The sequence below is a fragment of the Pimephales promelas genome, chromosome 1 (assembly GCF_988280905.1).
Source record: "Pimephales promelas chromosome 1, fPimPro1.hap1.1, whole genome shotgun sequence".
Taxonomy (NCBI): Eukaryota; Metazoa; Chordata; class Actinopteri; order Cypriniformes; family Leuciscidae; genus Pimephales; species Pimephales promelas.
The window spans coordinates 33,109,247-33,231,142 of NC_142769.1; the positions used below are offsets into that span (position 1 = coordinate 33,109,247).

Genomic DNA, 121,896 nt, shown 5'->3' on the forward strand with positions numbered 1-121,896 from the left:
CGAAATTCAAAATTTCGACCAGAAAAAAAAAACGACAGTGTTACCCCTTACGTTTTTTTTTTTGGGCGAAAAATTAAGTATCCCCAATCTTCTCAAAACTCTGGATTCTGATAGAGGGCCATGAGACATAGACCTGAGTGCAACAATGGAGGCTCTAGACCCTTCCAGTGCTGAGATATCTAAACTCAAAATTTCGACCCGGAAAAAAAAACGACAGTGTTACCCCTTACGTTTTTTTTGGGGAGGGCGAAAAATTAAGTATCCCCAATCTTCTCAAAACTCTGGATTCTGATAGAGGGCCATGAGACTTAGACCTGAGTGCAACAATAGAGGCTCTAGACTCTTCCAGAGCTGAGATATCGAAACTCAAAATTTCGACCAAAAAAAAAAACGACAGTGTTACCCCTTACGTTTTTTTTTTTTTGGGCGAAAAATTAAGTTGCTCCAATCTTCTCAAAACTCTGGATTCTGATAGAGGGCCATGAGACTTAAACCTGAGTGCAAAAATGGAGGCTCTAGACCCTTCCAGAGCTGAGATATCGAAAGTCAAAATTTCGACCAGAAAAAAAAACCACAGTGTTACCCCTTACGTTTTTTTTTTTTTTGGGCGAAAAATTAAGTATCCCCAAACTTCTCAAAACTCTGGATTCTGATAGAGGGCCATGAGACATAGACCTGAGTGCAACAATGGAGGCTCTAGACTCTTCCAGAGCTGAGATATCGAAACTCAAAATTTCGACCCGAAAAAAAAACGACAGTGTTACCCCTTACGTTTTTTTTTGGGGGCGAAAAATTAAGTATCCCCAATCTTCTCAAAACTCTGGATTCTGATAGAGGGCCATGAGACATAGACCTGAGTGCAACAATGGAGGCTCTAGACACTTCCAGAGCTGAGATATCGAAATTCAAAATTTCGACCAGAAAAAAAAAAACGACAGTGTTACCCCTTACGGTTTTTTTTTTGGCCGAAAAATTAAGTATCCCCAAACTTCTCAAACCACTGGATTCTGATAGAGGGCCGTGAGCCTTAGACCTGAGTGCAAAAATGGAGGCTCTAGACCCTTCCAAAACTGAGATATCGAAATTAAAAATTTCGACCAGAAAAAAAAAACGAGAGTGTTACCCCTTACGTTTTTTTTTTTGGGCAAAAAATTAAGTATCCCCAATCTTCTCAAACCTCTGGATTCTGATAGAGGGCCATGAGACTTAGACTTGAGTGCAAAAATGGAGGCTCTAGACCCTTCCAGAGCTGAGATATCGAAACTCAAAATTTCGACCCGAACAAAAAAACGACAGTGGTACCCCTTTCGTTTTTTTTTTTCAGGTGAAAAATGAAGTTTCTCCAATCTTCTCAAAACTCTAGATTCTTATAGAGGGCCATGAGACTTAAACCTGAGTGCAAAAATGGAGGCTCTAGACCCTTCTAGAGCTGAGATATCGAAAATCAAAATTTCGACCAGAAAAAAAAACGACAGTGTTACCCCTTACGTTTTTTTTTTTTGGGCGAAAAATTAAGTATCCCCAATCTTCTCAAAACTCTGGATTCTGATAGAGGGCCATGAGACATAGACCTGAGTGCAACAATGGAGGCTCTAGACCTTTCCAGAGCTGAGATATCGAATTTCAAAATTTCGACCAGAAAAAAAAACGACAGTGTTACCCCTTACGTTTTTTTTTTTTTGGCGAAAAATTAAGTATCCCCAATCTTCTCAAAACTCTGGATTCTGATAGAGGGCCATGAGACATAGACCTGAGTGCAACAATGGAGGTTCTAGACCCTTCCAGTGCTGAGATATCTAAACTCAAAATTTCGACCCGAAAAAAAAAAACGACAGTGTTACCCCTTTCGTTTTGTTTTTTTTCAGGTGAAAAATGAAGTTTCTCCAATCTTCTCAAAACTCTGGATTCTGATAGAGGGCCATGAGACTTAAACCTGAGTGCAAAAATGGAGGCTCTAGACCCTTCTAGAGCTGAGATATCGAAAATCAAAATTTCGACCAAAAACAAAAAAACCGACAGTGTTACCCCTTACATTTTTTTTTTGGGTGAAAAATTAAGTATCCCCAATCTTCTCAAAACTCTGGATTCTGATAGAGGGCCATGAGACATAGACCTGAGTGCAACAATGGAGGCTCTAGACCCTTCCAGAGCTGAGATGTCGAAACTCAAAATTTTGACCAGAAAAAAAAACGACAGTGTTACCCCTTAAGTTTTTTTTGGGGGGCGAAAAATTAAGTATCCCCAATCTTCTCAAAACTCTGGATTCTGATAGAGGGCCATGAGACATAGACCTGAGTGCAACAATGGAGGCTCTAGACCCTTCCAGTGCTGAGATATCGAAACTCAAAATTTCGACCCGAAAAAAAAACGACAGTGTTACCCCTTACGTTTTTTTTTGGGGGCGAAAAATTAAGTATCCCCAATCTTCTCAAAACTCTGGATTCTGATAGAGGGCCATGAGACATAGACCTGAGTGCAACAATGGAGGCTCTAGACCCTTCCAGTGCTGAGATATCGAAACTCAAAATTTCGACCCGAAAAAAAAACGACATTGTTACCCCTTACGTTTTTTTTTGGGCAGAAAAATTAAGTATCCCCAATCTTCTCAAAACTCTGGATTCTGATAGAGGGCCATGAGACTTAGACCTGAGTGCAACAATAGAGGCTCTAGACTCTTCCAGAGCTGAGATATCGAAACTCAAAATTTCGACCCGAAAAAAAACCCGACAGTGTTACCCCTTACGTTTTTGTTTTTTTTGGGTGAAAAATTAAGTATCCCCAATCTTCTCAAAACTCTGGATTCTGATAGAGGGCCATGAGACATAGACCTGAGTGCAACAATGGAGGCTCTAGACCCTTCCAGAGCTGAGATATCGAAATTCAAAATTTCGACCAGAAAAAAAAACGACAGTGTTACCCCTTGCGATTTTTTTTTGGGCGAAAAATTAAGTATCCCCAATCTTTTCAAAACTCTGGATTCTGATAGAGGGCCATGAGACATAGACCTGAGTGCAACAATGGAGGCTCTAGACCCTTCCAGTGCTGAGATATCGAAACTCAAAATTTCGACCCGAAAAAAAAACGACATTGTTACCCCTTACGTTTTTTTTTTGGGCAGAAAAATTAAGTATCCCCAATCTTCTCAAAACTCTGGATTCTGATAGAGGGCCATGAGACTTAGACCTGAGTGCAACAATAGAGGCTCTAGACTCTTCCAGAGCTGAGATATCGAAACTCAAAATTTCGACCCGAAAAAAACCCCGACAGTGTTACCCCTTACGTTTTTGTTTTTTTTGGGCGAAAAATTAAGTATCCCCAATCTTCTCAAAACTCTGGATTCTGATAGAGGGCCATGAGACATAGACCTGAGTGCAACAATGGAGGCTCTAGACCCTTCCAGAGCTGAGATATCGAAATTAAAAATTTCGACCAGAAAAAAAAACGACAGTGTTACCCCTTGCGATTTTTTTTTTGGGCGAAAAATTAAGTATCCCCAATCTTCTCAAAACTCTGGATTCTGATAGAGGGCCATGAGACTTAGACTTGAGTGCAACAATGGAGGCTCTAGACCCTTCCAGAGCTGAGATATCGAAACTCAAAATTTCGACCCGAACAAAAAAACGACAGTGGTACCCCTTTCGTTTTTTTTTTTTCAGGTGAAAAATGAAGTTTCTCCAATCTTCTCAAAACTCTGGATTCTTATAGAGGGCCATGAGACTTAAACCTGAGTGCAAAAATGGAGGCTCTAGACCCTTCTAGAGCTGAGATATCGAAAATCAAAATTTCGACCAGAAAAAAAAACGACAGTGTTACCCCTTACGTTTTTTTTTTTTGGGCGAAAAATTAAGTATCCCCAATCTTCTCAAAACTCTGGATTCTGATAGAGGGCCATGAGACATAGACCTGAGTGCAACAATGGAGGCTCTAGACCTTTCCAGAGCTGAGATATCGAATTTCAAAATTTCGACCAGAAAAAAAAACGACAGTGTTACCCCTTACGTTTTTTTTTTTTTTGGCGAAAAATTAAGTATCCCCAATCTTCTCAAAACTCTGGATTCTGATAGAGGGCCATGAGACATAGACCTGAGTGCAACAATGGAGGTTCTAGACCCTTCCAGTGCTGAGATATCTAAACTCAAAATTTCGACCCGAAAAAAAAAAACGACAGTGTTACCCCTTTCGTTTTGTTTTTTTTTCAGGTGAAAAATGAAGTTTCTCCAATCTTCTCAAAACTCTGGATTCTGATAGAGGGCCATGAGACTTAAACCTGAGTGCAAAAATGGAGGCTCTAGACCCTTCTAGAGCTGAGATATCGAAAATCAAAATTTCGACCAGAAAAAAAACCGACAGTGTTACCCCTTACATTTTTTTTTGGGTGAAAAATTAAGTATCCCCAATCTTCTCAAAACTCTGGATTCTGATAGAGGGCCATGAGACATAGACCTGAGTGCAACAATGGAGGCTCTAGACCCTTCCAGAGCTGAGATGTCGAAACTCAAAATTTTGACTAGAAAAAAAAACGACAGTGTTACCCCTTACGTTTTTTTTTTTGGGCGAAAAATTTAGTATCCCCAATCTTCTCAAAACTCTGGATTCTGATAGAGGGCCATGAGACATAGACCTGAGTGCAACAATGGAGGCTCTAGACCCTTCCAGTGCTGAGATATCGAAACTCAAAATTTCGACCCGAAAAAAAAACGACAGTGTTACCCCTTACGTTTTTTTTTGGGGGCGAAAAATTAAGTATCCCCAATCTTCTCAAAACTCTGGATTCTGATAGAGGGCCATGAGACATAGACCTGAGTGCAACAATGGAGGCTCTAGACCCTTCCAGTGCTGAGATATCGAAACTCAAAATTTCGACCCGAAAAAAAAACGACATTGTTACCCCTTACGTTTTTTTTTGGGCAGAAAAATTAAGTATCCCCAATCTTCTCAAAACTCTGGATTCTGATAGAGGGCCATGAGACTTAGACCTGAGTGCAACAATAGAGGCTCTAGACTCTTCCAGAGCTGAGATATCGAAACTCAAAATTTCGACCCGAAAAAAAACCCGACAGTGTTACCCCTTACGTTTTTGTTTTTTTTGGGCGAAAAATTAAGTATCCCCAATCTTCTCAAAACTCTGGATTCTGATAGAGGGCCATGAGACATAGACCTGAGTGCAACAATGGAGGCTCTAGACCCTTCCAGAGCTGAGATATCGAAATTCAAAATTTCGACCAGAAAAAAAAACGACAGTGTTACCCCTTGCGATTTTTTTTTTGGGCGAAAAATTAAGTATCCCCAATCTTCTCAAAACTCTGGATTCTGATAGAGGGCCATGAGACATAGACCTGAGTGCAACAATGGAGGCTCTAGACCCTTCCAGAGCTGAGATATTGAAAATCAAAATTTCGACCAGAAAAAAAAAACGACTATGTTACCCCTTACGTCTTTTTTTTTGGGCGAAAAATTAAGTATCCCCAATCTTCTCAAAACTCTGGATTCTGATAGAGGGCCATGAGACATAGACCTGAGTGCAACAATGGAGGCTCTAGACCCTTCCAGAGCTGAGATATCGAAATTCAAAATTTCGACCAGAAAAAAAAAAAACGACAGTGTTACCCCTTACGTTTTTTTTTTGGGCGAAAAATTAAGTATCCCCAATCTTCTCAAATCTCTGGATTCTGATAGAGGGCCATGAGACATAGACCTGAGTGCAACAATGGAGGCTCTAGACCCTTCCAGTGCTGAGATATCTAAACTCAAAATTTCGACCCCGAAAAAAAAACGACAGTGTTACCCCTTACGTTTTTTTGGGGGGGCGAAAAATTAAGTATCCCCAATCTTCTCAAAACTCTGGATTCTGATAGAGGGCCATGAGACTTAGACCTGAGTGCAACAATAGAGGCTCTAGACTCTTCCAGAGCTGAGATATCGAAACTCAAAATTTCGACCCGAAAAAAAAACCGACAGTGGTACCCCTTTCGTTTTTTTTTTTTCGGGCGAAAAATGTAGTTGCTCCAATCTTCTCAAAACTCTGGATTCTGATAGAGGGCCACGAGACTTAAACCTGAGTGCAAAAATGGAGGCTCTAGACCCTTCCAGAGCTGAGATATCGAAAGTCAAAATTTCGACCAGAAAAAAAAACGACAGTGTTACCCCTAACGTTTTTTTTTTTTTGGGCGAAAAATTAGGTATCCCCAATCTTCTCAAAACTCTGGATTCTGATAGAGGGCCATGAGACATAGACCTGAGTGCAACAATGGAGGCTCTAGACCCTTCCAGAGCTGAGATATCGAAATTCAAAATTTCGACCAAAAAAAAAAACGACAGTGTTACCCCTTACGTTTTTTTTTTTTTGGCGAAAAATTAAGTATCCCCAATCTTCTCAAAACTCTGGATTCTGATAGAGGGCCATGAGACATAGACCTGACTGCAACAATGGAGGTTCTAGACCCTTCCAGTGCTGAGATATCGAAAATCAAAATTTCGACCAGAAAAAAAAACGACAGTGTTACCCCTTACGTTTTTTTTTTGGGCGAAAAATTAAGTATCCCCAATCTTCTCAAAACTCTGGATTCTGATAGAGGGCCATGAGACTTAAACCTGAGTGCAAAAATGGAGGCTCTAGACCCTTTCAGAGCTGAGATATCGAAAATCAAAATTTCGACCAGAAAAAAAAAACGACAGTGTTACCCCTTACGTTTTTTTTTTTTGGGGCGAAAAATTAAGTATCCCCAATCTTCTCAAAACTCTGGATTCTGATAGAGGGCCATGAGACATAGACCTGAGTGCAACAATGGAGGCTCTAGACCCTTCCAGAGCTGAGATATTGAAAATCAAAATTTCGACCAGAAAAAAAAAACGACAGTGTTACCCCTTACGTCTTTTTTTTTGGGCGAAAAATTAAGTATCCCCAATCTTCTCAAAACTCTGGATTCTGATAGAGGGCCATGAGACATAGACCTGAGTGCAACAATGGAGGCTCTAGACCCTTCCAGAGCTGAGATATCGAAATTCAAAATTTCGACCAGAAAAAAAAAAACGACAGTGTTACACCTTACGTTTTTTTTTTTGGGCGAAAAATTAAGTATCCCCAATCTTCTCAAAACTCTGGATTCTGATAGAGGGCCATGAGACATAGACCTGAGTGCAACAATGGAGGCTCTAGACCCTTCCAGTGCTGAGATATCTAAACTCAAAATTTCGACCCGAAAAAAAAACGACAGTGTTACCCCTTACGTTTTTTTTGGGGGGCGAAAAATTAAGTATCCCCAATCTTCTCAAAACTCTGGATTCTGATAGAGGGCCATGAGACTTAGACCTGAGTGCAACAATAGAGGCTCTAGACTCTTCCAGAGCTGAGATATCGAAACTCAAAATTTCGACCCGAAAAAAAAACTGACAGTGGTACCCCTTTCGTTTTTTTTTTTCGGGCGAAAAATGAAGTTGCTCCAATCTTCTCAAAACTCTGGATTCTGATAGAGGGCCATGAGACTTAAACCTGAGTGCAAAAATGGAGGCTCTAGACCCTTCCAGAGCTGAGATATCGAAAGTCAAAATTTCGACCAGAAAAAAAAACGACAGTGTTACCCCTTACGTTTTTTTTTTTTTTGGGCGAAAAATTAGGTATCCCCAATCTTCTCAAAACTCTGGATTCTGATAGAGGGCCATGAGACATAGACCTGAGTGCAACAATGGAGGCTCTAGACCCTTCCAGAGCTGAGATATCGAAATTCAAAATTTCGACCAGAAAAAAAACGACAGTGTTACCCCTTACGTTTTTTTTTTTTGGCGAAAAATTAAGTATCCCCAATCTTCTCAAAACTCTGGATTCTGATAGAGGGCCATGAGACATAGATCTGAGTGCAACAATGGAGGTTCTAGACCCTTCCAGTGCTGAGATATCGAAAATCAAAATTTCGACCAGAAAAAAAAACGACAGTGTTACCCCTTACGTTTTTTTTTTGGGCGAAAAATTAAGTATCCCCAATCTTCTCAAAACTCTGGATTCTGATAGAGGGCCATGAGACTTAAACCTGAGTGCAAAAATGGAGGCTCTAGACCCTTCCAGAGCTGAGATATCGAAAATCAAAATTTCGACCAGAAAAAAAAAACGACAGTGTTACCCCTTACGTTTTTTTTTTGGGGCGAAAAATTAAGTATCCCCAATCTTCTCAAAACTCTGGATTCTGATAGAGGGCCATGAGACATAGACCTGAGTGCAACAATGGAGGCTCTAGACCCTTCCAGAGCTGAGATATCGAAATTCAAAATTTCGACCAGAAAAAAAAAACGACAGTGTTACCCCTTACGTTTTTTTTTTTGGGCGAAAAATTAAGTATCCCCAATCTTCTCAAAACTCTGGATTCTGATAGAGGGCCATGAGACTTAGACCTGAGTGCAACAATGGAGGCTCTAGACCCTTCCAGAGCTGAGATATCGAAAATCAAAATTTCGACCCAAAAAAAAAACGACAGTGTTACCCCTTACGTTTTTTTTTTTGGGGCGAAAAATTAAGTATCCCCAATCTTCTCAAAACTCTGGATTCTGATAGAGGGCCATGAGACATAGACCTGAGTGCAACAATGGAGGCTCTAGACCCTTCCAGAGCTGAGATATCGAAAATCAAAATTTCGACCCGAAAAAAACGACAGTGTTACCCCTTACGTTTTTTTTTTTTGGCGAAAAATTAAGTATCCCCAATCTTCTCAAAACTCTGAATTCTGATAGAGGGCCATGAGACTTAGACCTGAGTGCAACAATGGAGGCTCTAGACCCTTCCAGAGCTGAGATATCGAAATTCTAAATTTCGACCAGAAAAAAAAACGACAGTGTTACCCCTTACGTTTTTTTTTTTGGGCGAAAAATTAAGTATCCCCAATCTTCTCAAAACTCTGGATTCTGATAGAGGGCCATGAGACATAGACCTGAGTGCAACAATGGAGGCTCTAGACCCTTCCAGTGCTGAGATATCTAAACTCAAAATTTCGACCAGAAAAAAAATGACAGTGTTACCCCTTACGGTTTTTTTTGGGGGGGTGAAAAATTAAGTATCCCCAATCTTCTCAAAACTCTGGATTCTGATAGAGGGCCATGAGACATAGACCTGAGTGCAACAATGGAGGCTCTAGACCCTTCCAGAGCTGAGATATCGAAACTCAAAATTTCGACCATGAAAAAAAAACGACAGTGTTACCCCTTACGGTTTTTTTTTTTGGGAGAAAAATTAAGTATCCCCAATCTTCTCAAAACTCTGGATTCTGATAGAGGGCCATGAGACTTAGACCTCGAGTGCAAAAATGGACGCTTTAGACCCTTCCAGAGCTGAGATATCAAAACTCAAAATTTCGACTAGAAAAAAAAACGACAGTGTTACCCCTTACGTTTTTTTTTTTTTTTTGGGCGAAAAGTTAAGTTTCCCCAATCTTCTCAAAACTCTGGATTCTGATAGAGGGCCATGAGACTTAGACCCGAGTGCAAAAATGGACGCTTTAGACCCTTCCAGAGCTGAGATATCGAAACTCTAAATTTCGACCAGAAAAAAAAAACGACAGTGTTACCCCTTACGTGTTTTTTTGGGGGGGGGGGCGAAAAATTAAGTATCCCCAATCTTCTCAAAACTCTGGATTCTGATAGAGGGCCATGAGACTTAGATCTGAGTGCAACAATCGAGGCTCTAGACCCTTCCAGAGCTGAGATATCGAAACTCAAAATTTTGACCAGAAAAAAAAAACGACAGTGTTACCCCTTATGTTTTTTTTTTGGGGGGGGGGGGGTGAAAAATTAAGTTTCCCCAATCATCTTAAAACTCTGGATTCTGATAGAGGGCCATGAGACTTAGACCTGAGTGCAAAAATGGACGCTTTAGACCCTTCCAGAGCTGAGATATCAAAACTCAAAATTTTGACCAGAAAAAAAAACGACAGTGTTACCCCTTACGTTTTTTTTGGGGGGGTGGGGGCGAAAAATTAAGTATCCCCAATCTTCTCAAAACTCTGGATTCTGATAGAGGGCCATGAGACTTAGACCTGAGTGCAAAAATGGACGCTTTAGACCCTTCCAGAGCTGAGATATCAAAACTCAAAATTTCGACCAGAAAAAAAAACGACAGTGTTACCCCTTACGTCTTTTTTTTTTGGGCGAAAAATTAAGTATCCCCAATCTTCTCAAAACTCTGGATTCTGATAGAGGGCCATGAGACTTAGACCTGAGTGCAACAATGGAGGCTCTAGACCCTTCCAGAGCTGAGATATCGAAACTAAAAATTTTGACCAGAAAAAAAAAACGACAGTGTTACCCCTTACGTTTTTTTTTTTTGGGCGAAAAGTTACGTTTCCCCAAACTTCTCAAAACTCTGGATTCTGATAGAGGGCCATGAGACTTAGACCTGAGTGCAACAATGGAGGCTCTAGACCCTTCCAGAGCTGAGATATCGAAACTCAAAATTTTGACCAGAAAAAAAAAAAGACAGTGTTACCCCTTACGTTTTTTTTGGGGGGGGGGGGGGGGGGGTTAAGTTTCCCCAATCATCTTAAAACTCTGGATTCTGATAGAGGGCCATGAGACTTAGACCTGAGTGCAAAAATGGACGCTTTAGACCCTTCCAGAGCTGAGATATCAAAACTCAAATTTTCGACCAGAAAAAAAAACGACAGTGTTACCCCTTACGTTTTTTTGGGGGGGGGGGGGGGGGGGTTGGGGCGAAAAATTAAGTATCCCCAATCTTCTCAAAACTCTGGATTCTGATAGAGGGCCATGAGACTTAGACCTCCCCAATCATCTCAAAACTCTGGTTGGTAAATCCTATGTCTTCTCCAGGTCTCGTGTTTCTGTTGTGGTATGTGTGTGTGTGTGCTGATTAGACGGGCGTGCCGCTCGTCAGCACTGATTCAATCATCGCTCATCACCAGCTGCAGTCTATCATTCCAGTCTATTTAATCTCACCCATTTCTCATCTCCATTGTCAGATCGTTGTTTGTGATGTCCGGTGTCAGATCCCTCTACGTTCCAGTATCCTTCGTTGTTCCTGTCTGTTTCCCCGTGTATGTTCTGGATTAGTCTTGTTGATCGTCACCTCACTTCACCTGCACCTTGTCTATCTGACCATTGAGTCCCTGCTTGTCTGTGGACAGTGTACTGAGTTTCTAATAAACATTGTTACTTGCAATTGCTTCCGAAGTCTTTACGTTACAGCCATGAGACTTAGACCTGTGTGCAACAATGGAGGCTCTAGACCCTTCCAGAGCTGAGATATCGAAACTCAAAATTTCGAACAGAAAAAAAAAAACGACAGTGTTACCCCTTACGTTTTTTTTTTTTTGGTGCGAAAAATTAAGTTTCCCCAATCTTCTCAAAAAACTGGATTCTGATAGAGGGCCATGAGACTTAGACCTGAGTGCAAAAATGGAGGCTTTAGACCCTTCCAGAGCTGAGATATCGAAACTCAAAATTTTGACCAGAAAAAAAAACCGACAGTGTTACCCCTTATGTTTTTTTTTTTGGGTGTTACGTCCCCAGAGAACTGGGTACGTATTAGTGATTTTCTTTTCTGGCATTGCTTGTGGTTCTTGTGTTTTTCTTCTTACAGGTAAGATGGCTTCTGTAACCATTCCAGCAGCTGATTGGTGGTTCAACGGCTGATTGGATCTTGGAACTCCTCCTACTCGTCAGTGGCTGCAGCTGGCTGGGCTCTTTAAAAAGCCTAGTTTTGGATCTGTTCACTATCTGCTCTGGGCTTTGCACTCTGTTCCTGCTGTTGGTGTGGTTGGTATCCCTTTTTGGGGAACTTTGTGACTTATAGATTACTTTATTGTTGTCTATTTGAGATTAGGATTGGAACATTTGATAATGTTGTAATCTGATTTGTTAGCTCTAGCCTTCTGTTTTACTTTTGGAACTTGAACAGCGGGACTAAGGATTTGTTAGCTAGTAACTCTAGCTTTGTGTTCTACTTTTGGAACTTGAACAGCAGGACTGAGTTTGTTGTTTGTGAATTATTATTATTATTGTTTGTGTTAACTTCTTTTTCTTGTTCTTTGTTTATAGGGAGTTGGGGGAGTAGATTTAGAGCTACCCCAGGGTATACAACTGTTCGGGGTAAACAGTTAAGGACCCAGAACCAGATATGAAGAATGAAGACCTGGAGTCAGAATTATAAAAAAAATAAAAGAAAGTTTTACTGAACATAGTTTGCCATTTCATCAGCAGAAGTCAGCTTCAAGACTCACTCAGGAGTTCGTAGGCCGCCCCCTTGCAGTTACAACAATCACAGCAGTTATACCATTTCCAAGGTCTAAGCTACGTCGTTGCTTACACGTTGAATAATTCTCATTGGCTAAGATATAGATAAACACAGGAATTTTCCACACATATACAGATAGATGAAACATATCTCCATCGATGAGGCACGTCATGAACTTCCAGGTCACAGATTTGGGTTGCTGGCACCAGTATGTCCAGAACAACTCATTCAATCTCCAATAATGGCAGTGGTTCCTTAACCTGCAACCAAGAAGACTAGCACTGAACTTTAGTCTAACTGGAGTAAGACTTCAACATGGTGCCTTAAACTATTGGCTTCAATGAACCCTTTATGTTTTAACACTCAAACACAAACCAAATCCCTATTTTCCTATTATTTTCACTGTTACTGCATTTACATAGGACACTAGCAAATAGGAGCTCCCATCAAGGCTGAAGAGAGTCTGAGCGGCTTATTATCAGTTAAGTGTACCAAAACAATGGTAAACCATTCACTCGTTTGGGAGAAAAACAGATAACATTTGCTCCTCAGAAAGCAAATATAATAGAAAGAATACATTTTAATAGAACAATTAAAGTTCAATATAGCAATGCTCAATATAGCTTGACCATATGTATAGAGAAGTATCCTATGTGTTGGATATATGTGTTCATGCTGCCTTTATGATCCATAAACCTTTCTCCTGAGACCAGAGAAAGAGACAAATGGCCTTGGGCACCTAAAAGAAGCTGGTGACTTACATCAGCATGCATTTAAGAATATTATTTCACAAGCAAAAGCACAAAGAATAAATTTATATGTCGATAAATGATTAAGTAACAATGAATATACTTAATTATTGATTTTATAAAAGAAATACATAATCATTCAAAATGATATTATGATATATATACTTAAGAGGCAAGGGATTTTGACCACCCCTTCACATCACCCGTAGGCATACTTCTCTATCTATAAACACCAGTTAGACCTGGGCAGACCACCATCTGAAATTTTGGTTAGGGCGCCTTGAACGTGTGGCAGATAGTTGATGGGAATAATTAGCATAGGTTAGTGGTGGAGTATTTTTGTTTATTTCTTTTCTTTGGTTCGTCCACCTCTCCCCTTTCTCACTTAAATTTGTTTATCATTTACATTATTACCGTGACAAAAATAAAAACAGAGTTTGTACGGTATTTGGAATTTGTCTCCTTTTCTTGCACCACGACTCCATTCCTCTTTTGCTGGCATTTGTGGGTCGAAGCAGAGGGTTATCAGGTTCCCCTCGCTTTTTGGGAGGGAACGTAACATTGGGCGAAAAATTAAGTATCCCCAATCTTCTCAAAACTCTGGATTCTGATAGAGGGACATGAGACTTAGACCTGAGTGCAACAATGGAGGCTCTAGACCCTTCCAGAGCTGAGATATCGAAACTCAAAATTTCGACCAGAAAAAAAAAAACGACAGTGTTACCCCTTACGTTTTTTTTTGGGCGAAAAATTAAGTTTCCCCAATCTTCTCAAAAATCTGGATTCTGATAGAGGGCCATGAGACTTAGACCTGAGTGCAAAAATGGAGACTTTAGATCCTTCCAGAGCTGAGATATCGAAACTCAAAATTTCGACCATGAAAAAAAACGACAGTGTTACCCTTTACGATTTTTTTTGGGGGCGAAAAATTAAGTTTCCCCCATCTTCTCAAAAATCTGGATTCTGATAGAGGGCCATGAGACTTAGACCTGAGTGCAAAAATGGAGACTTTAGATCCTTCCAGAGCTGAGATATCGAAACTCAAAATTTTGACCATGAAAAAAAAACGACAGTGTTACCCCTTACGTTTTTTTTTTTTTTGGGCGAAAATCTAAGTATACCCAATCTTCTCAAAACACTGGATTCTGATAGAGGGCCATGAGACTTGGACCTGAGTGCAACAATGGAAGCTCTAGACCCTTCCAGAGCTCAGATATCGAAACTCAAAATTTCGACCATGAAAAAAAACGACAGTGTTACCCCTTACGATTTTTTTGGGGGGCGAAAAATTAAGTTTCCCCAATCTTCTCAAAACTCTGGATTCTGATAGAGGGCCATGAGACTTAGACCTGAGTGCAACAATGGAGGCTCTAGACCCTTCCAGAGCTGAGATATCGAAACTCAAAATTTCGACCAGAAAAAAAAAATGACAGTGTTACCCCTTACGATTTTTTTTTTAGGCAAAAAATTAAGTTTCCTCAATCTTCTCAAAACTCTGGATTGTGATAGAGGGCCATGAGACTTAGACCTGAGTGCAACAATGGAGGCTCTAGACCCTTCCAGAGCTGAGATATCGAAACTCAAAATTTCGACCAGAAAAAAAAATGACAGTTTTACCCCTTACGATTTTTTTTTAGGCAAAAAATTAAGTTTCCCCAATGTTCTCAAAACTCTGGATTCTGATAGAGGGCCATGAGACTAAGACCTGAGTGCAAAAATGGAGGCTTTAGACCCTTCCAGAGCTGAGATATCGAAACTCTAAATTTCGACCAGAAAAAAAAACGACAGTGTTACCCCTTACGTTTTTTTTTTTTTGGGCGAAAAATTAAGTATCCCCAATCTTCTCAAAACTCTGGATTCTGATAGAGGGCCATGAGACATAGACCTGAGTGCAAAAATGGAGGCTCTAAACCCTTCCAGAGCTGAGATATTGAAAATCAAAATTTCGACCCGTAAAAAAAACGGCAGTGTTACCCCTTACGTTTTTTTTGGGGGGGGGCCAAAAAATAAGTATCCCCAATCTTCTCAAAACTCTGGATTCTGATAGAGGGCCATGAGACTTAGACCTGAGTGCAAAAATGGAGGCTCTAGACCCTTCCAGAGCTGAGATATCGAAAATCAAAATTTCGACCCGTAAAAAAAACGGCAGTGTTACCCCTTACGTTTTTTTGGGAGGGGGGCCAAAAAATAAGTATCCCCAATCTTCTCAAAACTCTGGATTCTGATAGAGGGCCATGAGACATAGACCTGAGTGCAAAAATGGAGGCTCTAAACCCTTCCAGAGCTGAGATATCGAAAATCAAAATTTCGACCCGTAAAAAAAACGACAGTGTTACCACTTACGTTTTTTTTGGGGTGGCCAAAAAATAAGTATCCCCAATCTTCTCAAAACTCTGGATTCTGATAGAGGGCCATGAGACTTAGACCTGAGTGCAACAATGGAGGCTCTAGACCCTTCCTGAGCTGAGATATCGAAAATCAAAAGTTCGACCCGAAAAAAAAACGACAGTGTTACCCCTTACGTTTTTTTTTTTGGGCGAAAAATTAAGTATCCCCAATCTTCTCAAAACTCTGGATTCTGATAGAGGGCCATGAGACTTAGACCTGAGTGCAAAAATGGAGGCTCTAAACCCTTCCAGAGCTGAGATATCGAAAATCAAAATTTTGACCCGTAAAAAAAACGACAGTGTTACCCCTTACGTTTTTTTTTTTTTTTGGGGGGGGGGGGCAAAAAATAATTATCCCCAATCGTCTCAAAACTCTGGATTCTGATAGAGGGCCATGAGACTTAGACCTGAGTGCAACAATGGAGGCTCTAAACCCTTCCAGAGCTGAGATATCGAAAATCAAAATTTCGACCCGTAAAAAAAACGACAGTATTACCACTTACGTTTTTTTTTGGGGGGGGGGGGGGGCAAAAAATAAGTATCCCCAATCTTCTCAAAACTCTGGATTCTGATAGAGGGCCATGAGACTTAGACCTGAGTGCAACAATGGAGGCTCTAGACCCTTCCAGAGCTGAGATATCAAAAATCAAAATTTCGACCCGTAAAAAAAACAACAGTGTTACCCCTTACGTTTATTTTTGGGGCGAAAAATTAAGTATCCTTAATCTTCTCAAAACTCTGGATTCTGATAGAGGGCCATGAGACTTAGACCTGAGTGCAACAATGGAGGCTCTAGACCCTTCCAGAGCTGAGATATCGAAATTCAAAATTTCGACCAGAAAAAAAAAACGACAGTGTTACCCCTTACGTTTTTTTTTTTTGGGCGAAAAATGAAGTATCCCCAATCTTCTCAAAACTCTGGATTCTGATAGAGGGCCATGAGACTTAAACCTGAGTGCAAAAATGGAGGCTCTAGACCCTTCCAGAGCTGAGATATCGAAAATCAAAATTTCGACCAGAAAAAAAAACGACAGTGTTACCCCTTAGGTTTTTTTGGGGGGGTGAAAAATGAAGTATCCCCAATCTTCTCAAAACTCTGGATTCTGATAGAGGGCCATGAGACATAGACCTGAGTGCAACAATGGAGGCTCTAGACCCTTCCAGAGCTGACTGGCGTCATGTTAGTCTTATACACACCCCTTCAAGTAAAGTGTTACCAAAAAGGAAAACCCAAAATGAAAAATCAATCCATTTCTTACTTCAATTCAACTCTTCAACATTTTCACTGTAAAGAACAAATATATGGTCGCCAGATTTTAAAAGTGTGATTCCGAGACCTGGAAATGTCAAGGAGATTAAACTTCTCACGCATTTTTTTTTTACTGAATATAAATTGTTCTAAGTATGCCATAGAATTAGGATTAAATAAAAATATTTTATTTAACCCATATTAAGTAAACTGTAAAAGTCATGGGCCTTTGTTGTGGACACTCTGGGGAGCCTTGGTGTTAAAAAGGTTGAAAACTACTGATCTAAACAATCACTCAATGCTGGTCCAAATAATTTCACGTTACTACTTTGACACGCTAATGGTCAGAGCAATATCAATTTATTTGTTGCATATAAGAATCACATTTACACATACAGACACATTTCATACATTTTAAGGAAAAATGCCCCTTCTTTCTCTAGAGAGGTGTGACATTTTTGTTCAGCCTGTATTGCACTCCGGGTAATGTAGTCATGAAATACATAAAAAAAATAAATTCATGATTCAAGCAGCCTGCCATCAGTAGAAAAAAAAAACTGACGTAGACAACAATTCCAAAAAATTGCAAAGTCCAAAACGAGGAGAGACCACAGCATAGTTCAATCTGCACTTAACCTCTCATGGGGTCAGACTGGGGGCAACAGAATACACACCTCTATCAATTCAATTCCTTTAAAGAATGAGCAGTGAAGCATATAGAGCACACAAACAACTCATCTTTAACTTTAAATAAAATTTTCACTTTTCGAATGGATTAAACTAAAAATCAGTTCATGCAAGTCTTTGGAGTACATACTTGGTCTGATCTCTATTAAATAAGGAATAAGTCTGAAGGCTGTGTCAGTCCAATAGTGCAGAGGTACACTGGGAAATCCATCATGCTTGTTATGGTCTTACAGTATTTGAAAGAACATATTTGACTTTTTACATAACATTCTTTTATCCATAATGGCAATAAGTATTGCATTGCATTTTGTTTCTCTAGTGCCTAACTGGACTGCCCAACTGGAAGATCTCTGGTTTCATAAGGCTTGCAAGGCTTATACGTTTGCTTTTAAGGTCTCGAGTTAGGATAGAAGAGCTGTTGACATCAAAAAGACAGGAAGACTTTAGCATGCATGCCATTGATTTCAATTTTCCTCACACACATACACAAGCAGTGGGACAGTGCTACTGAGATGTTTAGCTTGTGTTTATATAAACATATATACAGTGCTTCTGCGTCAGGTCCCCTCCTAAACTACTACTTTGTGTCAGGAACAACTGTCTGAAAAGCCAAAAGACAGGCAATGATGGAGAAAGGGGTAAGACGGGTGAAGTGCGGTCCTCCCTAAGTGGGTGTAGCGGTTTGTGTGTGGTCACTCGCAGCAAACCAGACGGATGGGATGGCCGGAGAAGGGAAGATTGGAGCATTCGGCTACAGCATGTCTCGCTGCTTTCTCACTGGGGAAGGTCACCAGTGCCTCCCCACTACGCTGACCACTCCAGTTATACAGCACGAGCACAGAGTCCGCCTGGAGCTGCATCAAAACAATATTTAAAAACCAAGTAAATACATTTATACACACATATGTACACACATATACATGCAGTACCGGTCAAAATTTTGGACTTTTTGTCAGTCTCTTACACTCATCAAGCCTTCATTTATTTGATAGAAAATAAAGAAAACATATTTATATTTCAAATAAATGTTCTTTAACTTTTTATTCAAAGAATCCTGATAAAAAAGTATATTAGAATGATGTCTGAAGGATCATGAGGCACAGATTGAATGATGATAATTCACCTTTGTATCACAGAAATAAATTATAATTAAAGTATTTTCAAATACAAAACCATTATGTTAAATAGTAAAATTATTTTACAATATTACTGTTTATACTGTATTTTTGATCAAATAAATGCAGGTTTGATGAGCAAAAGAGACTTTTTTCAAAAACATTTAACTTAGTAATGTTTCCAAACTATTTCCAAATACACACACACACACACACACACACGGTATTGTTCAAAAGTGATATCCGAAGGTGATATTTATTTTCATGGCTTTAATGATTTTTTTACGGTAAACTTGGTTACAAAATTATTTGCCCAAAAAACTAAGTTTTTATTTTACTATGCAAAAAGCTCACATTGACTACAACAATCTATTAATCTTTTGTTTTTGCATGCGTTCATAATTTCTTTGTATGACTTATGCCAAATTGTGCGGCCGTATTGCAGTTATCATTGAGTTTTCACAAAACTGATTCCAAGTACAACTTAATTTGAACAATTTTTAATAATATTTGAATAAAGGGATATTTCAAATGAAGATCACTTTTGGCCACTATTGTACATAATGTTCCAGTGGTGACATTTATTTACAAATATATAGAAGGGCAAGATCCCTCCACATGCACATTAGAGTTCTATAAAGAAAAACAGGATTTGAGTTTGGATTAAACACCATTTACGCTTTTTTGCATAAACCCACTCCACACAGAATGTCTTCTTACAGTCAATCAAATCAGCAGAAAAGATGTAAAAGTATATACTTAGCCATTCATTAGGAACCTCTTATAAAGGCTGGAGACTTGCAGCAAGTTAAGAACAATGATGACAATCAAACCCCAAACCAATAAATCACATCGGAGAGAAAGCGCATTATTACAACAAGCTTCTTAAAACAGCAGCACACAGATCATTTAAGCATACTGGAGTAAATTATGCATGAAGCAGAGAGTGAAGATTCATTTACACATTCAAAAACAGAAGAGGATTACTGCACAGCAGTGCCGATTGGAGGTCACCCCTGAGAGGAGGAGTTAGCGTATTAGTCCATGCAGAAGCGAGGGGTTCGGGTCACGGGACATGATGGGAGCTTACCTGGGGGGGGGGGGGCTGCCCTTACAGACAAAGCCACTCTTTAGGCTGAATCAGGCTCCGGCCCTGCTCACTCACTCCAACCAAGCTGCTGTAGTCTTCAGGAGCGTACTACAGCACAACGAGCCACAGTCAGTGCCACAGGCCTCACGTTACACTCACAACAATCAGCACTTCAGCTACAGGTGACGCAAGAGTAGTATGCTTTTCTACTAAGGGTGTCAAACGATGTGCATGACATGGCAGTGAAAATACTTAAATTACAATTGATCATTATATTTGATTAAAAAAAAAAAGATGCATTGAATTGATCAACGATTTCTATTTTGAAATAAATTATTTTGCCCTTTCTATTCAAAGTATCCTGAAAGATAATATTAAGCGGTAGAACCGTTTTTAACATTGATGAGAAATGTTTCTTGATCATCAAATCACGGGATCACGTGAGACTGAAGACTGGAGTAATGATGCTGAAACATTTATCAGCTTTGCCACCAAAGGAATAAATTAAATTTTAAAATATATTCAAATAGAAAATTATACTTTCAAAATTGTAATGACATTTCACAATATTACTTAGACCTGAACTAAATTGAGGTCCCCATGGGTAAACAAGCTTATAAATCATATAGAATTATTATTATTATTTTTTTAAATATAAAAATGCAGAATGTTTCCTGTGATGGGTAGGTTTAGGGGTAGGGGCAGTGTAAGAGGATAAAATATACAGTTTGTACATTATAAAAACCATTATGTCTATGGAGAGTCCTTACAGTGTGTGTGTCAATCTGATATGGGAATCTTTTGTAAAATAAATGTCTTACATAAATACAATTTAAAATAATATATTTTCTAAATATTGAATTGTATATAACCATTAATGTATCAAGAATGTGGGAACGTTAGTAGTATTCAGACAGACTACCGCAATCTTGGTATAAGTGTAATTAAACTCCAAATTCCTAATTTAATTTATTAAGAATCAAATCATTGTCAGAGCACATATTCACACCCCAAGTCTACAGTATGTTTGAAAATGTAAAAACTAAAATCTAAACTAAAAGTACTGGGCATACTGAAGTATTCCTTAAAGTATTACAGTTCATTAACACAGGTCTGAAGCGTAGTGCCTTTTATCATTCAGAACCAAAGTAGTGACACCAGTGTATGCCAGAAATTCAACACACCACCCAAAATCCACTGCACAAAAAAAAAGAGAGAAGAACAGTCTGCATCATACAGGGTTGCATATAAGATGTTTAAGGATGAATGCACTATATAGAAAGAAAGAGGGGGGGCTGCAGACCACCTGCCAAAAAAGAAACACTTCCCGCACACAGAGTCCCACAGTGTGCATTTTGTATCAGAGGTTAAAAGCACACTTGGAGGGTGGACTGGGCTCGGATCCATTTCATTGGTTCAGCCAGGAGTCAAATCTGAACTCAGCATTTCACACACGCGCCACTGTGCTACGCTTTGTGAACAGTGTAACACACACACACCGCTCAGGTAAACGCACGCCGAAGACATTGTACTACCACCCCCACCACACATCTGGAAAATCTCCATGACTAGACATTAATATACAATGAGAGAGGGAGAGAGAGAGAGAGCACACAGACCCGTGCCCAAAACAAAGCAGCACTCTTTTCCACCTAACCATCCCTGTCTATAATAACCCCCTTCCCTCCTTCTCTGAGTGCAGGTGTCATACCGTCCACTGAAGTCTCCGCCTAATCGGCTGTCAGCTAATGAGAGGACAAAATGTACACAATCATTCATCATAAAACACTACAAAACAATAGAAAGTTCTTAAGATGTCTGCTGCTTATCCAACAGAAGTAGGGTCCTGATAAAGTCTCAGGTGAAAGTGTCAGGCACTGCTTGGGAAACCCAATTTTTTTTTTTTTTTTTTTTGAACTTGAGAACCTAAATGAATGAGTGAGTGAGTAGTGGAATGAAGAGTCACCTGATATCCCTGAAAGAAGCTGAGGATGTCTTTGACCCCGGCGTTGTACGGCAGGCCCTGCATTCGCACCAGTGCTCCGGGCTGAGGGGGGAGGAGGGCAGGGGCAGACTGGGCCGCCACAGCTGCCGCTACTGAACCCGGCGGGGCCGCAAAATAACTCATCGTGGAGGGAGAGACCGGTGGACTATTCAACAGTGAGAAAAAAAGGTTTTAAATCATGGAAAAAAGATTTATAAAGTGATAAAACAAATTGCATTATAAAATGGACAGTTTAGAATTTAAATTCTGATTGGAGGAGCTACATTTGAAGCTGTTGTAAAACAGCCGACTGATGTATACGTGACCACATATTTTATATTAATAGGTGAAGTTGATAAGTTGCTTAGCAACTGTTGGCAACATTCAAAAAGTTTGGGCTCACTTATCCGCTCAAAGGCTGCATTTATTTGATCCAAAAAATGCCATAAAACAGTAATGTTGCAAAATCTTACAAAAAATAAATAAATAAATAATAATAATCCTAAGAATTATCGTAAGGATTGTAAAACCTGAGGGTAAGGCTTCTAAACCGAAAAATGGCAAAATCTTAGCACCGATTTTTTTTTTTTTTTTTTGTACCTTGGGTAGTAGGTGGTGTAGCTCATGTTCATGTTCATGTAAAGCTGTGGAGAATAGTATGCTAAAGCATGTGCAGGGCTGTGTGTTGGGGCCTGTGGAGTTCTTGGAGTGGCCAGCAGGGGGGACTGATACAACGCTGCCTCAGTGGGAATCATAGTTGGAGTCGCATGAAATGCAGTGTATGTTGGTGGAGATAGACCTGAGCGGGACAAGATAAAGTGCTTTCTATTAAAATAAATACATTTGTTTTCATCAAAACAGGCAATGTGTAAATCTCTCTCATTCACACACACAGCTGACCTTGCACAAGTATGTGAATGTCATGTATACTTAGCTCATATGGCACAGGAAAAACTACAGTGTCCTCTGTTGTGGCGCGAGCACATACGGCCCATTCTCAAGCCAAGGTCAAACAACCAGATCGAATCACTCAGTAAACAACCCTTCCTTTAGTGCCGCTACAGGCTTGCTCTTTCTAAATGCCAAAATGTTGCACCTTTAGATCCATGAAAGAGGTGATCACACTGCTTTCTTGTAGATAAGCTGAAATCTAATCTCAAACAGACTGGTACACTGCACACAGATCAGCGTCTTTAAAACAGGAACCGATTACAGCTGCTGGCTCAGGCTAAATACTAACCCAAGTGAACAGAGCAGTTCCATCTATAAGCATTTGAAATAAAATAAAAATTAAAAAAAATCTCCATAAAATGAAAGCTTCCTTTCGGACAGTCTCTTACAAGGTAGTTTGCAAGGAGGTGGCGACAGGCCGCTGCGGTTAAGCGTTCCCCCCATCAGCACAAAGCTCATCTCCTCAGTGGAGCACTGGAACACCTCCACATAACGATCCTTCATCATCTTCTTGTGGCACTTCTGAGACACCATAAATGCACGGTCAGATGACTTCATCTGAATGAAGGCATCACCAGAGGGTCGACCCTAGAACGATGGACAGAGAAAAGACAAAAAAGAAAAAAAAGTCAGTGTCATTCTAATAAGGCCTGATGATTTTTGTTCCATTAGGTTCCTATTTAAGTCACCTGCTGGTTGAGGACCATGTGCACTCCGTGTGGTTTGATATCAATGGTATGTTCCCCCATAAACTCTAGGATGTCCTCGATGGCGGCGGTGTATGGCAGACCTCTCAGTCGGATGCAGTCTCGTGTGTTGCCGGTGGTGATGAAGGGTGGCGTGGCTAACACAGGCATAGATACCATTGGAGGAGGAGGAGGAAGTGTAGAGATCAGAGGAGTGGACATGTAGCGATTCAACACCTAGTTTAAAGATACAAGAGGTCAAGGAAATAGCATTAAAGAATTAGATGTTGGTTTCCTAGAAATGTAGGAAAGTCAATTTGTAGGGTTTTTTGTTCCAATTAATCCTCAGCGTAGCAAATGTATAAAGCAATAATACAAATTTTCACTAAATGTGGGTAAAAACATAACTGCTGTAATACATGTCAGTGTATCTGCTACTTGTTAGGAGGAAACATATTAACTGCCACAGCATAAATCCTCTACCAAGCAAGTATTTTACATTTAATTTTTGAATTCAATTTCTGAGCGTCTACTGTCGGGAAAAGTTTTACATGCCTCAAAAAAATTTTAAAACTACATAACTTTGAGACATTTTTCTAAAAGTAGCAAAAATGCACATTGGGCAATAGGGTGTCAAAACATTTCTATTGTTCTTGTTGTTCAGACAATAGAGCCTGAAAGTCAAAATGAAGGGTACAAAATTATTACTTGTTTTTAGCTGTTTTCTGATCCGTTTCATCATTTTCTCATTGATAATTTTTTTAATGGTATTAAAATACATACATTAGAAAAAATATATATATATTTTGCATTTTAAGATAATGACTTCCTAAAGACATGTTAGATGATCATGAATAGCAATGCTTGGGTCACTAAGGGTTAAATAAAACACATCTGTACCTGCTGGACCTCAGCTGCAGTGCTGCGGAAAAGCTCGATGTATCTCTTGCCCAGGATCTGCTTATGCTTCTTCAGAGAATTCTGGGCATATTCCTCACAAGCGAAGAGAACAAATGCATCGCCTGTAGGACGTCCATCTGGGTACTTCACAAACAGAAGCCCCTCCATCCCGTCCGTGACCGGGCTCTCTGGGCCCAGGAAGCCCAGAACATCCTGAGGAGTAGCAGTGAATGGAAGCCCGCGCATTCGGATTATCACCTGGTTTTCCTTAGAAAGGAACTGGGCTACCTCATTGGACGTGCCTGTCAAAAGAGGGGGAATTTTACATTTTAAAATGGCGAGTAGTTACGGAATGTCATAGACACTCTCAGCAGCTATCAAAGCTTTCAGCAGACACATCCACACGCACTGTAATGATATCTCGGCAGGCAGCTGTACTTTTACACCTGCTGTGTGTGAGGGAAGTGTGAGGCTTTTGAGAGGCTGCTGACCCATCTTACTCCCCGAGGGAATGGCTCCCTTTCTCTGTGGCCTGGCCAGATCAGGGGGCAGGAGAGAGGGGGAGTAGAGTTTCCCCATCTACCTGCCTAACATGAGTCAGCAAAGGAAAAAGACTCACAAAGAGCCTTTCATTCCCAAAGGGGGGGTGAACACACACAAACACACACACCTGGGAATAACGGACAGAGATTTACTCTACAAATGCTAAGAGTCTACTCCCGTTACAACTGAAGACTTCATGTAAATGTCTCACCTCCTGCAATCTTCAGAAATTCCTCCCCAGTCGCTTTATACACCTGTAACAAAATAAACGCAGAATGTCAACCATGGTGCTTATTGTATATAGCCATTTATACCACGATTTTGATCGACTGGAAGGGGTACATTAAAAATCGTTTAATGCATAGGTAGTTCCAAGTCAGTTTAAACACTTTTCTATATTAATGCACTGCTTTCATTGAAGCACATACACTTTACTCACACACAAAGATCAGAGAACACTCTGCGCACACCGAAACATATAGGAGCTCAGAAACCTCTCGCCAACGCTGCCCCAGTTAAAGACATGGGTGTTATTAGAAACTTGTCTCTCAAAAATTATATTACATGCATTACAAAAACAGCCTTTACCCACCCCAGAAAAATCACTTAGCTATGAAACATGTTAACGGTGTCTTATGCAGAAAGGTTAGTTCATGCATTCATGACCTCTGGACTGGATTGCTGTAATGCATAGGTGGTTGCTCTGCATCCTCAAACTAGCCGCAGCATTTTGTACTAAATTGTAGCTTGAGTTCTTACCAGGTCAAAACAAATATATGATCATATTATAACACCATATACAGTTCCATATAGGTTACAAAGTATTGCTACTGAACTATAAGGTAAACCTAAACAGTTTAGCTCCTGTTTATTTAACCGATCTTCAATCGCCTTACAATCCATCACACTCTTTAAGATTACAAAACACTACAAAAAAAACTTTTGGTAGTACCTAAGATTTCTAAGTCCACTAAAGGAGGGAGAGTGTTTTCACATTTAGCTCCTAAACTCTGGAATCGCCTTCCTGATAATGTTCCAGAGGGCATATGTCAGATCAGAAGCATATATCTCCGATTTACATTACCTTATATTTGTATAGAACACACACATATTGTCAATTGTCTTTTTTATCTGCATCTCATCATTTGTGCTATGAAAACTTCAGTCACTAAGACAAATTCCTGGTATGTGTAAACTGATATGACCATGTAATGTTTTAAATGTTATGAACAACACCTACACTTCTTATTTTCCATTTGCTTTCGGTTTCAACCTCGGAATGACCGTAAATAGAGATTGCACCAGCTTTAGTTAGAATCTAGCCTCGACAACTTCAGATGACAAAACACATGTGAAGAGATGATGGCAACCCCTACGAGCTCTTCAGATGACACACAATTTGTTGTAATCACGCTTACAACTTGTAATAATTGCTTTAATGAGCTCTTTTTCTCTGTCTAATAAATACATGATATTAGCTAACGGTATGATTTGTATTATCTAAGAACTGTACATTCCTGGTAATGTAGAAACTGTAAAGCTGCTTTAAAACGGTATGTAAATTGAAAAACGCTATACAAATAAATGTGAATCAAGAAGGAACATTTTATCAAGATGGTCGATTTGACAATGAGGTTAACTGTTTTTTGTTTGTTTTTTTTAGAAACAAAGCTTTAAAATAAATGAGTTTAGATATGCAGCTTCTTTGGTGTGCTGTGCTTTAGCATGCTGTTAGACTGTCATGGTAAACTCTCCAAAAAGCGGTGTCTATAAATTCATCCTCAACTCAAAGACTAGTCGGTTATGAGAAAATGTAAGTTTCTCACATGCCTAGTGTAAATTTTATATAGAAGTATTAGGACTATCTCAGACGATGAGATATTAAGATGCTGTAAGGAGATGAACTCACTTCAATGTATCTGTTTCCCATGTGGTGTTTATGTCGATCCAGTGCCATGTCTCTGTGCTCAGAGTTTATAAAGCGCACCAGAGCTTCCCCGTTCCTCCGCCCCTGAGCATTTAAACACAGCGCAACGCCACCTCTGAAAACCACAACATAACACAACACACACACAAAATCAAAGAAAGACAGAGATGCAACATTTAAAACTAGTTTGATCCCTTGAACAATTTGCTCAGTATGATACATTAGCTTTGACTTTCCAAACAAACCTACTTTTCCACAAGTAAAAGTCCTGATGGGACATTTGGCTGGATTTGCCTTTGAGGTCTTACAGAGTTTTGCATTACACTGTTAATGTGTCCTAAAGGGTCTTTTCTGAGTGCATGCTCAGTGTCATTGCGAGTGTGTGTTTCAGTGTTACGGTGAGATGTAATCTTACTTGGCAATGTTGAGGCCCTTGAAGAAGCGAGCGATGTCCTGATCAGACGACTGCCATGGCAACCCACGAGCTCTGATGACCGTCTCGCTGTCCACAGCTTCTGTCTTACTACTGGAAATAGCACAAATATGCAGACATACAGATAAACCTCATGCTCAGAAGCATCCTTATGGGTCTTATGAGAAAACTCCACAGATGTATTTTGAAACCTATGGTCAAAATCAACAACTCAACAAATTAATTTGTTGTCAGCAGCAGTAAAAAGGAAACTGCTCACAGGAACAAAATACACTGTTTACAACAACAAAAATCAGACCACAGTAAAGGTGACCAAGTACATACCATGCTCCAGATTCAAACTTGTAGTTTACGGTTTCAAAAGTGGAGAATTTGTGATCTACAAAAAAAAAAAAAAATTGAATCATGAGATCACAAGCAACATGGTCAGTTGTGCACATCAGAAGTGAAATACGGAACATGTTTTCTCAATTTATAAACGGTACAGATCAATCCACAACGCTGCATGACTCACTGTAAGGCTCAGCCAGGAGGTGCAGCATCACCAGAACCATGTTCTCCACTTCTCTCAGTCCAGCCTCCTGATCCACCACTGCAGGAATACACACGTCTGACAGCAGCGTCAAGGCACATACATGACATGCACACACATGAATGCACATATATTCCTACTAAAACAGCTGAACATGCTTCTGAAAAGAACTAGTACATGCAAAATATATATAAATATAAATCATTTTGGTTACCAAATGACTTTTTTTTTTAAAATAATATAGGCATTGGTAACAAAACAAATATACGCACACACAAAGCAAGGAAAAAAATGCAGGATACAGTCCAGCATGGAGGAGATCGTGAGATCTTTGGCGGTGCCTGCGTTGGGGCAGCATTTGTGAAACTCTTTCTTCAAGTCCACAAACGTGTAGAAGCACTCTGGCAGGACCAGATTCTACAACAAAACACACAAAGGCAAATTAAAGGAATGCAGGTAGAAAAATATGTTTAGGAGGAGCCCGAGGGCAGGGCAGAAGAGAGAGAACAGTAAAGAAAGAGGACAAGGTTTAAGGCAGAATGGATTGAGAGCGCTTTAATGTCCTCTCGATGAGCATAACATTCCTGTGAGGATTATAACATGTTGCAGCTAAACAGATTATACCACAAACTGACAGCTAATTTAGAAAAGTCAGAAAACGCACTATTTTGTTTCAGTTAAAAAAATACACTCAAGGATGAAGGCATGTTTGCGGATTACCTTTTTGGAGGCCTCGGGGTGCAGCACCTGTCGGATAAGAAGTGGTCCGTCCACACAAAGTGTGTAGGAGCTTCTGCCCAGAGACTTTAGTTCAGCAGACACCGACTGATGAAACTGGAGACGGAAATTAAACAGTAATAGAGAGAAGGAATGGAGAAAAAAAAATGATTATTTCTAATCTAAAACGCCACAGCATTGAAGTGTAGGCATTAGATTCACTTCCCTTTATATCTACTCTGTTCAAAAGTTTGGGGTCAGTAAGTTTTGTTGTTTTTAATGAATAAAAAGTGTTTAACATAGATAAGAAATGTTACCTGAGCAGCAAATTCATACATTAGAATGATTTCTGAAGGATCGTTTGGCATTAATTGAAGACAATTCAGCGTTTAAAAAATAAACTCCTTTAAAAAAAAAAAGGAACAATAATATTGTTTTTAACAGTATTTTTGTTCAAATAAATGCTGCCTTGGACAGCATATACGGGGTACAAAGGGGTCGAAATCCAAATGACATTTTTGCTCCCTTAAAAGGAAAGGGTAGCTATCTGTAAGACCATTCGAAACCAAAAGTGAGCAACAAAATCCCCTAGGAAAGGTCATTAAAAGGGTTAGTTCACCCAAAAATTGTAATTCTCCATTAACAGCTACACAACTGACATTTTGACGCTTGAAAAAGGTTAATAGAGAGTTTGCAAAATGGATCCATACGAATTAATCAATCAATCTACTTTTATTTATAAAGCACAATAAAAACAACAGTAGTTGAACATTGTGCTGTACAGCAAAATAAATATCTTAAAAACAAAATCCGACCGCAAAGCTAAAGAGTAAGGGTGTTTACATCGAAGCCACCAATTTGACCATTCAAGATTAAAATTAAGGACACTTGTAGGTAGTAGGTTTCAACCTTGTAGGTTGAAAACAGGTAGGTTTTTAACTTAGATTTAACTCAGACTCAGTGGATATTTGTCTTAAAGATTCAGGAGGACAATTCCACAGTTTTGGACCAACAACAGAAAATGCACGGTCACCTCTCGCCTTCAGCCTTGATCTTGGAACCATCAACAACCTTTGTTGAGATGACCTCAGTGATCTAATTTCAGAAGATCAGATAGATAGCTTGGAGCTAAATTGTTCATGGGTTTAAAAACAAAGAGCAAAATTTTAAACTCAATTCTATAACAAACTGGTAGCCAGTGCAATAAACGCAGTATTGGGGTAACATGATCAAACTTCCTGGTGCCAGTCAAAAGTCTGGCTGCTGCATTCTGGACCATCTGAAGACGACTAATATTGGACAGACTCATTCCAATATAAAGAGAGTTGCAATAGTCAAGTCTAGATGAGATGAACAAATGAATCACTCTCTCAAACTCTGCAAATGTCAAAAAGCTCTTTGCCTTAGATAATAGTCTTAACTGGAAGAAACTAGATTTAACTACGGCACTTATCTGTTTGTCAAATTTATTAAGTGGTTTTGTCCAAATTTTCTCAACAGACATGATCGCTTTATACGCTGACCAGATGTATTTTTGGCTTTTATTCACATATACACATTCATCAACTCGCACATCAGTTATATGATAAACTGAAGCTCAAGCATGCTCTCTTGCAACGCATTCTCACCCCAAGGCGTCACCTTTGACCATGCTTCAATATTTGACGTTTTAGGCGCCCTTTAGCGTCACTTACATGACGCGATCCAACTGACACTAAAGGAAAGCGTCAGTTAGAGGACGCGGTTAGTTTTAGGTCTGGGGTGGGGGTAGGGTACACACGATCCTAGGGTGTCATCTAACTGACGCTAAAGGGCGCCTAAAGCGTCAGATATTGAAGCATGGTCAAATGCTTCCCAAGGCGTCAGTTAGGTGACGCTTTGGGGGTGAGAATGGGCTGTCTCTTGACAGGCGAGAACCAATGAGATTGATTGTCGTGTTATCGTGAGATTTATTGTCGTACATTTCAGCTTCATCAAGAACCAATGAGGTTTGGTCTCGCACGTCAAACAGGTTGGGTTGCGCTGCTGTTTATGCTCGCTGATCAATGTTTACATACGAATAAAAGCCTAAATTTAGTCTGTTCATCACAAAGTGATCGGGTCTCTTCAATACATTTTGGACTAAACCGCTCAATTAATATGGATTAGTATTACAATCTCTTTACGAACATTTTGAAGCCTTAAGTGATAGTTGTGTAGACGTCTATGGAGAGTACAGAACTGGCTCATATTTTATTAAAAATAACTTTCCAAAGATAAACTAAATTGTTACGGGTTAGGACCGACATGAAGGGGAGTAATTAATGACAGCAATTCCATTTTTGGGTGACCTAACCTTTTAATGCTGTTAGTAAAATGCACTTACATACACCCATAACCAACCCCTAACATTTGAGTAGTAGTGTGTATAATCTTAAATTAACAGTTGTGGTTGTACACAAACCACAGATACAGGCAATCATGGGAGATACTGAAAGATCATCATTATCATTAGTTTATCATTTATTATTTGTAGCTTGTTAAATAAACTGTAGTAGGAAGTTCAGGAGTTTCAGTTTAAAAACAAGCAATGTCAAGGGCAGCACAGAGGACACCCACAGTATGTTGTAATATGTGCACATGCTTCTTCGTGTACATGCGCATGCGTGTGTTTGTTATTAAGCAGCTGGTCAGACTGGTTTGGTGAAAATACAGGAAGTGAGCCATGGCAGTCATTTCGGATGAAGTATTTCACATGACAGAGAGCGTTAGATGACAAAACAAACGCTGGGTGTTTGTCCTACTCTTAAAACACAGCACCTGTTCATTCCCAGCTATAGGGGCTCCCACATTCAACTGTGTTTAACAAAAACATTAGAGTCTTTAATGAATCATTATAGATGTTTAGTAAAAGTATCCATCTCTGCATCAGTCAAAAGCAGTGCAGGCAAACCATCGACTACGACATGACAGTTGATTTGAGTATTTCGTGTTAATCACGTTATAGCAACTAAGTAACATAGAAAAGAGACAATTCAAAGCAGAAGGAGTCTCACAAGTCAAAACAAAGAAGAATGTGTTATAAAGGGCTGTTCTTAGGCTCTGAATGAAGCAAAGTTTAGTTGTTTGTGGTTGCCAAGCAACTTGCCTTATTAAAATACACAATTTTACAAAGACTCCGAATAAGAGTTGGAACGATCAGTTTTATAATATTGGTTTTATTGTTTTGTATGTACTATTTTTAACTTGAGTGTTAACTAATGTTAAGCCATTTTTGCCTAGACTCATCTTTTGGTTTGCCTTCATGCTTTAAAATATGCTGTATAAACAAATGCCTTCATTATTGATTGGATTGTCACAATCAATAAGAGTAAAATCCAAAAGGTTATTAAAAAGATTTATAAATTAGATATACATATAATATATAATACATATGACACACAATTTCTCTGTGATATTAAAAATCACACTCATGATATAATGTTTAAGTTATAGTATACCACACACACAAAGTGGATTTTTGATCGAACAAGACTCTAGTGACGATGCTACATAAGATCCAGGGTGGCACCAGCCCACTCAGGGGTGCGTTTCCCGAAAGCATCGTTAGCCAACTATGGTCGCGTTTGGTCGCGAAATTTTGCGTTTGGTGAACTAATAAAATATTAAAACTCAGTCAATTCAATATATTGAGTACAATTATTTAATTGTGTTCCAATATTGTGGACTAGCGCTCTCGTTTCATACAAACGCAGCTCCCGCCATTTTGTGGCGATTGTTTTGTACACTGTTGGATAAGGTAACAAACGTACGATTTTAAAACTGTTTCATCTTAAATCCATATCTCTTATCTATAATCATATATAATTATAATCATAACTCATAATTATTTATGCAGTGTAATAAGTGGTATGACTCTACAGTGTCCCTTAAATGTCCAGCTAACTGCCCTCTAGGCAGAAGCTTTGCGTTTAAAGAGCTAATAAAATATATGGAGTCTAATTATTTACTTCTGTGGCTAGCCGTGTAATAAGCAGAATAATGTATCCAGCCAGTTGTTATCTCAGAATAAACCCCATCAGGCAGACGCAAGAACTGATCAACCTGTCGTGGGTTTATTCTAAGATAACAACCGGCTGGATGCAAATTATCCCTCACTTGATTTAACTAATCCTAACTGTCAAATTATTTGCATCCCATTTAATGATGTAATTTAAGAGTAGGCATATAGGTCCATCCTATTTTACCTAGGTCCACTCACTTTAAAATGTCTGGCCTCACCACTGCTCAGAACAACAGTTGGGGAAAGGAATCATTGAACATTTCAAAGATATAAACCAATCCGCAATGAATTACAACAGAGAAGGGATGGACCATTACAGTGCTTGTCAGACTATGGCATGCAATAAGAGAACAGATAGAACCTTTGTGGCCTAATTTTCATATCATTTAATGCCAGATACTGATAACACAAGCCAACGTTGCCTTTACCCAGAACAAAAAAGCAAAAGCAGCCAAGACACATTGACAAAAATGTAAAGATCGTTTAACCTTACAAATCTACAAGCTGGGGATTTCAGAAAATTTTAGAGCAGTTTAAAGCTCTCAACCAATAGAAAACATCTGAAGGCAGAACTGTACATTCGCGTCATGCACTTGGATTATGACGTGCTGTTTTTCTACATAACCAGTCCATCTTCATACCTCACCCTAATACGTGGCTTCAGTTAGTCATTAAGAGATTAACTAACAAGACTTTTGTAAATACCCGACAATTCCAAGTCAACAGCTTACATCTCAACGAAAGCTTTAGAGGGACACAGTGAGCATTATTTTGTATGTGCGCACTAATGTATTGTGTTCATGACTGTTTTTACAGCACAAGCTCACCTTGCACAAATTAGCAACTGCAATAATTAAGTGCAAGCCTAATTTCTATTACACAAACATTCAGCTAAAACACAGACACACCCTGTGCCAACAAATGAGTGAGCAGATCAAACTCCAAATATGAAGCAAGATATGGAGGGTATCATTTCACTGGATCTGAGTTTCAGTTTCACATTCTCCTCTACCATGATGTCAGTGACCGTGAGAAATAACTTTAATCTTTAGCATGACAATTAGGTTGCGTGTGAACGCATGTACAAAGATGGTCAAATGGCCCTATTTAAGGTAGATCAAAAAGCATGTAAAGAACAAAATCCCTTTATGAAAGGTTGTTCCTTAAAGTGGGCATGAAATCAAATTTTACAAATCTTCTGTTTATTAGTTTAGTGTTTATTATAAATGATTTATCTGTGCACGTCACTTTTTTTAAATTCATGTACCCTTATAATCTTTAATTATTTCCTAACGATATCAAAACGACCTCTCTTCTATTTCGGGCACGTGCAATGGCGAAATGGTGCGGCCAGATCTGATGAGGGCGCGGCTATCGGTGCACTGCCTCTCAAGAGAATCGCATTCAAATCTGCTTCCATTTTGTTTGCAATGACCAATCTAAACTTCCGTTTCACTCCGACTTCAAGAAATTAGATGGTAATTTATGGACGTTTAGCCACTTATTGCAACCACATGAATTTGAAACGTGGATTTTTTAAATCCATCGCTCGTGTACACACAAGGGCTATCAGATTTTTTGCTTTTTTTTAAAAAAAGTCTCTTCTGCTCACCAAGGCTGCACTTATTTGATCAAAAAAGTAAAAGCAATTTATTCCTGTGATGGCAAAGCCGAATTTTCAGCATCATTACTCCAGTCTTCAGTGTAACATAATCCTCCAGAAATCATTCTAATAGACTGATTTGCTGCTCAAGGAACATTTATTTCTTATCATAAACATTGAAATCCATTGTGCTGCCAAAACATATTTTTTTTGTGTGAAAAAAATAATTTATCGTTTAGAAAAAAAAAAATTCAGAATAACTGCACTCATAGAAGAAATGGTTCTATTTAGAACCAGAAATGGTTCCATCCCCCACTTCATATATGGAACTGCAAAATGGTTCTATAGAGCCATTTTTTTGGTAAAAGGTTCTATTGGCCAAGTATGGAACCCCAGGGTTCTATATAGAACCCAGAGGAACCCTTTTTTTAAGAGTGTATAGAACCTTTTAGGGGTTCCAAATACGTAGCATAGAACATTTTCTTCTAAGAGTGTGCCCCCAAACTTTTTAAGCGGTGGTAGGATTTCATCATTTTCATCAAACGCTGAGCATGAAATTTATAATTTGCAACCGGATTAAATAAATCTGAAATGAAGATTTAGATAAACAATATTAGATGCAGAGGTTTGCATCAAACAATCTTAATAGTTACAAACATGAAATGTTCTGACACGTAATTAAGGTAATATTAGGAATCTGTTTGTTTGTTTTTTGTGAAGGGTGTAACAAATGATGAGATCATGAGACACAGTAATGCCCTGTACTCACTTTAGGTATGCTGCCCTTCAAAGTTTGTAGGACATAAATTAGTGATGCTTGCTTTTGAGTGGAACTCACCCGGAGTGTGCAGGATAAAGTAAAGTGGGAGTGTTGTAAGATAAGGGAACCGGATTTATCGAGGGAACTACCAGGATGTTTAATCAATCACATACAACCGGTTTTCACTTAATCCATTCTGTACTTACTTTATGCAATGCTGTAAATGAGACACAAAACCCATCTAATTCAGGTCTGTAAATGACCATTTCACTGATGGGAAGTCTGTGCTTTCCGCTCTAAGGCTGAATAAAAGAATGGATGAATGTGTCAACTCATCTTTTCATAGAGGCATTTCTTAGAATCCTCAATGAGCATTGACAGTCTGTAGAGTAATAAAGCTCTCTGCTCATCACACAGGTACTGACATGCTCCTGCCAGCCTGATGTGCTTTCTCAGCAAGCTCAGAGAACACACACACTTTCTCGAACACACCCAATGCATCTTGAACACACCCAAGATCCTTTTCTACCACACAAACACTCTTGAGCTCAAACAAGTAACAATTTTATTCTGCTTAAAGTCTTTTCTCCCTCACACCCACACAGATGTGTTAACACCAAACCATTCCCACAGTGTTAGCTGTGTCTAAAGCAGGTGCAAAGCCAAAGCGAGTCATCCAGAGAGTCCCAGCAGCTATAAATGCACAGCACGGATCAGCCACTAAAGCTCAGAAATACAGGTTTGACATTGACTCAAATCTGTTAGTAAGATGGAATGAGCCACATTAAAAGCCTTCCAAATACCAGTTTCCTAACCCAGACACACTGGTAAGAACGTATTTTATCAACCAGTGAGTCACAACAGTGAGAAAACGGATGTTACGGATGTGTTACAATTCCATAAATATGGATCTTTCTTGAAAGAATCTTTCACTGAAGACAGCAGGTCAAGGCCCTAATTGGATTGCCATGATGACACGTTCGAGCGATAAACAGTTATGAATTAAAAATGCACATACTTGATGTTAAAAATTGTTAATGAAAAGAACTTAATCCTGTGCTCTAATTTGTAGTTTTAATAACAATCAGTGTATATTTAATACATTCAATGTATGGAGGGTTTTTTTGTTTGTTTTTTTACCTGCGATTATTCAAGTGGTGCAATAGGCTACCTGAAAAACTTCAAGCACTCTTTATTTCACTTACATCTTTCATATTGTATTTAACCTATTATTTAGAATTAGTTTATCTATAAAATAATAAAATCACAATATTAATAATAATACAAATAAAATTATATTGTTATTGTAAAATAAAACATCAATAGTGAACAGCCAATCACATGCCTTGAAACAGAGAAACTGTGATTCACTTCTCAGCGAGATGCTTTTCTCTCTTCTAAACTAAAAGCCAGAAAGTGTTCGATTTAAAAACCTTTTACCATGTATTGGCCTTTAATATGGAGAAAGAAAAAAAACTGGGGTAGTGACTATTGCGTCAGAGATGCTTTGCTCACAGCTGATTGGTCCAATATTGGCTTTGAGATCTCCTACCCAGCCGTGGAGCACAAGTTACTATAATGTTGAACACTGCTCAAGCCGAGCCACTTTCAATGTGCCTAAAACCAAGGGTTGATGGCTTGGTGCAAACTTAACTGAAACATACCTGGCTATCCAGCTAAACCAGCTTCATGGTATAGGCCCCTGATGTAAGTGGGTGCATTTATTTGCATTGCTTTAAATTTGAAAGGACAAACACAACAGAAGAAAATGAACTGAACAAATGGTTTGATAGTGTCTCTCTTTCTGTCTCTGGCATGGAGAAATTGATTTCACTAGTTAATATTTACAGAGCCTCTTGGGGATAGGCTACAACTAAATCAAGATAACATGCAAACGCCACCACTCAAATGTAACAAAGGTATGCAATACAAATATGAGAAAATTAAAGCCCCTCATTTGTACTTAAAAAAGAAATATGTAAATTCCAACAAACGCCTAGTCTCACAACTGAGCTTAGACTCTGAACTCTAAATAATTTTCTGTGGGATAGTAATGAGAAGGTGGGGGGTGGGAATAGGTTTACGGAGTACAAACAAATTCTCTCTGCGTCACAGTTGAGAAACACGTTTGGCGACATCTGCTTTTTGTCAAAACATACGTGCAAAACTGGCGAGCAACTTTTAACTCATCGACAGCACAACGTGGACAGCAGAAGAAAAGAAAGGCAGAAATATCTCGCAGAATATTTTTCATTATATTCCCCATCTATGATTCAGTTCATCATCCCCCTGTGTTAATATCACTCTTGCTTACTCTCAACTCAATGACATGGGTCTCAGGTGGGTGCACTCGCAAGTAAACATTCCGTCTTCCAGATGTCAGCTGAACACACCAGTCAACAAGACTAGACCTGCACGCTCGCCTAGAGCAGAGCGTCTATGCCTTCATCCCCACACCCAAACCATTTCAAAATCAATCCAAGTGTGCAATACCAACTAGACTTCTTACCTTAAGCTGTTGACATATGAGCCACTGTGTTATGTGGCTTTTAGTTTGTGATAAAACAGACTAAAATGTCTAAAACATTCCTAAGCATCGGACAAGAAGGTATAAACAATGTATAAAGACACAGACCAACAGACTGCATGAAGGCGCCTCTCTCTCTCTCTCTCTCTCACCTGCTGCAGGACGCTCTCCAGCGGCTCGGCCTTGCACAGCTCCTCCGCCGTGAGCCCGGTCTCCTGCTTGCACTGCTCCGACAGATCCACGCTGTCCGGCTGTACTAGAGTCCGCTGAAGCTTGCCCACCTGTTAACAACATCATCTCTTTCAACCGGCCTCGCAATGCAACTCTAGCGGGTTTTGTCATTGGCGCGCCCTTACACACCTGGCCGTCGAGAACACATAAACAATGTTCAATGTTCTCTACGCACCATTGCTGGTCTAATTAGGCAGCCCAGTGGCTTTGATACCGAGTCACTATAGCGAAAATGTTGATATCTCATTCTGAGCAGTGTGTTTGTGTAAATGCAAAGCAGACACGACAGGGTTACTGACCTACAGGCGACGACATGAACCAAAAAAAGCACGCTTTCGTCAATTGAGGCTCAAAAAGACGGCATTATAATGCTCTAATCAAGCTGTCAAATAGATCGTCAAATCAAACAGCTGTTGAATATAATGTAAATCAAAATGTAGCGCATTTAAGTTTCTGAAAGCGCACCTGGTTGGTGGATGTCAGCTGTCAAGGTGGTTTCTAATACTAGCACATTGTGGGTAGTTTAAAGTTAGAGACCTCACATCAGGGTCAAAAGGTCCGTACCTTATTCTCATGTAGATCCACAATTTGCCACACCAAGAGAATTAATTCCCTTTCATCCGACCCCAGTTTACCCCCATTTGCACCAGCTGTTGCCCCAAAGAACACCACCAGAGTATCACTGTGCGAAGCCATCAGGGACCACAAGGGTAAAAACTACAATTAAGAGCAAAGATCAAATAAAACAGTAACACGAGGGTTCACCTTTCTCCAAGAGAAGCAAACAAAAGAAATGGAAATTCAATTGAAATACACGAGGAAGGACAGAAGATTACTCCAAGAGAAGGACACGAGAGAGAGTGCGGCACGAGACTCTACCTGTTGCTGTACTTGTGTGTTCTCTATCCAGAGTTACTGGTTTGACTGGTAAAGAAGGCAGGAAAAAAGTCCTGGTTCGTCTCACGCTACCCCATAACAAGCCCTGAAGGCTTTTCTCGCTGTCTCGTTTTTTCTTGGTTACCTGGTTTTGGTTCGGCCTCCCTGTTTGGAGTCAATCTCCTGAGGGAGCACGTTGATTGGTTGGTTTGTAAAGGTGAGGGCGGGGCGTATTACCACGGAACCTATGTAACACGCTAGGATTGGTTTATATATTATGCGCTAGGAAGTGGGAGATAAGATCAGAATTCACTCTGTCCTGTGCTTTGCTGTTACACACACACCTAAAGCTGCGCTGTTTAGCCAGCCAACTTTATCTTCTGTTTTTTTTCAATACGTAGGCAAGGCTACTAGTTAAAAAAAAATGCACTCAATGTTTTAACTAAGTTTTACGTTTTTAGAAATAAACAGTAGAATATTGCTTATGTTTAAAACGCGAGTGTTCACGAGTGTTTAAGGGATATGGACATTCCCCCGCCATATCTGTTGCCTAAATAAAGTCTTTAATCATTAAAAGTTTTATTTTAGATATGCCCAATGCGCTTATAACCTTTCACAATCTGCCAATACTCTCCTCTGCCACTCTCACTACTAGACAAATCAATTGGCTGATAATCTCACAAGTCAAGGTTTTAGACTATCGACATGAATTGTGCTTCATGCGTTTGTTTATTCTAGTTATGCATTTTCTTTTGCAGTTCTGAAGGGGAAGTTTGACTGGCACATTGAACCACCAATCACAATTCACTTATTTGATACGACGTTTGGAGGCGGGTCTAACTCATTGCACCTTGCAACTACAATATGCCGGAAGGATTCGATGCCAGAAACATTGTAAACCACTAGGCTACATAGTTGTTGTTGTTTTGTTTGTTTGTTTTTTGAGTAAACTTGAGTAAATTGAACAATTAATGTCAAATTTTGCTTCTTAATATAGCCTGTTTTTTTCTTGATCATGTAATGCTTTTGAGTTCAGCTTCTCTCTAAACAAACAAAAAAAACAAACAATTATCAGCTATGTAGGATGACAAAGAAATCACAACAGGACAAAAGAAAAAGAAACCATTTTAATGTCAAATGATAGCAAATAAAAGACAAAAAATATATATAAGTCATGACAGTATGTTATTGAATGGCACAGAAAAAAAATCAATTAATAAATAGCCTAATAATTTGGGAGCTCAAACATATCATTGGCTCCTGGAGTTTCTATAGAAGCAACTGTGTTAAGATCTGAGTTTTGTTTATATTATTGTTACGTCCCTAAAACGGCTCAGGGAATGAGAGGACACAACATAAAGTCATTTTTTTATGTTCCCAGATCAATTATCCCTGTAAACGCAATTAAGATGCTGGAGCAACATGACACGAAGACATAAGGAGGTTTAAATCAAGTAAATGAACATATTTATTCATTGCAACCACGTGTAAGTGCTCTTGTGTGCCAGTGTCAGTAATTTAATTGGACAAAAAAAAAAAAAAACAGACAGAAAATCTTTGTCTACCAGTCCACTCACTTTTCCATAGCGTGCCAAACCTACTGTAGGTGAAGATTGCATGCCTGCTAGACTCAGATAGTCAAGCATCTCCCTCCTTCTCTCTCTGGTTTCTCTCTCTGGAGCAATAGCTGAGCTGACTCTTTCAGTCATGATATTTGTGTTGTAAAAGAGAGAGAAAGGTAGAACCACAGGTCAAGGCGAGCATCATTCATGTCAACTCAGGTAGGAATTCAATAATTTTTGCCTTTCAAAAATGTAAAACATTAAAAAGTTTTTCTTTTCAATACCAATAAAGGTCTGTCACTAAAATGTGTCAAGTAACGATTTCACAGTGGAAGGAACAGCCTGGTGCGTTTTTCTTCTGATTTGAAAAGTGGGCCTACGCAAGATATGTACATTTTAAGGGTTTTAAAAAAATAGCTGATGTTTAATTCAAGCATGAACGAAGAATTATAGAAAAGAATAACATTTCAGTACAGATGGTATCTTCCAGAATGACCTCTGTTCCTTTTAATTCCCACTTCCTCTTTCACACCGTTAAAAGAGACACAAACACACACGTTGCAATACGAGAAAAAGGAACATGTTGGAATCATATGCATTAATACCAAATAAACACTTATAAAGGCATTTGAGTTATATCACAAATGTTAAAGTGTTTTCATTGTAGAATCTGCAGTTGCAGTGAGTCTCAGTGAGTATACACAGTAAACACAAAAAAAACAAGGCACAATCAAATATTTGACTGAAAATGAGTTCAATTTGTTTGGTTAAATTTGAAAATGTTATTATGCACCTGGGTATAAAGCTTCTTACAGGGTCAATCTGAGGTACTGATGCATGATTCCACAGCCACATCTTCAGGCAGTTTTGAGTCTGTGAGACATTGTGAGTTGGTGGAGTGTGAACTTTGCCTTTTGGACACGAATGATAACTCTTTATTCCCTTCACCAGACGCTGAACTTGACAGATGTTGGAACAGCTTCTGTATTCCAGTTTCCCGGAGCGAGCTGCGGAAGGAACGTGCGGCAAACACATAAAGCACTGGATTGACTGAGCTACTGATGAACACCAAGGCTCCTGCTATGATGGTCATTGTGCTGCAGGCGTCCTCCAAAGTTTCTGCCATGTTTGGGTTTGAATGCTTGAGAGCAAGTGAGATGAGGGAAAGGAAGTTCCCCACATGATGAGGAATCCAGCAGAGCGCGAACATCACAACCACACTGCAGATGAGAACTGTCGATTTACGCTTGGACTTGAAGTTCATCTGCGCTATGCGACTAAAGAGGCAGCCGTAACAGACCAACATGGTGAAAAAGGGGATGATGAAGCCTATAAGAGTTTCTAAAATAAGCAACACAGCCTCTTGGATGTCCGACTTGTACTCCCTGAAAGTACACTGTTGTTGTCCGTGAATTTCTCCCAAAGTGTGAGTTACAATGACGGGAACACTGAGGAGAAATGAGGCTATCCATATTATTAGAAGTATCCTGTTCAGTGCTTGTTTCCTCCAGCGGATTGAGGTGAAAGGGTACCTGACGGCCAGGAAGCGCCCCACACTCATGATGGTGATGATGAAGACGCTGCTGTACATGCAGGCATTGATGATGTACACCATGGCTTTGCAGACGGCCTCTCCGAACACCCAGGAACGAGCCAGCGAGTAGATCCACAGCGGCAGCGTGATCAGCACCAGAAGGTCTGCGACTGCCAGGTGGAGGATGAGCAACACCGTGTGAGAGCGCTGTTTCACATACTTCAAGATGGTCCACACCACCAGCAGGTTCCCAGGTGTACCCACCAGGAAGCACATGCCCAGGATCACGCAGGCCCCCACCAAGCCCAGTTCGGTCTCCTCATCTCCCTGAAGAAAAGCCGTCGCGTTCATGATCGCCTCTCTGGTCCGTTCGAGTCTGCTACAAGTCTAACCACTGAGCTAGAAAACCAGTCTGCCTCAGCAAATCTCACTTCCCTTCTGTGAAAACTAAGGAAAACAGAACTCTCAAACACAGAAAAGAAAAACATCTGGTTGTCTAATAAAAAAGACAACCAAAATGTGTGTGAGAATGGGAGGTGCATCTTTGAATTCAGACTAAGTGATTCTTTAGAAAGATGATTAAATTGCAGTTCACACTCACACATTTCGAAGGTATTTGGTCAAGTCTAATTTTGCTCCAGATTATTAATGTGTCTCATGGAATTTTTTATTTTTTTTTCCAAATACAATTATTGAAATGCAGTCATTTAAAAAGAATGAAAATGTATTTTAAATTGTTACATCATCAGTGGGAGTGTTGGGGGTAATGCATTACAAGCAATGTAGGCCTATGTTACATACTGTAATCAGATTACTTTCTTAAGTAACTGGTGAAGTGATGGATTACTTTTAAATTTACAACAAAATATTACAAAACATATATAATATATAACAATATATATAACAATATTACAAAATAATACATAACAAAAAGTTAATTTTTAAAAAACCAACGGAAGTTACTTTATTTTCCCATTTATTGACTGAAACCTTTCCTGTCCGTTTGTTGAGGGAAATCGTAGGTGAGATGCAGAGGTGTTGTATGCACTGAGTAAACATGACAGTTATTGTACTTCTAGACGAAACGTGAGCAGCCATTTACTCATCTCTCTTGCACTAAATAATTAGACATTCCTCAAAATTAATAAAATCAGTGAAATGCAAACTTAGAATATAAGCAAACCTGTAATAACTAAATGTGTTTAACTTGCTTTTCCTGTGTCTTATTCTTCTGCAATCCAGTACTACTGTACAAGTGTGAATTTGCATTTTATTCAGTTTCAGAATTAGCAATTTCACTTTAGGTGTGAAAGGGCCTTTAGATTTGACAAAAATATCACTTTTTTATCATTAAAATCAAACAAGCAAGCCCAGTCCAGATGAGAGAAAGTAAATGAAAAGTAATGTTACCTTACTTAGTTATGTTTTTAGGGAGTAACTCAATATTGTAATCCACTTTTAAAAGTAACTCTTCCCAGCAATGAGTGGTATAGTGAGTGACACAAAATGTATATACTGTAACTCTTAAGAAAATTTCTGGGAGAATGGCATCCAGGGGAGAGTTTCCCAAAAGTAATTGGAACATCTCTTCAATAAAAAAAACAATACATTTAAAACAACTTGATTATGGCGTTTAAATAAATTTGACCATTAAAAAAAAATACTATACTTCTGAGTTACTCAGAGATCCACAAGTTCACGAGTTTCACCATTAGTTTGTTCTTCCAGGATATTTCCATTCTGCAGTCCAGAAACCTGTAAGAAGCCTTCTCTTGTTTGGCCTGTTTGTGTTCCTAAGTCTTGAAACAGCTTTACTATCCCAAACTTCCTTAGATTTCCATGGAAGTTTCTGGAAGCAAACATATAAAGCACAGGGTTCACTGAGCTACTGATAAAAGCCAGAGCTCCAGAAATGAAGACAACGCTATTTGGGATAGGAGACGGTTCATCTAACTGTCCTTCTAGAAGAACCACCATCCCTGTGATATTGAGGACGTGGTGGGGTAACCAACACAAAATGAAGGCCACGACCACTCCACCAATGAGGAAGATGGATTTCTGCTTTATCTTAAAGCGCACCTTGCGTAGGTCTGTGGCAACTTGACAGTAACAGATGGCGAGTGTGAAAAATGGAATGATAAAGCCAAGAAGAGTCTCCAAACAAATACAAAACACTTCAAAAGACACAGAGCTGTAGACCCGGGACAAGCAGTGTTTCAATCCATTGTCATCAACATCTAGATCCTGAGTCAGGATGACCGGAATCCCCAAAATGAATGACAGGATCCAGGTCACTGCCAGTATTTTGGACATGGATGTCTTATTTTGCCAATTCAGCATTTTCAAAGGGTACCTGACCGCCAGGAAGCGCCCCACACTCATGATGGTGATGATGAAGACGCTGCTGTACATGCAGGCATTGATGATGTACACCATGGCTTTGCAGACGGCCTCTCCGAACACCCAGGAACGAGCCAGCGAGTAGATCCACAGCGGCAGCGTGATCAGCACCAGAAGGTCTGCGACTGCCAGGTGGAGGATGAGCAACACCGTGTGAGAGCGCTGTTTCACATACTTCAAGATGGTCCACACCACCAGCAGGTTCCCAGGTGTACCCACCAGGAAGCACATGCCCAGGATCACGCAGGCCCCCACCAAGCCCAGTTCGGTCTCCTCATCTCCCTGAAGAAAAGCCGTCGCGTTCATGATCGCCTCTCTGGTCCGTTCGAGTCTGCTACAAGTCTAACCACTGAGCTAGAAAACCAGTCTGCCTCAGCAAATCTCACTTCCCTTCTGTGAAAACTAAGGAAAACAGAACTCTCAAACACAGAAAAGAAAAACATCTGGTTGTCTAATAAAAAAGACAACCAAAATGTGTGTGAGAATGGGAGGTGCATCTTTGAATTCAGACTAAGTGATTCTTTAGAAAGATGATTAAATTGCAGTTCACACTCACACATTTCGAAGGTATTTGGTCAAGTCTAATTTTGCTCCAGATTATTAATGTGTCTCATGGAATTTTTTATTTTTTTTTCCAAATACAATTATTGAAATGCAGTCATTTAAAAAGAATGAAAATGTATTTTAAATTGTTACATCATCAGTGGGAGTGTTGGGGGTAATGCATTACAAGCAATGTAGGCCTATGTTACATACTGTAATCAGATTACTTTCTTAAGTAACTGGTGAAGTGATGGATTACTTTTAAATTTACAACAAAATATTACAAAACATATATAATATATAACAATATATATAACAATATTACAAAATAATACATAACAAAAAGTTAATTTTTAAAAAACCAACGGAAGTTACTTTATTTTCCCATTTATTGACTGAAACCTTTCCTGTCCGTTTGTTGAGGGAAATCGTAGGTGAGATGCAGAGGTGTTGTATGCACTGAGTAAACATGACAGTTATTGTACTTCTAGACGAAACGTGAGCAGCCATTTACTCATCTCTCTTGCACTAAATAATTAGACATTCCTCAAAATTAATAAAATCAGTGAAATGCAAACTTAGAATATAAGCAAACCTGTAATAACTAAATGTGTTTAACTTGCTTTTCCTGTGTCTTATTCTTCTGCAATCCAGTACTACTGTACAAGTGTGAATTTGCATTTTATTCAGTTTCAGAATTAGCAATTTCACTTTAGGTGTGAAAGGGCCTTTAGATTTGACAAAAATATCACTTTTTTATCATTAAAATCAAACAAGCAAGCCCAGTCCAGATGAGAGAAAGTAAATGAAAAGTAATGTTACCTTACTTAGTTATGTTTTTAGGGAGTAACTCAATATTGTAATCCACTTTTAAAAGTAACTCTTCCCAGCAATGAGTGGTATAGTGAGTGACACAAAATGTATATACTGTAACTCTTAAGAAAATTTCTGGGAGAATGGCATCCAGGGGAGAGTTTCCCAAAAGTAATTGGAACATCTCTTCAATAAAAAAAACAATACATTTAAAACAACTTGATTATGGCGTTTAAATAAATTTGACCATTAAAAAAAAATACTATACTTCTGAGTTACTCAGAGATCCACAAGTTCACGAGTTTCACCATTAGTTTGTTCTTCCAGGATATTTCCATTCTGCAGTCCAGAAACCTGTAAGAAGCCTTCTCTTGTTTGGCCTGTTTGTGTTCCTAAGTCTTGAAACAGCTTTACTATCCCAAACTTCCTTAGATTTCCATGGAAGTTTCTGGAAGCAAACATATAAAGCACAGGGTTCACTGAGCTACTGATAAAAGCCAGAGCTCCAGAAATGAAGACAACGCTATTTGGGATAGGAGACGGTTCATCTAACTGTCCTTCTAGAAGAACCACCATCCCTGTGATATTGAGGACGTGGTGGGGTAACCAACACAAAATGAAGGCCACGACCACTCCACCAATGAGGAAGATGGATTTCTGCTTTATCTTAAAGCGCACCTTGCGTAGGTCTGTGGCAACTTGACAGTAACAGATGGCGAGTGTGAAAAATGGAATGATAAAGCCAAGAAGAGTCTCCAAACAAATACAAAACACTTCAAAAGACACAGAGCTGTAGACCCGGGACAAGCAGTGTTTCAATCCATTGTCATCAACATCTAGATCCTGAGTCAGGATGACCGGAATCCCCAAAATGAATGACAGGATCCAGGTCACTGCCAGTATTTTGGACATGGATGTCTTATTTTGCCAATTCAGCATTTTCAAAGGGTACCTGACCGCCAGGAAGCGCCCCACACTCATGATGGTGATGATGAAGACGCTGCTGTACATGCAGGCATTGATGATGTACACCATGGCTTTGCAGACGGCCTCTCCGAACACCCAGGAACGAGCCAGCGAGTAGATCCACAGCGGCAGCGTGATCAGCACCAGAAGGTCTGCGACTGCCAGGTGGAGGATGAGCAACACCGTGTGAGAGCGCTGTTTCACATACTTCAAGATGGTCCACGCCACCAGCAGGTTTCCAGGTGTCCCCACCAGGAAGCACATGCCCAGGATCACACAGGCTGCGGTGATCCCTGCAGATGACCAGTCTTCCAGTGCCGTGTCATTGACAGTATGGAGAGAGGAGCTGTTCATATTTGTCTCTGGTTTCAGTGAATCAGAGTTCTGACTGAAACTCCTTGCTTTTTGTTCCATATATTTAGCTTACGCAAAGCAGCCTTCCAATGAACATGATTCGTTTCACAGAAAAAGGAAGAGCCAAATCAGATGCCTTGCCTGTAGTACAGCAATCATTACTTTGTTATTGTGTTGTGCTGTACTGTACTTTCGGTATTCTAAAATTTAACCTGTCAATATGAAACTGAAATATGAATAAGCAGAACATAGATTGATATAGGTGAGAACCAACTAATTACAAATTGAAACCAAAAGAGATCCCACACTGTAAAAAATATTGTTGGTTTATCTTAAAAAATAAGTAACCTGGTTGCCTACAAATTTTAATTTCATTGAAATGGAAAAATTGGAGATTGAAACTCAAAATAGTATGTTATCCGAACTACATAAATGATCTAAGTTGATTTGACAAAAGTAAAAATGTTGTGATTACAAATCATGAAAATATTTTTTTTTTTTTACAGTGGGAGTGTTATTATTACACACTGTCAGTTAACTTGAAATGAGGTGTCACTATCACTATCACCCATGCAGCACACCCTTCTGAGATGACAGTGGTTTCTCTGTAAAATCATTTACAGGAAAAAAGGAATCAAGAATATACCATTTCATGTCTGAAGTTACAATTTAAAATTGAAATCATATAATGTGTTAAATGTCAAAACTAGCATAATCTAATTTACAAAGTAGTACTCTTATTTTGAATACTTTAAAATTCTAATGTTATTTAAATCATTGCACAATTTTAAGTTCTATAATGTTACATTCTAGCAGTGGTAGTAGGTTGCAACAACAGCACACTTTTTATTTGACTATAATTCATACATTTTAGGGATAACTAATATATTTCCAAACATTTCTAAACCTCAATTCACCAGACGAATAGCCTACTTCAATCAAAGGTTGAGAGTCATTAAGGTCTAGATGCACATATGGGACGTTTTAAGGAGTTATTTTGGTGAACCAAAAAATACCAAATCAAAAATTAGAAAAACTCTGGAAAATCTTAAGTCAAAAAAAATAAAAACATTTCTTACGCACAGAGAAGTCAGCTCAACAACCGGAGCCGTCAAAACAACAGCATGAAGTCCGTGTGCATGTGAACGTGACTGTGACAGTAGCGCCATCTGTTGGTCATACTTCATATATACAGCACCAGCTAACCTCAATGCATATTCGTTTGTGAAAGACTTCCCCTTATATAGTCATTTCATTTGTTGACGCATTTGACTGATGGATTTAGACATTTATGAAAATATGCATTCTTTCCATGTAACCCTTAATGCTGACTGAGAGTTTAAACTCGCAGAAAGAGTTATGCAACTTGCATGGGGGTAGTGCAGACGTAGCCTAGGCCTTTATGTTTTTGTTCATTCCTGCTAATTGTCTTCAGATGAGGAAGGACTTCCTGATCCAGGACCATTTCAGTGTCTAGGTCCTTCATTCAGGTATTTTATACAAAAATGGAGCATTTATTATAGATTTTGTTATTTTACTTAAATTTGATATTAACTCTTTCCCCGCCAGCGTTTTAAAAAAAAGTTGCCAGCCACCGCCAGGGTTTTTGACGATTTTCGCTAAATTTGAATGCCCCCGCTGAATATTTTCTTCCATGAATATATGAAGATGATATATATAAAAATAAAGATCTGAGCCTCTGCTTTTAGGCAAAAAAAACGTTTTTATTTTATCTTCATCTGTTCTTTTTTTATTGCCTCTTGAACAGAGGTAGGTTTTGTCAAAAACACAACATTTTGGACAAAAAACTGAGAAAAAGGTGTTTTTATCAAACAAGTGCATTTAAAAGCAGAATACATTCAGATGTTGTTTCCTTCATATATAAAACTTTCCAAAATAAATTAAAAACATAAAATAAATGTAAAATATATCAAATTTCCCAGGATGTAAGGGAAATGTAACTTTTGCAATAAAACTTCTGCCTCTGCCTCTCTGTGTTCTACCTGTGAATAATGAATAATTGGAATTACAATAAACAGGCCTAGACACACACACACACACACACACACACACAAATACATATTACAATGTGGTAAATGTGCACAAAGAGAGAAATAATTTGACAATTACACCTTCATATTTAGACAGCCACACATAAATGCCTGCACACACACATACATATTATAGTGTCATAATATTATACGATCTATCTGCGGCACGTCCATGGCTAGCATGAACATGTGCATCTCTCTCACTGACTACTTCGTCCCGATCAGATTCAGAATTATCAAATAAAGAGTGATCGGACTCCGAGTCCATTAACCTCCAGTACTTCAGCCATATACCTCTGCATTGTCTGTCTGATACATTCTCACTACTCCACTGTTTGAGACGATTGCAATCTGTTTCTCTAAACAAAGAGTTGCGCAATCATTCAGGACATGCGCGCGGGTCTTCCGTACCGTATACCACCTAAAACACGGATACCCGGAAAATTCCGTGTTTGGCGCAGATGCGTTTTTTCATTAAACACGGAAAATTCCGTGTTTGGCGGGGAAAGAGTTAATAGGCCATATGTGCTGTTAACATCATCCCGACAGAAGAACCATCATCCCTCTTGAACAATAAAAGTACAGTACCTGAAAATCTTCAGGTAAAATGTAAACGAACTGTTAAGCAGTGATATAAAATAGACTAGCGATAAAAGAAAATTAGCAATAGTGTACCCAAAATGAACATTTAACCATATAAACTTTTTATTTAACTTGTTTACCAGCACAAAATCATTATTTATTCATATAATTATGCCTAATTCCTTATGCATGCTTACTTCAATATCAATAACGGTGTATATATATATATATATATATATATATATATATATATATATATATATATATATATATGAAGACTTAAGATGCAAAAGCCTCTTAGTGCCATCTGAAATTTTCTTCTAGAATTATTTTATCAAGCTTGTATGTTTATATATATATATATATATATATATAGCCCATATATATATATATATATATATATATATATATATATATACTATATATATATGCCAATATTCCTTCTTTGGGCAAATAAATAAAAAATTACATTTTAAAACCATATGATAATACCTATTTTCATAATCCAGTGATTAAAATATGAAACATATTGGAAGACATATTGGAAGTGAACAACCTCATTTTGGAGGGTCCAGACTGTGCTCTCCTCTCCACTGAGACCTCTAACACACACTCGGGGCAACAGCATATGTTAGTTTTCCACTTTCCATGTTTGATTTTTCATACACATGCTATAAGTGTGAAAAGATGGTGGCACCGGACAGAGATTGAACAGATGAGGCGTACAAGCATCACCTGGGAACCATGCACATATCCAACAGGCAACAGCTGCTAATAACTTGTTGCTCTCTAGATTGGCACAGCACTAACCCTCAGCCACCTGCTCCAGATTTTATTTGGAGAGCCTGATATGCAACAGCAGTCTGTCACCTAGAAATGAGCGCACATATGAGTCCGATGACTCCGTTGGATGAAGCCGCCCACCTTGGCTTTAACCAGTATGCTATGGTACTTTTAAGGTCCTAAAAAAGAATATAATGGAAATAACTGATGTGTCTTTGTGTGTGAAAGTAATTGATGTTGAAAAGACATCCAATTAATGTTAAACACTGACGTCAAAAAACAGTAACGGTAAAATATGAAAATCAAACGGACGTCAAACCTTGACATTAATTTGACATCCACATACCAATGTCATATTCTCAACCAAAATAACGACACAAAAGTAATAAAATGCTCCAAAGATTGAATCTTCCTATTTGTAACCTTATACCGCTCAGCGGTTCTCACATACACTAACACTTTCATCACTTGTCAGATAAAATTAATAAAATTAGAAAACAGTCCAAAATTGTTATATAAAAAAAAAAATCCCAAAAGCTCGATAAAACGGACCCTACAGACCAAAATGAGATGAGTTTCAATGCCTCAGTTAGGCTAATAAAAAAAATGCTATTTAAATTATAATCATACTTCCCAGCTAACAAAGTCAAGTTCTGAGAACGTTTTTCTAACGTTCCATTTTGGTTGTGGGAACGTTCATTTAAAATGTTCTAAAAACGTGGAAATGTCCAGTTTGCTTAACGTTGCTGGAACGGTGTCTTAATGTTTGCAGAACGTTGCTGGAACGTTAGCATAATGTTGTTAGAACGTTAGCATAATGTTGCTGGAACGTTATGAGAACGTTTATCAAACACAAATAACCTGATAAAGATGTTCCGATAACGTTGTTCTAAGAACGTTTTTTATCAACGTAATGAGAACGTTCATCAAATAAATAACGTGATAAAGACGTTCCAAGAACGTTGTTCTAAGAACGTTTTCTCTCAACTTTACAAGAACGTTAATAATGTTATATGAACGTTCCGAAAACAATATTTTAATAACGTTTTGTCCTAACATTTACACAACTTTTAAAGAACGTTAGTGAATGTTCTGGGAACGTTCCCTGTTAGCTGGGTTTAAACCAATTTCAGTGTGGTTATTAACTTTCTCTTTTCATCTAAAATTACCACTGAAAGACATTGCCTTTCAAACTGACCTTAAAATGATATGCAGCATCTTGATCAAGTCTCGACTAACTTTTGACGTCAAATTCATATCAAGGTGCCTACTGGGTGTGTAATTGTTTTTAAATACAATGAATACATGTATTAATGTTTTTTTTTTATTATTCTTCTTCATCCCATTTATTGGGAATATATGAACATCTCACAATAATGAAAGTTCTCAGATGAGCCGTAGTCAGTTTCTCACCCGATCGATCAACCAACAGTAGGCTATATAACACTCTCTTCTCTCTTTATATGGTGCAAATTCTTCAAATTGCTAATATTTATTAAAACGATGCCAACACCCAGATTAGGGTATAGAAGTTTTTCTGACTTACCGGTATGTTATTTCCAGTGTATCATATGCTAATCTAATGTATATAAAAAAAATCACTACAGATGAGGCAGAGATGGATGCTTGTGCGCCACCTGCTGGGGGATTTGTAGTAAGGGTTGATCATCTCCCAGTGCACCATAAAACTTGGAAACAGATTTGCAGATAAATGAAAAAGAAAAGAATAAATAGTATGACACAGAGATAAACCTTTTATTCCACACAATGGTAATCTTAATTGTGGCATGTGTTATATTTAAGATTTGAGTTAGGCTAGGTGTAGGGATTCTGTTTTATGAATATCTATTATATATATATATACTGTATATAAATATACATACTGTGTATATATGTATATATTATATATACATATATTATATGTAGAATTATATATATATATATATATAATTCATATATAGATATTCATGTGTGTGTGTGTGTGTGTGTGTGTGTGTGTGCGTGTGGATAGATAATCAGTCATTACAGCCTGGATATGTGTACTAATGACAGCCTGGATATGTGTGTTAAATTTGACATGAATCAGTAATGTTTCCATTGTTAATATCCAGCTCTTCCCACTTCTGCAAGTTTAGATTTGGCAGTAATACCATTAAAGGTTGATGGTGCAAAATATTCTAGGTGAGAGAGACAATAAACCAACACATGCAGCCTCACTGGAGCACTCAAAGCTCATCATACTGACATGGACACGCTGTGAATGATTCAACCAATTATGCTTCATTGACTTTCACTCCACTCTCGGGTTTGTGGTTTCCATCCGTGTATGGACAAAAAAAAAAAAAAAAACACTGGAAAATTTCTGTCATTTCCTACATGCAAAACAACTTAACTTTGTATCTCCCTGCCCAGATGTGGCCTTTGCATACTTCAGTATTTCTCACAAGGAGATGATGTTGGCCAGCAAATGCCAAACTTTCCTGATGGGAATGCCTGACTCCACCAGAGTGAACTCAAGGGTTTGTAGCAAATCTAGTCTATTTTTAAAAAGAATTTGAATGAAAAATGTAATATCTGGAAGCCCATTCTGATATGTTTTTAGTTTAAAATTAAAATTATTAATGAAAGATCAATGTATTTTCTTCTTTTTTGCAGAGAAATAAGAAAGGCCACAAAAAAGAAAATTGTGGTTGAAGGTATCAATAATTCTGTCATGATAACTCTACTAGGGAGATTGGTATGGTAATGGATATGGTGATGCAACTGCAGAGCAAGTACAAGAGACTCGCTACTGCCAAAACATTTACAGACTTTGCTGTGAGCATGTAAGAAATGTTGCTGCTGCATATATAACATATATGAAATAACCCCCGCAGCAGACCTATACAGGTGGAGCTGGGGATGGTGGAGGGTTTCTAAAAGAGTGCTGAAGACAACACCACCGGAATTTGGATTTTGTTTGAATGTTGAGCCGCAGCTCATTGGCTATGTTATGTAGATAACATACACAGCTGTGCTATGTAGATAATGATGTGATCACTACCAAATGAGTTAGACCTATCAGCCTGCACCATCTAGACTTTCATGTCAGAACTAGGTAATTTCAGAGCCACAGTAAACAGTTGGCACAGACTATGTCTGTTGCTCATCTCATAGGCCTATACTGTAAATAAAAAATGTATGGCCAACAGACTTTCCAAAAGTCATTCACAAAAAATTACTGTAAAAAGGCTATTGGTGGCAATGTCCCTAAGGCTAAAACGGTACAGTAAACTTAATTTAACATTATTACGCACACTGCGTGAGTTTACATGCATTTAAACCACATACTGCTTGGCCCCAAGGCTGAGTCTATCATTACTAACAATGACTCTGTTTGTTAGCTCAGTTGGTGTGAAAAAAATGAATACCAGCCTTCAGGGTTTATGAGATACATTTCTCTATGCCAATCATGGAAGATTAAAGACAATAAATAAAACACACTTCCGTTATCGGTACAAACAAAGCAAACAAATCCGTCTTTATTACTTCTGAGGGAACTTAAGATTGAAAAATGAAACGCTTGAGTTCATGCTCCAGCTAGAAGTGGAACTTGCAATGCCTTTTTTTATTATCTTTTGTTTGTACACTTACAATTTAAATTGGCAACAAAGAATGGCACTTAAGTGATTCCCATGTTGACTGGTTAATACATGTATAAAGATTACTTTCTAAATGCTATGTCCTTAAAGCACCACTGGCGCAACTATTTACAATTTACATGTTGTTGTTTTTTTTTTTGTTATACTTGTTAATGTAAATAAGAACTGAAATGAAAACTCTTCCATTTCCAAAAAGGTAGCAGCAATACCCAGCACCCAGAAGCAGCAGTGCAGGGCAGAGCTGACCTGAGGTCAGTCGTATGATCTGAATTAATGCTCTCTTATTCTGGATCAAGGCAGCTAACAAAAACTGTTTCCACCGCACACTGACCTCAGGCCCAAAGACCATGGAAACGCTAGAAAGAGCAGAAACTCTACAACAAATGCTTTTAACACTGCTTAACACCTTTAGAGTAACTGATGCTCAGAACATGCCTTTTAACATTAGGGCATTTTTCTAAATCAAACCAGATTAAGTCTGCAGCAAAGTGGGCAACAACAACGAGAAAAAGTGGGAACCGAATAACCGCAAGAGAGAAGTGTTTTGTACGCTACTACAGTATTTACAGTTATTAATACATCTGAGAACACTACTGTATCTTAACATTTGAAAAGAAGATAAATACAAGAATATTTATTCACTTTTATAGATCATTTTTAAATTTATATAAAAGCTATTGAAGCTAAAAGTGGCTTAAAAAAAGAAAAAGAGAAACAGTGCTATTTCGAGTGCTTTTTAAACTCAGTAAGAGATTTGCTTGCACTCAGTAGGAACAATAAATACTAGCTCTGTACTCCTCTTCGGTGTGGCAACGTTGTCCTCTAAATCTGAAGCAGACGGGTCTTAAACCTACAGGACAAAGCAGAACAGAATAACATGTATATGTGTAAAAGCTCCTAGTTAAAGCATGAATCATATTTTCAATATGCTGAGATGAGTGTATTAATGCACATGCACATAGCTGTGGAAGTGTGATGTCATAGAGCGAAAGCCAAACTTACTGCAGCAGTGGTTACTGAGCTCACACTATAGTAGAGGGACCAATCACCTGTGTTTCCCCCTGTGACGAGAAGGACATGGGCGCAGGGGTTATCACAGGTTAAAGGGGAGGCTCTCACTTGATCATCAGGGGATCATTGGCTACGTTCACACTGCAGGCTGAAACGACCTAATTCCGATTTTTTTGCCCCTATGCAACCTGTATCTGATTTTTTCATGACAGTCTGAACGACACAGATCCGATCTTTTCAAATGCGACCCAGGCCACTTGGGTATGTGGTCTAAATCCGATATGTATCCGATCTTTTGAAATGCGACTTCAATCTGAACGGCCAGGTCACATATATCCGACCCACACGTCATTGCACGCACCTGTAGCTAGCCAACACACTAACTCCAACGCGTTTCTGCACTGTTATGGGCCGCTGCTGACGTGTTTCTTCCCCAGTGTTGTGCCTGAACGCGTTCAATGAACGATAGTGCATAAACGTACTGTATTACTGCCTGATGAACATTACTGTGAACACGTTCATTCTGGTGTCTGTGAACGTGCGCTCTCTGTCAGTATAACTTCGTACAGTAGGGTGCCAGATTTCTATAGAGCCTTCCAGGCGAAAACCTGGCTAAAACACATGTATACATGCCTTAAAATGTAGCGAAAAAATACCCAATCTGGCAACACCAGCCACCAGTGTTGCACCGCGGCCGCCGGTGACAAAAAGCAAGGAGCGCCGAGGACATGCACTATCAATTAAACGGGTTTTATGACGAGGTCGGTGAGGATCGGAAAGATCTTACATTTATGTGTAAACTTGGCCCGTCGATAAAATAATTATTGTCTGTGTTTGTATATGGGCTGTGGCAATGACGTCGTTGACCGTTGATTACTCTTCTGCGCATGCGGGTCACTTCTGGGTCATTTCACGTTCACACAGGAGATCACAAAAGGTCGCATTTAATTGGAAATGTGAACGGCCTTGCAAAAAAATCCAATTTTTTCAAAAAATCGGAATTGAGCATTAAGCCCTGCAGTGTGACCGTAGCCGTTGTCTTCCTGAGCGTGTGCATTAGTGCTAGCATAAGCATGGGTGTTACGGCACGTTTCTGCATCATTTGATGCGGACATGACGATGTGCGATCAAAATATTGGCCATCTGAAATGCACACACGTAATACTAACCGCTGAGATGTACTGGCTGTTAAAGCAGGCTTTCTCTTGCGTTGGAGAGGTGATGGAGGAGTAACAGGAGGAGTCACATGGTGAGCTGGGCTCCTCGGATAAAGCCTCGGGAAGGTGACTTGACACACATCCGCTGTCTGACCCGCTCGAGCCACTACCAGACAGACAGTGAGACGACGAACCCGAGCTCTCTGTAGCTACAAACACGGACAAGACGCACGTTATATGAGGCTTCTGAGAAGACGTTCACACTTTCAAACATGTTATAATACATACTCATAGACGGCTGACTGCTGGTCTCATGTTCCAGCTCGTCTTCCTCGATGCAGGGGCTGATGAGAGGTCTCTCCCCTGTTAACAGGCTTTGGCTGCTATACATATGCAGATTTAAGGGCCCCAGCAGTGTGGAAGAGGAGGGGCCACCAGCCACCGGGGGGCCGCTAACAGGGGCGTTTACTGCAGCTCGTTTAAACGGGTTTGAGTGGTCAAACAGCGAGACGGCAATGGATGCTCTCGTCCTGGCCCCTGTAACAGAAGAGATGATGCTAGTAAAATCCAGCCAGAGAATCATTTGCTGCTCATTTTAAAAAAAGAAGAATTTAGCAAGTTATTCTGATGATTATTTCATGTTAAACAGGATCACCTCTGCCTTTCATGATGTAGTCTATGGCTCTGTCGTTGATAGCAGCATCGCTAGGTTTAATGTCCAGAAAGGGTTTATTGCCCACCCCCATAGAGACCATCTCCTGCATTCGAATTTCTGCAAACACGTTTATAATATTAACGTTTGAAAATGCTGCTATGACAACTATCAGAATAGGAGTGTTACAATATACTGGCATTGGTGATAATGTGATATTTAAAATGGTATATTGAGTGTGATTCATTCGCCAAAATACAAACGAGAAAATACTAAATAAAGTTAAAGATGAATTTGACTGATTGCATTGTTTATTTATTTGAAAATTATTTTAGATGTTGCAATATTATTGTGAATTCTTTTTAGCACAATTATCATGTAGTAAAAAGGTGATAGTGACAGCTCTAAATTCAAAATAAACACAAACATGTTGACATTAAGATGAAGAAATGCATAGAAAGCGTTAAACGTGTTTTTGAGTAAATAGGTGCAAATACAAGTAACACAATGCCTCAGATCTGCATGTTTTTTTTTTCCCAACTGTAGAAATACAATACTGGTGTGATTCAAAATGTGTGTTTTAAATATCTGCCTGAGGCCTTCACAGATGAACTGCTGAAAAAATCTTTAAATATGCTAAGATGGTATGTGACAGGAGATATTATCTGCAATTATCCTATCATTCTCATTTGTTCTTTCCAGCTAGATGAACAAAACAAATTCAAAGAACTTACTCAAGCTCTGCCACTTCAGTATTTTCTTTCCTACCTTTATTCCGTGTGGCCTGCTGCCATAGTATCCGTGCGATGTCACAGGTCCAGGCGTGTTTGACGTCTGCATTGCTGGCCTGGAGAACGTAGGTCTGGTTTTTTGAAGTTCTCCTCCGGAACCAAACCTCAAACCTCAGAACGTTCTCACCCGATGTCTCTGTCATACCCACATCAGCGGTCTACGAAGAGAATGATAGGGTAGAGGATATTCAACATTTAATCACAATCAATATTGAGGGCTAATGGCATTTTTTTTGTTATCATGGCTTAGAGGAGACCGATCTGATTCTCAGATCTTTAAACTAAAGCCTTCTGTTTATATTAACATTGGTCAGAGGAAATATAATAAAAGAATGTGAGTGTATTGATAAAATAAAGTAGTGTAAAGATCCTTTCACACCAAGGACGATAACAGAGTCCATACCACCACAAAAACAATAACAGTGAAAGAGAAACAATATCATTGGATTCACTTTCAGCACTTTTTCTAGCTGATGAATGATAAAAACATTGCAAGCCAATCAGAACTGAGCATTTAAAGCAACAGACAACATAACAATAGTGCCTAGTTATAATAAACATATGTTGTGGCCGCTATATAGTTATCATTACAGACACTATTCTATATCGCGACTAGAACAAATCTCAGTAGGCTATAGCAATAGGGTTTGATATTGCAGAACGCACAGATGCGATGTACATCTGTAGTATGCCATTCATTCATTCCCACACAGACTTTGTGCAGTGTACGGACACTATTCGATAACGCGATTAGAACATATCACTTAAGAATACATAACTCACTGCATCAGCTGAATTCGTGCTCCTCGAAATGAAACTACCAGCACTTCGGAGGTAACTTTACCAGGATTATTACGATAGTTTTATTCCTCACAGCGCAGCATCCATTAAACTGGATGTTTTATCCAGCTGATGTGGCCGTTTTCATGGCTTGCCTCAACATTTGTGTGCCTTTGAATGGCGCGCTCTCAGTGGGCGTAGTCACATTAAGCTATAATTAGCTATAAAAAGACTGACATCTCTCTCTTTTTATACAGATTACATAAACTGAGAATATTTGTTCTTTATATAAATTACTTCTTTTAAAAAAAGAGAATTACAGCTTCACAAAAAAAAAAAAATCTTTTGTGCCTGTGTGACAAGTATTTACTTAGTTACAGGTAGGGCTGTCGCGGTTATGGAATTTCCCTTGCGGTAATGTTGAGTGGCTCAATAGCGCGATATGCGGTATTACCGCCATTTATTTATTTAATTTATATGTTTTTGTTGCTATATAAATAAAGTTTACGATGTGGACAAAAACGAGGCATTTTCAGTAACCATTGTAACCGAAACTAAACAGCGTCTACAGTATATGCGCATTGAAAGACTTTCACTCAGCGCGCATATTGTTATGACAACAGACTTTGAGCGAGTCATTGAACCGTTCATTCAACGAACACGTTTAAAAAAGCTGATTCATTGTGGCCATCCTATGGCCAGTGCGAACGCAAGCAGCAAAACCGAGTTTGGTGGAGAGTAGTTCTTAGAACTGTTTAGAAGTGGACAGTTCCTTTAACTACTTGGTTGGAAAGCGGCTGTTGATTCAATGCGTGACTCACTGATTTTATTTCGGCTTCCTTGTGTTGTGGGATGCTGACCAGCGCTGCTTCTGACACGCATTTATGGGAAAATACCCGTGAAGAGAACGTTAAAATGATGATGCGACAAATATTTCGCTTCCCTTTGACACGACAAGCTTTTCACGACTTCAAAGACAGACGCAGGTAATCGCACGCGCTCTGCCGATCTCTCCCATTCACTGTCTGTGTGAAGCCTGTAGGCTACACATCACCATGATAAACAGTCTTGTTATCATTATGAACTCGTTTAACATTCAATACACATGCATTAAGTTCAAAACAAGAAGGGTATAGCCTTATTAAAAAAAAAACGTGAATATCGCGGTTGCTGCGGTTACGTGCAATCCTCTGCGGTTGACTTGTCAGAAGCGCGGTACTACAATATTGCGGTTACCGCGACAGCCCTAGTTACAGGTAATTTTCGGAAGCGTTTCAGAATGAACTTCACTGAGGCAAAATTCGCATCATGTTTATTTTTCTTCATTTGACAAAAAGCAGAACACTTTGTTTTTATTGTGAGTATCTACAAATAGACACTTAACAGTTAAAGGTAAGATCAAAATCAACAGAGTAATTTGAGTCTCTTTTGCACCGACAAGGAAAAAAAGTGAGCTCGTCGCGCCTGTGCGATAGCCAAACGCCAGAGGGTTAAGTCATAATGCATGCAGCAAAGTGTGTTGAAGCTGTGTTTTCATTTATGGAGATGTTTCTTGTTCCTCAGAACTTCTGATGAATTTTAGGTGCTTACCTTAAAAGAGTGCTTGTATATGTAAACATCTAGGCCACCCTCAATGCGTTTGGGTTTGCTGAATAGCACCAGATCCTCAAACAGGAACACATGTCTTTGGCACTTCTTCCTGCCATACAAAATCGTGAACTCATCTTGGCGAACTAATTGTCCCTGTTCCTTAAGATTCACCTGGAAGAGTGTGTGAAAAATTATGCAATGGCAGTTTAGAAGAGAATATTCCTATGTTTCTCTACGTGAAGTGTAGTGCATAACTGCTGCGCCATCCACACTTACATCACAGTCTCTGATGGCGTCCATGGCGAGCAGATCGTTGCCGTGGCGAAGCTGGAATTTGACCATCTCGGTGGCGGCACGTAGGTATGTTAGCTCCTGCTCCTGGACCTCGCTCACTTCTTTGCTCAGGTCTTTCAGCAGCAGGGCGTACTTACTCATGCGCTGGATGGGCTTCAGCAGGTACGACGCCAGGTCCATCTTATCCCCCAACTCCAGCTGCTTATGCTGGAATGAGAGAGACTCTGATTTTACAATCTCAGGCCATGAGGTGAGATGAAATGAATGAGATTAAAAGAGGCTAAACTAAAAGTTTATCATAGGTGGTCTAAAGTGTAGTATGGATCCAGTTGCTCACCCTAAAGAAGCTGTTTCCATGGCTGGCCAGGAGTGTGTCCGACTTTGGCTTGTTCTTGCTGTATAAAGCATACAAGCTAAACTGGTCTTGCTATATGTTCACAAGGAAAAAAAGCACAAAAGAGCAATATTTGAAGTGGTATCATCCAAATTTCCAAATCCATGTTCTGAAGAAAAAATTCTCTCGTTGAGAACTTCTCTCTTCCCTTTGTCCAGGTTGAGTTTTGTTTGGAAAGGGTAAATCAATATATAACTTTCAGGTTCATATAGAGTGTGCCATAATTTCATTCAGTGCAGGTTTTTCTGTGCCAAAAACATGTTAAAAACGATTTCGGCCTAGTTCACACACTGCTGTAGGCCAAGCGGCCTGCCTTTGTGTCTTTTTCTCTGTCTTTGGGAAAGCTTCTTATAGTAAAGCTTTTAAGGGGAGCCAGCACTATGTGTTGACCACAACTACAAAGAATGTAGGCTGGTGGTCTTGCACTCATTTAAAGACCTCAGAATCATTACTTGTGGCTCAGTTTGATTTTATGGAGGGTGAACGAAAGAGAAAAGGAATATACAGAATGAGTAAATCCTGGATGGTTTTAGACAAAAATGAGCCAGTCATAGCCTGGGAACAGACAAAACACTGACAAATAAAGCCCCTTTGTTTAATCTCCAATGAAAATGTAATTCAGCATCCCTGAATGATCACTTTTAAAACTATTAGAAAAGTCCAGCAAACATCAGAACTATAAGAATTTATAGAAAAAACAGACCATGCATTTTGATGAAAGTTACTGTGAAGAGAGTGTAAAGGGACTTCTCTTACATGTCGTAGGAAGCAGTGGCTGACACGTAATGGATGGTTGCAGCAGCTTTCCAGCTCTTTGAGGAAATACTGGCTGTGGAAGTCCACTAATTTCTCTAGGTTGCCGAAGATGACGCTGCGTTTCCCCCGCAGATCCTGAGGCAGGTCAGCGCGCTCCATCTCAGGGAAATAGTTATCAATGATGTACCGCAGAGAGCGTACATATTCCCGCTCGGTTGTGACCATCTCATCAACAATGTGGCGTAGTTTACTGAGTGACAGAGAGAGTGAACAGTTAATATACATCAAATGAGATACAATTTTCAGAGCACATTGAACACAAAGTTTAACTCTTTATTTCAACTCTCTCCAAAAAAATCCTCCATCCATAGACATGTTAAACTGATGACTTTAAGTCTGAATGCTCAAAATCTCTGACAGGCATAGATCACCTGTCTTCTGATTGTCTTGCAGGTCCTTTAAGATACCATTATACTTTAAGCAAAATCGAAGAACGAACTGATGTGACGTTATTTCAAACAAAATCGGCCGAAGTTCGTTTTTTGAGTTCAAAACAGCTTGCTATTAAAAACAAACTTTCTGGAAAAGTTCGATACGGCTGGTAAATACACATGCAAATAACAAATGAAGTTGGACTTCGAAAATGGAATGGAATGGACACTGAAACATGAAATGGACACTGACACTCCTTTTCATGTTTAATAAGGTAAAGCTGCTTGAATTTAAGCAATCTATTTTATAAAGTGATCTAAATAAACATGACGTGACTTTACTGGTGTGCCGAATTGCAGAGCTTGTGCTAGCATATTATCCACATAGCTATCATCAGATGCTTATGCTTTATTTTAAAAAATACATGCTGTTTCCTCAATTTTGTTCTGTGTTGTGTTTATTTTGTTATTGAGAGGAAAGCATGCAGCACATATTTACATACTATCTATACTATCCTTCTCACCACACAGCTATACATGGTGTCTGTGTCAAATACCGAAAAAAAACAAAAAAAAAAAACGAGATGATGTTTTAGTTTTCACATTCATTTTCAATTGGGCTCTTATCAGCATGTTTTCATCTGCTTTAAATATTTGCAATAAGTAGACCACACACAGCTGAATGCCTTGTTTTGAGTTACTGTCTGCAGATATTGTCAACATCACATCTGCACTGCAATCTTGGAGAGCAAAGCTAAATAATGTGTTTTGAAAGGAAGACGCACAGATGTAAAGACCTCCTTACGATGTCTATATAATCAGATAACTATCCATCTCTTCTGTGTGGAAAAACAGAACACAAACATGTCCCCCACCACTTCAAAGCCCAGAGGACCAGCAGCCACCTGGGAAAGTGATCTGCGTCTCAGGATCTTTCCCAAGGGGGTTAAGGGGTGACCAGTAGGACCACAGCTGGAAAAGACATCCATGGAGATTCAGAGAATTTAAGTGCTGTGACCATCTAATAGGAGACATATTGAGTTCCTTTATTGAGGCAAGACTAAAGAGATTCAGTCTGTATGTGTTTTAGCTGGAATTTTTTTTTCCTGGATGTCTTGTGTGAGTGTTCAATTTTGAGCAGTCTGCTGTCAAAACTGTAGGTACAGATATAGAGGAGTTTCCAAGTATTTTGATGCCATCAATGGCCAGATATGCAAAATAACACCCTTTCCTAAGATATTAAAGAAGTTATTTTGAAGAATGTTGGTAACCAAACAGTTTTGGTTCCCACTGACCTCAACGGTATGTACAGAAGATTCAATGGAATTTAATGGGAACTAAAACTCTTTGTTTACCAAGATTCTTCTGATTTACTTTTGTGTTCTGCAGAAGAAATGGATACAGGTGTGTAGGGACGTGCAAAATTATTTTGAGACACATACTTCCTTTAAGTTTTGCTGAGAGAGACAGGTTTAAGAACAGAAAACTTAAAGTGCTTTTAGAAAATTTCTGCTGTCCCGCAGACGGTCCCTAGGGGTTTCCAGGAGCTAAGTTTGAAAACCCTTGAATATGTGGTTGAGTCGATGACCTGCGGACCTCTCTGGTTGATTGTTTATGTTACAGCAATCGAGTGTGGGTTAGCACTGAGTGTACCCACCTGCCCTTGCTGCGTGTTTCGGGAGCAGGACTCCCACTGCAGTGAGCATCTAGAGAAGACCATCCATGCATGGGCGGGAGTCGCGGGCTGTATGGCCGATCGATCACTTCAGTGCTGCTCACCTCCAGACCTTTAATGAACACCCCTGTGTTTCCTCTCCGTGCAGGCTCACTCAAAGTTCTCTGACAGGTCCCATACCGTGACACAGACTCGCTACCGGCAGTATCGAAGCTCTGGGTCTTTCGCAAAACCCTGCGGTTTGGTTCAATAGAGGTGAGGCTTGGGCTCGTAGCACACGCCAGCCCCAGATGCGGCTGCTGAGGAGACTCGTCTGTGGAGATGCTACGTGTTAGCCTGTGGGATCTAACAGGGGTGTTGTGGGGAATTCTGTGCTCAATGCTGTATAGACTCCCTGTCGGGGTTCGGACAGAGTCACGAGCGTCCAGGCGTGTACCTAAAGGGCTGCTGGGAGTGGAAGACGTGCTGGACTGTGAGGAAAGTCTATCCCGACCCCAGCCACCGCCGAACGCTTTTCGACATGAGAAGGAGATGCTACTGCTACGCTCCTGAGGTTTAGCGCTACTGTCCGAGTTCCGCCGAGAAGAGTCACCCCTTGCTGATTTGGTGTCGCTCTCGCGGCGGGAGCGCAGGGCCATCTCCAGCTTCTTCTCAAACATCTGCTTTGTCTCCTGACACTTGGACCAGGCGAACTTCCACTGCTTGAGTCCCTGCTCACTCTTCAGCTCCCCAGCGAGGTCCTTCATCTCCTGGAAGTGTGCGTCTTGGATCGGTGGGTGCTGTGTGCGATAGGTCTCCAAACATGTGATCACGCTCTGACATTTCTCAGACATGCCACACTCCTCCATACTAACACACGCCAAATGACGCATGCCCTCTAGTGCCCATTCATACGCCTGAAAAAGAGAGGGGAAAAAAAAGTCAGCTGATGTGACACAAGCATTGAAAAACAATAATATTTAATAGTCTTTTTATTAGTTTATTTTTAGTTAACAATAACAACAGTGGGTAGAACGGCAGGTTTTGACCAAAAAAAGAAAAAAAGAGTGATATATGGAGAACGAAGGCAATTATGTCACGATAAGATGTTTTTATGCATATTTCAGAAGAGATAAAGGAGACTTTTTATGGAAAACAACTACAAATGCACTGTGAATGGGAATGAGGGTAGGATAGTGCGAGTGAGAAAGCTCCCAGCACTTCTTTCATGTGAAGTAAAGAGGTTTTTAGCCAAAAGCTGGGAGGTCTGGGTAAGAAGGCTTTAACATGCAGCTCAGCAGCAAGAGGGCCTATAGTTTCAACAATGTGTGACAGCACCCTACCACAAAGACACATGCCAACTGCTTTACTAGCTGTCTCTCCATTTAAGAGACAACCTGATAGCCCCTTCTCACACTCCAAGATGCTGTTACATCAACTGGGAGGCACTCTTGTTTTTAGACCTTTTTTCATTAACAACCTGGCAGGAAGGTTTCTATAGTGACTGCTCATGAGGATACGAGTGCTCTCCATGCTGGAAAATGAGTGGTTAAACTTCAGAGGGGATTAACACAGATCAAACACAACCACCTCCCACCTCTCTCTCTCTCTCTATCTCTCTCACACACACACAAACACACACTCTTCAGCGCTGGCTGCAAACACAGGCTTGGATTTAGACATTCCTGAGAAAGGAGCAATACTCCCCCTCTTCTCTCTCATTCTGTGCATACACAAAACCTCCACACTCTACTTTAGCTGCTATGTGACATGGTGACATTGCTTTGCTCCCCAAGCCCTTTAGGCTCTATCTCTCTCTCAGGTTAGGGTGACACAAAGGCCACATGCCAGCGTATGGGACTTCGGCACCCAGATACTAAGGTCTCTCACAAAATCAGGGGTCAGAGGTCAGTTGCCCACACTAACAATACACAAGGCTAAGAAGTGACAAAACAGATAGCGTAGAGAGACATACACAGAAGACACAAAAAGATGCAAATGTTACAATATTGATGAGTAAGAAACAAATGGCGACACTGAATTTTAAGGCCCTTGTAAATAGAGATGCACACATTTTTTGTGTTTTAATTTTTTTAAAGCAATATTTAGGGTTAAATACTGTGCATCCCCAACTTAATATTTGATATGGAAAGTCTAAATTGAAAGTGTTAATTTTTAATGGTATCAATACTGGCCCAATAAGAAAATTTTGCCAATATATTAAAGCCGATAATAATGGATTATTTCCTTCAGCTGAGACACTTCAGATGCGCATGTGAATTGCTTGAAATATGATTGGAATCAATAAAATAAGGTAAAGTGCAACATATCCATCACAAGTCTGTCATATAGTCTAGGCTACATAAAATTATAATGAGAACATTACTGTAAAAGAATGTTGTGAATTCTTTGTGCGCCCATGTTTAAGTGAATTATAGGATAACTGCATCCACAAAGATATACACCTTGAAGACTAGCACAGTCACATTTGTTTGTTTGTGCATTTGTAACCTTTTGTTTTGTGTATATCTGATATTATCTCATAAAAGAAGGATGTATTTGGTTAACGCGGTAGTAAAGTGTTTCAGTTTACTGGCGATCATCTTTAGCTTCAGAGCACACAGCTCAAACAGCAAAAAACGACATGAATAACTATGATTGTGGCTGTGATAACATTATAAAGAGAACACAATTGTAATAAAACGTTGTAAATACTTTGGGTTTAGTTTCTGTGTTTCAGTGCATTGTTGCGGGAAGAGCGCATCCACAACAGGTGTTACACACTCTGACTAGCACGTAAGTTCAAGATGCAAACAACACTTTTGCACTTTTACACTTTTTCTTGGGTTGAATTCGTTTACAACAAAGAATGGCTGCCGCTGGAGAATTGAGATGTGTAGATTCCGCCAACGCGTCTGTTATAGATAATGTAAACAGCACATTCAATTTAAAGGAGGAACAGAGAACCGCGATCAAGGAATTTTTCAATCGGAAAGATGTTTTTGCTGTTCTTCCTACGGGATTCGGTCTATCCAGTTGAGGCATTTTTTTTCCTGGTTCGGTTGAAACATGCCCCATAATCACAGCCCAAATGAGCAGTTTCAGACTCATATTCTGACTAGAATCTGAGTATAACGACGTCAGGCTAGATATATTGGCTAATATATCGTTTTTCAAATATAAAGATTATCGGTATACACCAAAATGTTCATATCGGTGCATCCCTCCATCAGATATTAAAGTGGATTAAATGATCAGATTGAGTTATGACATTCTGATTAAAAAAAATACAAGACAACTTTAGACATTATTTACTGGACAACACATGCAAATGTTAAGAAAAATATTTTAAAATATTACCATTTAAATGAAGTTCAAAAAATATTTAAAATGGCACTAAAAGAGCACTTAAATCTAAAGTATTAAAGTATAATATTAAGTATTAATATAAAACAATATAAATATGTATACAAATATTTAGCTAAATAAATAAATAAAAAAGGATAATCGATAACCAATTTTCCAAAACACATGCAGGAGCCTGTATTAAAGGCTAACTCCCCAAATGTCTAAATGTCTAAGGCAATGTCTAAATTATGTTCTGTGGCAACTGGCAGCATTTAAGAGTCTCTGTCAAAAAAGCTAGGTTGCATTAAACAATAACATATTGATAATTACAGTCAGTGACTTCAGCAATCCTGTTAATTCTCCAGTACCTCCCTGTTCTTCTAAAGTGATGTGCGAAACAGACATGGGAAACACAAACAGATGTAAAGCACTATGATCCTGTAGTAAAACAGCACCAACAGTTGATGGTGATAAAGTCTGCCATGGGTTGTGCAGAGAACCTGGGGTCAGAGACTCCCCTCGTGGAAAAAAATACCCCCCGCCCTGCGCATTCCCCTTAGTGAAATAAAGCAGACACTTTGATCTATAGCCCAATATAGTTCCTCACTCTGATGATGCCCATAATACTGTGGGCAGGGGATGACATCATCGTTAGATTGGTTAGCGTGCAAGGCTCTTTGAAGTGTGAATAGTATGTGTGTGGTGGGGCTCTGATTGGTGAGAGCAGAATTAGTTTGCCTGAGGGAGGCACCTCTAAAGGCCCCACTATTCAGCCCTGCACAAAGAGCAAGAGAGAAACACAGAAAAATGGAGAGAGAGTGTTAGATCTGCTAAAACAGAGCAGTGGGAGTGAGACAGATCCAGCCTTGGACTAAGCTTTTGTACACTCCCATAAATGAATCTCTTAGCAGTGTAAATGGGTCAAGAGGAGCATTTTAAACTTGAAAGAAACCATATTTTATTATTTCCCCTAAAAGAAAACCACAAAAAGGAGAAAAGGTTTCCATGACATCAGCCGGTCTCTGATCTCATGTCTGAGCGATGCCAAGAATTTTTTTTTTCTTAAAAAGGATGGCGAGTGTCAAAATGTGAGTGGGGTATTATGCACATTGTCTTTTCCTCCAACAGTTATTGCTCTGTAACTCACCGTACAAATTTAGAGACAAGAACGCTTAACCCATGACAAGACCCCGGCATACATCACTGTCATTTTGGTTGAAATAACCCACTTTCTCTCTAAGCCACTGACAAGGAGAAATGTCAAAATGAGGTAAAATGTTTGAAGAATGAACTGCGGACCATCCTGAGCCAAAAACAGGATTTGGATGAGTGATTCTTGCCAAAGAGAATGAAAAGAAAGAGATGAAAACAAATAAAGAGAGAAAAAAAAACGCAAGACAGAGGGGAAAAGCTGATTTGCTATAGGCTGCAGGAAATGAGAGAGAGAGATGGAAAAGACCCATTTATTTTAATGAAGACACCCTGTGGAGTGAAGACCAACAGGGACCAGTACCAAAAAAAAATAAAAAATACACACACACATTAGCAAGTTAGCAACACAATCTAAAATAGCACAAATATTTACCGTACCCTTCATGGTTAAAATGAAATAAAATCTTTCATTTTGATAATATATATATATATATATATATATATATATATATATATATATATATAATTGTTATAATTATTAATTTATAACAAATATATTTTTTTTTATAACTCAGAAACAATAACTATTATTATTGTACAATATATATATATATATATATATATATAATGTCTGTCATAAATAATATAAATAAGGTTAATTTTCTGTTCAATGGCAGCATGTCAGACACCATACGCTATCTGAAAAGGATTATTCCTTATTCTAAAAGGAATGCAAATCAAATGAATTGAAAAGTAAAGGATGACGAAGAGAGACAGAGAACACGAGAGAGACAGCACCTGTATGATAACTAGCCCCTTGTAATTCAATCTAATAAGTGTTTTTTAAACAGAATAATGGTGCATTAAATTCACCAAACCTAAAACTCAGTAAAGGTCATTTATCATAAACCAATCAATTAATGCCTGATGCTGTTGTATGATTGATGAGGAACGCTTCAGCAGTTTCGTTTTTGTTCTTTTGTTGTGCGTGTCAGTGGTGACGCATGCAAGTATGCACGCGTCTACTGCAGGGGGAACGTCTCTGTGTTTCCTACGAAGCTTCATGAATGTCAAAGCCTAAAGAATTAGGCAAAAGAAAGGAGAGTTCAGTGATGGCATGCACACACACATAGAGCGGAGGGGGCACGCAGCCTGTGACAGATGTGATTGCAGGCTTCTCTCTCCGGTTTAATATGTAGATTATGCTAAGAGACAAACGTGTTGCATATGTAGAGTAATGCGAAGCACATACACGTCAGCTGCTTCATAGCAATAGAGACCATGATACACAAAACATGCCCACTAAAGGCCTGTTGGAAGCACTGGGCCTTTGTGAAAGCTTCATTTCCTACTTCTATGGATCAATTCAATTTCAGGAAAATACTCATACTTATGCAGATACTGTTGAACTGCTGAATACTACAAAAGGCACGAGAAGTGTGTATATCCAGAACAGATGTCAAACAAACTGTTGCACTGCAGAGCGCAGGGTCTGTTTCTGATATAGTAAGGGGTTGGCTGGCTTTATTGGGGGTAATGACTGTTTGTAAATAGGAGCTGAGAGAACCGTGGGACTTCTGATTTTTGCCCTGGCCTGGTTGGCAGCAAGCACACATAAGGAGTATAAAGTTGCCACTGTCTGCCCATTAGTCCAATTTTGTGAGTCAAACAGGAAATAATACTGCTTTGCCGGAGAGCATGTCTAGCATGGGCTTTTTGAACACAAGTGTGAGACCGTTCAAGAGAAAAAGAATATATGAAGAGCTCTTTTCCAAAACGCGTTAAACGACATTTTTTAAAAAAATGAGTTTGTCGTGTCATTCTGCTGCGGACAGAACCCTTTCACTGCTCCATCAACGTTTCATGCCGAATCGCTATATTTTCTTGTTTAAAATGTACTGCAAGATACAGTTTCTTCCCAAGCCGCGATAAGCGCCAGCCCTGTTTTTAGCCTAAACACGATAAATCCTCAAATTCAATGAGCGCTCTACACAATCCAGCACGGCGGCACTCTGAACAGAGGTTTATTATGTTCATTCATTCCTCAAAATGAGTCCTAGTTTTCTAGTCGACTAGTAGTAGATCATTTAAGCCATTTGTATTATCAGTAATCACATATATTGATTTAATTAAATGGGAGAGAAACCATATGAGCGTTTTTAATTGCATATTCCGCATTTCAACGTATGCATAAAGCTTGCCACAAAGAACCGGCAAAAGTAATGATTATGCATGAAACATTTGAATTGTTTATTAATAAACTAGTGTTTTCTGTCAGTGTCAGCAACAAAGATAAAGTTGATGATGCTTACTCGCCATCTTCGCAGTGAACGCGCATAGAGAAACGCATACTTCGAATTAGCCTATACATACGCAGAGAGTTGCCAATTTATTTTAGTTTTTAATTGTTTTGTTTAAAAGTAGATATTTAAAGCTTTCTGTAGCTTAGTTCTCAGGCCTGTGTGAGGCAAGCATCGCGGTGTTTCGGTTCATATTATGAGACGCGCTCCGGTTCACCTGCGTGCCTCTGTGTCCTGATTATATTGTCTGATATTTACTTTTAATGTATTAATCCAGTCAATTTGTCGATGAAACATTTATTAAAATGAAGATACAATTTATATGAAACGAAATTTACAAGCTTTCTACAAAACAAAACTTAATAAGTGGTCAAAATCATGTCTGACGCACTCCAAATATTTTCCGATATTGGGCAGCTTTTGAATTTTGATCCTATCTTACTCATCTCATGCGGTTCCCTTTTCATAGCCTACTCAACATAGATGAAATAATAAAAATAAGTAATGTAATATTATTAAAAACAAATGTGAAATGTTTATTTTTATTTTTAACTTATATTTAAGCATCATGCTGCTCCGCTTTGCTCACATGTTATGTAGCCTGTGTGTGTGTGTGCATGTGCTGGAGGGGTGCCCATCCCTTTTTTGAATATCGTTATCATATATTGATCATTTTTAATAATTCGTTTTTTCATGCATATGTTGAAATTGGTATTAATAATTTGTTTTTTTTCATGCATATGTTGAAATTGGTACTATTTGTTTGAGGTTTATTTCGATTTATAGCGTTTTGGAAAAAAATAAAATTAACTTTTAAATTATCATTAACAATATTGTTGTTTGATTTAATAATTATTGTTCAAAATGTTCAGACTGAACCAATAAAACATTTAAACAGGATAATTTGAATATTCACAAAATGTGTGGGTCTAGGTAAAAAATGTAGTTTTCCTGAAAACTATTGAAATGGATTTATAGCGTTTTGGAAAAGAGCTCTTCATATATATAAGTTTCGTAAGTTCATAAGTTTCTCTTTACATAGTATATGTGGGTGCACTGGGTATAATTATTATATATATATATATATATATATATATATATATATATAAATACCCACACATCCTCGTATATATTTAAGAAATATTTCCATGTGTATACTGTATATAGATTTAGATATAATTTATATTATATATAAATTAAATATTTTATATATAAAAAAATTTTTTTTCTTAAATATACATCCATGTGTGTGTATTTATATATATACAAAATAATTATACACAATGTACCCACATATATTATGTAAACACAAACTTTTATTTTGGATTCGATTAATCGTGATTAATCGTTTGACAGCCCTAATATATATATATATATATATATATAGTAAAATCCCACATTAAAATATTGAATTTAAGTATTATTTAAGTATTTTCAGAATAGAGATTAAATTCCTTAACATAAAAGTGAATGTGTGACACGTTTTAAAGGTAAACAATGAACCTTTTTTGCAAATACTCTTTCAGTTCATCAAGTGCAAGCAGTTACCAATTGTTTTATAATAATGAAAAACGAAAGTAATAAATGTAACAATAACGTTAAATAGATTATTGTGATTGTAAATTAAAATGTGATTGTAAATACCCTTTTTAGTCCTTTTTAATATTTATAATGTCTAATTAATGGAATTTTATTCCTGGAAAGTGGTATTGACATCAGCAATATTCGTCTTGATAGTGAAAAAAAAGTGGTATCGCCAATTCCTTGAATTGTTGAAAGGATGGTCATTGGTTGGCACCATATGCTAATGCTAATGTGTGTGCACAAAAATCACAGCAGTGTGTTACATGTTGTTCTGTTTGAGTGAGTTAATTTGATTGAACTGTGCCTAGGGAAGGGGGCTGGGGAAAGGGGGTTCTGCATAGCGAGCCAATCACGCTGCATTTGAACCATCAAAGTGGCATTAATCAGACATGATCACAACTCTGATCAGACTGAGTGGCTACTTAAATGCCTCGCGCACACACAGCCCTGAAAAGATTATGAGGTCAAGCAAACACTCTCATGCCCTAAGAGAATTCACATTAGCCAACGGAAAATGTAAAATGACAATCAAGGCTGAATGAAAATTTAAAGTACGACCAAAGTGGTCTGCTGGCTCTGTTTTTATTTTCTCTGCATTGAAAGGAATCATTAAGCCTACAATGATGAAAAATGGTCTTCCCAGAATTCACAAGTGTCTTACTTGTTTTGGATGTACTTACCATTAAAAAAAAAAAAATGTTTGAAAAAATTTTGGGGAAAAAAAAGACAAATGAATATATACAAATATTTAATAATTCAAATAATAAACCAAATTCAATATCTTAATTAAAACAAAGTTTTTATTATTAAAGTTTTATAAAACTTGTTGTCTATTTTAAGACCAAGCGCTATAAAAACATTTTTTTTTTTCAGTCCAGCACATGCTATCCAGGTGGCTAATGAGTGCAAGGTGCAAACTCAACAGAGATTAGTCAACATGTCATTAACAAGCTGTGAACACAAAACTGACAGCCCTTTTACTTTGTCCCTTCCTCCTCCCATTCTTTACACAACTCTTTAAGGGCAACATGGGAGGTCAACCATCATACACGTTTATCATCTTTCATTTCTTGTCAGTGAACGGGTGTGGGGGTCAGTGTTTTGTATCCACAGGTGCTAACCCCAGGTTCTGCCACAACAGTGTAAGACACAAGGACTGAGAGACAGGAGGCCACAGTCAAACAGCCACAAAAGATAGACACACCTAATTAATAGTGCATGGGGCTTTGTCCCTCAGAGTGTTGTCTCCTGGTGTTCGTTGGGGGTTATCGGGGCAATGAGGTGTAGAGAGGGGTCTAGAGTTTTTTGGGGGAAACGGCTCTAGAAATGGGAGTCTCCATAGAGCGGTACATGCCTCAGGCTCAGTCAAGCAGTATGATGAGAAAAAAGATACACCAGTCTATAAATGTTAGAGAAGAGACACACGGATGATGAGGAGAAAAGAGACAAGGAGGTGCTATCAAGTAAGTAGGGTCATAAATGCACACACACGCTCATTGGGATTGGCATATGCCAGAGATGACTGAATGATGAGTTTTCTAAGTAGGGGTCTGACAATGTTAAAGCAGTCACCTGCATTCTCTTAAGAAATTAAATAGGTCTCCCTCAGAAGCCCCTACTGTGCTTTACTGACCTCCTCACTGCCAAACCCAAGACCACAAGTCCAAAGTCAACTCACTGAAAAAGAAATGGATGAGAAGGAACGACAATAATAACAAACAGCTAGTGGAGACGCAACAACAACAGACATCTGTGGTGACGAGCATTTGCTTGAAGAGGTTAGGAGATACACAAAACTAGTTGAGTACAAATACATTTTATTGGCCATAACTTCTGGAGTATAATAGTGCAGACACACTATATTTCGAAAGGCTTTAGCATTTGGCTGTATGCACGCGCTAAGCATTCTCATCAAAACCCGGTTTGGGCTTAAGTGGTAACCCCTTAAACCACTACTACAGACAACAGAAATCAACTAAAAATACAGCATTAATATTACAATGCAAAAAAACACACACACACACACACACACACACAAACAGAATACACAGCAAATTTTGAGTGAAGAAAGAAAGGACCAAGTGGTGTAGTTACCCACATCTACTAGTATGAGTTAATGGGGGCCAAGATGAACAGCCAACACTTGACAGTGACACTCTGAGCACTCTGCGTATAACACATGAACAACAGCAATATGTTTTAAATTTCAATCACTTTCAGTAAAAGTATATCACCATTTCATTTAATGGCTAAATGAGAGTAAAATCTGAGAGACAAGCCCTAAACCTAGCCAAAGCTCTTCCAGTGAACATACAGAGAAGTCAGCTTCTGGTCAGGACAAAAATACATTAATGAAAGCCTTGTAAACTATAAACAATCAGACAATTATTCCAAGAAAAAACAAACTCATTATAGGCTACTACTGCAGAAACTTTGTCCTATTAACTGAGTGTACAGGTATCAATAGGGTTCCATGTGTTATGAGAGTTTTAGAGATTTAGAGATTAAAGCAGTTTGTAACTGAATGACCTGTGTGATATTTTACATTAAAATGTAGCTAAATTATGAAATGTACCAAAAGTGACAGGAAATATACACTTACCGTTCAAAAGCGTGGGGTCGATTTACAAAAAAAAAAGTAATATTGTGAAATATTATAATGATTTAAAAAGCAAATATTCAGCAGCCATTACTTTAGTGTCACATGCTCTGTCAGAAACATTCTAATATGCCGACTAAATTCTAATATACTAAATATATAAAAACCTTACTGTGGGAAGTTGTATTTCCATAGTAGTCTTTAAGCAATTACCACTGACTTTCACATATATCACGTTCACAGTATAACATCACATCCCACTACAACAGCAGAAACGTCCTGTGGGCTGGAAAGTGAGTAAACATACAATGATGTCACGATCATTCATGTCACCTCTAAAACTAAGATAAGCAAAAAAAACATGCTCCTGAGGCAAAGCCGTTGTAAAGTAATCCACTTCCATAATGATCTAACAAGGTGTGGAGTTGCACTGAGAATAATGAATGGCATAAACCCCCTGATGTGGCCATTTGCCCAGGGCACCAAACTCCAATCTAAGCTGTGTGAGAAATCTTGGTCAATACCACAGTTCACACACTTACAGCCTTTGCTTGCCTCACAAACACACTTTACCAGTGCATGAATGAACAGGAGATTGAAGAGAGCCAGAAAGTAGGGGGTGGAGATTAAGTGAGGAGTAAGAAAATCTCCACAGACGACTGAAGAGCTCCATTCAAAAACGTGTTTTGAGCAACATTTCAGTTGTCCCTCAATTATAGAGGCCGCTCATGAAAACATCTCTTATTGTACAGTTACAGTCTGTTACAGCCTTAAAAGTCTTCAAAGATTAAAAAAACAAAAACTTTCTGTGCAATCAGTCAAATGGCTCCTGATTTAATCACCACAATGCTCCTTTAAACTCCTACCTCTCCATGACTATATCCGTTTTCCTGCTCGGCTAAGACGCTGGTGGTCCCATGACCGGAGCACGGAGCGGCGGCGGTCATCCTTTACTCTCTCTCTCTCTCAGACTGACAAAGTAACAGAGAGAGAAGCCAGTGGCGCCCACTCCCCTCCTCTCCCCACCTCCCTGCTATTCACAGGCAAATGCAAGTCTAAATACCAGATGGGTCTGCCCCAGCAACTTCACCAGAGGGGCGGAGGGGGTAGAGGGCAGAGAGGGAAGGGGGGATGGGACAGGAGGGTGTCTGTCAACAAAACTACAAAGCTCCTCACCAGAAAGGGCAAAGGAAAGACGGCAGAGCGATTGCTGAAACTTGGCACGCTGGTGCTAACTAGACCTTGTGAACCCATATGCAGGTGGAGTGAGAAATCCAAAACATTGATGAGAACTTTGGAATGGTAAAATGAGGCCCAGCTGATGATTTATAAACACGCAGATACTCACATTTATGATGTGACAGCAGGAAATTATGTATTATGGCATAATATAATCATGTGAGGTCGGACTGTGTGTTACTGATTCTGAATTTATAATGCTTGTGTGGTTGAGTAAGTTGTAATCTTGATCAATATTCAACTAGAGTTGGATTAGAGGAAAAACAGCAGCAGAAGGCATGTGGGAAAGAATTAATTCCTTGGAGACATTGAAGTATCAATAACCTGATCAATAACCAACCGCTCACAGTATGTTGTACACATACACACACATTCTTCTAATACAACAACTGCTGTATGTGTCACTGCCGGATTTGCTTAAATGATAAATTATACTCTCTTGAAATATAATTATAGTATATAATTATATATCAAGTAATATTTAAATGAAGATAAATTATAGTTCTTTCGTGTGCAAAAAGAAAGCACCAGCATATTTTGCTTAAAGAAATAGTAACATTTTTGCTTTTCATTCTGGTTAATACATTGTGGAAAAATATTATATTATTACATTTGTAAAGTTTTGCATAGTATGTATACATCATAGTAGAATTTGCTGAAATAACTTGAGCTGAATACAATTAGTTTTTTTGTAATAGAAAAATATATGAAAAATATTACAGCAATAGGAATAAGAATTATCAGAATCTGTGTTACATTTTTAACTAAAAAAATTTTGGTAATTGAAATAACGGTTGCAGGCTCTCTTTTTTTTCTGTAGTCACTCCGAAGTCCGAACAAAGTCTTTTGCATTTTACATCGGGTGAATCTGTTGTCACTGGTGATTGTCGTTTGAACCTTTTTGGATGCGCCATCTAATTGATAAGTTTAATTATATCAAGTGCTGTGAGAAAAGGCTATAAATCTCCACCTCCAGCATCCTCATACGCAATATAGCTTATACTAGCTGAGACTCCTCTTTTATGTGTACAGATGTGATGTAATGACGCAAAGACATGCTCGAATCTACCACGGAAATCCACCAGTACCACTGGAATTAAAAACATTACTACAAGCAGACCGCTTTGAATCGAGCTAAGGCAAGTGGATAGTTTTGAACACTGGCTGGTTATGTATTTTCTCAAATATGAATTTTGGATCATTTCTAAAAGCTACGGACTGCAGCTTTAAGTATTAAAATTAATAAAAAAAAAATAAGGGAAAAATTACGCTAAAAAGAAAAATGAAAAAACAAAACAAAAAAACAAACAAACAACTAATAGACATGTCAAAAACAAAACCCATGATTACTAAAACAGAAACATTTAGATAAAAACATGTTTGGGGTGAAATGAAGATTCGTAAATTTACATTCACTGTGTGAGGGCATAAATATGCTCATCCTCTCTGCGGTGCATTAATTCAGCTCTTTAGTGAAAAGCCTGTGGTTTAAGTATTATCATTATAATGACAACATGGAGGTGCCATTTCCTTTGACTTACAATGACTGACTGTATGTTTTTAAGCTTAAAACCATGTAAAACAAAAGAAGAAATTCCTTTCCTCGTAACGTTACAGAGATTTCGAGTTAATTTAAAATATAATGCAGGGGGCAAATGAAATCTTTTCTGACAATAAACTACTCCCACACTAGCTTGCATAGATGAGCATTACAAGTCAATACATCCCGTGAGACTGACTTTTCCCTCATCCTTCCATCATACACAATCTCAGTGATTCCTCACTCTCTGCACTCTTACACACGAAGACCATCTGGAGCAGACAGGACACGGTCTCACACACTGGGCTCTACTGTCTGCTGTGCCTCAGGCTGCATCACAGGGCTGATGCTCACAGCTCTGCTGTCACTTTCTGCACTGCTGGCAGCTGTGATTGCCTGCAGGGCTCTGATCCAGACAATGCATTGTCAATATTATGTTTGTCACCCAATGTGTGTCAGTGAGCTTATACAGCGGCTAGTAAGGTCAGAGTAAATGCATTCATTTAACACACGCTTACTGACTCACTTTAGATGTTTATTTTGAAGGGAAACCTTTTAGGTCACATAGAAGTGAAAAGTCTAGTCTATAGGATACTTTCTTTGGTTGAACTCCTTACTGATTTAGAAAAAAACATGTGGTGTGGTTTAAGATTTTTTTTCAAGACAAGATTATTTTAGGCTATATATATATATATATACACACACACACACAGTTTAGTATATGTCTACTAGCCTTTAAAATCAAGACATTTTTAAAATCTATAGCACAGCTGTTTAATGAGCCAGAAACATATAATAGATAGGACAGAACAAAAAAGGCTTTTAATAACTTTTCACTGCGCAAAAGTATGATATGATTATGGAGGACTCCAATACAGTGCGGCACAAAGCGCATCTCTTTGAGTCCGCATTGAAAAGTTCAAAGCACAAAGGATCGATATCGATGCATATCGATGCATAGTGTATTATACAGTATCTATCTATGCAGGTTTTATTGAGCCTTTTCTTTTAACAGTTTTACATTTCAGTTACTGTCCGTGTGAAGAACAATTATAGTGCTCTTCAGTGTTGTGATCTAAAACATGCAGTAGAAAAGAATATGATTAAGGTAAGTTAACGTTACAGCAATTACAGTCCAGTTTTATCTACAGATCAAGTATAACAAAATTGATATAATTTGGAGTATTGAAAACTTGTTTTAGGATTAAATGCAATTACATTAATTATACAGTGCTTAACAACATTTTTCCCCAACAAACATTTTCTCATCGAATCTACACGATTCACGTAGGTCACCTATTTTGGTTTCAAAACGGCGAATTTTTCATCTGTATGATTAGAATTTTTCAATATTTTAAAATGCAATTTATTTCTGTGTTGGTAAAACTGAATTTTCAGCATCAATACTCCAGTCTTCGGTGTCACATAATCCTTCAGAAATCATTCTAATAACGATGCTCAAGAAACATTTCTTATTATAATTATCAATGTTGAAAACAGTTATGCTCAATTTTTTTTAGGATTATTTGATGAAAAGGAAGAAATTATCTCAAATAGAAAGCTTTTGTAACATTTTCACTATCGTTTAAAAGTTTGGGGTCAGTAAGCTTTTTTTTTGGAAGGAAATAAATTTTCATTTAAATTAAATTGTATTCAGCAAGGATGCATTCAATTGATCAAAAGTGACAGTATAGACATTTTTTATGTTGCAAAAGCTTTTTATTTCAGATAAATGCTGTTCTTTTGAACTTTCTATTAATCAAAGAATCCTGAAAAGAAATATTTCACAATATTACTGTTTTTGTTGTATTTTGGATTAAATAAATGAAGCCTTAGTGAGCAGAAGAGACCTCTTTTAAAACATTCAAAAATCGTACCATTCTAATAATTTTGGCAACCACTGTACATGCATACATACATAAATTCATGATGTCCTGTTGTACTATGAATAGAATCTCGTGTTCAACCTCAGCTGTCATAGCACACATTTGATCACCACAATCCACATTGGCCAAGTTTATCAGCCGTGCTTGGACTTGTTGCTAGGCAACACATTCAAATAGTCACTTTCTAAATCTGGGATGAGCTGGTCTGTCATTGAAGACAAGTCCAGCATGTGGTCACTCAAAACGCACAGAAAAACTAGACAGAGGTTTCTATACAGCCTCAATCACACACAGACACGCATACAATGCTCACACAAGACTAATACACATCTGTACACGGTTATACACTAACTACACTAACAGCCATCAATGTTGAAACTAGTCAAAAGCATGAAAATTCATGCATAGGAATGAGTGTGAAATGACAGGTGGTTTGAATAAGCATTCATGTATGCCAGTCAGATGACACCAGTGATTTCCACAAGTGTCATCACGCACCTTAACACAACGATATAAAGACCCTATCTGCAGTTCTGAATACTGAAAGGGATAAATGTGTGATATGTCAGAGACTGATCTAGGAACAGGCAGTTGTATGTAAATGAAGCCAGCTATTGATTAACACAGTCAAAAGCTTCGACTATTACACACATATACAGACAACTTTTGTCAATATGCCAACAGACGGCAGGAGAGAGTTCACCATGCAAACAGGGGAAGGGCTCTGGATGTATGGATGATCTGGTGAGTCAGGAAAGAGCACTATGATTATGCTAATGCTAAAATCTGATAGTGGTCAGCTAACAAGACCATCTGTCCCTGCTGGGGCTCAGGGGGAAACACTGAAGACAGACCGAAGCGTTCAACACTCACTCAGTGCCACAGAGGAAAAACACAATGGTCTGATCACAAAGACAATCGTGTGTGTGTGTGTGTGTGTGTGTTAGTTTGTCTGACATCATTGCCAGTCAGGGATTTCCGTAATAGCTGGTGCTTTAGAAACACTGTATGCTTTTCAGAGGAACTCTTGCCTGATGGATAAAGAAATACATGAAACTGTGCTCCATTACCATCACTTAACACTATATCAAGACCTATACTTATATCCGTTTTAAGTTAAGTATCTGGTAATTCTAAAGTTTTTATCATTATTAAAGAAAACTGGAAAAAATAAGAGAGATGGGACAGGATTTATTTGACTAAAAGTCTATCTGACTAATAAAGTTATCTCTTCTGACAACAGTTTCTGATCCGTGGCTGTTTTAACATCCAACTGAGGTCAATTAAACACCAGAAGACATGTTAAAGCAGCGCTGCGCAGGCCGATCAGTGTATGACATTAAAGTACCAAAAGAGTGTTTCGAAAGCATAGAGAGCCGTCTGGTCTCTAATCGCTCTCGCGGTAATTTGATGTCATCAACTGATCGGCCTGTGCAGCGCCGCTTTAAGTGTTCAATAAAATAGGGTTTCACAACCTGGGGGTCATGACCCCCACCAGAGGTCGCCAGATACTTAGGGGGGGTCAAAAAGCCTACTTGATTCTAGGGAAACTACATTTAGACAAAGCTAATTTTAAAATAACCAAAATTAAACATTAATTTTTAGGTTTTTAGAATGGAAGAACATGTTCTGCATTAACAACCCATGAAGCATCTGACTCGAAAAAAGGGTGTTCCTAATTAAATTTTTTTTTTTAAAAATACTGCCAATAAAACTAGATAAATAAAGTTAGAGAAACAGAAAACAAAAAGAAAAAAGTGCAAAACTTTAATATAATAATACAATACACTATAAAGTTTATAACTTGTCAAACAAAAACCTACTGAAGGATGGATACAGCTAATGCACATCTAATCTGAACTGACTAAACTGCACTGCTGAGACAGGTATTCTAACCTGTGTCTCTGAGTGCAATTTAATCAGTTCAGATTACATATTTATGGATTAATGCATTAAGGTAATTATTCTGAGCAATTGAAACACCTTATAATTAAAAAGCAGCACAAGTGATTAATCTCCAATTATCCACCAAACCAATTTAAATATTTTAATCTAGTAAAGCATCAAACAATCCATTACATTTAATTTAAGGGATAGTTCATCCCAAAAGAAATTCTGTCATCATTTTCTCACCCTCATTTCATTCCAAACCTGTATGACTTTCTTTCTTTTGTGGAACACAAAAATAGTTTTAAAACAAAATGCGGTCCAAACAATATTGCATCCAATTAGTTTTTTATTGTATGAATACGGAAAAAAAAAAAAAAAAAAACACAATTGTGGTCCACAAAAGAAAGAAAATTATACAGGTTTGGAATGACGTGAGTGTAAAGAAATTATGACAGAATTCTCATTTTGGGTAACTTATTCCTTTACTAAACCATTCAGAAATCAGATAACAGACAACGCTTCTAAAATATCTCAAAAACGTCTTGCAATACAGCTCAATACCAAATGAACATTTTATAAAGGGAGCCTAAGTAGTAAAAGTAAAAATACAAAGACAGAACAGTCAGGTGAGTTTACATCAAAAGCAACTACTGACCACTCACCTTGTCAAAGAACTCGTAGAGTCTGACAGTCTTGTCAATTTTATCCTTGGTGTCCTCCACTCGCTGGGAGAAATCATGTAGATGGACCCAGAATGAGCGTACTTTCACCTCGTATACCTGCAGCTCTGAAGAGGAGATGTCTTCCCACTTCTCTAAGCGCTTAAGGAGAGCTTCACCGCTCTTACAGTGCTCCTGAACACACACACACACACACACACACAGTATTACATAGTGGAATGGTATGAAAGCATAGGGTGCGACTGAGGTGACTACATTTAAACATTGACAAACGCTCTTGAAACTCATGTTTACACAATTAAGCAAATGTTTGACTCATGCAGTAAAATATTATCTCTCGGTCCAAATAAAAATGTCATGAGGCATTTTTTGACAAAATATGAGGACAACCCCAACCCCAAATGCAGATGATATGGGAAAGGGTTAAAGTGCTGTGTAAAACATGTTTAATAAGAGTTGACATACGTATGCAGCAGCGTAAAATTCTCTGAAGACAGTCTGTTTATGATGTAACTGCTCCAAGGACTCTTCCAGCTCACTCAGTGTCTGGAGACGAGACTCTCCCACCTCCTCAATCCACTGACTCACCTAAGAGACAACATACACATACAATCAATTAACCCTGCTACTTTACAGTTTTAAGCCCCGTTCACACCAAGAATGCCAATTATAACGATCTTAGTGTCAACACCAATGCACGATAACATTCTGTTTATTATAAGCACGCACTGCAGTTGTCATCTCCCGCATGAAACGCTCAAGCTCTTTAAAGCAGGATGGATCGTTTTTATCGTTCATCAGTTAGAATTCTTTTTTCTGAATGCTATTTCAATGATAGTTCCTCTGTATCATTATAGTTGTGTTGTGGACTTGTCTATTCTCATAGAATTAGTATGTTTAACTAATTATCATTATAGTTATTGATTTTGTTGTGAATGGGCGTTTACTCTGTTATTCGTAACATACTTGCTTCTTGTTCTCTGTGAATGTAGACTTTGGCAGTAGACTGAAACATGAGCACACAAACACATCAATCATATGTGTATCACCTGATACAGATGCTATGGTGCTAGTTTACATTTTCTCATGATGTGCATGAATGTGTGTGTGCTCAGCTAATCTGTTTCAGCAAGTTCCACTATCTCCATGCCAGCAAGTCCCCCCCAACATTTCTGCCCGCAAGGCACAATCATCCATTAAGACTATCAGATTAATAAATCACCAAGGCAGTGTGTAGCTTAGTAAGGCAGAGAGTGAGTGAGTGAGTGAGTGAGTGAGTGTTTGCAGCACTTCAATACAGTATTCTCTATTTTTCAAGTGTAATAGGTAAACTCAAAACTAAGAATAAGCCTTGAAGACTGCAAGACAAACTGCCCAAATGTGTAGTGGAGTTCAAAAGTCTGAGACTATTCGTGCAAAAACTTGACCTTTTGCAGTCTTGACTAATATAAAAATGTATTTCTTCAAGAAATTTGTCATTATCAGCAAAAACAATTTAAGTGAAAAGTTTAATTAAATGTACAGTAATTTCAGTATTTCTCAGTATAACTCTTAAGTCTCTCACTTGTATTCATGGTTTTATACTGTAATTTATTTAATGATTAATTTCTTTTCTAAATGTAAATTCATTTCTCAATAAAAAACATTTGATTTTTCTTAGTTTAATAATAAAACTTTATTTTTTTTAGGTTTAAATTATGAGAAGTTGCCACATTAACATGATATAACATGGAATGTTTTAATTAAAGAGAAAACATATAGTCCAATTATAGTACCCGCAAGTCTCACACACAGCTGTTATTTTAATCTGTCATGAATCGAGTTCATAAAAGCAAGTGCAAAACCTTAGTCCTCACCTCTCTGAATCCCTCCTCCAAGGTTTTAAACTCCATAATAAATTCCAGTTCCTGTGTGCATTTGTTGGACAGCATCACAAGTCTGTGAACCAGCTCGTCCACTTGGTTATACAGATGTCCTCCATTCTCGATGGCATCTCTAAAACACACACCAAGAAGATTTCTGTAGTACATCAAATTTAGTCTGCATATTCTCTTGACTTTGTTTCTAATCCCTGAGAGAAACTCCAGGCATCTGAGCTATGGAGAAAACACTGACTGCAGGACTCGCATCTCATTGGCTGAGACAGTCTTATAGAATATATTGATTGGACAAGGCTTTGAATGTAATTGGATGTGCAAATTGTGATCTGGTAATGGGAGATAGGGTATGGAGAAGTGAGGGAGAAGTGAGTGAGAGAGAGAGTGTGTATTGTATAAGAAAAAGAGCATACATGAGAGAAATAATGTAATTGACTGGACTATATACATGTGCATACAAGTATGTCAAGAAAATATTTATTTTAATGCATAATTGTGAGAAAATGTGAGTAATGGTACATTGTGTATCTGTATGTTAATGTCCAGTGTTGTGATACACAGTGACAGAGCACAGTGTGCACAACAGAAGAGTTTGATGTCTACTGGATGACTTCATCACCACTGTAGTTTACTTACACAATAATGTATTGTGCTCTAGTCAAACATTTATACATTTCCCCAACGATATGCCAACTAACTCAGCCAAAGAGTTATCCACTCTCTGATCCATACACAACATCAATGTCAATATTAAAAACTATTTTTGGAGGAGTGCCACATTCCCATTTTGACTGTCAAAAGACTTATTGATAGCATGCAAGACTTGTTAATGCAGACAGACATAACAACAGCTAAAAAAGTGTGCCCCCTGCTGTTAGACACACAGATGCAAACACAGTCACATGGTTTTAAAAGATTTTCAGTTAAGTTATGTTTGTTTTGTTTTTGAGCTTGACAGCCCTATTCACTTACAATGTGACATAGAGTAGCCACAGAGTTCTACAGCAAAAAAGGACATGAGAGTCAGAAAATGGTAACTGAATTTTAATTTGGCTCAACTATCCCTGTGAGGTATTGGTTGACTTAAGTTCAGTGTTGGAAAGAATATGTGTGTTACACATAATGAGAGGCATGAGGGGCAAATCAGGGACGTCAGAGTCAATCCAAAACTCACCAATTATTCACAGCACACACCCAGAGCAAACACGGGTTATCACAGCACGCAGGGGATATCAAAGACATTCCAGCAAGAGACAATGACAAAAGAGTGAGTGAGAGAGAGATAAGAGTCTAAAACGGATGTATGAAAAATCAAAGGCCTTCATTACCAGCTCAATATAGCATTCAGACATAGTATTGCTGATTAATCGCTTTTTGGCAAACAAAAGATGATTGAACTTGACTGTTTATATAAATATATATATATATATATATATATATACATATATAACATTGTGTATTACTATACACATTTATATAGATATACCTGGAGTCTCTAATAATAATAATAACATTAAGAATATGTCAACAATAATCACTGATAAGAATGTAGCCAATGAATTATTGTTATTAAATTACATTACCAACAATACTAATTGTTAAATGTAATTGCTAAATGTTTTACAAAGACTGGAGAAAAGAGATGAAAAGGAGATACAATTTCCTGTTTATGTACATTTGAAACAAAAATGAGCAGAGACCACCAGTGAGTAGAAGCACAATCCTTCTATTCAGTAAAAAAAGCAAGGGTCATAGTTCATCTCTAGGATCCAGTGGAATTGTTAAAAGTCTTGAAAGATTATGTGTGAGGGAAAAATTCAGAAAAAAGAGCCGGATTCGTTCACTATTGTTGGGCACTTTAGACTCAGTCACACCTATGAGATAGAGTCCTTTGTGTGTCTGTCAGCATCCAGGTGAAGTGCTTGTGTGAGAGCAGCTCAGACAGCTTAGGTTTCATTTTGGCATTTGTTAAGCAACAAATGAGCAACTTGCACAGCGTTTAAACTCTAATTTCACCTAATATGAAAGCCACAAAAGGGATGGAGATGACAGGACGGATAATAGATCAGGCTATGGAACCAGAGAGGCTAGCTTAGAATCATATTCATTGCATATTAATTTATTAGATGACATCTTTGGAAAAAGCAAAAACCAAGCCATCAGTCTTAAATGAGCAACCCACTGGGTCTTTATAACCGGAATCTATCACAAACACCGGGCTTGAGTGTTTGTGTCTGAGCAGGAGGCTTTGAAATTGCTTTTGAGTAAGCCAGCACAGACATGCCACTGTGTTTTAACCCAAGTCAAACAGGAAGTAGCACTAGAGCCCTGCTGCATCCAAACCATACCATGTTATCAGAGACAGACACAAGCGCATTTGTTGTCAGTTTAGCTCTAGGATTGTGTGTATGTTTCAGGATGAAATGACTGTGTGCAGATAAAGACATTTCTCTTGGCTCAGCTGTGGGAAATAACATTCACACTCCCTCAACCTCCTGATGAACCCAGTCCTGATCATCAGAGGCCTGAACATGCTCTCCCACGCTCATAACATTTTCTCTCTCTCTCTTTCATTATTCTTCTCTTGTTTGGCACTCTCAAACTCTCTTTAAATAATTTTTCTTAATTATATAATTCAATTCCAAAACCTAGCGAGCTGCCTCGTTACCTACTGACTATTTAGGCAGCATCCTTACTGAAATTAATCTTCATTAGTGGCTCATTTGTAATGCTCTACATGGGCAGGAACTCAAATGAAGCGCACAGAAGACTCAACTCACAGCTGATTAAAATTTCAAGCTGTATGTAAAATATTCATTTATAGTCACTATTTTATAAATACCTTTTTATTATTCAATGAATTACATGTATACTACCATTCAACATTTGTGGTCTGTCAGATTTTTTTTTTTTTGGAAAGAAATGAATATCCTTATTTAGCAAGGATGCATTAAATTGATTACAAAAATAATAATATATTATTGTAATAATATTTCCACAATATTACTGTTTTTACTGGGTTTTTTTTTTTTGTAAAATAAATGAAGAGTTCAGATGCAAAAGCCTCTAAGTGCCATTTGAAATTTTCTTCTAAAATGATCATTTTTATCAAGCTTGTATATTTAAGTTCAGTAATTTACTGAACTTAAATATACAAGCTTGATAAAAATTGTCATTTTAGAAGAAAATTTCAAATGGCATTTAGAGGCTTTTGCATCTGAACTCTTCAAATGCAGTTGTGTGACGCTTCTTGCAAAATCAACGAAAAATCTTACTGACCCCAAATCTTTGAACGGAAGTGTCTATTCAACATTTATCTTGGATTTTCACAAATCTGTCTAAATCAGTGTTAGGGAGCATTTCTCCTTTGCTGAGATAATACATCCACTTTTAGCTCACTAGGTTTTGGAACAGAGCCTATTTGGTTATTTGTGATGTGTGCAGAGTGTTAAAGGACAAGTTCGGTATTTTACAATTAAAGCCCTGTTTTAAGATCGTCCCTGATGAAATAGAATAGTTAAGATTGTTTTTTAGACAAATGCTCCTGTCACGAGAATTTTTGGATTCTGTGTTAGCACCCCCCCCCCACCTTTATAATGAAAGCATAGGTGCACTCGAACAATCATTCATAAAAACGCATAAAACTTTAGTTTACAAAGACGTGAAACTCACCGAGTGGTCTGATATGTTCACACAAAAATCGCTGCAAAAGATGCTTTCCAACAGGTTTTATCGTAGTTTTTGTCCGACTTCATTTTCTTCCTGTTTTCGGTCGAAGTCCACAATAGTAAATTGTCGAGTTCACGTGCGCGATCATTGGTAACTAGATAACTAAGGATCGCGCACGCAAACTCGACAATCGACTACTGGGGACTTCGACCAAAACAGGAAGAAAATGACCTTGGACAAAAACTACGATAAAACCTGTTGGAAAGCATATTTTGCAGCGATTTTTGTGTGAGCATATCAGTGAACACCCCAGACCACTCGGTGAGTTTCACGTCTTTGAAAACTAAAGTTTTATGCATTTTTATGAATGATTGTTCGAGTGCACCTATGCTTTCATTATAAAGGTGGGGGGGTGCTAAAACAGAATCCAAAAATTCTCGTGACAGAAGCATCTGTCTAAAAAACAATCTTAACTATTCTATTTCATCAGGGACGATCTTAAAAGAGGCCTTTAATTGTAAAATACCGAACTTGTCCTTTAAAGTCTGTATAATCATGTCTCACCTGTAGTCCTCTGTCAAACTGACGCTGCTCTCTTCTTTTCGTAAACGGGACAGAGCGGCTCCTCCCTCCAACTGTAGCCGCACCAGCCTGCTGTCCTCCAGAACAGACCTCATCAGCTCTCTGTACTTACACAATAAGATCTGTGCCTCCTGCAACACACACACACTTTTATTACTATAAAACACCAACTCTACTCTACAGCTATACACATTCCCATACACCTTATTATTACAAACACACATCGTGCCTACTGTTCTCTCACTGAGTAATATCTGTCCTTTCACAAGCATAAACACCCCATACACCCCATCATTATCTTCCAAATTCCATTGACAGATGGAGTAATAGCTGTAGCAGCACACATTACCTGTACACACTCTCACGCACACAGGCGTTCCTTATTATTTATATAATACCAGCTCAAATTTGTACTCATTAAATTATCAAATGAGCTTAAGCTACAGTACAGTTTAATACGCATAACTGCCAAACATTCAGGTTTGTGTTTGTACTTGTGCTGTCGTACTTAAATCTGGCTTTTATGGATCTTTCTTAAAGGATTAGTTCACTTTTGAAAAAACTTTTACTGATAATTTACTCACCCCCATGTCATCCAAGATGTCCATGTCTTTCTTTCCTCAGTCGAAAAGAAATTTAGGTTTTTAAAGAAAACATTCCAGGATTTTTCTCCATATAATGGACTTCAATGGGAACCGGATGGTTCAAGTATCAAAAGACGGTTAAAAACTGTTTCAGATGCAGCTTCAAATGTCTTTAAACGATATCAGACGACGAATAAGGGTCTTATCATGCGAAACGATCGGTTATTTCAAAACTTATTCCAAAAATGTAACTTTTCTAAGGACAAATGCTAGCCTTGCCATATTCTGTGAGGCGCGTTTTTTCAACGTCACGTATTACGTAATTACGTTCAAAAGGTCACGGGCGACGTAGCCGAAAGTACAGAGTCAGTGTTTACAAGTTGAACGCATAGGTTGAACGTGCAAACTAACTCAAACACCGTTTACAAAAAAAGGAATTAAAAGGAAAAACAACGATGTCGGACGATTTTGATTCTGTACTTCCGGCTACGTCGCCCGTGACCTTTTGAACGTAATTACGTATTACGTGACGTTACAAACGCAGAATATAGCAAGGCTAGCATTTGTCCTTAGAAAAGTTACATTTTTGGAATAAGTTTTGAAATAACCGATCGTTTTGCATGATAAGACCCTTATTCATCGTCTGGTGTCGTTTAAAGACATTTGAAGCTGCATCTGAAACAGTTATTAACCGTCTTTTGATACTTGAACCATCCGGTTCCCATTGAAGTCCATTATATGGAGAAAAATCCTGGAATGTTTTCATCAAAAACCTTAATTTCTTTTCGACTGAGGAAAGAAAGACATGGACATCTTGGGTGACATGGGGGTGAGTAAATTATCAGCAAAAGTTTTTTCAAAAGTGAACTAATCCTTTAACAACAGTACAACACTTGTCTTGCACTTTATATACTGAACCCTTTTGGCGTAGATGCAGCCAAATGATAAAGCAAAAGTTGCCAAATCCATCCCATGTGAGCGTATGCTACTATTCAAAAGATTTTTTTTTTCTTGTATGTTCATCAAGGCTCAAAAATGAAGCAAAACAGTAATATTACAAACAATTATTACAAATTCAAATAACTTTTCCAATTTAATATATTTTAAAATGTTGCAAAGCTGTATTTTCGGTATCATTAGTGTCACACGAGCCTTCAGAAATCATTATAATATGCTGATTTGCAGCTCAAGAAACATTTCTTATTATTATCAATGTTGAAAACAGTTGCATTATTTTATATTTTTGTGGAAATCATTTTTTGAAAGAGAAATCTTTCTCTAAAAAAATATAAAAGTTTCTTTCATTTTTTTTTTTTATCAATTGAATTTAAGGTGTCCTTGCTGAATAAAAAGTAAGTTATTTACTTAAAAAAAAAAAAAAAAATGTTGTACCAGTAGTTGCATGATTTTGAACAAGTATCAAAAGATTTTATTTTACTCTCATATCAGGTGTAAAATGGTTAAACATTTAAAATGGTTCAAATGACTTATACGTTTACATTACTGACAATTTATTAAATTTATTGAAACCACTTCTGAGAATGGTTCTTACTACTAGCAAACAAGGTTAATAATTTAGTAAAACACCATCTCAATCAAACGCTAGATGAAACTACCATCTTAATTAAAATATATCTATAATCTGTAAGGGTAGCATTTGGAGTGTAATACTTTTTTAGGGTGTGTGTGTACCACCCAGAAAGGCATCCATAATACCGACCCAATGATGCAGATTATGGTCTGACCACATTGTGTGGAGTCTATGAGGCGCTAACAACAAAAGGTTACTTATATTATTTCGAATAACCCCAGGAACCTCAACAAAAGCCTTCTTAAAGTGATTTTGAAAAAGGATTTAAAGGAATAAAAATCTCATAATGACTGTCATACGTCTACACCCTAATTAGCATGCGTGTGTGAAGTGGGATAAAACTGTGGAGCAATTACTTGAATTACAAATGTCAGTGGATGTTTCTAAGAGTTTTAAAGCCTATTTGCAGTTTTGTTTACAGAACTGCTTTAAAATATATTAAACTATTAAACAGTGGAGAAAGAAGATTCAATATGTGAGGTTCTTAATATAAGGAGAAAATAAATAAAGTCATTAAGAATTGAGGTGAAAAAAATAGGGAAAAGAGGGGACACATTTAGATTAACGGAGGGAGACAGAAGACGTAAAAGAAACGGCAGAGAGATGAGCGGACAGGCCAAGACTTATTCTGGTTTTCTATTCATTTAACATCTAAGCATCACTTCATCCACAGGAGGGGCTGTTTTAGCATTCAGTAAGCAGAAATCCATACCCTCATCCACCAGACTCTTTCTTTGCTTCTCCTTTCAACTCTTTATATAAACCCTAGGTAAGTGATTTTGAAGATGGCTGCAGATAAACACTCCTTTGGGAGATCATTACTTCTCCTGAGGCCCTGTTTTCCCCCAGAAGCCTGTGGATAAAAAGGTCCTTTGTGACCTCCACTGACAGCCAGAGGTCAACTCAGTCAAAGCCTTGACACACTAACCACACACAAACTGAAGTCTATATTTTAAAACTCAGTTCTAAACAGAACAGTCTTTAAATCACTGTAACCGGACACCAGAGCCACTGCTGTACTTCATGGAAACATAATAGAAGTCCCTCTGAATAAAAGACTTTAGTGCCACATGTGATGCCCTCCTGAGGAGAGTTCACTGTCAGAAGGTCATAATGAGTCCTTGGACTCAGTAAACATAATTAGAACCAAGAGTTTATGGGCTCAACTGGTTCACAGGCAAACTATCTGCAATATATATCCCTGTAGCTCAAACAATAGAGCATATTAACACCAAGCTCATGGGTTTGATTCCTAGGGAATGCTAGAACTGATAAAAAAGTCACTTTTGATGTAAGTGTCTGCCAAAATCATTTAATATATATATATATATATATATATATATATATATATATATATATATATATATATATATAGCTCTCTCATTCCTGAAAAGGCTGGGACAAAAGCATTTTTTGTGGGACTGCTTTCGATAGAGCTGCTTTTAGAAAAGTATTTTATTGACTGTTGCAGTACCTCTGCTGTAGGTGGCAGCACTGCAGACTCCAGTATGCTGATGGATTTCTGGAGCAGGTTCACAGCATCCTCACAATGGCTGGTCAGCTGCTCCAACCTCTGAGGTGTAACAAAAAGACATGTTTAGGTTAGAAAACCCGTTAGAAAATAAAATCCAGTTTACTAAAACAGTTCTCAGATGTTGTAAATCATGTAATATAAGTATATCTCACTGCACATGAAATTAATTTTATTTATTTTTATTTTTTTTTTATTTCTTCGGCTCACCAAGGGTGCATGTATTTGATTAAAAAAGGAAGAAAAAAGAAATATTGTTAAATATTATGACAATTTAAAATAACTGTTTTCAATTTTAATATTATTTTAAAATGTAATTTATCCCTGTGATAAAAGCTGAATTTTCAGCATCATTACTACAGTCTTCAGTGTCACATGATCCTTCAGAAATCATCCTATGATGCTCAAAAAAACATTCATTATCATTATAAATGTTGTGTACAGTTGTGTACTATTTTCTTCAATTCTTTGATGAATAGAAAGTTCAAAAGCATTTATTTGAAATAGAACATTATAAATGGCTTTCCTGTAACTTTTGATCGATTTTAATTAATCCTTGATGAATAAAAGTATTGATTTCTCTTATTTCTTATTCCACCCAAAAAATAAAATAAAAATTCTTACTGAACCCAAACTTTTGAATGGTAGTGTTTAATGTTACAAAAGCTTTCCATTTCATATAAATGCTATTCTTTTAAACTTCTTATTCATCAAAGAATCCTGAAATAAAAAATGTAAATAACTGTTTTCAACATTGATAATAATGAGAAATGTTTCTTGAGCATCAAATCATCACATTACAATGATTTCTGAAGAATCAGTTATGATGCTGAAAATTCAGCTTTGATCACAGGAATAAATTACACTTTCCTATATATTCACAGAAAACAACTGTTTTAAATTGTAATAATATTTCACAATATTACTGTGGGTTTTTTTTAATCACATAAATGCAGCCTTGGTGAGCAGAAGAGACTTCTTTTAAAAACATAAAAAATCTTACCGATCCAAAACTTTTGACTGGTAGTTTATATGCTTATTGGTAAAAGAATGTTTTATTGTGATCATTATTAACGCACACAGCAGTGGCTTATTGCAGTATTAATCATGTGGCTTATTGCTACTTTCTGGCTACAAATCGGTTTAAAAAGTCATGTAGTTTATTTCAGCCTTAGTCCTAGGACTGAATAATGATGATTTTCTCACCATTCTGAAACAGACCCAGCTGCTGTGGGAATAAGGGAAAGTGCCTTCAAACTCAGTGGGAAGTTGAGCGATGTCAACATGCTTATAAAGAGACTTCAAAGATGTCAACAACTCCACCTGATAGATACAAAAAGAACACAGGACACAACAATCGTCAGGTCTTAGTTTCTGCATTTAAAGGGAAAAATATGTATTGTAGTGGAATCATAAACACTTCAGCTATTCTAATAGCTAAGATAGATATCTAGGCTACACTATCAGTACAGCTGTTGTGAAATTCTCAACTGAAGCACTTTCTTACGTAGCTACAAGAGTCTTTCTCTGGCAGTCTGATTTGTGTTAGGCACAAGCGGCGTCTCAGTACAGACACTTGTGTTTTAAAATAGCCATCTACTTCTCAAAGAGTGCAGAGTAACTAGGTGAAAGCCAGTATCTTGTCAGTGCTGGTAGATGCTGTTTATTTCTATAAAGGGAGCCATTTTATTAGAGGATGTTAGAGGATTTCCTTTAACATTAAGGACCTAAGATGAACAAACAACCTCCATTTCCTCCTATATATGGATTTACGTTTTTTTTTTTTTAATCCTTCCTGCCCTCATTATATGCAAGTCACACGCTACAATATCAGATGTGGTACATCAAGTGTAGATACTGTCAGCTGTTACCTTACAAGTTACAGGTGATCTTTGTGCATTACCTGTATAGAAGAGGTTTTCTCCAATCGCAGAGCCAAATCTCTGTCGGCCAGCAGCAGCACTGTATGGATGCATCCCTGCATAGCTTCCTGCAGAGATTGAATAGACTATCGAATCACAAACAGCACCATGAATTACACACATTTCTAATTACATGACTAATATTTTATAGTCATTTATGATTACTAAAAAGTAATTATTAATAACTAAATGCGAGCTTATACACAAGAGAAGCCTGTCATTTTATGACAAGTTTTTTACGAGGTGAAAAATGTAAGATGTAGAAATGTGTCTGCATCAATCTTTTACAATAAGTTCAATAAAACCTTGAAAATAGACAGGATTAATTTTCATTTAATGCTTTATTTAACTATGCATTTATGTCATTGAACAGAAGTTTTTAAAGGTTACATAACCTAGTAGACACTTTTCTGTAATGAGCCACAATAAAAGCCTTCTGTCAGTGAATGTACCATAACAAAAGAGCAGAAAAACAACACAGCAGAAAAACAACACTCTGTAAAAACAGACCAGAGAAGTCTATTATGCCTTTTGAGAGCTGTTTTAGTCTGTTCCCTTGTACGTCATCACGCATACTGATCATGCACACATTATCCTGCCATCATAGCCACATCAGACCAGAAGGAAAAGAAAATCTCTGCTGGAATGAAACAATAGCAAATTTACTGAGGAATGTTCCAGAAACATCAACAACCGCTTCAGGGCTGAGACTATTTACTGCTGATATTTATTGCCTACTAACTGAAACACCGAAGTTTTATTTTTCACTTTGCATTTTGAGTGTATTAAAATCATGAATATATGGTGAGACTGGGTCTGGTTTGGTGTTGTTGTGAATTAAAAGTGTCTTAACCAAGGATTTACTATATGGTTTTGGGTTACTATAGTAGTTTATGAAAAAAAAAAAATCCTTGGTAGGCCATGGTTCAAACCATGAACAGAAAGTGTAATTATCAGCTCAAAAGGACATGTATAATGAAATGATATTATTGTGGAGGGACGGAGAGCATGTGTCTGTTCCCTGAGGACCGGACCGGTCACTAAGCCACTGCATTTATTCAGAAAGACCTCATCTGTCAGTGTTAGCACTGACCCTGAATACACTGAAGGGCATTCAAACACGTGACATTCACACAGTTTAGCAGTACATCATCAAGAATCTTATACTTTCAGTAAAGCCACCTTTTCCACAAGACAGCACTTGTAAGCTGTCTATCGTGGATTACATATACAGATGGAAGATCAAAGAAATGAGAAAAAATAGACCACTCAAAGGTCATTTGGAGAATTTCTGCAGCTGTTTTAAACCTCAAATGAGTTCATAAAGACAATGAAAAGCTCTCACAGAGGCCCGTGCTACTCAAAACAACATTGTCATTAAAAGTATTCATCAATTTTACTTTTATATTGCTCATATTTATCTCTCTCTATCTCACTCAGGATGTTTAAATGGTGAAGTCAGCATTGGCACATCCTCAGTCTGTCAAAGTAGGGCAGGTTTTTGGCAGTAGAAGAAAGCAGAATTAATCTGCATTAAGGTCTAGAACACAAACTCAGTCTGGAGTTGCTTCCATTAAATGTGCTCAGGGATCATGTTCCTGCAGTTACAGAGCATTACTTACTGGTTTCTTCACCTCACTCATGCAAATGACTGGTGAGGTGAGTCCTCTACAGATGAGACAAGCCTATAAAGACTAATAGAAAAATGTATATAATGAAATCTGACTGGATATGATGCCTGTGTTCTCTGCTGCCACCTTAAAAATAGCAAAAAACAACTAACAAGCAACAACCATGTCAGAAGTTGAAGCATTCTGCAAAATAACCAATCCCAGATGAGAAAAAGAAATCCAAGGACATCACCATCTCTCTACAAATCTCAAGTGAGCATGTCCTAATTGTGTGTGAATGCAACTATTTATTTCCACAGCTGGGAAATCACATTATATTTATGATGTGCTGCATTTTCCCCTAATTAGCCAATAATGACTGATTCTGTCGATGAAAACTCTTCTCAATGGTTTACTTTAGTTTAGTCAGCTCTTCTGAATTCCTCAGTAGCAGATGTCTGGTTGGAAGTTAGATTTAAATATCAACATTTATGGCAAGGTTGCATAACCATTCAGTTTTGAAGAAAGTATGAGAAAGGAAACACCTAGAGGATGTGAACCGTATGTTACAGTTTTATCTGTGTAGGATATGAACAAAAGGTAGACTGTCATGGTGTTCGTACCTGGAGGATGTTGAAGGCTTTAAAGAGGGCGGGGACAGGAGAACATTTGCGGGCATCCACCAGGACTGTCAGTCCCAAAGCACTAACTTCCTTCCTGAGAGTCAAATCAAGGTCGTGTTTGATAAATGTAAATAAAATATTATAGCAGATACAAATAAGTTTATACCAACAATATTACAGTTTTTTTAATTAAATATATACAGTTCTGGTGAGCATAAGAGACTTCTTTTAAAAATTTAAACAAAACTTATTAATCCAAATCTTTTAAAATGGCAATGTGTGTACCTGAGTGTACTGATGAAGTAGACCATGATCCGCACCAGCTCTCCACTGTTGCAGTTTGGATTCAACCAGATAGTGTTTCTCATTGTCACGGTAACAAGGGCATGCCCTGATTTATCTCTTGTTCCTAAAATTCATTTTAAAAGTTGAGCTTTTGGATCATTACGATGGAAGGACCATATTAATGGCATTAGAAGCAGTCCCTCACCAGGTAGGCAGAGCACTCCTGAGTTCAGGACATCAGGATTGATGTCATGCGCTTCACTCTGGACAGGCTGGTTCCTCTGGGAGATGGGCGGCAGTGGTGGATGAACTGCTGAGGTGTCTTCACTCTGGGTTTTAGCAGACAGGTGGCAAACAATGTGGTCTCCTTCCTGACTGGATGCTGGGATATGAAAATCGGTTGGAGTTATTTCAACACAAACAACATTGGCATACATACACACACACACACCTAAATGTAAACAAAGAAACAGTTAAGTTTACAACACTGACTAGTCAATTTACAATCTGTCTTATCATTAAAGACAATAATGTATCAGTTCAGTCTTTAAAAAGTTCACAGATAATGTTTGTTGATATGATCAGTTGAAGTTAATGTTTACAGCAATGTTTGATCACTCAAAATTGATTTCACTGAGATTCTTACTCGCTGAAGATATACGGCACAGCTTACAGATGCCTGATATTTGGCTGTAAACGGTAACCTCAAAAAAAAAAAAAAAAAGGAAAAAAAGCTTAATCTCTGGGTCAAAGCCAGCAGACCAACATTCTCTGAATCCCCCCCTAACAAACAGCAATGTAGTAACGGTTGACCTGAGCGTAAGCATTTGTCCAGTCTGTACCATTATGCAACTCAAACAAGCACACTCATAGCTAATTTAAAGCATTCCAGGTATCATCCTGTGCGTCGTTCCATAGGGCGGCTTGGATCTGTGCCCCATATACCAGACTGCATGATAGGAGATAACCAGAGATCAGCTTCCGACAGTCATAAAACTAAAGTAGGGATGGGGCGATAACCGGTTTAACGATAAACCGTGATAAAATGTACTGACGGTTAGTATTATCGTTTAAAATTTAATTATCATTAAAACCGTGTTTGATTATCGCGATTTTAATAACTCACTGAATCCTGTCGGCCAGTCTGACACAGGCGCGCAGCATGCAATATTTTTTTAAATTACTATTCGAGAAGGAATGGCGGAAGGCAGTGACCGTGCTCAGGAGGTTTTTCAGCTTTTTAAGAGGACCAAATCTGAGGTGTGGTCATATTTTGGGTTTTACAAAAGTCCTGAGGGAAACTTGATCGAGGATGGTCACCTTGTCTGCCGAACAAAAAGTCACTGCAATAGAAACACTTCAAATCTGCCGAGTCGTCTTGTGTGATCATCACCCGAACGCAAGGCAAGTTAACTTTGACCTTAATACCAAAACTACGTCTGGTAAACAATTGGGCATGAAATGTTGTTTTGAGTTGAAACATTTTATTTCACTCACTTGAAATAGACGTGAAGCTTCCGCGAAGAAAAGTTCGTAGCAAGTGGATTTGAGCTAAAGACGAACAACTTCAAACAAGACTATTATTAAGAGTGATATTTTAAGGGATAGTAAAGTATAGATACATCACGTATTAAACCGATTTTATTTTTACCACATAATTACGGGGATATATTGAATTGATAATGAGATTAGCTAATGTTTTAAATCTTACCTATTTATGAATTCATTTTGTAAAACAAGATATATCACACCAATATTATCAAACTCTGTAAACAATAAATCAACTCTGATTTCATTTTTGCAATACAATCGAAAACCGGAGACGCAGGACGGCAAGTTGTATTTGAATGAAACAAGAGCGCGCGTCCGTTGTTATATGGATGTGCGCTGTGTAATAATGTGTTGCTATTGACGACGGGCATTATAAAGAAGCAAATGCCATAGAATAGAATCTTGCTTAAAAAAACTGCATAGAGAGGCGTGTTTTATTTGTTGTTTGTTGATTTTCAATTATAAAACTTGTTGAAATGTTTTCAGTGTGAGCATCAGTTCTTTTTGAGCACTTTCATAAATTTTTAACAAAACCGTGATAATATTGATAATCACGATTATTTTGGACACTATAATCGTGATATGAAATTTTCATACCGTCCCATCCCTAAAAGTTTTGCTTCGCTGCACTGCCACGCACTGCTGCTGTTGTGTAGAAAATAGATACTGAGATCAAAAACAGATGAGATGGAGTCCTGGGAATACCAGCACTCGTAAAACAGCTTGCACAAGGACAAGTAAAACATGTATAAATTGCTCTGAGGCATTATCTGGCTGAGATTGCAATATTTCAGAAGGGATTTGAGCTGGAACAGCAGAGGTTAGCTTCTGAGGAAAGAAATATAAACACAATGGAATGTTCTTCTTCAGTTAGGTACAATAAGCTACGATAAATTTGACAAATAAGACAAAAATAGTTTTGTTTTTTTACCCCTACTTTCTCTTTGCTTTCTCTCTGTCTCCTTGTCTACCCAACATCCTCCTCAACAGAGAATGCTCACATTGAGGAAGTAGACTATATGAGCCCCCATCGAGTGCTACCCGAGACAGGGCAGAGCAAAGAGGGTCTGGGCTTCACACTCTCTCACCACAGTCTGGAGTTCAGTCTGGCCATAAGAGAAACCCTTCAGTGATTATTCTTCATGCCAAAAGTAATGGTCTGGCCAATCAGTCACAAATTAAATGTTGCTCACTTGTAGAAACTTATGAGAAACTCTTGTAGAGCTTATCCATACTATCATCTAGTCTTCCATCTGCCCAGCTCATCAGCTCTCTCTTTCACAGACTGAATTCTCATCAAAGTCTCTACTGCTTTTCAAGAGGTTTTATAGGTCTTAGGGAATCATTGTCCAAAGGTAATTTTCCTTTCAAAACTAAAAATAAACCCAGCAAACCGCTGACACTGAAGATTTGAGGTTTTACTTTTAAAACCTTAGTCATTACAAAACCGAAGAGCAGACTGAATCTTAATCACATGAAAAAGTGGATTAAGAGTAGGACAAACACCTGAAATCCTCTGAAAAATGAAAAATTACGAAAAGAAAAAAATGAAAACAAAGATAAGCAGAAAAGCTTACTTTAAGCGTGTATAGAGGTAATAGCCATAGTTGCCTTGTTGTTGTACTGAAACTCAAAAAGTGTTTAGGGTTTGTGAACCACCCACTAAAAGAGCAAGAATCAGATCTATCATAGTCAAACTACCACAACAAACACACCATCATTTCTTCTTTCTGCTGTTCCTATCTTCAAAGCAGTGCACCCCCGCCCGTTCTCCATTACTTAAACACTCCATCTATTATCCCCGAACACACTCACACACTAAAACATCACCCTCTGCTTACCCCCTGCAATTTCAGAGGTCCCACAGCAAGGATTGTTTTCAGGGCCACCCACATCACCTCATCTCATATATCTATCTTCACACCTGGGCCAGGTGAGCACATCCAAAGCAACCAAATCCTCTGGATGAAGAAGAATATGGCAGAAGATTGTTCAAAACAACTCTTTTGGAAATAATAAAATATATATTAATGTCTAGACAAGTAACTCCTGATCACACACAAAACACACATCATCCGATATCAGCTTTACTCACTGCAACAGATGTCCTAAAATAGTTTAATCCAAATGAATGCAGGATTGAGTTACTAAAGTACACAAAGCAGAAATCCTGCACATAACCCAGGCTTCTCTTCAGCTGTTTCCTTTAGCAGTTCAGATGTGAAATGCTGTCTATCTTGGACAGTGTTCAGTGGAATTAATGTGTGTCTAAATTTGAAAACAAACTGTCTAGAGGCCAGAATATGACCTGCTACAAAACACATCCTTGTAAAGTGCCCAGTCTAAGTAAAACCAGAGCCTCACACAATTTCCTTTCAGCCTGAAGAGAAAAGCAGCTCTATCAGGTCATAGCATGGGCCATTTGAGAGCCATTTGTAACTTGTCAGAGGCCTGAATGTCGAAACACCGGAGCTAGTCTGCTAATCTAGAGTAAATATACTAGGTGTTCAGTGGACATGGCAATGAATGAATGATGAAAAAATGACTCACAAGTCACTATAGTGAACAACTGCTACAAACCATGGAGACCGTTTGTGAAGTAGAAAACAATTCATACATTAAACACCATTAAAAGTGTTAAAAGGGGATTATAAGTGAACAGAATTAAAATAGTTACAAAAGTGATGAAATATGAGGAAGAGGATGAAACTGTGAAAGTGAATTAATGGGGTGAACAAAGAAGAGGAGAAGAGAGAGAAGTAGGTTCTTCATCAGCTGAGGCAGTGGAAGAAGTCTTTAGATGCATCTGAAACAGTTCAGAGCTTAGATGCATCTGTAAAGATGAAGAAACGGGGATGGGAAATGAATGGAAGGGGCAAGTGGAAGGAGTTCAAAGGGAAAGAAGGCATGTAGATAAAGTAAAGGTGAGCGGGATGGACTTTTCAAAGATGACTCTACCTTGCTCTTCCTGATGATGGTAATGGGACTCCATGTCTGCTTGCTGCTGATGCTCTGCTGGAGAGCCATTCACAGAGGAAGAAACCTCATCCTCTTGCCTCTCCTCCTTTCCCCCCCTTCTCTCCTCCTCTGTTTTTTGCCCTTCTCGTTCGGTGGTAGGTGTGTCCTTAGTGTGCATATGTCCATTTGTGTTTGGCACATCTGGGGCCATATCAAGGACTTGAGCGCATGCTGACTGGACTCTATTTTCAGAATAGTTGGTCACTATGGCCTCCTGCTCACTCACAGTATTGGCCTTGGTCTCCACTTCCTCTACCCCTTGCTCTTTAACATTGGTTTGTTTCTTCTCAACCTCATCTGTTCCTACAGAGAAGCTGCCCTCCTCCTGAACTCGAACGTCTGAGTCAGACTTGGGCGTGGTATCTACCAGACCTGTTTGAGCAGTCTCAACTTCCTCTGCCTTACAAACTGCTTCTAATTCATTCTCCGTCTTGCTTTCCAACACTCTAAAGCTTTTCTTTTCTACTGTTTTTGCCTCCTTACAAGGCGAATTTCCCACTACATCTCTTTCTGCATGTTCTTCCTTTGTCTGTGGTTCCACCTCTGTCTCGTTTCTGTCCTCAGAGGATTCTGTCCTCACCTGACCTTGTGAAATGAGCGTAACCGGATCCTCCCCTGGCGCTGTGGTGACAGAGTCCAAGGCTACCTGGTCGCTTTGCAGAGCAGCCGAAATAAGCCCACCTTCTTTCTCTGCGCTGGGACTATAATCACCATCAGATACATTCTTGTCATGACTACTGTTACTTAATGCGTTATGGTCCTCTTTTACGGCAATAAGATCATGCACTTTCTCAGGTGGTGTATGAATGTGTGTGTGTATCTGACATGGGCTGTGAGTTTGCTCAGTCTGATTCTGTAAAGACGCACTGATATCTTGAGGCTCGGAGATCGACTCTCCACTGTCACAACTGCCTTCCAGGCCACAATCACCTTTCATCTGTTCAGATTTATATCTGACCTTTGCTTCTGCAGTAGGATCAGACACAAAGAGTTCAATATTGTCCAGAGAAACTTGTTCTGAGTTTTTACTCTCTAAATTACCAAATAACATTTCATTCTCTGGCTGTGATGTACTAGTTACTTCACTGTGTGGTTGCACCATGTCGACTGTTTTGCTGTTTGGTTGTGATATTCTTAGAGGCATTTTGTCTAGATGTGATGTGTTGAGTGGTTTGCTGTCTGGTGGAGATTTGCTAGCTAGTTCACATTCTAGTTGTGATGTGTCAAATCGTTGGTCATCTGGTTGTGATGTGCTAACTAGCTTGCTGTCTAGTTGAAATATGCTTACTGGTTTTAGGTCTGGTTGTAATGTCTTGACTGGCTCATTGACTATTAGTGACATGCTGACTGGTTTGCAGTCTGGTTGTGATGTGCTGGCTAAATTACTGTCTAGCTGACAAATGCTTACTGGTTCAACTTCTGATTGTGATGTCTTGACTGGGTCATTGTCTAGCTGTGACATGCTGCTGTCTGGCTGTGATATGCATAGTGGTTTAAGGTCTGGTTGAGATATGCTTACTGGTTCAATGTTTGGTTGTGATGTCTTGATTGACTCACTGACTAGTTGTGATGTGCTGTCAGGTTGTGATGTCTTGATTGGCTCACTGACTAGTTGTGATGTGCTGTCAGGTTGTGATGTCTTGATTGGCTCACTGACTAGTTGTGATGTGCTGTCAGGTTGTGATGTCTTGATTGGCTCACTGACTAGTTGTGATGTGCTGTCTAGTTTGCTGTCAGGTTGTGATGTGCTGATGACACTGTTGTCTAGTGATCTGACGACTGGTTTACTGTCTGTTTGTGTTGACATATCAGATGGCGCAGTATCATAATCGGACATCTCTATCTCAGACTCATGCTCAGACACACGGTCAAAGGAGGTTGTACCTGCAGCAGATGTGGGCTTAGACACGTCCACCTGCTGGAGCGGACGCTCTGCCTCTGCAAGAGCAGTGGGGGTTAAGATCACAGATTGGTAGGCATCACTCAGGTTTTCCTCAATCAGCATGGCACACACCATGCTCTGTGAGCATGCACCATTCTTCAAAAGACCTTCCTCTGGTTTGGCTTTAGGCTGAGTAGAACCAGCAGTCTGTGGTTTATGTAGATTTCTGTAGTTCATACTAATGGCTTGAGTGAGAGAGCCCTTCTGTGGGGAAAAGCGTGGTAAGGTGATATCGGCTAGCTCCACATACTCCCCTTCTGAATCCTCTGCTGTGCTGCTAGAGCTCCGCCCACTGCTATCTTTATTGATCTCACTGAGAGCAGGGAGGAGCTTAACCCCCTTGCTCTGACAGTCCATCTCCCCTGATTGGTCTGTGGAAGTGTCAATAAAAATCCTACATTGTATGTCCTCAGGGTTGTCTTTTTGATCAACGTCAGAGTCCCTCCCCTCTGTGTCTGGAACTTCCTTCGCCATTCCTCTACTTCCGCCTTGTTCTGTAACTTGGGAAGGCCTGCTGATAAACTCTGGGTGAACAATATCCTCCCACGGTACCCTAAAAATGTCATTATCTGCTGATAAAAGACAGTGTTCCAGGGCGGCTCTTCTGACTACACTCCTCTCCCGGTTGATGGACTCCAGCCAGTCCATGGTGATTAGAGAGGTGTATGCTAGCTCCGGTATGGTAAGCTCCTCCACATGCTGCCCACTAACTGCCAGACACTTCACTGTGATGCGCGGGGGACTTCTGGGTGTTGGCGTCACCTGCAAGTAGAAGTCGCTGGGCCGTAACACACGCCAATCCAAAGAGGAGAGCTGGATTATGACCTTCTCATGAACACACAGTGGCCAGCCTTCATGACGAAAAAGGTAACCACAGTATGGAAACTGTAGAGAGAGGAGAGAGGGAACAATCAGTCAGGCAATCAATCAATGTTAATTGAACTGTTGTCAGTTACATGGAAAGACTCGAAGGACACATTTTAGTTTTCTTAGAGAGAAATGCATTCCAAATTTTCATATACTGCAATAAAAATCTAACACACCAGCAAGCTAGAGGCAGGATTCTGTCAATAGTTCAGTCAGCTAAATTATTATTTTTGCCATGTGTAATTTTTAGGACTTTAAATCATAAAAAAAGAAAGACAAAGTGGCATTTTCCTCCATTCTACTGTAAGTGCACAAAGTAACCGGTTTGTCTTCCATTTTTCCTCAAGACAATAATAAAATTAATATAGTCTCAGAACATCAATCTTTGTCAATGGCTTGCTCATTGGGGATTTTATGGGAAAACATGCATTGCAAAAAATAAAATTCATGCAATACATTTTATGAACTAATGATAAACTAATACAATTAAAGCTTCATAAAAAAACATGTCAACAATCTGCCACTTTCATGTTTTTAAAATGTCGTTTAATTAACACAACAGTAAATACAGGGCTCCAGATATTTTGCGACCAAAATTTGAGAGTGTGCAACTGAATTTTACATCCAGTCGCACATGTGCGACCAGTAAATTTTCCACACGTTAAATGCATGGTTAAGCGTGGAAAGGGCACGTTGAATGAATCCGGAATGAGTGAGTGTGAAAAGAATAGCGCATGTAAACGTCTGTGGGAAGGAGACGGAGAAAAATATCACAACCTGCTATGTGCGTCTGAGCAATGAGCGATCTATCGGCTCGTTACTGAGCCGCCAATGCAAACAAAATGAAAGTGGAATGAAAATACGCTACGATTCGGCGCATCGAATTCGAGTTCTGTTATAAACCATAGAAATCAGATCAAACAGCGCTGATGTGGAAACCAGGAGAAAAACTTATAGAAGGCTTTTCAGGGCACAAATCAACAACATTTAGGCTAATGTAGTAACTTAACTCTAACCTTAAATATGATAATGTGACAGAAATAGTCAAACGCTTACAAGTAGCCTACTACACATCTTTTTCCAGCACTTACTATAATATCATATATAAATGTTTTATTTTTTGTGATGACCAACACATTTGTTCATCCTTCAAAGATCGTCCAAAAACGAAAAATTTTAACATGTTGGAAAACTGTTATTTAAACAAATTTGAGTCTGGAGCCCTGTGAACTTAAAACAGCATATCATAATATCTGTATGTTAAGTCTATTTATTGTTAAATAAACTGTAATAGTATTACAGTTATTTATGGGGAAATTTGAATAATTGCATTGCAAGCTGATTTAAGGTGTGCCCCTAAATTTTCTGCTTGCGCTACTAAAATTTTCAGTCAGGGGCAACAGCGCTCCTAGTAAAAAAAAGTTAGTCTGGATCCCTGGAATAATACTGCAGCGAGCAGAACGAGACCAAGTGACGTGAGAGTGGCGCAACGCCGGTGGCGTGAGTGGTAATCTAAATCGCCCAACTAGCGGATGACCAGATGGCAGCGCGTTGTGAGAGATGCGAGACCGGTGCGTCTCACGCCGCTCTCACGTCACCCAGCCTCGTCCTGCTCGCCACAAATACAGACAGAGATTATGAGAGATTCTTTCTTGTCGAATCCGGATGCTTCTAGATGATTCACTAAGACAATTTGGACAATAAGCCCCTTTATTGTAATTCAATTTTAGAGAGAAGAGTCTCTCTGTACCCTGCAGTCTCTCTGTACCCTGTTTCATTCATTTGAATTTAAAAAGGAAGTGTACAGTGACACTAAAGAGGGAGAAAATAGCCTTGGAGTCCCGAAACAACTCCACGGTTCAGTGTTTCTTCCTATATGCTTTGACAGTCATGTCACAGACTGCAATACTGACTGGCTCTGTGTAACTTGATGCAAACGTGCTTTTGGATATACTAGTGATGAAATGAATATTCTGCTCAAGTTTACTACGGTCTGCTGAAAATGACCCGCTTCCTTTGAAAGGAAGAGCAGGAGGGAGGAAGGAGGGTTAAATGTCCTTGCACCGAGGGTAGGGGTGGAGGGGTGAAAGGGCTTTTTATTCACAGACCTCTCAGTTTAAGCTTCTGTTTCCCATTATTATATTCTCATTCACCTTCAAGGTACAGCCCCCACCTACACGGAGAAATAGACAGACCTGGAGATACTCCACTGACCCCAGGTGCAGCAAGCAGTCGCTGTTCCCACAGGGTTCAAAAATGCACATATTGACAAACACGCACACACAAACTACAAAAAAAACTTCAAGATACTAATAGCTTGTTTCCACAGAGCGGTAAGATACAGTACAGTAAGCAATTGTTTCTGTTTCCACTGTCAAAAATTGTGAATAGTACCAAAATGCTGAATCGTACCACTTTTTCGGTACCCTTCCGTTGAGGTACATAGCACAGTGGTACAGTACCTAAAGGGTGGAGCTAGACTCACTGCAGAATGTTGATTGGTTGACAGAGAATTGTCACTTGCGCATGCTTGCCATTTTGAATATCTTTTGTGTTGATTACTTTCTTAATTTTAAGCGGTTCATGTTAATGTTTAAGCTTATTAAATTATTCATATTTTGGAATGCTTGGGTAGGATAACATAACATTAGATCAGCCTTCTGTCTGTGCCGTCTTGACTTGCTCTCTTTCAACACTTACGCTTTAATTCTCGTGCAATGACTCGTTCACTAAATTGAACATCGAATCAGTGTTCCTACTCTCACCGATGGCCCGACATGCTGAATCAGGCAAACTGCCACCTATGTGATCCTGAAGAGAGCTAATGTGTGGAATAGGGCTGGGTAATAAATATCGATTTCTCGATATTAATCGATTCTCATTTTTACAAACCGATATCGATTCTTAAATCTCAAGAATCGATTAGTCATCCCGTTTCATTTGAATGAATGAGCAAGGCTCGAAATTGCGACCATTTTGGTCGCATATGCTCCTGAATTTTAACCTGTGCGACCTAAAAATATATTTGGGAGCATTAGTGCGAGTGCAAATAATGGTTGTGGTGCGACCTGTTTTCATCTCTCTACAAAAAGATCGCAAATTACTGTGTACCTTATGTGCGCTGATACGCGGTGGCCGGACCATCATTTTATAATAACCAATCAAACTTCATCCTTACGTTCTTAACTTTAAAGCAGATTTTAGATTGGTTAATATCAGCTGTCAATCACTCCCTTTCGCGGCGCTCCGTTGTCACGTGTGCCAATATCATTGCGGTCATAGCAGATAGATCCGCGAGAACACCGCAGTTAAAGTGTCGTCAGCTCTGTACATCTCTTTCATTATCGATGGAGACAGACACCGACCTGTCTGTCAAAGAGTGTGTGATCGTGTATGTCTATGTCCGCGTCCTGCTTGATGGACAAGCCCACGAACATCCTCGTCGGACACGTTGAGGTGGAACATGCCAATGCTGATAGTGAGGATGTTTTTCGTTTTTATTTATATCGTTTTATTAATACATAGCTTATTTAGTATTATATAGCAATATATGAGTAATATCATAATAAATACTTTGCTTGTTTCATTAACGGATGAATCAGCGTTTTTTTAACAAATCTCTTGAATGAATGATTCAATAACAAATACATTTAAGTCACTTGTCGCCACCTAGTGGAGTAACAATGTGATCGATACAATTGTTATTTGAAGCTCCATGTTACTTTCAAAAGGTGCTCGTCTCTATTTTGATCCCTTCTGTAGACGTCAGTGTTTATATCCAAACCATAATCTTTAATTCTAGTTCCGATTCAAGTTCTTCTGTGATAAGAATATTTGTAACACAGAAATAACAATACTGCGTAATTGAATATACTCTCTGGGTCAGCAGGAGCACCATAATTTTCCGCTGTGATTTATAATAGACATGTTTAATAGACAAAAAGTTGTCATTTAGGAATGAAAATCAGACATTAGATCTTAGATCTTCATTAGTGTAAAGTCCCAGTGATTGTTGGTGTTGATTGGTGTTGTTTTTAAATAAAAGAAATTTGTTTATATATAATTTGTAGTTGTGGTGATCTTTAATTTTTGGTGGGTGCTCCTTAATTTTTGCTGGTGCTCCTAACTTTTTGAAGTTGGTAGCACCAGTGCTACCAAGTAAAAAAAGTTAATTTCGAGCCCTGATGAGAGATTGTATCGCGGCTGCGCGCATCCAACAAATCGCAATAATCTTTGTCCTTTGTTACTATTGATATGAAACAAAGTCTCAATTCTCAAATTACGTCCATTTTCTTTAGAAATTCAAAAACATAAATAGCGTTTTGCCGTTGTGGCGTGAGATCGCTCTGGCGCAGCTCCAGAGAAGCAGCAGCGCTGATCTCTCTTCCGGCTTAATAATACCAGTCACAGCGCCAAATGAACATGAATGAGCATCTGAAAGTGTGTTAAAAGATAATGATAAAAAAAAAATTAAGATAAAAAATAGAACTTATCTAGATCCCTATCATGTCACATTGATTCGCTCAATCTGCGTTTCAACCGTGGAAAGACGTCAGTTAAACAGCTTGTAATCAATGTCATGTATCATATCATATTTACCTCAGAAAACCCACATAAACTCGTTAGTCCACACTCGTTAGTGTTCTTCAATATTTATGCATATTTGAATAAATATGGCAAGTTTTTATGACGGCCACCATTTAAATGTTTATATTTCATATAATCTTCTTATTATAAAAATAAATAAAAGTGTAATTTAAGTGTTTGTATAGCTACATAACAGTTAATTATTAGCTTCATATTAGGCTAATGAAGCCTAGTAGGCTACAACTAGACTATATATATATATAGACCATAGTTTACAGCATTTAAGAGATTTGATTCCCTTGAGAAAAATTGCCATTTATTGTAACTGATATCCAAAATAATCTATATTGAATCGAATCGAATCATAATCGAAATCGAATCGAATTGCAAGCTTGTGAATCGAAATCGAATCGAATTGTGAAATTTGTCTCAATACCCAGCCCTAGTGTGGAACACTGCACGCTCGCCGACAACCAGGCATCGCGTGTCCCAGCCCATAGTTTATATCCAACTGAGCACATTCCCTAGCTAGCAGTTGCATATTTAAAGCTAGTAATGTGAGAATGCCAATTAATATGTTCATGCAGCTGAGAAGAACTTACAAAAAAACAGAAACGCATTTGATATCATTTAAAAATTAAAACTTTAAACTATCGGCTATTAAATCAGTTATTGGCAGGTAACTTACTAATCAATATTGCAAAAAAAAAAAACATTATCTGTCAATCTCTACATTTTATTAGTTTAAATTTAGGGTTTTCACTAGATTAGATCAGGGATAGGCAACTTCTTGGAGGGTCACTGTCAAGGAGAGTTTAGCTTCAATCCTGATAAAACACACCAGCCTGAAACTTTCTATTAATCCTGAAGACCTTGATCAGAGTGATAATGTGAGTTTTATCAGAGTTAGAGCTAATGAATGAATGAATGAATAAAAGGGAACTTCCAAGACTCACGCATGCATCTTGTTGAATGCTCTGAAGGATGTGTTTAGCCGGCACCAGGAAGTCAATGATGTAGCGCAGCCCGTCCCCACGGTATGTTGTCTCGACCACGTCCAACACCTGGCATAGTACGGTGGCCGCAGTGGCTTCAAATGGAGGGTAGAGAGCAGAGAGCGTGCTCTGGATACAGCTGTCCAGAGATTCAGAGTCCTGCAGAGAGACACACAAACAAACGCTCAGAGGAAGCACTAAAAACATTCTTTATATTTTAACAAGCCTATCTCAACAGTATGACCTAAATACTATTACATTTTTTGTTATTAATACAAACGATCCTAGATGACCTCAATTGTGCTTCAGAACATCTTGATGGCATGAAACACAATATGCTGCCCATCAAACAGCAAAATGGTATTAAATCCTACACAGACACATTGATTGACACACTCTTAGGAATGAATCACCCAAGCCTGGTGTAGTCTGTCAACATACAGACCCAGCTTTCTTTCTGCAGCGTCCACACGTGTTCTGAAAGCAGCTGATCACAATCCCTAGTGGTCTCCATCAAGAGCCTTTCACTCGAGAAGTTCAGAGAAGAACAGCAGCCGACAGTGAAACCTGACTCTTACAGCCAGTGAAGGGAGAGACTAAAATGCTGCTAAAAATATCAGTCGCTCCAGCCACACTTTAGGAAAAAGGCCACTAGTCTAACTTTACTGTCTATTTGCTCTTCATACACATTATCTCTTCCTCTGCCATTCACACAATTGAGGTTGAGCTTGGGTGATTAATGCATTGATTAATCATGCAAAGAAATGGTGAAAATGTTTGTAGAGTCTATCCATCTTGTTCACTGCATGTCACATCACGTCTGCAACAGAAACGTGCACCACTAACTTTCTTGAAAAAATGAAGCGGGCTCAACGTAATCAGTGTTGAAGAATTTCTTTGTAAATAAAGATTACGTTCACTGCAAATATAGTAGTTTACCATCAACCAACAATCATGTCAGTGCTCGCTGGGCTAACATGCAGGTAAGTTCCCCTGAAATCTTAGTGTGACCAGTGTGCATTCCTAGTACATTTGTCTTGTTTACAGTCATCAAGTCTCTTATAAAAGACACTACACACTAAGAATATAATATTTTTTCTTGTAACTTTCACCATGTGGCCCTTTCTCAGCTTTCCCTTTTTCTCTCTTTTTCTCAATAAAACATATGAGCTGCTGAGTCCATGAATATTAATCACGTTATCAGCATTCAATCAAACTGATTTGCTGAAATCAAAACAGGGACGGAAATAGATGAATGCCAGGCAATGAGATTGCTGTTTGCGCATTAGTTCCTACCTACTACTGGAAAAGACGGCATATCTCAAGCTTGTCCTTAAAAGCTGAAAAATTCCATAGTAACTTTTCAAAAAAAAAAAAATTGACAGGAAAATACAACAAAGAATATATGTAACATGTAGTGCGTCGATTCTGCATGTAATGTAAGACTCTCTCAGCAAAGCAACAGTGAGTTTATGGTACGTAAATACAGGTACCCTGCACATCCATTGAGCTGCATTGAAATAGTAAGAATCTACAGAATGCATGACGGAGAGCGAAACTCTCAAGGACTAAGTCAGTGTTCAGCGCATTAAATATATCTATGCTAATCTCATTCTTAGCCTTTAACACGCAGACTGGCGAGTAAAATCTAAGAATTTAATAGCCAGTGGCTAATGATAGACACGATTTAGTCACCCAGAGTGAAGATTTAGTCCCATATGCGAGTGATTTATTCACATTGTAGAGGGTTGTTATGAGAGAAAGAAAGATAAAGAACATGGGAACGAACAAACTGGAAAAACAACTTGGCACAGCTGCAAGCAAAGCAGACGCACAGGTGCACTGTGGGTTCAGCATTGAAGAAAATATGAGAGATTAAAGATGTCATGTAGGAGGACTGAGAAAGACCTTCTTGCACCTAAAACACTAATAGTTACAAGAAAACAAAGTACCAGAGGGTTTCCAAAAGGGGGATGTGGACCGAGCAACAATATTGAAGAGATGATTGGGACACACACAATGAAAGGCATCAAGGTAACAATAACTCTTTGATTTTTACATTTTAAATTGAGAAATTACATTTTAATGAACAAAAATGATTGACAGAAAAAGCGGCTACACTTTATTTTGAAAGTCAAAGGTCAGGCTATCGGTAAACTAACAGTACAAACACAGTGTGATAAATACATAGAGACAATAATGTGATGCTTTTTAATGTTAAATCCATCAATCTGGTGCACTTTGAGAGTTCAAAATTAAGAGTATTACTCCAACCCATACTCAATGTGCAAATTGAACAAAGAAAACCTCAAAACTGTAGTGTCTGTCTACACTACTACATAATAATAGTTATAATATTAATCCCATGGCAGTAATAGCCATATGTTGTAAAACAAATGCACTAAAAAATACATAAGCAACTTTCATAATTAGTTTCGTCTTAATTTCTATACTTGAAAGAGATAAGTACATGATCTTTTATTTTGACGGAAACGGCATCAAGCTTTTATTTTGGCGAAAAACATGGTTTACAAACTCGTCTCATTACAATGCGTAATCGCAACTACAGTAGGTAGTGTGTTCCTACATAGACTAAGTGTTCTGAAAGTAGCCTAGTTCTGCTTACCACAGTTCACTCACTTATTTCTCTCTTTATCCTCCTCACTATCCTCATCAGCCACTTGAAGGGCTATTTCTCTGCACATCCCTTGCGTTTCTTCACTATCGATCTGACTACTATCATGTGCCGGTCTGTGAAAAATAAACTACGCTGACTTTTTTGTCCAATGCATTACACCAGCTCAAATATCTCAACACCGCCAATTAAGCAAACTAAACGCCGCCAATGTACGAGTTTTATGGGCCGTTCAAAAAAACAAAACAAAAAAAACATAAACATATTTTTTTAAAGTATAAAAAAAGTTTTTTTTAAAAGTAAAAATGCCCGGTATGCCCGATGCCCAGTCCAGCAGTCTCTCTCCAGGTTTCTCCTCCACTGAAAATGGGGTAATGATGCGTCTTTAGATTCAGCAAATAAAAGAGAGAAGTGTCCAGCCTCAAGAACCGAGGAGTTCTCAACCAATTATTTCCATAAATTTTTTTTGATGATTGATGGCCATTTTTTAATCTGCAAGACGGCTTTTAAAAAGCTGGAGAAAGAGTGGTTTTCCTCTCAAACAGTTCCGACCGAGGTGCCAAGAAGGCATCAATCAAATAGCAGGCTCTGAAGTTTGGGGAAAAGCTCTCTTGAGACCCACAAAAATCCTGCTGACTCTCTCCACTGAATAATGCATTACATAATTAGGACTCCCATTTAAACCTGCGCAGTAACACACACCACCCTTCACCATATACAAAAGCAATATAATTTTCCCAAGAGCCATCACTCCAGCTAAACCAAGTCAAACCGAGTCAAAGAGCGAAAATCTAGCGAAAAGTCATGCGAAAAAGATGTTGATTAGAGCAGGCAGTGGTTTCATCTACTTATCGTGACTAATGCTCAGTCATGAGTCTGACCGCTTATAGTGTGTTGACTCAGGAAGGAAGAGGAATCAATGCAGACTTCCTTTCTCAAATAGTGTAAAAGCAAACATTTCCCAGAGAAAGTTAAATATTCCACATTCCTTCTCCATTTTTACCTTTTAAAGGTAAGAAACCACAGCTTAAGCTTTTCCTGTCAGTGAGCTGAATGGGAGACCCTAGAAGGGCTCATTTTGAGAGAGGAGAGGGATTTACTGTTAGTCTACAGCAGACGGTTTAATTTCCTCCAGATCTAAATGGCCACACAAGCTGCTCATCCCTCTCCCTCTTTTTATCACTCATCTTGGTCTTTTCTCTGAGGCATTAGTGAGACAAGTTGGAGAGATTTGGGGCTACAATGGAATCATTATGCAAAGCTCTATAGTCATGACTACAGGATAAACACTGTGCCTCATGAATTTGTGTGAGTGCACTGTCCCACACTTTTTCAGAGGAACAGTCTATGGTTTTCTGAGTGTTTGTGGTTGGACTATTTCTTCATTATACTGGGTCCTCATAGTCAGACCCGAGCAGAATTTGAAGGAAAGTTATTTAGCATCTTCTGCAAGTGTTTTTGGAACAGAATTGGCTGAATTTAGTGGAATAGGTTTCAAAATACTCTGCCACTCAAAAGTTTTGGGGTCAGTAAGATAAAAAAAAAAAATCCAGCAAGGATGCATTAAATTTATGTTACTATTTCAATGCTTTTATTTTGAGCTTTCTATTTAAAAAAGCATCTTGAAAAAATGTGTCATGGTTTCCTCAAAAATATTATACAGCTCAGTGTTTTCAATATTGATTACAAAAAGAAATGTTTCTTGAACACCATATGAGCATAGATTGATTTCTGAAGGATCAAGTGACACTAAAGACTGGAGTAATGAAGCTGAAAATTCAGCTTTGCATGACAGGAATAAATGCATACAAAAGCAAAAACTATTCCGATGACTTGATTGTGGTTGATTGTGTCGCTGTCGCCCAATTTTTACTTGGTGCACGAATGAATTCCTTGTACTTTGAATTGTTACATCATGCCTGGTTAAGACTCTATTACTGAAAGCTAAAACTATTGTTTGCAAAAATATTTAATAGGCAAGTGAACATTAACATTAATGAACATTTTGAAAATGAATAGGCAAGTGATCAATGCAATTGTAGCTCGGCTTCATCTAGCATGCCAACATGTTAATCAGACTACATCTTGTCTTGGCATCGTGCGCTTGCTCCAAAAGCCACGGGATGTGCATTTAATCCTTCAGATATTAAATTATACATTGTTGTTGTCATTTGCAATTGCACAGAAAGATGAAGACTTTGCTTGATTGCACACACACACACAAAAAGAAAGAAATTCCTTTATGTTTTGTTTTTGTTTTTTGAAAACAATATCAAATCTTGGCATACATGTTGAATTTAACCATATCCCAGATTGTGACAACCCATCTAATGGCGGTAGACTGTGTCTAGAGATGTCGTTAGGAGGAGTGTTATTTACAGCATGGGCTCTTTTCACTAATGATAATCATGACGTGAGAGTGAATGGCATCCGGCATTGTTAAATCAAGCCTGTCCCCTTTTAAGATGGCAGCTTGGCCTTTGGCTGGACAATATTAGATTACTTAAATAAAGCATCTCTATGGGTCACACTCTTACTGGTGTATAATCAAATCAATTGCATCTGTCTCCAGGGAACAACGAATCCATCTGTTGACTGTTTAACCCTTACAGGACATCATTTTAAGGAAAAAACAGAACAAATATACTTGAAAAGCAGTTTATTGGAACATAAACTATCATGTTTACATATGCTTTATACTTTTTGCATATTATTTTTGTGTAGTTAAGTTACAATCTACATCTGTATGTCCAAGTACAGATGATGCAGTGTTAACTAATTGAAGAATTAAATACACGCCACACGTTATTCTATGTCACAACACCTAGGACAACATTATATATATATATATATGTGTGTGTTTGGCCAACTTCGGAAAATTTGACTGGCAAGATTCAAGTCAGAACATAAAACATTTTTAAAAGATTAATTATTCCTTAAGTCTGACTGCAATCAAACTTTAAAGCCAATTTAAACATACATACTGCGCTTATGTACACTAAGAATATACTGCATAGGTTTGTGGTTGGATAGATGATAGGAATGTGAGATGTTCAGACTTGTTCTTAAAAACTTCCATCTGACAAAGAACACTAGAAGCCCAAAATGGAACAACATAACTAGAGAGATGATACAATCTATTAAAAAGTTGGGTCAATTCAAATAAGAGAGACCTTGTTCTTTGAAGTGTGGTTACATAAAACTGCAGCTGAGCTCGATCAGATGTGTAAGCTAATAAGACATGCATCAAATATGTGCACATGCACACAGAGACTCAAAAACAGTGTATGGCAGGGCAGAGCACTGGGGGGCTGACCTTTCACCCCAGCACAAATGACAGAATGAACCAGCTGTCCATTAGAGTGACACAGTGAAAGAGAAAAGAGTGACGGAGAAAGAGAGAGGCGTAAGCTACACAAAAGAGTGGACAAATAATTCCATTTCCAGTGTTTGTCCTGTCCCAGCTGATCAGGTGACCAGGCAATTGTGCAAAAGGGTGGCACAGAGGTTTAGAGGGCGGAAACTCCGGTAGGGCACAATGTGATGGCGGTATATCAACGGAGAATTGTGAACACAAAAGAGGCATATAAACCTATCTATCTTTCTCTTTCCCAAACCACTATATTTATATTTCCCTGCTTAAGAATAAGGTTCTTGACATGTGAGCATGTAGCATCTATCAACTTCCTGAAGAGGTGAAGCAGGTGTTGCACCATGACTCCTCCCAATTATCACATCAAACAACTGTCCAATGCTGCTGATCTCACTCACAGATCACTGATGGGGTCACATCAACCTGAAACACCTTCCAATGGTCAAAAATAGCTCACTAGAAGAAAAACACATTCAGGAAATATTTATCCACTAGCTCACTACACAAATGGTACCTGGATAGACATTTTTCCACCAAAATGGATCCCCAGAGAAACAATTTTGCTTAAGAGAACAGGAAAGCACTGAAATTAGTAGAGCCTAAATATGGAACTATGTTCAACTGTGGCTGTCAGCAACATTTCATTTATAGAATAACTGTTGACAGGGTTGATATGTCGGCAGGAATCATAATCACTTATTTTAACATGTGCATTAAAAAGAAATTAAAATGTGGTCATCATTTACATTTTGTTCCAAACCTGTATGATTTGCTGTCTTCAGTGGAACACAAAAGTTTATGGTCCAAACAACTGTGTTTTTTTTTTTGTGTGTTCCAGAGAAGAAAATGTCATAGAGGTTTGGAGCGGCAAATTATGAAAAAAGTGTAATTTTTGAGTGAATTATTACTAAGATTGAGTTACAAAAGCCAGGAGTTACGGAAAATCAGAAAAAATATTATAAGCACTAAAACATCACATTCATTACAGTTCATTACATTCCTGGAGTGTGAGCAAGGCAAAAAATTAGAGCTGTCTGACATTCCACAGGGAAACAGACTGATGCTCACACAAGTCATAACAGCCCTCAAAGACATCAACAAACCCTCCCCTCATGTGCATTTCTTAAAATGATTTGCATAGTGTCCTAACCAGACACGATGCTGTAAGTTTCTATCAGAATACATCTGAGGTTTATTATATACGGTTATAAAGACATAGGACCAATGATATTTTATTGTGGGTGGAGCTACTCAACAACAAAATGCTGAAGAAATAGAAACCAAATGATTGACAAAATGTTAAAGGATTAGTTCACTTTTGAAAAAACTTTTGCTGATAATTTACTCACCCCCATGTCATCCGAGATGTCCATGTCTTTCTTTCCTCAGTCGAAAAGAAATTAAGGTTTTTGATGAAAACATTCCAGGATTTTTCTCCATATAATGGACTTACATGGGAACCAGACGGTTCAAGTTCCAAAAGACGGTTAATAACAGTTTCAGATGCAGCTTCAAATGTCTTTAAACGACACCAGACGATGAATAAGGGTCTTATCATGCGAAATGATCGGTTATTTCAAAACTTATTCCAAAAATGTAACTTTTCTAAGGACAAATGCTAGCCTTTCTATATTCTGCGTTTGTAACGTCACGTAATACGTAATTACGTTCAAAAGGTCACGGGCGACGTCTGGTTCCCATGTAAGTCCATTATATGGAGAAAAATCCTGGAATGTTTTCATCAAAAACCTTAATTTCTTTTCGACTGAGGAAAGAAAGACATGGACATCTTGGATGACATGGGGGTGAGTAAATTATCAGCAAAAGTTTTTTCAAAAGTGAACTAATCCTTTAAATCTGGTTAGGACATGGTTAATTCAGAACTATAAACACTGTGCGTTCTGAACAAATTCAAATGAATTATCTTCAATTCTGAATCCCTGTTTTATTTTACGTAAAACAGTGTGTTGTGCTGATGTACAGATATAGGAGTATTGAAAAACAACCCTCAGATGGTGACCGCAATATAGAGTATCCCATCCGAGTTCTCTGAATGCTTGAAGAGTGTCAGTCTTTCAGATGGGCCACATGCTGACCCAGAGGCGTCAGCCTAGAGCTCTGATTCATATTGCCACTGGGCTGGCGTCAAGCTGTAAACAGTGTGCTTGGAGAAGCCAAGACTCATAAGAGGCTCTGTCCAACTACAGCTGTCTACTCAAAACAATCAAATGTCCATCATTAACACTACTTGGGCCCTACAGTCATTCTTGAAGGCTTCTTTAGGGTGTGACCAATGGATCACCTTGAAATGAAAACAGAGATCTGATCATCTGAAAATCTTGCCCGACTTACACAGAACATCCACCAGCAGTTTAGGACAGATGGTATTCTATATTCTACTTGATAAAATCGTTGCATGAACAATACTATGTTTTATGGACATTTAGCATGGTGGTAAAACTAGAGTGTTCTTTGAAGTACCTTGGTATATCAAATTAATTTCACGGTACAGGGGCCATTGCAAATCCAATGAGTAGGAAATACTCAAGAGTTCCTCAGTGGGTCTCTCCTGTCACATGGCCCAGGCTATAGTATGAGATCATAGCAATCATTTAAGTTGCAATGAAACACAAGTGCAGTGGATATTTTCTTCCGTATTATGACACATCAGAGTGAAACAGATAACTAAAGAAAACGGAGGGAGGGGACTTATTTCTCTGCACCGGTTGCTGATTGGATTTTGAGATGTGGCGTTTAACTTAAAAATGTAAGCGAGCCTGAAGTCGATTGTGCAGGGGCGGGTTTAAGTGAACCAAATGACTGGAGAAACCTTTTGTTTTCACAGAAAGAATGTTATGATTCGTTGTGATATTTGGATAAAGTATTACAAGGTCAAATAAAACAAAAAAAGAAACATACATGGATGAATTGTTCACAACAAGATCTGCAACATGCATTTACAAAATACTCACAGGGTGAATTTTAATTTCATGCCACTTTAAGTAACAAATATTTCTTATGACGAGACGCAAAATGAATATTTCATCTTAAAGTCATTTCTAACACATCTATTCCAGCTTCACAGAATTTCTATCATAGTTCATCTCTATAAGTCTCTACTACTATGTCAACTCTATCTACTTCAATGAATCCTGAATGAATGTGGATTAAGACGATTGAGTGCCAGTAGCTATTGATACACATTCATTAAGGAGCCGGCAGCTTTTAGCTTCAAGTGTCTCTTCAAAATAAATCCCAACTAATTTTAATCAGTCTTTCCCTGAAATTCAAACCTGCAGATGGGACTCCAGCTAATACCACTGGCACATAATCAGTGAAATATACAACTAAAAATCTTGAGTCCTTGGGCCTTTGGGGTTAATCTCCAGAACGGTGTACAACTTCAGAGCGGCTACATTGAGATCAAAGCCTATTCATGAGCCAAACACACAAAAAAAACGTTGACTTTTGGCCCTCTGCCACTGATGGATTGAGTCCTCGTCTCTTCTATTGTGAAGCGAGACTCCATTGGCTGAGAGCTGGATTGTGTGGAGACACTGTCTGGGGCTGAACTCAGCAGGATGTGACAGAGTAAGGTCATGTGGAAGGGGTTACATAAATTTGCGGGGGGGTCCCTATGTTTTCCTTTGGCACAAGCAATGGGCACCAACTGTGAAGATAAACAATTCAGAAGATCACTTGATGACAAAGTATAGCCATTCTAGGACAGTTACCCTTTAAATGTAATCCAACTGAACCTGGATTTGTGCTTCTGAGGGCAATTGTGTTTAACAACATCCTGAGTAAGCTACCAGGTCAGTGTGGATAACATGAGCAATTTTCTGTCTAATGGTGACTTTCCCAACTTAATGCCTGACATAGTCTTTCAGAAGTAGCCTTTGTTATCACAGCGAATTTGGCATTCTTTTGGCATCTGCTAAAATATGTCACGGGACGTAAAAAGGCCAGTGAGAATTCCCCTAAATATGAGTGTTTACATCTCACAAAAATGTGTGCACATTTATTTATCCTATTCATCTTTTCCTCTGGACCATTCATTGCTCTACACAGAATGGTTTTCTTTCCTGCCTAGTGCGTTGGGATTACCACGTTGAAGGAAAGACACCCAAAGGGTGTGACAGCATTCTTGAAGCAACAACAGCCACCAAAACAAGTTTCATAGCAATACACTGATTCATAATGCAGTTCTATTCATGTTATTTAGAATATAATCTTTCAGTATAACTCCGTACACCCAAAAGTGGCTTTCAACTCTTTTGAAATCCTGATTTATACATTAAGATAATGTAATTTTTCAAGCGAGATTTCACCTAAAAATGAAAACCCAAAAAAGTTTTAATGTTTCAGCTGTTTTTACCCAAACAATGAAAATCGGGGCTCAATGCAACATGCCCCCATTGATTTTCACTGTATGGAGAGAGTGAGAAATGCTTATAGGTATGGAACAACATCCATAGAAAGAAAATGCATGTGAATCAGTATATTGGATCAAGGCATTCGGTCTTAAAGCATCCATCATTAATGTTAATAAAAAAAGACCATCTCTCATTGCCCTTGACTGAATCACTTTTGAAACTTTAATCAAAATAAATGCTAATTTAATTTTGCACAGTGAAGACTATGCAGTGTTTTTATACATTTGATTATTTTACACAATTTAATTAGGGCCAGAGCACCGATGTTGTGAGGACCCTATTGGAATTTCTCTGTTTATTTATGTAGTATTTCTTATTTCTGGTGCTAGAAGTTTTCAGGTAGGTCCATTTCATGTGTGTCTTTGTTCTATTGTAGTTTGTTTTCCTATATGCTTGTAAAAAACTTGTCTTCAGTCTGCTTCAGTCAGAGTTTTTTTTTTTTTTTTTACTTAGGCTGGTATTACTTTTTGTGATATTGAAATTGGTGACAAGAATTATGAAATTTCAAATGAAAACTAATTTTGATATCATAAAAACCTTATTTAAAGCAAAAATAACTATATAGTAATATATATATATATAGATCGTTATTGTGAAATAAAATTACTCGTATCATGATTTTGATCTTCTGGCCCACCCCTATTACTTGAGCAGAAAATCAGCCTATTAGAATGACTTCTGAAGGATCATGTGACATAAATAAGTCACATTTTAAAATATAATAAAGTAGAAAACAGCTAACTAATAAACAGCTAATAACTCATACTGACTCAGTATATATATATATATATATATATATATATATATATGTATATTAACTGTATATATACACATATATATATATATCTATATATATATATATATATATATATATAACCTGAAAGGGCCACATTGGCATATTTATCTTTGTTCTTGGGACTTCCTTAAAGTTAAGTAAACCCTTAAGACACACACACACACACACACAAACACACACACATCAGACACATGCCTATACATTAAATACTGTAGACAAGATGTTTGTTATTACTGTTGAGACCCCCTATTTATCAAAAATCCTGCAGCTGCCTTACTCACGAAGCCCCTGAGGAACGTAAGAGCGAAATTCTTCAGTCAAGAGACATGAAATCTTATAAGCATGCAGCTTTTCTCTGAAGAGTTAAAGTTTAACACATCAGGGCAGGCTCAGGAAAAGCCCTTTACCTGAACACAAACCTCAGACCTCTCTAAAGCATCTGAGTAAACCTGCTATTCAAACACAGTAACTAGATAACCCAGTGACCCTTGGACAAATGTCTCTACAGTGAGGTGGGCTGAATTAAAGATCGCCTCGCTGCTAAATTGCCCAGGGACACACACAAAAAAAAAAAGCAATGAAAGACAATAAATGGGCCTAATTTAAGGCTCTGGCATCTAGACAAGCAGAGGTGGACTTGAATGAATGAGCGGGAGGCTATTTAGCTTTTAAACGCATTTGTTTCCAGTTACCTCTACAGCTTTTGTGAGCTACAGATCACTGAGCCAGAGCTGCAGTGTTTCCTGAAAAACTGAACCATATGCAGTTTGGGGGATTGTATGTTTAGATTGACTTTGTAAATTGTACCCGGCTCACTCAATTACAAGGACAGAGCGATTGTTCAGGACAAGCCCAGCCGTGCACTTAGAGAAGATACACTTCAGGTCAGAGGAAGTGCCTCATAAAGAGTTAGAACTATGAATGTTTGTGGTTCAATGAGCAGATGTAGCACAGCGCAACCTGCTCGGAGCGTAATTGTGGTTTGGACTGATGAATGAGCATATGAGTGTACTAATAGCAACATACTTCTACTCTAAACACTTCATTTTGCCCCTCTTTCCATCTTACATTCTTTCCATCTGGGCCCATTTTCAATATCAACCCCAAACACAGAAGACAGGGCTAAATTGAATCCACACATGTCAGTGTTTTCAAACACGATGGAGAAAAATATGGTTTCAGATAAATCATATTACCTTCATTCCTCACCTTCAGGGCAGCAGTCACCTTTAAGAGAGCGAAAGGCCAAGAGTGTTGCACACACATACACACTTCCCTTCCTCTCTGCATGGCTGACCTCTTTATAGGCTCGCTGAGATGTAAAGAAGACGAGTGTAATGCAGAGAACAGCTGGCGTGACAGGACTAAGCACACACACACACATAGACTGCACCCCGATAGTCATGAAGATATGTCACACACAGACACATTCAAGCCAGCTCTATGAAACCTACAGAAAAACAGCAGAATGCAGTGAGCACTTAGTGAAGCGCTGAATCCACAGTTTCGCTCCCCTCGGCTGCTTTACCTGTGTCAAGGACAGTAGGAGACCACCAACACACACTTTGACCACTTATTCATTAAAAACACACAACGACTAGACGTTCTGTTCAAATAAACCTTGAATAACCAGCAAACTACACCACTATAAATATGTTCCTGCTTAGCTACACCCTTGTCTTCGAGTATACTTAATCTTACACTGTTACATGCAATCAGCAGCAGTACAGTAAAACTCAGTAAAAACAGTAACAGTACCCCCCTCTCTCCCACCCCTCCCCCGTCTCAACCCCCGTAAGGTAAAGCCATTAGCACCTCTAAACTCCACCGCTGTCTGTACTCACCATGCTGCTGGCGGATTGTCCTTCCCTTCATTAGATTCATTTTCCAGTGAGGCCGGCAGAGTCCTGTGTTGCGTGTGGGTGTGCGTGCATGTGTGCTGAGTGGGCAAGTTTGTGTGTGTTGCTCACTAACCCTTCCAAACTGCAGGTCTCCGACACACTGACACACTCCCCACACACTGCAGCAGCTCATGAGGTAGAGACCGCCCTCACACACTCTGCCCCTCCCCTCTCACAATGCCTGGCTGCCTGTCACTCAGAAAGTTATGGACACACCCACAGCTCAAATGTCCCACCCCTTCACACTCTACACAAGCTGCTGGAGCAAAACATGCACAAGGGGAAAAAAGTGTAAACACAAACTACATATTAAATATGCAGTGTCTTACAATTTAAAAAAAGTATT

The 121,896-nt window shown here is 38.5% G+C and overlaps 5 protein-coding genes across 7 annotated transcripts; all 5 read right to left on the minus strand.

Annotated features, from left to right (window-relative positions):
* Positions 1-16,957: 16,957 nt before the first annotated feature.
* On the minus strand, positions 16,958-38,205 carry esrp2 (epithelial splicing regulatory protein 2). Its single transcript, XM_039688594.2, has 15 exons — positions 37,907-38,205; positions 37,264-37,392; positions 28,183-28,296; positions 27,765-27,879; positions 27,445-27,540; positions 27,255-27,309; positions 26,913-27,023; positions 26,480-26,612; positions 24,782-24,824; positions 24,028-24,329; positions 23,131-23,364; positions 22,831-23,029; positions 22,091-22,289; positions 21,473-21,656; positions 16,958-18,155 (listed from the first exon to the last, which is right to left on the minus strand). The coding sequence occupies exons 1-15, from the start codon at positions 38,036-38,038 to the stop codon at positions 17,994-17,996; spliced, it is 2,208 nt and encodes a 735-aa protein (XP_039544528.2). The 5' UTR covers positions 38,039-38,205; the 3' UTR covers positions 16,958-17,993.
* Positions 38,206-39,328: 1,123 nt separating this feature from the next.
* Positions 39,329-42,147, minus strand: LOC120491050 (leukotriene B4 receptor 1). The gene has a single exon (XM_039688626.2). It carries the CDS (start codon positions 41,663-41,665, stop codon positions 40,598-40,600), a length of 1,068 nt encoding a protein of 355 aa, XP_039544560.1. The 5' UTR covers positions 41,666-42,147; the 3' UTR covers positions 39,329-40,597.
* A 101-nt stretch (positions 42,148-42,248) lies between these two features.
* On the minus strand, positions 42,249-44,502 carry LOC148998458 (leukotriene B4 receptor 1-like). Its single transcript, XM_089129497.1, has one exon. The coding sequence runs from the start codon at positions 44,018-44,020 to the stop codon at positions 42,995-42,997; it is 1,026 nt and encodes a 341-aa protein (XP_088985623.1). The 5' UTR covers positions 44,021-44,502; the 3' UTR covers positions 42,249-42,994.
* Positions 44,503-44,603: 101 nt separating this feature from the next.
* On the minus strand, positions 44,604-46,549 carry LOC120491049 (leukotriene B4 receptor 1). The gene has a single exon (XM_039688625.2). It carries the CDS (start codon positions 46,448-46,450, stop codon positions 45,350-45,352), a length of 1,101 nt encoding a protein of 366 aa, XP_039544559.1. The 5' UTR covers positions 46,451-46,549; the 3' UTR covers positions 44,604-45,349.
* A 6,831-nt stretch (positions 46,550-53,380) lies between these two features.
* Positions 53,381-121,649, minus strand: plekhg4 (pleckstrin homology and RhoGEF domain containing G4). Of its 3 annotated transcripts, none has more exons than XM_089129498.1 (24): positions 121,494-121,649; positions 108,371-108,568; positions 101,903-102,845; positions 95,655-95,831; positions 95,450-95,573; positions 95,165-95,258; positions 92,913-92,999; positions 92,216-92,332; positions 90,953-91,051; positions 87,286-87,434; positions 83,032-83,170; positions 81,641-81,763; positions 81,158-81,349; positions 62,961-63,874; positions 60,873-61,122; positions 60,060-60,149; positions 59,705-59,929; positions 59,429-59,599; positions 57,036-57,216; positions 56,271-56,387; positions 55,904-56,152; positions 55,628-55,824; positions 54,450-54,508; positions 53,381-54,297 (listed from the first exon to the last, which is right to left on the minus strand). In XM_089129498.1, exons 1-23 carry the CDS (start codon positions 121,494-121,496, stop codon positions 54,470-54,472), a joined length of 4,878 nt encoding a protein of 1,625 aa, XP_088985624.1. In that variant the 5' UTR covers positions 121,497-121,649; the 3' UTR covers positions 53,381-54,297; positions 54,450-54,469. The 3 variants fall into 3 exon arrangements, with proteins under 3 accessions (XP_088985624.1, XP_039544520.2, XP_039544521.2); XM_039688586.2 differs by having other exon boundaries at positions 99,959-102,845; XM_039688587.2 differs by lacking the exon at positions 54,450-54,508 and having other exon boundaries at positions 99,959-102,845.
* Between the last annotated feature and the right edge of the window lie 247 nt (positions 121,650-121,896).

Bases quoted from the DNA above. Each gene is read 5' to 3' on its own strand.
- esrp2 (XM_039688594.2), bottom strand. From the start codon at position 38,038: ATGGCTTCGCACAGTGATACTCTGGTGGTGTTCTTTGGGGCAACAGCT. The intron at 37,393-37,906 runs GTACGGACCTTT...TGTTGTTAACAG, and splicing joins TGGATCTACATGAGAATAAG to GTGGGCAAGCTTCAGCGGAC. The intron at 18,156-21,472 runs GTGACTCTTCAT...GTTTTGATGCAG, and splicing joins GCTTCTTTCAGGGATATCAG to CTCCAGGCGGACTCTGTGCT.
- plekhg4 (XM_039688586.2), bottom strand. The intron at 95,259-95,449 runs GTACACACATTG...TTTGACTCTCAG, and splicing joins TACTTCATCAGTACACTCAG to GAAGGAAGTTAGTGCTTTGG. The intron at 59,930-60,059 runs GTGAGCAACTGG...CTCTCATTCCAG, and splicing joins ATGGAAACAGCTTCTTTAGG to CATAAGCAGCTGGAGTTGGG.
- LOC120491050 (XM_039688626.2), bottom strand. From the start codon at position 41,665: ATGAACGCGACGGCTTTTCTTCAGGGAGATGAGGAGACCGAACTGGGC.
- LOC148998458 (XM_089129497.1), bottom strand. From the start codon at position 44,020: ATGAACGCGACGGCTTTTCTTCAGGGAGATGAGGAGACCGAACTGGGC.
- LOC120491049 (XM_039688625.2), bottom strand. From the start codon at position 46,450: ATGGAACAAAAAGCAAGGAGTTTCAGTCAGAACTCTGATTCACTGAAA.